The following is a 144179-nucleotide window of genomic DNA, read 5'->3' as shown; positions in this document are numbered from 1 at the left end:
TTTAAATGAACATTTTTGAAATTTATCTACATTTAAATAAGAAATTTTAAAAAAATACAGGCACCTGAGTGGTTCAGTGGTTGAGCGATTGCCTTTGACCCAGGTCCTGATCCCAGGGTCCTGGGGTTGAATCCTGCATCAGGCTCCCCACAGGGAGTGTGCTTCTTTCTCTGCCTATATCGCTGCCTATATCTCTGCCTCTCTCTGTGTCTCTTGTGAATAAATAAATAAGATATATTTTTTAAAAATAAATTTTAAAAAATAACAATTACTTAGGATACCTCTTGATGAATTATATATATTGAAATACTTTAAATATTTTAAAATTATAAATTTTAATATTTATTTTTTATATATTTATAAATTATAATATTTTCAATATTAGATATTTTTAAATATCTAGTGCATTATGAGGGCTATGCAATGTGCTGAGCATTTAAATAGATTATTTGGTTTATATAAGTTACAAACTGTTTTCTAGTTACTACCAACAGTGACAATTTTCTTGCATCTCAGTGAAATACAATACTAGTCTGCATCATATTTACTGTCAAATTGCATCATATTTACTGTCCATATTTCTTAAGAGAATGTATATGTAAAATAATTTAAGAATAAATGAAATACAAGGCTAAAAGCATACTTGACAAAACACATTATTTCTATTACTATAAGGTTCATATTAAAAATGTCTTCAAGTTTTTAATTTGAGGGAATAATTCCTACTTTTGTGTTTGTCAGAAACAATGAAAACAGAAAAAGACATAGGTGTGTATAAATGTACTAATTTGTAAATTCTTTTTTTGTGCTTAATTCCTCAAAAGCAGTGATGTACCGTCATAAGAGAAATTTTTTGAAATTTCTTATATTTTAAATATTACCATACAAAAGAAGTCAACCTAGTCTTCTACTACATCTAGTGATAAGTTTCACCAATATTCTTTTTTTCAAAGATTTATTTATTCATGAGAAACACAGACTGAGAGAGAGAAGCAGAGACATGGGCAGGGGGAGAGGTAGGCTCCTCGCAGGGAGACTGATGCAGGATCACGACCTGAGCTGAAGGCAGGCACCCAACCATTGAGCCACCCTGGTGTCCCACTCTAAAAATATTCTTATCTTAATGAGAAACATTATAAGATTTAGAAGATAAATGAAATAGTAGCTAGAAGAGAATACTTTGGAGGCGGGTCAAGATGGTGGAAGAGTAGGGTCCCCAGATCACCTGTCCCCACCAAATTACCTAGATAACCTTCAAATCATCTTGAAAATCTACGAATTCGGCCTGAGATGTAAAGAGAGAACAGCTGGAATGCTACAGTGAGAAGAGTTCGGGCTTCTATCAAGGTAGGAAGACGGGGAAAAAGAAATAAAGACACAAAAGGCCTCCAAGGGGGAGGGGCCCCACGAGGAGCCGGGCTGAGGCCGGGGCGAGTGTCCCCAGGACAGGAGAGCCCCGTCCCGGAGGAGCAGGAGCTGCACCAACCTTCCCGGGCGGAAAGGGGCTCGAGGGAGTTAGAGCAGGACCCAGGAGGGCGGGGATGCCCTCGGGCTCCCTGGGACATTAACAGACACCTGCGACCAGGGAGAGCCCCACACCCCGGGCCGAGCTCCCTAAAGGGCTGCAGTGCGCACGGCGGGACCCGGAGCAGCTCGGAGGGGCTCGGGCGGCAGCTCCACGGAGGGGGCTGCGGGGCGGGAGCGCGAATCCAACAGCACAGGCTCCGGGGCACAGGGCGCCGGGACACAGCCCAGGATCCGGCCTCCCCCGGGACAGGCAGAGGCCGGGAGGGCCCAGGACAGCAAGGACGCTCCTGCCCCGAGCTGAGCAGATCAGCGGCCCTGCCCGGGAGCCCCCAGGCCCTGCAGACGGAGAGCCCCGGAGCTACTGCGGGGGCTGACTCCAGGGCTGCAGAGCTGGCCCCGCCACTGCGGTTGTTCCTCCTGGGGCCTCACGGGGTAAACAACCCCCACTGAGCCCTGCACCAGGCAGGGGCAGAGCAGCTCCCCCAAGTGCTAACACCTGAAAATCAGCACAAAAGGCCCCTCCCCCAGAAGACCAGCTAGACGGACAGGGGAAAAACAATTATTGACCAAGCAGCACTGGAAAGTTCCAGTGGAATTCAAGGGAATTACAGTATACAGAGAGGTTACTCCCCCTTGTTTATTTTTTGTTTTTGTTTTTGTTTTGTTTTGTTTTGTTTTTTGTTTTGTTTTTTTTGTTGTTGTTGTTGTTTTTGGTTTTAGATTTCTGTTTACTTCCCCCCTTGTTTTCTTTTTCTTCTCTTTTATCTCTTTTTTCTTCCTTTTTTTCTTTTTTTCCTTTTCTTTTCTTCTTTCTCTTCTCTCTTTTTTCCCTCTTTCCCAGTACAACTTGTTTCTGGCCACTCTGCACAGAGCAAAATGACTAGAAGGAAAACCTCACCTCAAAAGAAAGAATCAGACACAGTGCTCTCTCCCAGAGTTACAAAATTTGGATTACAATTCAGTGTCAGAAAGCCAATTCAGAAGCACTATTATACAGCTACTGGTGGCTCTAGAAAAAAGCATAAAGGACTCAAGGGACTTCATGACTGCAGGATTTAGATCTTATCGGGCAGAAATTAAAAATCAATTGAATGAGATGCAATCGAAACTAGAGGTCCTAACAATGAGGCTTAACAAGGTGGAAGAACGAGTGAGTGACAAAGAAGACAAGTTGATATGGCAAAGAGGGAAACTGAGGACAAAGGAGACAAACAATTAAAAGACCATGAGGATAGATTAAGGGAAATAAATGACAGCCTGAGGAAGAAAAACCTATGTTTAATTGGGGTTCCCGAGGGTGACAAAAGGGACAGAGGTCCAGAATTTGTATTTGAACAAATCCTAGCTGAAAACTTTCCTAATCTGGGAAGGGAAACAGGCATTCGATCCAGGAAATAGAGAGAAACCCCCTAAAATCAATAAAAAATGTTCAACACCTCGACATTTAAGAGTGAAGCTTGCAAATTCCAAAGATAAAGAGAAGATCCTTAAAGCAGCAAGAGAGAAGAAATCCCTGACTTTTATGGGGAGGAGTTATTAGGTTAACAGCAGATCTCTCCACAGAGACCTGGCAGGCCAGAAAGGGCTGGCAGGATATATTCAGGGTCCTAAATGAGAAAAACATGCAACCAAGAATACTTTATCCAGCAAGGTTCTCATTCAGAATGGAAGGAGAGATAAAGAGCTTCCAAGACAGGCAGGAACTGAAAGAATATGTAACCTCCAAACCAGCTCTGCAAGAAATTTTAAGGGGGACTCTTAAAATTCCCCTTTAAGAAGAAGTCCAATGGAACAATCCACAAAAACAAGGACTGAATAGATATCATGATGACACTAAACTCATATCTTTCAATAGTAACTCTGAATGTGAATGGGCTTAATGACCCCATTAAAAGGCGCAGGGGTCAGACTGGATAAAAAAGCAGGACCCATCTATTTGCTGTCTACAAGAGACTCATTTTAGACAGAAGGACATGTACAGCCTGAGAATAAAAGGTCGGAAACTATTTACCATTCAAATGGTCCTCAAAAGAAAGCAGTGGTAGCCATCCTCATATCAGATAAACTAAAATTTACCTCAAGACTGTAGTGAGAGATGAAGAGGGACACTATATCATACTTAAATGATCTCCAACAAGAGGACTTCACAATCCTCAATATATATGCCCCGAATGTGGGAGTTGCCAAATATATCAATCAATTAATAACCAAAATGAAGACATACTTAGATAATAATACACTTATACTTGGTGACTTCAATCTAGCGCTTTCTACCCTCGATAGGTCTTCTAAGCACAACATCTCCAAAGAAACGAGAGCTTTAAATGATACACTGGACCAGAGAGATTTCTCAGATATCTACAGAACTTTACATCCAAACTCAACTGAACACACATTCTTCTCTAGTGCACATGTAACTTTCTCCAGAATAGACCACATACTGGGTCACAAATCAGGTCTGAACCGATACCAAAAGATTGGGATTGTCTCCTGCGTATTCTCAGACCATAATGCCTTGAAATTAGAACTAAAACACAAGAACTTTGGAAGGAATTCACACACATGGAGGTTAAGGACCATCTTGCTAAAAGATAAAAGGGTCAACCAGAAAATTAAGGAAGAATTAAAAAGATTCATGGAGGGATCCCTGGGTGGCGCAGCAGTTTGGCGCCTGCCTTTGGCCCAGGGCGCGATCCTGGGGACCCGGGATCGAGTCCCACGTTGGGCTCCCGGCGCTTGGAGCCTGCTTCTCCCTCTGCCTGTGTCTCTGCCTCTCTCTCTGTGTGTGTGTGTGTGACTATCATAAATAAATAAAAAAAATAAAAAAAAAGATTCATGGAAACTAATGAGAATGAAGATACGACCATTCAAAATCTTTGGGATACAGCAAAAGCAGTCCTAAGGGGGAAATACATCGCAATACAAGCATCCATTCAAAAACTGGAAAGAACTCAAATACAAAAGCTAATCTTACAAATAAAGGAGCTAGAGAAAAAACAGCAAATAGAACCTACACCCAGCAGAAGAAGAGAGTTAATAAAGATTCGAGCAGAACTCAACGAACTCGAGACCAGAAGAAATGTGGAACAGATCAACAGAACCAGGAGTTGGTTCTTTGAAAGAATTAATAAGATAGAAAAACCATTAGCCAGCCTTATTAAAAAGAAGAGAGAGAAGACTCAAATTAATAAAATCATGAATGAGAAAGGAGAGATCACTACCAACACCAAGGAAATACAAACAATTTTAAAAACATATTAAGAACAGCTATACACCAATAAATTAGGAAATCTAGAAGAAATGGATGCTTTCCTGGAAAGTCACAAACTACCAAAACTGGAACAAGAAGAAATAGAAAACCTGAACAGGCCAGTAACCAGGGAGGAAATTGAAGCAGTCATCAAAAACCTCCCAAGACACAAAAGTTCAGGGCCAGGTAGCTTCCCAGGGGAATTCTATCAAACGTTTAAAGAAGAAACTAAACCTATTCTACTAAAGCTGTTTGGAAAGATAGAAAGAGATGGAGTACTTCCAAATTCGTTCTATGAGACCAGCATCACCTTAATTCCAAAACCAAAGACCCCACCAAAAAGGAGAATTATAGATCAATATCCCTGATGAACATGGATGCAAAAATTCTCAAAAAGATACTATCCAATAGGATACAACAATACATTGAGAAAATTATTCACCATGACCAAGCAGGATTTATTCCCGGGACACAAGGCTGGTTCAACACTTGTAAAACAATCAATGTGATTCATCATATCAGCAAGAGAAAAACCAGGAACCATATGATGCTCTCAATAGATGCAGAGAAAGCATCTGACAAAATACAGCATCCATTCCTGATCAAAACTCTTCAGAGTGTAGGGATAGAGGGAACATTCCTCAACATCTTAAAAGCCATCTACGAAAAGCCCACAGCAAATATAATTCTCAATGGGAAAAACTGGGCGCCTTTCCCCTAAGATCAGGAACAAGGTAGGGATGTCCACTCTCATCACTGCTATTCAACATAGTACTAGAAGTCCTAGCTTCAGCCATCAGACAACAAAATGAAATAAAAGACATTCAAATTGGCAAAGAAGAAGTCAAACTCTCCCTCTTCACTGCTGACATGATACTCTACATAGAAAGCCTAAAAGACTCCACCCCAAGATTGCTAGAATTCATACAGCAATTTGGCAGTGTGGCAGGATACAAAATCAGTGCCCAGAAGTCAGTGGCATTTCTATACACTAACAACGAGACTGAAGAAAGAGAAATTAAGGACTCAATCCCATTTACAATTGCACCCAAAAGCATAAGATACCTAGGAATAAACCGAACCAAAGAGGTAAAGGATCAATACCCTAAAAACTATAGAACACTTCTGAAAGAAATTGAGGAAGACACAAAGAGATGGAAAAATAGTCCATGCTCATGGATCGGCAGAATTAATATTGTGAAAATGTCAATGCTACCCAGGGCAATTTACACGTTTAATGCAATCCCTATCAAAATACTATGGACTTTCTTCAGAGAGTTAGAACAAATTATTTTAAGATTTGTGTGGAATCAGAAAAGACCTCAAATAGCAAGGGGAATTTTAAAAATGAAAACAGATTTCAGGTTGTACTACAAAGCTGTGGTCATCAAGACAGTGTGGTACTGGTACAAAAACAGGCACATAGATCAATGGAACAGAATAGAGAATCCAGAAGTGGACCCTCAACTTTATGGTCAACTAATATTCCACAAAGGAGGAAAGACTATCCACTGGAAGAAATACAGTCTCTTCAATAAATGGTGCTGGGAAAACTGGACATCCACGTGCAGAAGAATGAAACTAGACCACTCTCTTTCACCATACACAAAGATAAACTCAAAATGGATGAATGATCTAAATGTGAGACAAGATTCCATCAAAATCCTAGAGGCAACACCCTTTTGGAACTCAGCCACCGTAACTTCTTGCAAGATACATCCACGAAGGCAAAAGAAACAAAAGCAAAAATGAACTATTGGGACTTCCTCAAGATAAGAAGCTTTTGCACAGCAAAGGATACAGTCAAAAAAACTAAAAGACAACCTACAGAATTGGAGAAGATATTTGCAAATGACATATCAGATAAAGGGCTAGTTTCCAAGATCAATAAAGACCTTATTAAACTCAACAGCAAAGAACAAAGAATCCAATCACGAAATGGGCAAAAGACATGAACAGAAATCTCACAGAGGAAGACATAGACATGGCCAACATGCACTTGAGAAAATGCTCTGCATCACTTGCCATCAGGGAAATACAAATCAAAACCACAATGAGATACCACCTCACACCAGTGAGAGTGGGGAAATTAACAAAGCAGGAAACCACAAATGTTGGAGAGGATGTGGAGAAAAGAGAATCCTCTTGCGCTGTTGGTGGGAATGTGAACTGGTGCAGCCACTCTGGAAAACTGTGTGGAGGTTCCTCAAAGAGTTAAAAATAGATCTGCCCTACGACCCAGCAATTGCACTGCTGGGGATTTACCCCAAAGATACAGATGCAATGAAACGCCGGGACACCTGCACCCTGATGTTTCTAGCAGCAATGTCCACAATAGCCAAACTGTGGAAGGAGCCTCGGTGTCCATCGAAAGATGAATGGATAAAGAAGATGTGGTTTATGTATACAATGGAATATTACTCAGCCATTAGAAACGACAAATACCCACCATTTGCTTCGACGTGGATGGAACTGGAGGGTATTATGCTGAGTGAAATAAGTCAATCGGAGAAGGACAAACATTATATGTTCTCATTCATTTGGGGAATATAAATAATAGTGTAAGGGAATAGAGGGGAAGGGAGAAGAAATGGGTAGGAAATATCAGAAAGGGAGACAGAACATGGAAGACTCCTAACTCTGGGAAATGAACTAGGGGTTGTGGAAGGGGAGGAAGGAGGGGGGGTGAGGGTGACTGGGTGGCAGGCACTGAGGGGGGTACTTGACGGGATGAGCACTGGGTGTTATTCTGTATGTTGGCAAGTTGAACACCAATAATAAATAAATTTGTTATTACAAAAAATAAATATATAAATAAAAGAAAATACTTAAAAAATCTAATGCAGTATTTTTCAAAATTAGCTCTTGATATTTCTAAATCTAAAGTTAAATCTAGGCAGTTGCTTATTAGTGGAGGCAGTTTCTATCCAATGTGGTGGCAAAACAGACAAGTATAACCTGATTTGAGTATGAACATAAAATCTGTATAAAATGAAGTCTATTCTCCTTCTAAACAAAATTCTTCTGGTTTCCTGGGATGTTATAACGACTAATGAATACTATAATTTTCCTATACATAAATATAAATGGAAAGTAAAGTCTGATAATGCTAAATCTCAGTAACTACTCTAAGTCATTTATTTATAGGGATAAAATAATATATTTCACTTACATTTGACATTTTAAAGGATTATAGCCATAGCTATCCTTCATAGAAATGCATTCTTTTTAAGACTTTGCTATTTTATCTATTTATTTTTTGTAAGACTTTGCTATTTTAGGCTAAACCGAAAGATATTTGTAATAAGACAAATTCATGTAGCCCTAGAATAGTCGATTACAAAGACTTCAATGTAGTCATATTCTAAATTTCAGTATAATATGAAAGAATAAAACATACATTTAATTTAATAAGCAAGTAAATTAAAAAAACATATTTGTATTTTTTTTCTATAAAAAACAATTTGAAACCCTTTCTCCCACTTTTCAGTCATGTAATGGATATAGTTAGTTAAACTGAATAAATAATTGGTACAAAATTAATTGCCTATCTCTCTCAAGGTTTCTTACTCTTAAGCAAATATGTTTCTTTCAATAAACCTTTAAAGGGTGTCCTGGCCTGATTTTAGAATCCATATATGTAACAAATCAAATACTTGTTAATCTCTATACTTCCGCATTTTCCTTTACCTTAATAGGTAAATATTGCCAGAGGATGTTGTAAATTTTCAAATTACCCTAGTCCTAGCACATTACCCATTTTACAGCATCCCTTAATATTCTATCTGTGTTTATTGTCATCATCATGATATAAGAGGAAAACTATAGTAAGGGAATTTGCCATCCCTAATTTAAAAAACAGGTATGTGGGGGTAAATTCAATACAACTGATCCTTAGCTGCGCTTATTTTAACTTTTGTAAGTTTTATGCATGATAGCTACAGTAAAATATGTTTTATTATCAAGGTGGCAGAGATTATGTGGATCTATATTGAATAAAACTCTTTTACTGACAGAGCAGTCACTATACTTACACAGTTTGCCTTTATTTCTTCCTGCTGCTCCCATAAAGGGAAAAAGAAACGCAAAACTCTGAGGTACACTTAATATTAGACAAAACACTTTAAAAAGGAAACTGACTACAGAGAGTTTCTTTGTCAGACTAATATGTCACTTTTCATGGGAAGAACATTTCACACACATCTCATAAAAATTGTTTTATAATAAAGTAAGTTCCGGTTTTCATGAGATCAGTCTTTTAACTTTTTTTCTTACAATCTATTTTGAGAGTCAAGCATTTGAAAACATTCAAATTTAATATATCATCTCCTAGAAATGATGTTTTAAATGTCCTGCAACAAGATCTCATAGAAAAGGGGTTACTTCTTCAAATATTAGATGCCTTCCTGTATATTGCCCACAACGTAAAGAGGAAGAGTAACTCTTCAATCTTGAGATCATCAGGGGTCAAGCAGGAAAATTCTCACTTGTTTTCTTGTCATATTAAGGTATAATTCATCTATAACAAATGCAAATAAACAGCTTATTAAGCGACCACCGACAAGATCAAATCATAGAAGGGCATTAAGGAGGGCACATGATGAAATGAGCACTGGGTGTTATAGAATATGTTGGCGAATTGAATTTAAATAAAATTTTTAAAAAGTCCTTTTATCACTCTCCAGTCAGTCCTTTTCTTTGACCACATGGGAAACCTATGGTTCTGATTTCTACCAGCATCGCTTAATGTTGCTTGTCCAAGAGATTTGTATAAAGGGACTGTGAGAAGATCTGCTCTTTTTGTATGTCTTCTTGCATTTTTATTGCAATGCGACATTCAGCTTTATGGATATACCACAATTTGTTTATCTAAGACTGCTCATTTCAAGTCACTGAGGTGAATATCTCTAACAAGCATTTCTAAGACTAGGATAGTTGGTTGACAGTAGATGTTGTGGTTGCCCCTTTGTTTTCCAAGAACTAAGGAGGGCTACAGGAAACAAATGCATAGCACAGATCTGGAGGAATGTTTGACTGCCTAAGGGAAAGTTAGCTTTATTTTATTTTATTTTTTAAATATTTTATTTATTTATTCATGAGATACACACACAGAGAGAGAGAGAGAGAGGCAGAGACACAGGCAGAGGGAGAAGCAGGCTCCCCCCAGGGAGCCCAACGTGGGACTCGATCTGGGAACTCAAGGATCAGACCCTGGGCTGAAGGGGGCGCTAAACCGCTAAGCCACCGGGGCTGCTCCTGAAAGTTAGCTTTACATCTCATACTTGACTCTTAGATTTAAAAAATTACTAATGATTTTATGTAAAATCTTTATATGTTATATTGCTCATCATAGTAGTACTTACATATTTGATCAAGAAAAATGTGTTTGGCTATTTTACTCTGATACTTTAAAATGTGCATACAAGGACTTTCCACTCTCATCTCTTTTGTTTGCAATGACCTATAAAGCAAAAATATGTCCAGTTATACAATTGAGAACTAATTTTTTAAGTGGGGGAGGGGTAGAGGAGGAGAGAGAGAGAGAATCTCAAGCAGGCTCCACACCCAACATGGAGCTCAAGGTGGGGTTCAATTCATGAACCTGGGATTAGGACCTGAGCTGAAATTAAGAGTCAGATGTTTAATTGACTGAGCCACCCAGGCACCCCCAATTAACTAATTTAACCTATGCACATTATTAAGCAATTGCAGAAAAGCATTTTGGATTCTGCAATACATTATGCATAAAACAGTGTGTTAAGATTCTAACTTTGGTAAGTACATTAATGGCATTGATAACATACTACTGGTTTTTCCTAGAAAGATCGCCTAATATTTTGCTTGGGCTATAATGTGTCTTAAAAATACATGGTTGTCTTTTAAATTGTGTAGGCTTTAGAAACAGCATACTAACAATATACCTCTCTCATATGTGTTTTTATTGATATGATCAAGGAAGGCATTATGATACAAACAAATATCTATATACTTTAAAAAATCTATGAACTATATAAGTATAAATTAAATAAATAATTTAAGTGAAAATGGTGATACAAAACAGCCTAGAAGTGTACTGGAGTCTAATACATTTGCAATCATTGTGTGTGTGTTTGTTTTAAATCATCATTTTAGGCATTCATATTGAATGTAATTTTCTAGTCTCTAATAAAAAGGGCTCTGTTTATTCAATTACATACTAAGACATGAGAGATTTAGTGTGGAAAAGAAATCATTTCTAATTCATGTAAAGTACAAAGTTGCTGGAACACCAACTTGCTTCTATTTGTAATACAGATATATTCCTCAACATCACAGTTCTGGAAGGTATCTTATGAGTATTAATATATCATTTACACTGTAGGTGCTATGTCTTATGATAATATTAAAAAGAACTTTAGTATACCCTTAAAATTACTTTATGATTATATAGAGAATACACATCTTTCTATCCATCTATCTAGATGACTATATTGTGCTTTTCATCACTCATTAATTCTTTCAGCAAATATTTATTGATCACACATCATATGCTAGACTCTATTCTAGGCTCTGGAAATATAACAGTGAGAATCAGTAGGTAAAACATAAATAAATATGTGTGTTAAGTAATGATATGAATTATGGAAAACAACTGAGTAAAATCAGAGACACATGGAGAACTTGGGGTGAGGGGATGTTTTTGTTTTCTAGAGGGCTGTAAAGCAGGCCTCCTGAAAGTGATATTTATGCAATGAACTTGAAAAGCAGGGTTGAGCCAGCACATATCAAGGAAACAGTTATCCAGGTAGATGGTGCAACAAGTTCAAAGCCCCTGTGGTAGAAACAAGTTTGTCATACTTATGAACTGCAAGAAGTGGAATGAACAAGGAGAAGATTGAGACTATAAGTAATGAGTGAGGGGAACAGTGAAGGGCAATGAGAAATTATCAGACATCCCAGTGTCTGATATTATCAACCCTCCCAGGGGTTGTGGAGGTTAGTGTACATGAATTCTGGAATTTAAAGGAGAAGTCTGTACAGCGGATCAAAAGTTGACATTCATTATCATAGGTAGATTTGGAATTTAAAGTACTGAAAATGGATGAGATCATCAGAAAAGAAAAGATAGAAAGAGAGGAGATGTCCAATGATTGAATCATGGTTCAGAGATAAACTAAAATCATGGAAAGGACTAAAGCTGATGGTGTGAAAGACCCCCAGTAGAGACTGGAGACTTAGCTAAAGAACTAGCATTCCCGGCACAAGCATGGCCTGACAGGAAGCAAGCCAGAAGACTAAGTTCCTTAAATATGTCTCCCCCACCCTCCAATCTCCTTCTATTTCATTCCAGGAGTTGATTTCAGTAGGAAAGAGAAAGCAGGAAGTTCAGGTAAAGCAGCCCACAGAAGTAAATCTGGGACAGATCAAAGGGGAACAAGAGAATATCAAATCTGTAGGGGAAAACAGAGTATTATTTCTCACAGCATGAAGAGTAAATTAGATAGAACCAATTGGTGACGATTCTAGGGAGTATGGTGGAGGGAGAAAGGACAAAGAAATTGAAGAAATGAATAAGAAAGTAATAATAATAATAATAATAATAATAATATAATATGCATTTTGGTGAAAGAAAGGGAAAACGGGAGACAGTTCAAACAGTAAGAACAATAGATTTTTAGATTCTGGAATAGTTGAAGAATTGCTGGAATCAGAATACTATACAAAGTGATCAGGAAAGAAAGAAAGTGGTGATAAGAAGGATGATGACCATGCTGGTTGTAGTTAAAGCTGAGGTTTATTGTATGACCATGGAAATATGTGGCTAAGGAATGCAGGAGGGCAAAATAATTAGAGGAATTATTATAAAAATAATTATATTATTATATAATTATATTAAAATACACTTATACAATGATATATATATATTATAATGGCATCTGATAACATATATTAACATATAATTATAATGTAATTATATTGCCATTCTAAGATAATGAAATTTCCAAGCTAGGAGAAATCAAAGTACTGAAATTTTTAGCCATGTGAAAATTGGAATTACCAGGGAATAAGAGTGTTGTATTAGAATGAGTCACTTGTATCTTTGTGAAATAATAATAAAAAAAGGTTTTACAACAAGATGATATGAACATATTAGGAGAAACAAAGTTTAGAGATTATGCAGCATATGGAGTGTGAATTCAAGAGGCTGTAGCTGAAAGTTTTTGTAGAGTGTATGAGGAGTGGACTATGAGGTGAAATATGGGATTTAGAGACTGAAGTGGGGTTAATGCAACTGGGCTTGGGGTGCCTTATGGTGAGTGACATAAGACAAAGATTTAAATCTGGACAGGCTTAGTGCAAAAGATGTGAGCCATTTTGTTGAGGTGAGGCTGTGAGTCTGAGGATAGAGAGAAAGAGATACTCATCTCACAAACCTGAAATGATCTTGGCTCTTTCTCATGTTAGTGTGGAAGCCAAGAATAGTGGTATATAATCAGGAAGTAGCTAATTTTTGTGCTATGGTAGCCAATTATGGTAGCTCATATATGTTTGTATGTGTCCCTATAATTATGTTTATAACTATTTCATATAAGCAAAAATAGTGTCAGACTGAATATGGGTTTTTTTCCATATGCTAGTATTATATGGGGCTATATTTTGAGCATTTTGCTTAGGAATATATGTTAAATCAGAATATTTTTCACTACTTAGTGACTATTTTACACAAGGTATTCTTTGAATAATAATTAAACATCAGGACTTACTCATTGTGACTTTTGAGGAAACTATCTGGCAACTATTTCTGATATAATTGTCTTTGAAAAGAAGGGTGAGTCAGGAATAGACAGATTTCTTGTGGGTAGAAGCTAATAGGGAAGAATCTCTGTAACAGTGGGAGCCTTGGGCAGGCAAGGCAAGCTATCTGTCTCATTGATATTCTGAGTCCTGAACAGACACTTTTAATTTTCTTAGAATAAGCCTAAGGAAAATCTAAGAGCAGTGAAGTCATGTCATGGACCAGGATAGCCCACCAACATCTTATCTGTCACCAACCATATCCATTTTCAAGAATGGAGGCCTAGACATTGTGAATATATCCTCTGGGAACAGGAAGAGGAATTTGGGAATATAGACCATATAATATGCTGTGGAAGCTAGGGAAGGTAGGATTGTAGTGGGAGGGGTAATTGATCCCAGGTCCATTTATGGTCACAAAGACAATAAGTATTTTTCTAATTCTGATGTATTATTTTTTCAATTGTGTAGGTTAAAAAAAAAAAAAAACTTGGATAAACCAGTCTGGAAGCCATTCTGCACCTGGCTACTTGCTGCTAGTTCTGTTTTGTTAAGAATTGTTTTTGAGGGAGGGGCACGAGGAAAAGGGAGAGTTTGGAGCACCAACTGGACTTTCATCTAACTATCCATGTAGAATTGGAACAGATAACTGTTGCACTTACATATTTACTCTGTGATTGTCCTTTTTATTTTGCTTTAATTGAACCCCAAGCAAAAATGTATTGTGGCCTATATGCTAGGAAAATAAGTTTAGTTACCTCAGAATGTTGTCTCTTCCACTCTTTGCTGAAACATGTTGGGGTAATAAGCACATTGACAAAAGAAGGAAACATGATTAGATTTGATTGTATGTCTTTTATTATACAATTATTTTTTATATTACCTGAGTTTATTTTTTATCATTCTACTTATCACTCTTTGAGTTTATATTCTTTAATTATATTTTACTTGCTTATAGTTTGTTTCCTCTAAAATAAAAAAGAAAATTGGGAAGGACCTTGTTTTCTTGTTTTAGCTCTGTATGCTTAGATTTTGGGATGAAAGCAGGCAGACAATGAATGAATGAATGAAGGATAAAAGAGTGCTATTTATTTCAAATTTTTGATCCTGAAATGCTCCCAGGCAGCATATTAACTAGCCAGGACTTCTTTCAGAAAACACTATTCACAAAGGTTTAGATTCTTCATGTCCCAGAACTAATTCTACAAACTCAATTCTACTAAACATAAGCCTTTGAAGTGCCTCTACAAGAATCCCAATCTACACATACCTATAAAATGCAAAGGTAAAAATGAGAGTTGAAACTGGGGTTACATTATAAAAGAAATAAAATTAAACAATTTTTACATATACACTTTGTCTACAGTTTAGATCTTTTTATGTTTATAGCAGCAATGTCCACAATAGCCAAAATATGAAAAGAGCCCAGATGTCCATTAACAGATGAATGGATAAAGATGTAGTATATATGTATATAATAAAATACTATTCAGCCATTAAAAACAATGAATCTTGCCATTTTTAATGACATGACAGGAACTAGAGAGTATTATGATAAGTGAAAAAGTCAGAGAAAGACAACTAAATACATTATGATTTCACTCATGTGGAATTTAAAAAACAAAACAGATGAAAATGGGAGAAGGAAAAGAAAAATAAAATAAGAAGATAACAGAGAGGGAAGCAAGCCATAAGAGACTCTTGACTCTTAAGAAACTGAAGATCTCTAGAGAAGAGATGGGTGGTAGGACAGGGTAAATGGCTGATGGGCACTGAAGAGGGCACTTGAGGTAATGACCACTGCGTATTGTATGCAACTGATGAACCACTAAACTACTCTGAAACTAACGATATAGTATATGTTAATTAAATTGAATTTATTTTAAAAATTTAAATAAAAAAGAAAAAAATGTTTAGATTACTTCATCGATAATTCTAACAAGAAAATGATCATTATTGAATACTCCAAACATTTCTGTTGCTACAAGAAATAAAATAGTAAGATCTATTTCTATGCAATTCACATCCTAAATACTTTGTTAGCCAAATTCCTATGGTAAGTATTTACTTCATTTTCTCCTCCAAACTGTGTATGTGTATATATGTGCGATTATCTCCATTAGGTTTTGGATCATATCAAAGGATTACCCAAGATGACTCTGCCTTTATGAAGATGAGTTTTATGATTCTAAATACAGTAATTCAGTGTTTGGGTTTTTTTAAAAAGTATAGTCATAAATAATATAATGCCCATTAACATTGGTCTGAAATGTTGTAACAGACAAACAGACTCACATGAGGATGAAATGAAGTTTCCTTAAATTCATAATATAATGTAGGTCCATTTTATTTCAAAACAGTTATTTTCTTTAATAATTAAATAAGAAAGATTTGTGTTTTATTTGAGAAACTATATTTTGAAAAATTAGATATAGCAAATCATTTGCTTTGTTAAAAATGGTCTATGATATAGAACATTAAAGATAAGATTTGTTTTTTTTTAGGGAGAAGCAGGCTCCATGCAAGGAGCTCGACGTGGGACTCAAACCCGGGTCTCTAAGATCACACCCTGGGCCAAAGGTGGCACTAAACGGCTGAGCCACCCAGGCTGCCCCTAAAATTTGATTTGATATATGCACCCTTGTTTTGGAAACTCTATTGTAAAGTGCTATAATATCTCTTCGTTTGACATTTGTTCTGAACTTCAAAAAATAACAAAGGTTAGAAACATGTTTTAATATCACTGGAAAAAGTCATTGCTTAATCACTGAACTTAGAAAATCCATGAAAAATAAATAAACTTATAAAAATCCGCATTTTCTGAGGCATAAACTGAGGCAAAAATCTAATATATAAAAATTTAAAAAAATTTAATAAAATATGATTTAATATTTAAAACTCATAAACTTTTATGGGCAGCCCAGTGTTTGGGTGTCTGCCTTTGGCTCAGGGTGTGATCCTGCAGTTGCAGGATCAAGTCCCGCATCAGGCTCCCTGCATGGAGCCCGCTTCTTCCTCTGTCTCTGTCTCTCTCTCTCTGTGCGTCTCTCATGAATAAATAAATAAAATCTTTAAAAAAAAGAATGAGTTCAGAAGTTTAAAAAAAGTCATAAACACAAATTGTAGATTTTCATGGGATCTACATGAAATCATACATACTTAATTGCAATAATAAATTATTTTACACTAATCTATTCAAATTATTATACATATTAGTCTTATATTTATGTGTGTTTATAGATAAAAGAATTGCTTCACATAATTCCTGGGGCTAGTAAGTATGAAATCCATCAGGCAAGCTGGAAAATCAGACAAGGTTATTATGTTGAAGACTTGAGAAAAAAATTATTCCTCCCTGAGAAACCTCTGATTTTACTCTTTTTTTTTTTTTTTTAAGATTTTTATTTATTTATTCTTGAGAGAGAGAGAAAGAGAGTCAGAGACTCAGGCAGAGGGAGAAGCAGGCTCCATCCTGGGAGCCTGACATGGTAGTCAATCCCAGGTCTCCAGGATCATGCCCCTGGCCAAAGGCAGGCACTAAATCACTGAGCCACCTGAGGTTGCCCTGATTTTACTCTTAAGGTCCTCAACCAAATGAATAGGGCTCAACCACATTCTCCAGGGTGATCTACTTTACCTAAAGTGAACTGATCTTTCATTTCTAATTTTTGATCATCTCTACCTCTGTCTATACTAGTGTTCAATCAAATATCCAGACACCATAACTCAGCCAAGTTGATATATAAAATTAACCATGACATATGTTATCTATAAATTATTATTTTAAATATATATCCCCTGACCATCCTGAAGACTTTTATTCAGTTTGTGTGCTGTACCTCCCAGTTACTCAAAAATATTTTAAACATAGAGTAAGGAAATGGAATATAGGACTAGCCATATGTAAGCCTGATAGTTGTATAAAATGTTATACTATTTAGAAGTCATTTTTTTCAAAGGTTGAATACTTCATTGCATTTCATGCCCATGTATTTGTAGGGAAAGGTGAAAAAAATGCCTTCTAAGAATGAAGATATCAGTCTATTATAAAATATTTGAGACTCATTATTAAAATCTTTTAGTTTCTTTTTATTTTTTATTTCTATAATTTTATTATACTCATATTAAGCCATGTTTAGCCAATTCTACTTATTTGCTTTCTCCTACCACAATGTATACAATTCTGAGTTAGTTTATAAAATTAATCAATAGAAATTAACTGCTGCCCAAGTAGAAATAAAATCCAAAGCTCAAAGCCATCTCCACAAAAAGTTTTAGAGAAGCTCTTTCTGGGATGCCTGGATGGCTCAGCAGTTGAGTGTCTGCCTTAGGCTGAGGTCATGATCCCAGGGTCCTGGGATCAAGTGCCGCATGAGGCTCCCTGCCTGGAGTCTGCTTCTCCCTCTGCCTATGTCTCTGCCTCTCTTTTTCTTTGTCTCTCATGAATAAATAAATAAAATCTTAAAAAAAGTAAAGTTCTTTCTTATTCAAACAGTACCTTTTTTTTATAATAAATTTATTTTTTATTGGTGTTCAATTTGCCAACATACAGAATAACACCCAGTGCTCATCCCCTCAAGTGCCCACCTCAGTGCCCGTCACCCATTCACCCCCACCCCCAGCCCTCCTCCCCTTCCACCACCCCTAATTCGTTTCCCAGAGTTAGGAGTCTCTATGTTCTGTCTCCCTTTCTGATATTTCCCACACATTTTTCTTCTCACTTCCCTTATATTCCCATTCACTATTATTTATATTCCCCAAATGAATGAGAACATATAATGTTTGTCCTTCTCCGATTGACTTACTTCACTCAGCATAATACCCTCCAGTTCCATCCGAGTTGAAGCAAATGGTGGGTAATTTGTCGTTTCTAATGGCTGAGTAATATTCCATTGTATACATAAACCACATCTTCTTTATTCATTCATCTTTCGATGGACACCGAGGCTCCTTCCACAGTTTGGCTATTGTGGCCATTGCTGCTAGAAACATCGGGGTGCAGGTGTCCCAGCGTCAAACAGTACCTTTATACAGTTATTCATGAAGAGCACACACATACAAATATACACCATAAATTGGAATTTGTTACACATGCTACTATGGAATTTGTTATATGCACACATACACAAAGACACAGAAACACATGCATGAAATCAAACTTATTAGAATGGTTGACGATTGTTCTTGTTTACTTATCTTGAGGTGCTGTAACAAAATAACATAAACTCAGTAGCTTACCCAACTGACATTTTTTTCTCACGGTTTTGGAATCTTGAAGGTCCAAGATCAAGGTGCCAGCAAATTTGGCGTCTGGTGAGAGCCTGCTTCCTGGTTTGCAGATGGCCACCTTCTTGCTTTGTACTTGCCTGATGGATAGAGAGACTGAGAGAGAGAGAGAGAGAGAGAGAGAGAGAGAGAGAAACAAGAGAACAAAACTCTCTGGTCTCTTCTAACATGGGCGCTAATTCCATCAGGAGGACCTTACCCTTAAGAACTCATCTAAACCTAACAACCTCCCAAAGGCCTCCCCTCCAAATACAATCACATTGGGGGTTAGGACTTCAATGTTTGAATTTAGAGAAGACAGTAGCATTCAGTTTATGACAGTGTTCATTCCCTCTATGTCATTTCTCTACCAGACAAAAACAAGTATACATTCTGTGACATTCTTCTCTTATGTTTTCAGAGAGAATTTTCTACATCTCACTAATGTTAATATTTAGCAAAATTAACAATTATATAGTTTTGTACTGTACTTACAATTGAATAGAGATGAGTTACTTTGCAGTCATCTTAAATATATATGTCAAGTTATGGACATCAATAGATATGATTATCAATATATTTTACAAAATCAAAATACTCAAGCATATTTCTTTGTCTTTATTATTATTTATTAATATTGCTATATATATTACATTATAAACCTGCCCTTGAGATCCTTGACTATGGTAGTTTTATGTAGATTCCTGATGGAAGATAAAAACTGATGCTGTCTTAGTCATTTCAATTCTGTCATTCATTACATGTGCGCAATTTAAATAAACAAAAATATCTTATTGAATGATTATGGAGACAAAAACTTTAAAGCATGTCTAGAAATACTTTACCCCTTTAGTAAAATCAGGTAATTCTAGAAGTGTGTATATTTCCTATGATACTAAATGTATATATAAACATAATTAAAAATTACCTACTCTAATCCTTTATTGTGGTCCAATTGCTTTGAGTATTCTTAATAGTAGTAACTGAAGAAAGCAATGTGCTCCATTTATAGTAGTCATGGGCAGACTTGTTTCTCCTGTATCCAGCTTAATTTTGGTGATGGTTGTTACATAATGATTCATTTCAGATCACCAATTTTTAATTGGCCTCAATTTTCAGTGTTTCTTTTATGCAGAAACAAAAAGCAGGCTGAATATCTTTTTTCTAATTATGTCTTCTAAACAATAAAAAAAGATGCCAACTTTGTGGTCTTGCCCTATATACATGGTCTTCTTTGAGAGTTTTCCCATTCTTGTTCATTTTAAACATCTACTGTTTCATACAGATCCATTTATTCCAGTGGCTTCTTTTCCAATAGTTTTTTTTTTTAACATTTCATATGGTTCAAAACAGAGATGTAAATATTATTAGTTTATATTTTTTATCATGCATAGGAAAATGAAGATAAGATGAATCAAAAATACTTTTTTATCATTTGGTCTTAATGGTTAATACAAATGAATACTTAATTTATTTACTTAGAAGACTGTATGCAAAACTAACACATATTAAACATGGCTTTCCATATTTCCACAGTGAGATAAAAACATTCTTTACGAAATTCCCTATACAGTGCTTTATAGATTTCCAAAAGATTTTTAATTACTAATTTAATTTCACTGCCTGCTCTCTCCCCCCCTTCTTGATTACTGGGTTACATAATTTGGAATATTCAGGGCTTCTGCCAAGATTTAAAGCCAATCTTTCCTATACTTCTCACTGAATCATAAATATAGGGTTTTTATTATTTCTTCACATTTCTGAATACTGGACTAAATAGCGCTTGCTGGTAAGTGTCCGTTTGTAGTGGACATCAAGTACCATTTTTGCTTTTTTTGAAGTTCAGACACCAAATATCATTTTTATTTAATATTGGCTAAAATATTTTAACTTAAGGAAATTTAAGTAACAGAAGTATTTGTTAAAAATAACTGACATCTTTTCCTTACAACTATTTTGTGCTAAAGCTACATTTGAATGCACTTTAAGTCTTCTCTGCCTCAACTAATTCAGAGACTATGAGAATTGTGAAAATGTAGTGTATGTTTCAAAGTTCATGCTGCATTTTGAGGGGTAAAGGGAGATTAATGAAGTCAAACTCTTTGTTTTAGGGGGAAAATGAAGCCTACTGAGAAATGCTTCTAAATGGTGCATAACTGTTTTATGAATCAGGCAGAATGAGTTGGTGTAGGGTTATAAAACAATTAATGTTATTCATTGGGCCTAGAGTAGTAAAGTAAGAGTTCAGTGCTAATAGCATTTCATCATTGGAAGTAGCAGAGAACAAGAACCTATTTATCATTGAGCTCTAACTGCAAGTACAATTTATGGCTGGAAGTTTTTGTTTCTGTTATGCTGATAGAACAAATAAAATGTGTAAAGAATTAATTTTCTGGAAGTCGGGTCAACAATGAAGACATTTAAAAAGGATAGGACACAACCAAAAACAGGAAAGAAATTGCTTTAGTGCTTAGTCACATTGATGAACCGTGTTATCAAGTTAAATTAATCAATTCAGCAATAATTTAAACATCTCTTCTAATTTCCAATGAATAAAATATAAAGTTAAGTCACTGGAGATGAAAGAAAAGACTTTTAAATGTATATTCATTAGTTTACAGTGTGCAACATATAATGCTTGACTTCCTTTACAGTATGCAGTTTGCTTGAGTAAATTACCAGAAGCATCAAAAGAAGCTGAAGCACACCCAACATTAAGTGGATACAGCAGACACTACTAATTACGAGAACATTTTAATATTTAGGAGACTGCATTATTCACTGGGCAGAGAATATACGCAAACAGTCACATTACACATCTTTATGGCAGGATTGAAAACATTTTAATATTAAAATCAGAAATGAGAAAAACATTTTAGAAGAAACAAAACTGAGAGAAAAATTATAATACATATTACCTCATTGCATAATGGTGCAAAGTTTATAGCCTGAACCATGAAGTAATTGTGTATTCCACTGCCTGCTTAGATGTGATAGGCTGAAAAGCTTGAGCTTATAGTGGTAAAAAAGATTTTTGGAGCAAGATAAAAATGTGTTAAATGCTGCCAAATCTGGATTTCAAGTCTCTATAACTAGATTTTATGTTATACAGTAGTATAATTTGACAAAGTGATAATAGACTTCAGTGAGAGGAGAACCAAATTATACTGGCTCTGAATAGAAAATCTCATTTGAAGACTCAACTACTCTCGTGTTTAGCTAGAGTATTACACTTTAATGAGAAACAGGCACTCAGATGCCAATCAGCAAGTCTAGACACTATTTCAATATTGTGTGACCAGATGAGAACTCTAAATTTGATTCTCATGTTCTGAGAATTAATATTCAACATTCATGGTGTAATAGACCTCTGTACATTTCCCTTGTCCTGCTTTTAAAGAAAGGTATTTCTGCCTCTATTCTTTTACACTCTCACCCACAGTTGCTTTGATACTGATATATTTCTAATCATGGAATTCACTTGCTTAAACTTTATCAGTGGATTCTAATTATTCTCAGGATGCAGTTAAAAAACATTATCCAAAAAAGTGTTCCATCATCAACCCTCAATTAACTTTCCAGATTTATCTTCTATCCATATACAGTGATTGCATTGAAAATGTTTAAACACTGGTACGTCACAGGCATGGAACAGCCAGAAGACATTCCAGCCAATGACCTCATCCTGTGCTAGGCATTCTCTCTCCTGTTTTTTAGGTCCTGAGTGGTTGGAGAGGTTCTAGGGAGAACCAGGAGAATGTGAGGGGCTCAGGGTAAAGACATTTATTGCTCTTCCCAAAGCTATCCTCCCTCTGGGTTCTATTATACTAATACTTTGACAGTTTTATTGAACTCCTCCCAATCACTGGGATCTTCATACCTGTTATTTCCTCTTTCTGAAAATCTCTCCCACCCTGTAACATTTTCATCTCACTACGTATTATACATCTTCCAGGTCTCAAAATAAGTGTTACTTGATCTTCACCACAGTCTGCATTATTTTTTATAATTATTTTCCTATTATACTATCCTGTACTTTGCTTGTACACACACAAAAATCTTCATTTTTTAAAAATAATTACTCATCCTCATTTTCTGACTTGAAAGCAATGTTGTTGTTGTTGTTGTTTATAATGGAGCTATAACCACCTGGATCCATAATTAAAAATGCCAATTTGTGGAGTCCACTCTACCACTCATATCATATTATTTTCTTCTATGGCTCAAGAATTGATAATTTAACAAGATTCTTGGTAATCCTTAATGTAAAATACATTTAGGAACTACTTGGTTGAACAAACACTTTTACGTTCACTATTTTTAAGCATCCAGGACAGAGTAGAGCACACAATTGGTATTTGAAATGTTACTGAATGTATGTTACAAATGCACCTCAAAACTAGTTCACTTTTAAGAGTTTATATTCAAGTGTCAGCTTGTGAACTTAGATAATATGAAACAAACTGGAAATTGAATTAATGATTGTATCTAACAAAATATACTAGGATCTAACAAAATATACCATATTGCAATAATCATTGATGCTGAATCCTTCCATAGGAGAGTCTTTCCTGCTTCCTACCCTTTGGGTAGGAAGCAGATGCCATAAAATAAGCTGTAAATTATTGGTCAATTTTAACTTATCACTTCCTATATGTTTCTCTTTATTTCCTCCTTCTGCCTCCTTTCCCTGTTCACCCTACTTCTCCTTCATCTTTTTTTCCTTGTTTATTTATATGTTACTTTTTCTTCCCTTATTAACTCTTCAACCTGTATGTTAGATTTTTGTGGCTCCCACTGGTACCCAATTAGATTGTTTAAATCTCTTCTATACTTTCAAGCCCAAGAAAATAGGCATTTAAAGTGCATGAAAAACAAAACACTGAAAATTTAAAGTGCTATACCAGTGATGACTGCAGTTTTGATATATGAATCAGAGGACTACATTTTTAGTACTTAGTGATGACCTATTTATACTTCCAAATCTATTTATTTATTTTAAATATTTTATTTATTTATTTATTTGAGAGATAGTGCGTATGTAGAGGGGATGGGAGAGGAAGAGGGAAAGAATCCCAAGCAGACTCCATACTGAGCGGAGCCTGACTTGGGGCTTGATCTCATGACCCTGAGATCATGACCTGAGCCAAAACCAAGTCAGATGCTGAACTAACTGAGCCCCTCAGATGCCTCTATACCCATAAATTTATACAAATCAAATCAGAGAGCATTGTTCCTGAATCAATTAAATTTGAAATAAAAAGATCTATATTTGCATCTTATACAATGTTTTGAGGTTCATTTAATTTACTAATAAAGGCTGTATAAAACATTATTTATTTTGACATATATATAGTAATCATGGCCTTATATAAGCAAATGTCAAATACTTTATTGGGTATAATTGTCATTCAACAAAACCCATCCAGAATACCCATGTATTGGTGAATAAAAGGTACAGAGTTTTTCTGCTTCTGGGAATGTTGATGTAAAAAACAACAGAATGTTAGGTAAGGAAAAACCTTGAAGACCTTCTAGTCTAATTGAGAATTGTACAAATATATATGAAGAACTTAAGGATTTGGCCAATTCTGTGACTTGCTCAACTAAGAAGCAGCAGAAATGAGATGAAAATGCACAATTCCTGACTCCCAGGGGAATTCTCATTACATCACATGATGAAGGATTTGTACAAATACTACTTAATTATTAAAGGTGTCTTAAAGCCCATGTCACTCATGGAAAATTTGTAGAACTAGGTCTTTCCAAGCAAAAACCTTGGAATTATTTTCCTATTATTAAAGTTCATCAAATGATTGCGTCTTATTAGGCAATAAATTAGCTTAAATATAGTTTCACTTTATAATTTTTTGTTTCAGTGTAGTTGACATACAATGTTACATTAGTTTCAGGTGTACAACATCATGATTTAATACCTCTGTATGTTATGCCATGCTCCCTGCCAAGTATGGCTACCACCTGTCACCATACAGTGCTCTTGCAGTATCATTGACTATATTCCCTATTCTTTAACTTTTATTCCCATGATTTATTCATTCCATAACTGGAAGCTTGTATCTCTCACCCCTCTCCTTTCATTTTATCCATTTCCCTTCTCTTAGCAGCCATCACTTTGTATTTATAGGTCTGATTCTTTTTGGTTTTGTTTTTTAGTTTACACATATCAGTGAAATTATATGTTATTTGTCTTCCTCTGTCTCACTTATCTCATTTAGCATAATACCTTCTAGGTCAATCGATGTTGTAGATGGCACCATCTCATCCCTTTTATGTGTCATAAATATATGTTTATTATATTTTCCTTATCCATTTGTGTATTTATGGACACTTATGTGGTTTCCATAACTCAGCTACTGTAAACAATACTGTAAACAATTGTGGTACATATATCTTTTCAAATTAGTGTTTTTGTTTTCTTTGGGTAAATATTCAGGGTGAAATTGTTGGATCATATGGTATTTCTATTTTTAATTTTTGAGAAAATTTCATACTATTTTCCATAGCGACTATACCAATTTATGGTTCCACCAACCATACATGAGGGTTACTTTTCCTCCACATCCTCGCCAACACTTGCTATTTCTTATCTTTTTGATTTTAGCCATTCTGACAGGTGTGTAGTGATATCTCATTGTGATTTTGATTACATTTGTCTGATGATGAATGATGTTGAGCATCTTTTCATGTATCTGTTGGCCATCTGTAGGTCTTCTTTTGCAAACTGTCTATTAAAGTCCTCTGCCTGTTTTTTCATATTATCTTTTTTGGGGCAAGTAGTAAGTTGCATAAGTTCCTTATATATTTTAGATGTTACCCCCTTATTAGATATATCATTTGAAAATATCTTCTCCCATCAGTATGTTGCCTTTTTGTTTTGTTGATGGTCTCCCTTTCTGTGGAAAATCTTTTTATTTACTTTTAAATTTTTAAAAAATATTTATTTATTTATTCATGAGAGACACAGACTGAGAGAAAGAGAGGCAGAGACACAAGCAGAGGGAGAAGCAGGCTCCTCGCAGGGAGCCTGATGTGGGACTCAATTCCGAATCCCGGGGTCACGACCTGAGCTGAAGGCAGGAGCCCAAACGTTGAGCTACCCAGGCATCCCAAAAACATTTTATTTTGTCATAGTCCCAATAGTTCCTTTTTGCTTTCATTTCAGTTTCAAAAACTACAAACTTAACCTCATAAACTATCTCATTTTCACTTAGATGAAAATTGGCAGTAAAATATGTTATAAATCTTCTATGTTATAGAGATATACTCCTTCTTCTAAAGGATGTGTTCCTTTTGACAAAAGTTGAGATACAAAGACCATTAGTACTTCCTGTTGTTTATTTGAATACAGGTATATTTCAAATGAATTTGTAAAGCATGCTCTTAACAACTGTTATGCAACTGGGATACTCTTTTATTTTCATTATTATAAAATTTATCCTTGGTCTGAAATGATACCTTAGGGTAATGATTTCCATATCTGCTTTATTAAGGACACTTACAAATAGAAATTTTGCTGTTGCTTCTAGAGGAATATTCCAAGATAGAGTTAATTCACTGAGTCTTCAGTCAGAGAACTTGACATTAGATGATAGTCAAAATGACAAAAATACTGCAAAAGGGGTTACAGCAAGTATCAATATTTTTCTTCTCCAATATTTTTTCCCGGCTAAATTCTTCAGTTCGATTAGGCCTTATCTTTGAGACATGTTTTGATTACGACGTGTTGACTAATACATCCATCCCTACAATTATTATGATGTTGATGATGAAAAGAAAACTATGATGATATAGTATAAATATTAATCACCATCACAGGACTACAGGTTAATCTCTCTATTTTATTATCCCTCATTTTACATACTAACTCTATGTACAATGTTATTAAAAGAAGGACATGGGAAAAAAAAAAGAAGGACATGGATGTTCATTTTAAATGGGTGTAAGTTGTTTAAAATTTTTTTTAAATCACAATATACACTTTTTTGACTGCCTCAATGTGCTGGTAACAGAAATAATCAAAAAGAATTTCTAATCATATTAATTAAAATAATTCTAAATGCCTATTCCTATATGACTTCAAGTGCTATAACAGTTTCTGTACTTGTGTTTATTTTCTTTCAGGATGTTAATGCTAATTCTTCACTCAGTAGATATTCCATTAAGTCACCTGACGTGAGTTTGATTCTGACAAGACTGTTGTGAAATTCAGCTTGAAAACAAATCAGACATTACCTTTGAGGTTAATGAAATCTTTAATTAATTCCTATTTTTGGTTTTAGTCATTTCTTATAGTCTCTAATCTAGTGAAAGATAAAGTATTTTTGAGACTCACGATGTCAAGAGAAGGGCACCCATCGTTAATTAATACCTGTCATGACTTAATGTATTACTGGAGACTGCCAAGTGTGAGAAAGCTCATTTTATAAGAAATCATAAAATGGACAATTATGCTCTCATCTGGAAGTCATTCTTGGTCTTCCAGAGTGTGTGAACAGAGGTTTTTGAGGATGATCCCTGAGTCTGCATTATTTCTTTTTATAGAAGACAAAGAGTGAAAATTTGGCATTTGAATGTCCTCATTTATGTATCTTAGGTAACTTTTTCTTAAAATGAGAGTAAAGCAGCACATGATAATCACTTCTTACATTTTCATTAACACTTAAGAAAATAACTTAAAAAGGCAATGTTATCAGGGACCCAGGTGGTTCAGGCCATTAATTATCTGACTTTTGGTCTCAGCTCAGGTTTTGATCTCAAGGTTGTGAGTTCCAGCTCCATGCTGGGCTGCATGATGCACGTGCAGCCTACTTAAAAAAATAGAAAAACAGCCAGGTTATGTTGGTTGAATTAATAGGATCATTGTAAGATTAGACAATAGTTGGATTTTTTTACATGTTCATCTCCACATTAACAATAAACCAGTAATAAGATAGCCTCTATTGATTTGTACCTTTTTGGTAAATTTTGTAATTATTTAACCATTTGGATTTGGTTGTTTTAATACAAGAAGTTTATTTTTAGTATAGATAGGGAAATAAAGCTTTATGGCAACATTTTATACTAAACTATGATATAATACTATAATAAATATAATATAATATAATATAATATAATTAATATAATATAATATTAATATTAGTGGGTTTGTCAACAACTTATGAGTTTTACAAAAGCTATAGTACCATAAGTATAAATGTTACAGAACACTGTTTCCAATATAAAATAAAAATTAAAAAACCTTATAGCTGCCTCTTCTTGTGCAATGTATTTTATCAATTTAATTTTCCCTTTTATCATTTTAAATCACATAGCAATGCTTTCAATTTACTAAGCCTTTCCTTTTGGAGACTGAATACATATGTGTATTCAGATAGAAAACCTTCACAGTGATTACCAAATACTTTCAAAAAATTCTATAAGGGTATTACTTTTAGAGTAATTTTTATTGAGGAAAGTTCTCTATAACAGTCTCAGGGTGATTATTGGTTGATGAATGAAAGTTTATTTTATAAATTACATGGCTTACTGTGTTCCTTACAAAAAAGAACCTGATTGGTTCTTTTTTTTTATTTTTAAAGATTTTTATTTATTTGAGACAGAGAGAGAGAGAGAGAGAGAGAGAGAGAGACAGTGTGGGGGCGGGGAGGAGTAGAGGGAAGAAGAAAGAATTTGAAGCTGACTCCACACTGAGCATAGATAGAGCTCAATGTGGGGCTCAATCCCACTACGGACCTGAGCCAAACCAAGAGTCAGACATTTTACTGACTGAGTTACCCTAGCTGATTGGTTCTTTACAGTGCAAAATGTCTTTTAAAAATGCAAATTTAATAGTTTAATAGTATCATTAAATTTATAAAATCTGTTAAGTTATCATTAGTCATGGGCCCAAAACACACACCTACAAGTCTGCTTATGAGAGCAAGTATTTTTTATTCCTTGTAAGGCATTCTGGATTTACATACTACCTTTCTTTCTCTGGCTGGCCATGCTCTGGTTTCCCTGGTTTGATGTGGGTTCCTCAAATATCTCACGCTCTTTTCTACGTTAAGGACTTTTATGTATATTGTTCTGCTCCTAGAAATTCTCTCTGCAGAGCTCTGCTTCCCAAACATTGAATCTTGTCTCTTTAACTTCTAACAATGATTTATACTCCAGCTACAAGTCATTTTTGCAGGAAACTTTCCCATATATTCCAAGTTAGTGAGGTGTGCATTATATGCTTTATGAGTAGTGATTCACAGTTTCTTTTATAATGATTATCTGTATTTGGTAATTTTTAATTTACTTGAGTGACTATTTTTCTTCTGCCACTAGGCTGTAAACTGCAGAACGGTAGAATGTATCTTTTTTGTTTTTTAAAGATTTTATTTGAGAGACAGAGAGACAGCATGCACAGGGCCCATGAGGAGGGTAGGGGCAGAGGGAGAAGCAGACTCCCTGCTGATCAGAGAGCCTTAGGTTGCAGGGCTCATCCCAGGACCCTGAGATCATGACCTAAGCTGAAGTCACATGCTTAATTGACTGAGTTACCCAGGTGCCCAGAATATATCATTTTTTCTCACATACAAAGTGCTCAATAAATATATGCTAAATAAATGATTTAATAGGTAGTGGACTCCTTAAAAAAGGCTTAAGTTTATATTGAGATATTAATATTCTTAGTAATACACTATCTTTGAATATCTGTAGTATCTAAAAAAATGAGGTGCTTCCAAACAAAATTCCACTAAACTGGTTTTGAGATAAAAATCTCACTATCTGATCTAAAATAAATTAACAAATTGCACATAAGTCGATTTTGTTATACCTACACTTATCTAGCCCAAGGATACTGGAATAATTACTTTTTGTTTTTAATTGTTTTTGTTTGTTGTTTTTGGGAATTGTTTAATTATATAGATGCTTCTGATGGCATGGATATGAAGCTATACTAGTAAATTATTTTAACATGACGTTTTGACAACTTCTAGGAATATGAACCCAATGAAATTTCCAGTCTTGATTTCTTATTTAACATATAAAGAAAATTAGTGTTGGGATAGTTTTCATGTGCCTTCAGCTAAAATAACTGATTTGAAGTGTATGTCAGAATCCCTTCCAGGGAGAATTTTCCAACTGCATATTTTAAGACATCACTCTGCTGAGGAAAATTTTAAATGCAAAGCATCCCTTAAGTGATGTGTTCCATCCCACTTGTAAACCTTTAAAAGGATCATTGCAAAAGTGCAGCATTGCTACGGTTGGAGGTGTGTCAGACTTCTTTTATGTTTCATGGTTGTAAACATGCTGAACACTATTGAGTTAAATAGACCTACAGTATAAGAGAAACACAAGGAATCATGGGAAACTCCCACATTTTTCCCTAAATATTTACTAAGCAACTTTTTTTTAATTTTTATTTTTTACTAAGAAACTTTCTTTTCCTATGCTGCTATTGCTATCATAAACCTTTAGATGATTATTAAAGAGGGTTTATTGCCATCTCTCAAGCCTCCATGATAACCAAAATTTATTTCTTTTCAATTTTAACATGACTTCTTTTAGTTTTCTCTGTTTTTAGAGAACAATGAATACTATATTCACTAGAAGAAAAAAATAAGACTTTAAAACTCAAGAAAATAAAAAAGGGAGTTGTCTATAGCTTTTATTGCAGCCACAGTCAAATCCACTCTGAAGGAATGCCTGCTTAGAATTTGTGTTTGTCTTTTCAACTGAAGAGCTTTAAACTGGAGACACAAGTGATAGATGGGTAAAACCTTTACATATTTATAGCATGCTGATTGGAACTAATTACAGAAGCACATAAATGTGGAGTTTATTTTCAATAGAGCTGGAATCAAATTTATGATACCATTTGCATTCAGTTAACTCGACAAGGAATCTTTCTCCATTTTTAACTATGAAAAAATAATTTTTTCAACCAATTGCTAAATGGCAGTTTGAGCATCAACTCTGCTGTTTAGTTGACATGAGAAATCGAGAAAGTAAATTAATTTTTCTAATCAAGAAGACACACAGAAAAATTAATGTTTACTTCAGAATTTTGACACTTACACAACAAGATGTTTCAATGTCTTCTATTTAACAGGTAGTCTAATACACATTACATTTCTTCACAAATATTGTAGATCTTTTTCTCTTCAGTCACTCTGTAGGCTTGAACTTTCTTATCATAATATTATGTTTTTTCTTGCTATTATTTCCAGTGAAATATGAGTAGAAGTCATTTGCCTCATTTCCAAGTGGACTATTTAATAAATATAGAGGATGCTCAGTGTCATTTTTCCCCCCTTTGGAGGCAATGTTTCTAATATTGGGTGGCTACTTCGTGAGGATGACAATGACATATATGAGAACCCTAAAGGCCCTTTTACATATGTGATTTTGGTGAGAAATTGAGAAACAAAAAGTGAAAATAGACAAACAAGGTAACGTTTGTAACTTTATTGCTAGTGTTTGGGGTTCTTTGTTATTGCCCCATAATCTCATCTTGCCTGATTGATTCATACTCCTTTCAAGACTGGTTAAACTATGACAGAATATGGCTGAAAACATAAAACTCCAAAAATCCCCCAAAACATGCTCGTGTAAAATATCCACTTGTTCTCCATTCCAGAAGGTGACTTTAGAGAAAGTATAAAATTCACTTACCACTTATCATTAAAATGGATTATAGAAATCTTACAGGTATAATTTTAATAAAACTTGAGGTTTTAATTGCATTTTTTTAATATGACGTGTCAATATGCATTGTATGTCGGTATGTAGGTATATTGTATAATTAAGGACTTCATAACATAACTTTCAAAATTGCATACATTTAATTCAATTGTTTACTTTTTGTGATATACTCAGCATATTAAAACGTTAGATCTTTTCATTTCACATATTTCATTCATAGTATAGTCTCTAACACCATTGAAAGAAAGAAAGAAGAAGAAAGAAGAAAGAAGAAAGAAAGAAGAAAGAAGCAAGAAAGAAGAAAGAAGCAAGAAAGAAGAAAGAAAGAAAGAAAGAAAGAAGAAAGAAAGAAAGAAGAAAGAAAGAAAGAAAGAAAGAAGAAAGAAAGAAAGAAAGAAAGAAAGAAAGAAAGAAAGAAAGAAAGAAAGAAAGAAAGGAGGGAGGGAGGGAGGGAAGGAGGGAGGGAGGAAGGTAAGAATGTGTGTTAACCAGCAAATAAATTTTTCATATATGTGTGTCTGTTACTTCCTGACTTTTAGTTTATAATTTTGCTTTACTCTCCTTTCTTCTGATTCTTGAGAAAACAAACTCCATTCTTGGCATTTATATTTTGTTTTGCTTAGATCAACCCTTAAGATACAGTTCTTAGTGTTGGGTACAAAACCTGTTAATATGGAATTTGACTTGATTGCTTTTTTGAATTGGTATTGGAGTTTGACATTCTTGACACAGGAATATATGGTGATTACTCGATCTTCAAAATGGAATGCTCATTCTTGAGACTCTCATAATTTATTTGAATGTATAAAAATGATCAGGTATAACATTTTGTGTATCTTATATCGCAAATTCTATTGAATAGAATAGAATGAACTATGCATTGTTCCCTAGAACATTTATGTACGTATTGAATGGAAATTGGAATGATGTATTTATAACTTTAAAATCAGAAAGCAAAACAGAACGAAAAACCCATCCTGGGCTGATTTTGTAAGGAATTATTCTTCCATTGGTTATATTCCAGTAGATCCATTTTACCCATGTGTAAAGATTCACTGTTTTTCATGGAAAATATATGTATTGTTTTTGTAGGTGGATGTTAAATATGAAAAATAAAACTTCAAACATTCAGTGGTTTAACTCTGTAGAGTTTATTCTTGTTCTCTTTCATCAAATAAGGATGGTTCAAGACAATGTGTAGACTTCCATGTGATGATCTAGGAACTAGGATTCTTTCCATTTCTTAGTACATCTGGATCCTTATCATTCAACAGCAGACTGGCAGAGAAAAGTTTGAGAAGCATGACCTAGTTCCTACTTCTTTTGACATAGGGATTTAGTCTCCAGGGGCTTGGGAAGTCTAGTGCTAGCTGGAAAGCTGCTTCTCATCTAACACACCAAGTATTATTAGTCTAAGTTACATTGTTTACCATTTTTTAGAATAATAAATGCTACTTTGGTTAAGATTGGACATTATACCAAAGGTCTTTTATCAGTAAAAATAAAAATGTTCACTTTTGCATTAATACAAATTAAATTACTATCCTGGTTCCAGGTGGACAGAAATAATTATTGATATCTGACTTTTGTCTGCATCTGACTCCTTTTTCTTCAAAATTAAACGTGGAAATGAAAGCTTTGCTCTCAAGGGTTTATTTTTCCTCTTAAAATAAATGACATGAATTACTTCTCCTTTCAGAATTATCTTTCCCCAAGTGTTGCTGATGGCTTCTTTTTAAAATGCTTTGCATTAGCAAGTGCCATCCAGATGAAAAGCCTATTTCAACTTGACATTAATTTTACACTCAGTGCATAATACTCGACCTTGTCATTAGGTCAACTGCAAACTGCCATGACTGAAATGTAATTTTTCTACTACATTGCTATTTGTCCTTCTCTTATTTGTACCCTGAGGTGTACAGGTGCCCCCTACTGTCATCTTTTTCCCCTTGTTAAATTGCACATTTACTCATTAGTTCTCATCACTAACATGCCTTTTGTTTATAAAAGTTGCTTCTAAAATATACCAAATTTGTTCTCCCCTTATATCCTAACACAACAAATACACAAACCAAAAACAGACCTTAAGAGCCAAAACACTCAAAAGTTTAGGATTATGAAGGCTACCTATCCAGTAACATTCCACAAGCAGAAAAATGACACCATGTATGCTCCCTTTTCCTTTTTCTGTGGTCTCCCTTTCAGACTGTTTTTTATGTTATGATATGAATGTTGTTTCAGAATTATCTATTTTGAAACCATCTCTGTAAGAATAAATATTTCCTTATAGTTCATGCAATGATTCTCTTGGATAACTTTTACATTTCTCTGCCTTTGAGCAATAGTAAAAAATAACAGTAATGAGGGATGCCTGGGTGGCTAAGCATCTGCCTTCGGCTCAGAGCATGATCCTGGGATTGGATCTGGGATCCAGTTTCTGCATTGAGCTCCTTGTGGGGAGCTTGCTTCTCCCTCTGCCTGTGTCTCTGCCTCTCTCTCTCTCTATCTCTCATGAATAAATAAATACATCTTTAAAAAACAATAATAAGAAATTGTGAGGTTGAAATTATTATAAAATGGCATAATTTTAGAAATAATGATGGAATCATATTTTCTATAATTCAAAAAAACAGATCCAATTAAAGTCAAATTGTCATACTATATCATTAATACCAATTTTATGTAATTATATTTTTAAATTAAGTCCAAAAAAATAGATCATTCTTTCTTACCATCTCCTTGAATAATCGATAACCTTCTACTTGCTGTGTATGGTTAATTGTTTGTCCTTCACTGGTATTCAACTAAAACTTCTCTAAAGACACATTTTCTCTGGAAGCATTAGGCCACTGAGCACCATACAAGTATTTGTGATACTTGTCTAAATGTATGGTGATTATTCAAGAAGTAAAGGAGAAGGAAGAAGACTGGGACAAAGAGAAGAAATAGAGGAGGTGGAGGAGGAGGGCAAGGGGGAGGGAGGGGAAAAGGGGAAGAGGAAGGAGATGGACAAAGATACAGAAATTAAATACGTCCATTTAAATATAGGATACAGTGAACAATAGAAATGAGAAAGTTTATGGGGGAAGTATAAAAGAACAATCCTAGGAAATTATACCTGTGACTGGACTGTTTTCTTTCTTTCTCTTTTTAATTTTTTTTAGAATAGAGACTATGAGTGCCATTATCCTAGTTAGGAAGTTAGTCATATTAGTTACTTATGCAGTTTTTTTTTTTTGCTTGAGGTTATTCTATAATGTGGTTTAACTCTATTTTTATGATAAATGCTATAAGCTTGAATATCATTTTGCAATTGCTTTATCTAGCCATTAATAACGATAATGAAAAGAAATTTCATACAAAATTACAATTAGAAACCACCTTAAAAGTATATTATATTATATATATATTAGTTATTACTGCTGCTGTATCCAATTTCTCTTCAATAATTTGAGAAGTTCACTAAGAAGCAGCGCAGTAAATGTATGTTAGATAAATAATTGAATTAATAAGTCAGAGAAAGACAAATACCATATGATTTCATTTATATGTGGAATTTAAGCAGAGGAAAAAATAAAGAGAGCAAGCAAAGGGGAAAATAAAGAGAGATAGAGAAAAGCAAACCAAGAAACAGACTCTTAAGTATAGAAAACAAACCGACAGTTACCAGAGGGAGATAGGCAGAGGGATGGGTAAAATGGGCGATAGGGATTAAGGAGTACATTTGTGATGAGCACTGGATATTGTATGGAAGTGCTGAATCAGTATATTGTATACCTGAAACTAATATTACCGTATGTTAATTAATTGGAATTTAAATGGGAACCTAAGACAAAAAGAAACTCCCATCCACTGCTGTTGGGAATGCAAAATAATACAGCCACTTCAGAAGACAGTTTGATGGTTACTTACAAAACAAATACATTCTTACAATACAAAAAAAAAAAAAAAAAACCCACAATTAGATATCATTATATAGGTATTTGAATGGCTAAAGTTAAAAATAGGCTGACAACACCAAATGTTGATAAGAATATGAAGCAACTGGACTTTTCATACATTGCTGGTGAAAACATAAATGGTAAAACCAATTTGATAAAAGGTTGGGCAGTGTCTTATAAAATTAAACATAACCCTACCTATGACTAAGTAATTGTAATTATAGATGTCTAGCCAAGAGAAATGGAATTCTTATATTCACAAAAAATTCTTATATTGTACAAAAATCTTCATGGTTTATATTTGCCCAACTAGAGATAACCAAAATGATGCCCATCAACAAAAAAAAAAAAGGAAAAGAAATACAATAATATGAATAGTATACATTTAATTACATAATGTTTTCACACTTCTGACTTGTAGCAAAAAAAAACATAATTGGAAGTATATGAGAACTACTGATTAAAATATTTTTTAAAGATTTTATTTATTTATGCATGAGACATACAGTAAGAGAGGCAGAGATATGGACAGAGGGAGAAGTAGGCTCCATGCAAGGAGCCTGATGTGGGACTCGATCCCGGGAATCCGGGTTCATGCCCTGAGCCAAAGGCAGATGCTCAAGCTCAACTGCTGAGCCACCCAGGCATCCCTGGTAAAAAATATTTTAAATGTGTAGCAAGTCTTTTCCACAGTCTTTTGTCAATCACATCAATTCTAAAGGAACCCAAGTGTGTGCAGAAGGGAATGAAATCATAAATGAAGAAAACTTAACAATAAAAAGGAAAATAACTGATTATGGGGATGCTGAAGAAAGCTACATAATTAGGAATTAGAAGTCAATATTCCCATTCACAAATTACACCCTCTGACTCTCTTCTTTTTCACCATCAACTCTTAACATATTTAGCATCCTATTCCAAACATACAGATCCTTACAGTGTTCAGTCTGTATGGAGAATAGTACTCAAAAAAAGTAAAATAAAGCAAACAAACAAACCCCCCAAAACACAAAACAACTACAAAAGAACCTGTCTAGTCAATGTGGTACAAATCCATGCCCTACATACTATATACAATGCAGAAAGGAGCTGAAACTGGGAAAAAAATAATCTGTTCCTAAGTAGAGCCAGGGTGAGGTAAGTGAGACTCAAAATTAAAAATTCAAAAGTGTCAAGGAGCTAAAATAAAATTAAAACTCTGTGGTGAGTTCACTGTAGATGTCAGTCTGATGAAACCATGGTGAAGGCTGCAAACACAAATATATATATATGTAGTAAGATGGTAACCTCATGGAGGAAAGCTGGCTAGGGTTTGAAAGTAAATAGCAGCTGGTCACTAATTTTAATGTTCTAGAAGCAATCAAGAGTACCCACAGGAGAGAAAGAGCATATCCCAACTAAAGGAGACAGAATTCAAGCAATCACAGCTGACTGCTGCCATGTGGGAATCCAAATTCAGTGCGAGCACATTTTTAGATTTTTCAAAAGAAATGAAAAGTATTAACTTTTTATGAAATTTATAGATCTAGGTTTCACAGAATGAGTACATATCCATATCCATGTATGTGTATATTTCTGTAGCCCCAGCTAGGCCTGGTAAAAATATTCTGCTCATTTACATGCAACATGGTATCATAAAGAGTATATGTCCTTTTCAGATACTCTTTGCAAAACTTGTGCCAATGCCACTTGGCTTCTCTTGCAATTTTCTCTTTGTGTGCCATGGGCCTTCACATTACCTTCAAAGTCATGATATAACAAGAAGAGTAGTTCGTTGTTAACTTTCTTTAGTCAAAGAGTCTTGTTCAGCCTAGAGTACTTCTTTTCTTTAGCACTCTTAAGTTGCATCCTCAAATATACCACAGTCAACTACACTTTTATAAGGAGTGAAATTTAAAATTTCACATTTTCATATCTATTAATAACTAACTTAAGTTACTCATTTTTCAAATATTTGAGAGTATAAGAATGTTTTTTTATGCTCACAAAATACTGGATGCTCACACATCGATCTTAATACCTCCAATGCTGTTTTGAGATTATTGAACTTTAATCTTATGGAGCACCAGGAGCATACTCTTATCCCTTGCAGAATACCCACACAGAGTTGTTTTCTGAAATGATCTCTTTGGCTCTCCTTTCAGTCAAACAAAAAATCTGAACATTTCAATTGTATTTATATAGAATCTGCTCTATAACTGACATAGGATCAGTTTTGTAGATGTTTTAATGTAAAAAAATAATCATTATTATGTTTGCAGCTGCAAGTATCAAACACCCAACAATGGGTATGGTAGTATGGCAATTCCAGGTATGGTTAATTCCAGGTCTAAATAAGAATGGAGTCTTCAGTTCTTCCCTCCTTAGCATGTTGATTTCGTACACATAGTTCCAAGATGGTACTGCCATTTCAAGTTGTCATGTGTAGAGGACAGGTTCAAGAAGCAGACAAAAGAATATTCTCATATTTTAACTCCTTTAGGAACAAGAAAAACCTTCATAGATCGCTTTCTGGGAACTTTTCTGTACTTCTGAATTGCCACAATTTTGTCAGTTGCCCTTACCTAAAACAATCATTCACTGTGAGAAATGAGACCACTATTTTTGACAAAAATTGTTTCTTAAGAGAGGCAGAGAACCCTTGAAAAATACAGCAAATTGGACGCTTGTGAACAATCTTGGAGTTCTAATACCATGGAAGATATCTAGGAGATTACTGTAAGGAGACAACCAGGGATGACTGCCAAAAACAAAGACAACCCTGGCTGTTTTCCATTGGGTTCTTTGCCTCTTAATTGGAAACCCTTATGTAAAAGAGTTTCTGCTATATTCTACCAAGTATTAGAATAGCTAAGAATGTTCTTTAGTCTTGACCACAAATGAGCAAAATTTTTATCTATATTCCAATTTAAATTCACAATTTTTCTGATGAGGTATAATTAAGAAGGATTTAAATTAAGACTTACCCAAGGACATTTTGGCTCTGTAGACTTACCAGAAGAAGAAAATATCACTTCTAATAAAATGAGCCAAGAATTATTTTATCTAATTTCTCCCAAATATGCCATTTTGGGAAGAATTCCTGTCAGAAGCAATATTAATAATCACACTGCTAAGGCTGTAACAGGTTTAGAACTTGTATAATGGCTCCAGGAAATATTAACTCTTTCATGTCTCATTACATATAGAAGGTGTATGGAAGTTTTTTAAGTGCGTATTATTTCTTCTGAATTCAGTTTATTGATCAATAAAGGATAACATACATACTGTAATTATTGTTATATTAAGTGATACATTACCTTTATGGGACATAGAATAGTGCCTGACAAACAAATGGCACTATATATATATATATAATTTTCATTTTTCAACAATCTCCAAAAACTAGGATCAAACTCCTTCCACTTTTATAAGTCAATGAATTTTATTTCCATACGTTAATATTGTCATATATTAGAAATGCAGTGTAATGCTATGCTATGGAAGATAATTATATTTTTATTTAAGATATTCAGGTTATGATATAGGTACTATTTATTGATCTGATGCATACTAGTATCTCACACCATGTTAGAGTTCTTATAAATCTGAAAATTTATACTTTATGAGAGTCTTTTTAATAATACCTTACTCTAAGTAGGATACTAATGGATAGGATGACAATGGATGATGATGCTAATTTCCTTTCTTAAGTAAATGTATGCTTGCCTAAAATATTTTATAGCTTTAATATCATATTACACTGCTGGAACAGGAAAACTAACCAAGAATAATGTAATTTACAGTGGTGCATTAATCTGTGTTTTATACATTTTACTTCACGAGTTCCAGAATGAGAATATTTTTCAATTGTCAAAGTATTTTTTTATAATATACATCGTAGAATTAGTGTACACAAATATTCTTATTTCCATTTTCTGGAGTTATCACACACATAACATATACATATCTTAAAAGTGCAACTTATTTAACCAATACCCAGATCAAGATTTTGTAAGTAATACCCAAAAAGTTTACTTTATGCCATGTCTCAGACAGGATCATACTCAACTGAAATGCTAGTCTGGTTTAAAAACATAGATTAGATTTGCCTATTTGTGACTTAACACAAGTAGAATCATACAACATGAACTGTTTATCTCTCTTCATTAACCAACATTACATCTGTGAAATTCATCCACAGTATCTGTAACAGCTATTTGATCTTTTTCATTTTTGTATAGAATTCCAAGATAGAATGGTACCTGATTTACCCATTGTACTGTTACTGGACATGGAGTTATTCCCAGTTGGGGATTCTGAGTAAAACTTCCACTCGCCTGTTTTGGTACATTCCTATTGGATATATACTAAAAACTGCTGATTCCAATTGTATGAATGAGTTATGCAAAATTTATTTCAAACAGGTACTTAGCAAAATGTTTCCTTCATAATAGTTTTACAAATTTTTATTCTTACTAGCAATACAGTATCCTCTCCACTACTCTACATTGACAACTCTTGGTATTTTGTTTTATTTATTTATCCTGATGGATATGCAGTGATTGTTTCTTCTGACATTAATTTGCATTTTATGATGAATAATAATTTTGAAACATTTTCATAAGCTTTTGAAAGCTATTTTATATTTCTTGTGAAGCACATGTTTAACTCTTTGTAGCCTCTTTCTTGCATAAATATAAAAATGTCTCTGTGTAGGGCTATTCTTTTTCCTTATCATTCCTGTTAATGATCAGATCTTTTGACAATCAGAATTTTTAATTTTAATGAAATATAATTTTTCAACATTTTGTTATACTTACTCCTTATTATGTACTATTTCAAAAATATATGCACAGATCAAGTTAATATAGACATGTTTTCTTCTAGAACTTTGATCACTTTAGGTTTAACATTTAAGTCTATAAAGATTAGGCACCACCTAAAATTAATTTATACTTGTTTGGAAGGAGAAATGGGTTAAGATTACTTTTTCCTTTTTGTATATCAAATTGATTGAAAAGGCCATTTTTTTCCCTAGTAAATTTGCAGTGGACCCTTAATGCATTATAATTAGTATGTTTGTCTCTAGTTGGAGTTTGTATTCTGTACCACTGGACCAACTGTCTGTCCTTGAGCCAATATTACATTATTTGAATGACTATATTTATAATAAATCTTGGTAAGTAGTAATATATGTCCTCCAGCTTTATTCAGCTTCAAAATTCCCTTGGATGTTCTATATCATTTGCATTTCCATCCACATGTTAGAATCATCCTTTCAATTTCTAAAAAATAAAAAATCCTGCTGGCATCTATCTGGGTTGGCACAGAATCTTTAGTGAAATTTGGTAAGAAAAGACATATTATTAATACAGTCTAACAATCTATAAACTTGGAGTAACTGTACATTTAGATATTTCTAGGCATTTAAGGTTTATGCCTATTTAAATGTCATTATCATTGTTAATATAAATATAATTGATAAAAATATGTTTACTTTGTATTCAGTTGAATTCAGTTATTAATTCCTTTTTATTGTATTTATTCTTTTGAGGGGGGATGGTTTTCTATAATGTTATCACGACACATGTAGAAAATCAACTTTTGCCCAATTTTAACAGTTAATATGTTTATATCTTGCCATATTACATTGGATGTAGACTAGAACTGGCAATAATCGGTAAATATTTTTCTCAGTCTCAGAGGAAAAATATTAAACAATGACATTTATTTTTTCTATGTACATCACACCAGATTAAGGATCTGGTAAAATGATAGATATGTCTTGAATTTATTCATCTAAGATAATTATATTATTTTTATTTTATTTTATTTTATTTTTTTCTTTTAATGTGGAAACTATTGATTAAACTTCAAGTGTTATAAACAACCCTGTATTCCTAGAATAAATCTTACTTTTTAAACAACATAATATTCTTTTTGCACATTTCTGGATTATTTCTGGTAATTTTGTTTAAAATTTGCAACTATATGATTTCTTAATTTAAATTCAATTAGCCAACATATAGAATGGCATTAGTTTCAGATGTAAAGTTCAGTAATTCATCAGTTAATTTGCAACTCTATTTTAAGAAAAGCTAAATGAGGTGCACTGGAGTGGTTCAGCAGTTTAAGTGACTAACTTAAATTTACATCATAATCTCAGGGTCCTGGGATGGAGCCCACCTCTGGGCTCTATGCTCAGCAGGGAGTCTGTTCTTCTTCCCCTCCTCCTTCTCCCCCCTCCCACCACTCATGCACATTCTCTCTCTTTCACACAAATAAACAAAATCATAAATACATATTGGAATGTAATTTTTATTCTATGCAACGTAAGAGTTTATTTTTTAAGATTTTATTTTATTTATTTATTTTAAGATTTTAATTACTTATTCATGAGAGAGAGAGAGAGAGAGGGGCAGAGACACAGGGGGAGGGAGAAGCAGGCTCCATGCAGGGAGCCCAATGTGGGACTCCATCCCAGGACTCCAGGATCACGCCCTGGTCCGAAGGCAGGCGCTTAACCATTGAGCCATGCAGGGATCCCCACTGTAAGAGTTTATATAAGATTGCTACCATTTCTTCCTTAAATGTTTGGAAAAGATTTATTAGAAAGCCATCTTGACTTGAAGAAATCTTTGTGGAAAAATTTATCAGTATTTATCCTGTAGCATTTATTATAATGCCTTTCCTGAAGGAATCTCCCTATAAAAAATGATTTTTCAAAAAAAAATTAGTTGCATAAGTTATTGTAAGTGCTATAATTATTCTCTATATTTCTGTAGAATCTGAAGTAGTGTTTCCTTTTTAATTCATAATATTTGTAATCTTAGTTTTCTGTATTACTTTACCAGTTTTGTATTACTTTACCAGTTTTGTTAAAGATTTTCTTTTTACTTTATTTTCCAAAAAAAATATTTTGAGTTTTTCTATTACATGGCTGACTGCTATGTTACTGGTTTTTGCCTTCATTTTTATTATTTTCATTAATTAGTTTTGCTCTACTGTTTATATATTTATTTATGTATTTATATATTTATTATATATGGTTCTTAGAGTGGAGTTTACACCATTGATTCTGTTTTTTTTTTTTAATTTATTTATTTTTGAGAGACACACACAGAGAGAGAGAGAGAGAGAGAGAGAGAGAGAAGGGGGGGGCAGACACACAGGCAGAGGGAGAAGCAGTCTCCACTCAGGGAGCCGGATGTGGGACTCGATCCAGGGTCTACAGGATCAGGCCCTGGGCTGAAGGCGGCGCTAAAATGCTGAACCACCTGGGATGCCCGATTCCGTTTTTATTAAATGAATTTACTTATTAGAAAAGTTTTAGGTTGGGGTGCCTGACTGGCTCAGTTAGTTGAGAAACTCAGGATCATGAGATCTGCCTCAGGCTCTTTGCTAAGTGAGGAATCTGCCTGGGATTCTCTCTCTTCCTTTGTCCCTCCCTACACCATTTGCTATCACACCAAAAGAAAAAATTACTCAAGGAATAAAAGATCTGTACTCTGAAAACTAAAACATTGATGAAAAAATTTCAAACAAATGGAAATATATTCCATGCTCATGGATTGAAAAAATTAAGACTGTTAGTCTACAGATTCAATGAAATTCCTATCAAAATACCAACACCATTTCTCACAAAACTAGAATAAATACCAAATTTTCTATGGAATCACAAAAGACCATGAATAGCCAAAGCAATATTGAGAAAGAAAAAGCTGGAGGCCTCACAATTTCAGATTTCAAGAGATATTATAAAGCTGTAGTAATCAAAACAGTATGGTACTGGCACACACAAAAAAAGAAATAAAGAATAGAACAAAATAAAGATTCCAGAAAAAAAAAAAAACATGCTTATATGGTCAATTAATCTATGACACAGGAGGCAAAAATATACAATTAGGAGAAAGTCTCTTCAATAAATGATACTAAGAAAACTGGACAGCTACATGTAAAAGAATGAAACTGGAGCACTTTTTAATGTCACACATAAAAATCAACTCAAAACCGATTAAAACCTAACTGCAAGACCTGAAACCATAAAAATCCTAAGGAGAACACTGGCTTTGTGTTTTGCTGGACAGAATACTTCTATTTAGTAAACACAACGCATAATAAGCTTTAGTCTATCATCTCGCAATTTATTTTCTAACAGTTTTATCTGCTTTTGTATTTATATTTTACTCCTTTGCTTTCTCTTGGATAATTCAGGTTTTGTCCCATATTAAGCTTTTATTTTGCCTTGAATCATATATTATTATTTAGTTGTACCTTATGTTATTTGATTATTCTCTATTAGATTTATAGATGGTATGTTCTTTTAGCAGTTATAATACCAATTTCAACATGCATCAATGGTATATTGCAATCTACTTTAAATTAGTACTTGTCACTTGCCCTAAAGGCAAGAAACTTCCAGTAGGTGAACATTATTTATTCCACTTTTGCTATTATAATAGCATATTTTATTTTACATGTTACCTATTCCACAATATGTAGTATTAACTTCACACTGATTTCTATTTACACATATATTTACTGCCTGTTGTACTTTTACTTATTTCTTGAAGTTGCTTGACTTCATCAGATTAGTTTTCTAATAGGAAAGGTTATAGCTTTGAATTGTTTTAAATTTTTGTGGGGAGGTTAAAAACATCTTTATTTCACCTTTGTTTTTTGCTATTTTGCAGTTCTATTTTACTATTGCAGTTCTATTCTATGTTTTTTGCAGTTCTATTTTACTCTGCTGCAGTATGGACACTGTCCTCAAGGAAACAGCTATGTGGATATGGGTCACAATTTACGATCTCCTTTTCAAGCTATTCACACTGTTTGATCATCTGGTACAATAGTTTTAACTATTGTATCAAGATTTAATTGGAAGAAGAGCCAGTCGGATACCTACTACTCCATCATGGTCTAGACAGAGGTCTTCAAACTTTCTTCATACTCTAATTCACCTGAGGCATTTTACCTATTTTTTTTTAATTTTGAAAAGCCTATAAAAACAGACCACTTTTTATTATTATTGTAAAATTATTCAGTAATGTAATAGAAACAGATATAATAGAAATTTCTTAATCAATGATTCAAAATTACAACTTTAAACCTACATTTTTCCACAACTTAACTGATTCTGTTTTTTTTAACTTAACTGATTTTGAAGTGTTTTCCAGCAATGTTTAATTATCTAATGAAGAATGATTTAAAATGATAAAAGCATCACCAAAATTGTAGATAGAGGAAAATATTTTTCCAAATAAATTGGTATAGTAATTATTGCATTATCCATAGGCATGCTTTGATATATTTTCTAAAGTTAGTTGAGATTGTTAAATGAGGATGTCTTCCTGAATACAATTTTATTATATTGTAATAATAAAATGGTGCTATATTATATGTGAAATTAAACATATACATTATTATGATTTTTGAATAATGTATAATTTCAGATTCTGATGCTTTATTTGATGAATGTTCAGGTATTTGTAGTTTTCTGTCTTGTCTCCCTCTGTAGATACAGAGTTAGGGTTGGCACAGTAGTTTGCACTCTTGAGATTTCAAAGACTTTTACCTCTCATAAATTTACTGATGTCCTTGTGGTTTCAAAGATTCTTGGTCTCATTAGGCATCTGGGCTTTCTAATTTCTTTTTTCTTATTGTAGGTATGCATGTTCTCAACTGCCAGATCTCTACCACTGCTACTAATATCCAACACGACAGCTATTTTATATTCTATTCTAACTTTCCCAACATATTAATTTTGTCATCTCTTTATTTTATCTGTCAATTTTCAGAATGTAGGAAGGTGCAATAATCCTTTTACAAAACTGTCTTTTCTTCCTTTTGATGATTTAACCAATATGAGTGCATAAGTAAAATATCTGACATTTCAGTTTATAGGAGTCTTTATCTTGGTGAAAATTATATATTTAGATTTTACATTACAGATTAAAGACTTTCACATTCTTCAGTCAATAAGTATGATATACTTTGATAAATAAAACATTCATACGTATACAGACTCTTTATCTTTACTGATGTTGAGGGATCCAGTGTTGGTTATAATCTAAACAAATGGTCACTCTCATGTCACATTCATCTCTTAAATGCTGTCAATAATTTAGAGTGATCAAATGTACCCTTGTAAATTATGCTTCAAGTGAGCAATATTTTTTGCATAACAATTAAGCACTCATGCAATATTTTTTAATGACAATTAAGCACTTATGAAATGACTTTTTTGGCTATAAATTTAGAAGGATAGTTCATAAAAAAACCAAGGCGAGATTATAATATTTATCATAGATCTTGTTTATTTTTCAAAATTACTCTGCTTATGTAAACATTATATTCATGAAGATATATGTATAAATATGAAAAATTCCAAGTTTTCTATTTACTTACACACACATACATCTGCACACATATCTTGCCTATGTGATAAATGATTAAACATTTCAAACATGGTTAAGAAAACATTTCTTTTTATAAACACATGTGACTGATATCATGTGAGTTTTCTTTCAATCAGCAATAATTGTAACAAAAAATAATTTTGCCAGGGGCCATTATTAGAAAAGTTATCATTGTAACTAAGAACAAGTGATACTTGCACTACCTTTGTCAAAAACATTGGAAAATTGTTCCCTAAATTGTTCCCTAAATTTCTAAGGTTCTTCTTTATTTTTTTACTCTACAGGAACTATGTCATCATGTATTATTTATGTTGGGCCAGGGATAGAGTGAAAAAATAATATTGTGAACATGAATTTACAGTTTTGTAAAAGACATTTCTCAGAATTTTTAATGGAGAATAAACCACATTTCTATAGGTCTGAGTATATTATCACTACAACCCTTGACAATAAATTGAATGCTTAAAATTACTACAGAAATTAGTCCATAAACAAAATGTAAATTTCATTTTTTAGCCCAAATTAATCTGTGCAATTTTATCATTAGAAAAATATAAGGACCCAGTAAGAATCAGCCTTTCCCACTAATAATTCCAAAATATGACTTATTTATATTCCAAAGGCTCCAACAATAATTAGTGAATCAAAGAAATCTGACATAAGCTTCTTAAATTAGCAATCAGTCCTTATTAATTTTTGTATATTTAGACTCATGTAATGTCTCTCACTTGAATGAATGGGTGGATAAATGATGTCAAAATGAGCAAATAATTCTTAAAGTAATTTACTTCTGCAAGGATGTTCATGTTGATCATTTCTTGATTCATTTTTCTATTGCCTTTAATTACATTAGTGTGATGCAGTATCACCAAATAGTATCCTGAGTGATAGAAAACAGGTAAATTAGCAGCAAATATTTAGTCAAGAACATACTTTAGTAATGTGTTAGTATTTAAGTAACAGAAGTAACAGCAGTCGCAGCAGTAGTAAAAATAACAAAAGAAATAGCATTTTTGTAGAACACATCCGGACAGGAAAGGGTTAAGTGCTTTGTATACATTATATCAGTTCATATTCACTATAAGTCTGAACATTACTCACATTAATATTCTTCTTATAGATAAGGAAGCCTGGGGTCTGAGAAACTTACATAATAATCCAAATAATCCAAATGTCATAAAAATTATATACGATAAAGCCAGCAGGTGCCCTGGGGTTCATACTTTTAATCATTAGTATGTAATAGTGCAGGTCTATGGGGATAAATGGATAGACAGATAGATGGATAGATATATAGATGATCCAAAGGTAATACCTTTTCAAATACCTAGCAACAAGCAGGAAAGGACTGTCTTCAGTTCAGCATTTGATAAATCATTTTCACACTAAACATTTAATGATTAACAGAATTCAGAGATTTACAAAAATCTGTATTTAATTAAGGAGAATTATAGATATGGCCACATGTCAACATCTGAGACACAATGAAACAATTTGGGGGATGATGATGCTGTAGACAGGCTGGTTATGCAAGAAGGGATTCAAACATGGTCAAGACAGTAGAATTGTAGGATATAAGATTCATCTGTAAAGGCAACAGAGCCTCTAACAATAATATCAGATATGATACTGCCCTTTAAATATTATAAATGACCATGCTGTATAACCGTGCATTCAATTTGACCTGGCTATGTATGAATGGACAACGTCACTATCTATGTAGGTTTCATTTAATATAGGCTAGCATTCAATGAGCTCTTCTATTGGGTAGAATATCAATCCCTGAGGATAACCTTTTCAGTTGGTCATCATGGAGAGATGAGAATGTTCTTAACACAGTTGGAATCTCCTGTGTTCTTGTATGTGAAGAACTTAGATGTGGTATGAGTGTGAGTTGGTAAAATCTCATTCTGTCTCAGTGTTTAGATCCTTGTAATGACTGAAATCTCGGAGACATTAATTATGGGTATGATTGAAAAACAGACATAGCAGTGTGTGTGTAGAATAGGAGTAGGAGTCAAGGGGAAGGGAGATGAAGATGGAGAGTTTGAAGGTGAGTACAAAGCATATAAAGTAAAAAGGGATAAAAGATATAGATTTTGTAGGGACTTTTGGGTAATATTGAGTATTCTGGATTTTAAATCTGAGAACAATTAAGTGTTATGAATGAGAGTTCCATTACTTAATTTAGAGTTAAATATTATTCCTTCTGAGTTCACCAGCTGCTTTTTTATGTGCTTTCTTTGTTCCTCTTATCTCTCTTTCTATTTGTGTTCTCCCATAGCTGCTTCATCTCCAACGTGATAAGACACTTAATTGTCTTCTCCATTTTTAACTCTTTTCTTTGCTCATCATGTCATCAATGTCATTATACATTGTCTATTTTGTCAATTCTTAGAGATAAATGAATTGTCTGAAAAATACTTAGGTATTTTTTAGGTTTCTTGATTTACTCTGTATTTTAGTATTATATTTATCATTTTTTAAAAAATCTACATTTCAGGAACCTATGTCTTTTCTTGTTCTCTGTGTTGTATATATTCTTGAGTAATTTTGACCAGCTTTATGTCATTAAATTAATTTTCCTAAGCATTTGACAAAGTCCCTTCTTGATTAAAACTCTTCACAGTGTAGGGATAGAGGGAACATACCTCAATATCATAAAAGCCATATATGAAAATCCCACAGCAAATATCATTCTCAATGAGGAAAAACTGATAGCTTTTCCCCTAAGGTCAGGAACACGACAAGGATTTGTACCATCACTACAAATGATATCACTATCACTCGTCTTAGAAGTCTTAGCCTCAGAACAGACAACAAAAAGAAATAAAAGGCATTTGAATTGGCAGCAAGAAGTCAAACTCTCACTCTTCACAGATGACATGATACTCTGCAGAAAATCCTAAAGACTCCAACCCCAAATTTCTAGAACTTATTCAGGAAAGCAACAAAAAGGCAGGATATAAAATTAATGCACAAAAGACATGTTGCATTTTTATACACTAACAATGAGACAGAAGAAAGAAACATTAAGGAGTTGATCCCATTTGCAATTGCACCAAAACCCGTAAGATACCTAGGAATAAACCTAACAAAAGAGGCAAAGGATCTGCATTCAGAAAACTAGAGTACACTCATGAAAGAAATTGAGGAAGATACAAAAAAATGGAAAAATTTTCCATACTCATGGATTGAAGAACAAATATTGTTAAAATGTCTATACTACCCAAAGCCATCTATACATACAATGCAATCTCTATCAAAATACCATCAACTCAGGGATCCCTGGGTGGCTCAGTGGTTTAGCACCTGCCTTTGGCCCAGGGCGTGATCCTGGGATTGAGTCCTGCATTGGGCTCCCTGCATGGAGCCTGCTTCTCCCTCTGCCTGTGTCTCTGCCTCTCTTTCTCTCTGTGTCTCTCACAGAGCTGGAACAAATAATCCTAAAATTTGTATGGAACCAGAAAAGACCCCAAATAGCCAAAATAATGTTGAAAAAGAAATCCAAAACTGGGGGCATCACAATTCTGGACTTTATGTATATTACAAAGCTATAATCATCAAGACAGCATGGTTCTGGCACAAAAACAGACACGCAGATCAATGGAACAGAATCGAGAACCCAGAAATGAAACCTCAACTCTATGGGCAACACATCTTCAATAAAACAAGAAAGAATATCCTATGGAAAAAAGACAGTATCTTCAATAAATGGTGTTAGGAAAACTGGACGGCCACATGCATAAGAATGAAACTGGACCATTTCCTTACATCACACTGAAGAATAGACTCAAAATGGAAGAAAGATCTAAATGTGAGACAGGAATTTATCAAAATCCTAGAGGAGAAAAAGGCAGCAGCCTTTTTGACTTCTGCCATGCAACTTTTTGCCAGACACGTCTCCAAGAGAAACAAAAACAAAAATGAACTATTGGACTCCTCAAGATAAAAAGCTTTTGCACAGCTAAGGAAAGAGTCAGTAAAACCGAAAGATAACTGACAAAATGGGAGAAGATATTTACAACTGTCTTATCAGATAAAGAGCTAGTACCTAAAATCTATAAAGAACTATTAGGGACACTTGGGTGGTTCAGTGGTGAGCATCTGCCTTTGGCTCAGGGTGTGATCCCGGAGTCCTGGGATCGAATCCCTCATCAGGCTCCCTGCATGGAGCCTGCTTCTCCCTCAGCCTGTGTCTCTGACTCTCTCTATGAGTCTCTTATAAATAAATAAATAAATAACATCTTTTTTAAAAAAGGAACTTATCAAACTCAACACCCAAATAATCCAGTCGAGAAATGGGCAGAAGACATGACAGACATTTCTCCAAAGAAAACATACAAATGACCAATAGTCACATGAAAAAATGTGCAATATCACTCAGCATTAGGGAAATGCAAATCAAAACCACAGTGAGATATCACCTCACACCAGTCAGAATGGCTAAAACAAACAAGTCAGGGAATGACAGATGTTGGCGAGGATGCAGAGAAAGGGGAACCCTCTTACATTGTTGGTAGGAATGCAAGCTGGGGCAGCCACTCTGGAAAGCAGTATGGAGGTTCCTCAAAAAGCTGAAAATAGAGCTACCCTATGACCCAGCAATTGCACTCTAGGTATTTGCTCCAAAGATTTAAGTGTAGTGATCCGAAGGGGCACCTGCACCCCACTGTTTCTAGTAGCAATGTCCACAATAGCCAAACTATGGAAGGGGTCTGGATGTCCATAGACAGATGAGTGGATAAAGAAGATGTGGTATATACACACAATGTAATACTACTCAGCCATCAAAAAGGTGAAATCTAACCATTTGCAATTATGTGGACGGAACTAGAGGGTATTATACTGAACAAAATAAGTCAATCAGAGAAAGACAATTATCGTATGATCTCACTCATATGTGGAACTTAAGAAATAAAACAGGATCATAGGGGAAGGGAAGGAAAAATAAAACAAGACAAAATCAGAGAGGGAGATAAATCATAAGAGACTCCTAACCATAGGAAACAAACTGAGGGTTGCTGCCCATAGGGGGATGTAGTAACTGGGTGATTGGCATTAAGGAGAGCATATGATGTAATGGCACTGGGTATTATAGAAGACTGATGAATCCCTGAATTCTACCGCTGAAACTAATAATACACTATATATTAATTTAATTTAATTTAAAAATGAAAGAAGTATAGAAAAAATGATCCTTATAATTCTTAATAAATAAGTAATCTAAAAAATTAGTTTTCCTTTAAATGTATTGATTCCTACTCTAGTACCTGCTTATCAAATGGATGTATAAGATAAGAGATAGAATTATATGTAATAGACGGCACTATTTAATTTGTGCTCAAACCCTGCAAAATAAATATTTAATCCTGATTTTTATGAAAAAATAACATTGCTCCAAATTCAAACTCATTTTTAATTTTAATAAATTTCTCTTTTGTGATATCCTTACTAAATACATTCAAGAATGAAAAAATCTTTTTTACAGCAGATTTTTAGAAAGAGTTTTCCGTTACTTACTTTTTTAGTAACCAAAAGTTATACATACATCAAATATATCCAAAACAGGCTGCTTATGCTCAACATGTATAATTATAATTCTTCAGCTGCAGGATAAGTAAGGAAACAAATATATACTTATATTTGTATATTTATAAGTATACAAATATTTATAGAAATATTTTGTCTTCTGGTACCAGAAGTGATAGCTTGTACTAATAAAATGGCTTAATAGATATACAAATATACAATTGGCCATTTATAAATATCAGAAACAGTCTCTCGGATAAGAACAAGTCTCTTGCTGATGAGTTAACACATCATCTTAAATGTATTATTTTCATTTCCTTTCTGATTTCATTCACAACTATTTACTCAGGTAATCTGTAGTCCTGTAGTCTGGTTGGTAATTGACATTCAGAGAATCAAATTACACTTCACTTTAGTGCTGTAGGGAAGGAGCTGAAACTTCCCACATCATTCTGTAGGTCACATGGTCTTTAACACCAGTGTCCACTAATATTCTATTCTTGATTGCCATTTATAGGATCAAGGAAATATTTGACAATCACTAGGGTAATTAAATAATGGTAAAGCCTTTCATATTCCTATAAAAACTCAGAAAGTCTGCAGCTGAGTCTAAACCCAACAACATGAAGGAAAACTCAATAACAAGCTTGGACTTTGTTAATTTAGCAACAACATTATGAGGAATTTCAATCATTTTAGTTTCCAGTAGTATATGAACAGGTTGGCTTTAGAAAGCCAGGAGTTTGAATAATTTCAATTGCTGATAGTCTAGTTAGTAATGTAGAACACAAATGAAACAAGGGAGAGGGAAATGAGGAGTTGTTCAACGGATATAAAGTTTGGATGGAAGATGAATAAGTTCTAGAGATGTGCTATACCATACAGTGCCTGTAGTTAACAATATCTTATTAGACACTTAAAAATTGTTAGGAGAGTAGATCTCTTGTTAAGTAACCAGACAAAAAATAAAATAAAAACAAATAAGAAAACTGTGAGCTTCATGAAGCTATGGTAATGGCAATATGCGAGGGTAAATAAAGTTGTTTTCAGATAAATTTTCTCAGACGTTAAGAAGAAAATATTTTCCTTATATTGTAAATCAGAAAACCACTGTAAACATTACTGTCAGTCACCAATTCTTCCATTTCAGTGATTGGAATGGAATGCCCATGCCATTTGAAATTAAGTGAGGCTTAAAAAAAGAGCCAGTACTATCCGTCTAAACCTTTGAAAATGTCAGAAGCCTGTTTAAGTCTCAGAAAAATCTACCCTTTATCTTCTTTAAAATTGCTTTATCACATTTAAAGATAATAGAAACTATATCTTATTTAACATTATTTTCATTTTGATTGAATTACTAATACTGCAATATTTTGGGAAAGTACTATTTTTTAAATAGTACTTTTAAAATGTATTTGATTAGGTTTGAAGAACAGTTGTCAAAACATAGCCTACTACCTTCGGCTATTTCAGTATTTTTTATCAAAAATAAACATTTGAAAAACTACATTATTATTAAATGTATTTTAACATCAAGCTAGAAAGCTATCATCAAAACTTTATCATGTTCAAATGTGAAAATATTTTTACTGGCTTGCTGGGGAACCTGGGTGGCTCAGTCAGTTAAGCATCTGCCTTCAGTTCAGGTCATGATCCCAGGGTCCTGGAATACATCCCCAAATCCCTGCTCAGAGGGAAGCTGCTTCTCTCTCTCCCTCTGCTGCTCCTCCTGCTTGGGCTCTCTCTTTTTCTGCTTCTGTCTCACTAATAAATAAAATAAAATATTAAAAAAAAAGAAACTGGCTTGCTAAAAGAAGTACGATCTGCCATAAGTTGAATTTTCCTTGTAAATGCAATGATTAAAAAAGTACCAGTTTTGTACAAAGCTGATGACTTGGAATTTAGAAATACAAAATATAAATTGAGGGAACATTTGTCCTTTAGTCAGAAATTTAGAATTCGAATTTAGAAATACAAAATTTAAATTGTATTTAGAAATTTAGAATTGGAAATTATTTATTTAAAAATTCAGAATTGGAATTTAAAAATACAAAATATAAATTGAGGGCAAATTTACTTTAATTTTATCAAAAACAATTTTTTCTAATTGTATGCCAAATGATTAAAACTATATCTAAAAATATATATATATATATATCTAAAAAATACAGGCTTGGAGAAATGGTAGGAAACTAATTTTATAATGGTGAGAAAGTTAATATAAAGGAACTTATAACATGTACATTTACACATCTATTTTAGAATTAGCATATGCTATTTTGTTATTTGTTTAGATAAAAGACTACTCTTAGAAATATTATTTTTTTTATGTATGCTTTATGTGGGGCTTGAACTCATGCATGACCCTGAGATCAAAAGCCATATGTTCTCCCTGCTGAGCCAGCCAGGTGCCCTTATTAAAAAAAAAGAAAAAAAATAGTAGTAATTGATTAGTAAAGGGTCCAATATAATTGATTACTTCTATTTAGACATAAAGAAAAAATGATTAATCAAAATAATTACTATTTATGAGATAAATTCAAAACAGCTTTATCTTTTTTAGCTAATGTAAAAATATTTGATAAATATATACATAGTACTTCTAGTGTGAATCATTGGAAAACTGTAAACATTTTTTGTTAGTGAGTCCTTAAAAAGGAAGTATCTTATTGGGACAGCTTAAAATAAGATTCATTTTAGGAAAAAAAAGAAAGAAAATAACCTTTCAAACATATGTAATTTACAGAGATAATGGTATTTGAGTAAATTATATATATATAAGACTAAAGTGTGAATCACTGGAAAACTGCAAACATTTTTTGTTAGTGAGTCCTTAAAAAAGAAGTATCCTATTGTTTTTTGTTTTTAAAGAAATATCTTATTGGAACAACTTAAAGTAAGGTTCATTTTAGGAAAAAAAGAAAACAAACTTTGAAACGTGTATTATTTACAGAGATCATGGTATTTGAGTAAATATTAATTCAATAAGAATTTATTTATAGACAAAGAAATCCTCTAATCACAGGGAAAATCTAAGTGGCACAAAATGCAATACAGTAAAATATGAATAATAGGACAGAAAGGGAAAAAACCTATCAAACTGTGGGATAAACATTAACTTTGAAATTGCATAGGATATAAACCTCCTCTTTGACAAGAGATTGGGAGTTAAGGTGGGGGAGTGCACCTAGGTGGCTCAGTCATTTGAGTGTCTCCCTTTGGCTCAGGCCATGATCCTGGAGTCCTGGGATGGAGCCCCACATCAGGCTCCCTGTTCAATGGGGAGTCTGCTTCTCCCTCTCCTTTTACCTCTCCCATTGTTCATACTCTCTCTCTCGCCCCCCCCTTCAAATAAATAAATAAAATCTTAAAAAAAAAAAGAATTATAGTGGGAACTTAATTTCAGTAGTTTTACTGTGTGATCAAACATACAGAAAAGAAGCAAACATGTTCTATTAACTGAGGCGCGACTTATACCACTAAAATGTTCATTTTCTAGCGGACTAGATTATTGTTGCCTATTCTATGTACTGTTACTACATTATTGTTAATTTTTATCAATTACAAAATCTAGGTAAATGTGTACTGAATATGTACAAAAAAGAAACCAATCTAACAAAAGCAGATTCACCTACTAAGTACACATTTATGGAGGACCTGCTAATCCTAGTCATTGCATTCAGCTCTGAGAATACATCTGTCAGCCTGAAAGGCAGGCCTCTACTCTCAAAGAATTAATATCTGAAGTGATTGTTTTTCCCATTTCTTTTTTGGCAAAAAATATATTAGCTATGACAAATCAAGCTGTCCTGCTGGGATCAGGCAACAGCAGTTTAGAACAGTAATTAAGATTACAATGTACAAAGATATTTGTCCTACTCTTTAATTCTGGAAAATACACTGCTATGTCTTAAGGAATTCTAACAGAAAAATGAAAGATTGTTTGGAATTATAATTCCTAGCTGAAATAAATAATAAGCTAACTCATGTGTAGAAGAATCAACATGAAAAGTGAAATCACCCTGACTCAAAACAGCTTCTGACTCTCCCTCTCATAAATCTTTCATAAATTTCTTCAAAATGTAGAATTCTAGATTTAGACTACATAACTGAAATACTATAATTCAGCAGTTTAAACATAGAAGTATTATTAAAGTTTCACATAAATATTTCACAGAATCTTAGTACCTGATATGAAAAAAAAAAAAAAAAAAAGGTGAATCAACTCTGAAGTGAAGATAGTCCAATTTCCTGAATGCTAGATCCTGATTTTGGCTGTCCCAAGTTGGCTTGTGAGGCTTTCCAAAATCTCTACTGCAAATCTAAGGATCAGAACTGATAAATTCTTCACTTACCCATCTTCATTTAGCAGGGAATACAGTCCAGATAATTTATTTCCATTCTCTTTCCACAGTTATTTGTGGCCTACCCGCAACCAAAACTTACTCCTCTAAATACCAGTTTATCAAATCTTCCACCATTGTCAAACTGTTTGGAAAGAAATGGTAATGTGTTATTCAAAGGGAGAATAAAAACAAATATTATAATCCGTTCTGTTAGAATTCCCTGCCAAAGTGAACACCATTTTGTTAGATGTAAAACAAAACAAAACAAAAACACCTCTCTTCTACCCTGATTTTATAGGATTTTAAGAAATGGGAAATCAGAGGACAAATGCACAATTTGGAATGGACGTATTGTAATGATACCTCTCCATGTTGTCAAGATAGAGACAAATTTTATTATTTATACCATGCTTTTCTCACCCTGTCTCTCTTTTCCTAGATCAATTTGCATTTAAAAGTATTCGTGCTATGAGTAAAGATCAAAGCCATGCCAGTTTCTAAGGCTATTAAATTAATCAATTAAACTAATATTAAATGAATATGCAATGAACTCCTGTTTACTAAAAATAATGTTTATATTATTCATATAATAAACATAATGTTCATATATGAAGAACTAAATCAATATAATGCTGCTAAGTTATTAACCAATGCTACTAGGGTTTATTTGCAAACTCTTATAGTTCTTAAGAAATTTTAAAACTTGGGCCGCCCAGGTGGCTCAGCAGTTTAGCGCCACCTTCCGGCCCAACCCCTGATCCTGGAGATCAAGGATCGAGTCCCACGTCGGGCTCCTTGTATGGAGCCTGCTTCTCCCTCTGCCTCTCTCTCTCTCTGTTTCTCATGAATAAATAAATAAAAATCTTGAAAAAAAAAAAAGAAATTTTAAGCCTTTATAAGTAGTTGCAATGAAATACTGTGCAGTTGTCACTTTCCACATAATCTATTGATACTCTTCCATTTATCATTATCTAATTTCAAATAGAAATGTGATAGCACCCTGCTTAGCCCAATAATTATTTTTGCCCAATATAATCTATTTCTTAATAGCTTATAATAAATAAGATATAATTTGGTTTTAAGTTGTACCAAATTGTCAAATTTAATATACTTGCATTGAATTCTGTTAGGTTTTTTGTATTCATGAAAAAATGTTTCATTCAATAGCCAAATCTATTGATATTTGGGAGATACTGAATTTTTTATGGAAACAGGCAGATAAAATAAGAGAAAGGAAGAATGAAAAAACGAAGAAGAATGGAGATAATTAAAAAAAGATAAAAGAGAAAAAAATGAAGGGGAGGGAGACACTTTAAAAATCAAAAATGAAATATAGGATATTTTTATTTATAACAAAGCACAAAATATAAATGTATGAATAGTGCCATATTTATACATTAATCCATCCATGATTTATTGGATATTTGCTATGTTCAAGGCATCCTGAAGGTTGACAGGAATCCAACGAGGAGCACACAGTCCACTGGGAACATTGATAAGTCAATGGATATTTTGTTACTGTGTTATGAATGTTTTAATAAAGAGAATCCCAGCTGCTATTAGAGTATATAAAAAGGACATCCTTATAGTTCTGTAGGTCAAAGAAGTCCTGTATGGGTCATCAAAAAGTCCACAAGGCTCTGTTCCTTTCTGGGGGCTCCTAGAACAAAATCTATAGGGCTGTGTTCTTTCCAGGGGCTCCTAGAACAAAATCCACCTCCTTGCTCAATTATATTGCCATCAGAATTCAGCTCCTTGCATCTGTTGGACTAAGGCCTCTGTTCTCTCGCTGGCTATAAAAACCAAGGGGAAAAAAAAAAACAAACCCTAACAAACAAAAAACGAAAAAACTAAACAACAACAACAAAAAAAACCCAAACCAAAAAACAAAAACAAAAACGAACCAACCAAACAAACAAAACTAAGGACCATTCCCAACTTCGAGAGGCTGCCACATTTCTTGGCTCTTATTCTCCTTTTCTCCTCAAAACTAACAGTTGCAGGTTGAGTCCTTCTCACATTGTATCTTCTGATTCATTCTTCTACCTTTCTTCTCCACTTTTAGGGACTCATGATTTGATTGGGCCCATCCAGGTATTGCAAGAAAATCTCCCTACCTTAATGTTCTCAGCCTTAATCACATCTGTAAATTCTGCCATGTTAGATAACATATGTCTGGAGATCAGGATGTGGACATCTCCAAGGTAAGGGAGCATGATTCCATCCACCAGGGATACAGCAGGTAAGCTGCTTAACCAAAGCATATATCTAAGACAAATTTTAAAGAATAAGTAAGATTTCCCCAGAGAGAGAAAAATTAGTTTAGCAAGAACATTTCAGGGAGAGGTTTTATGAGTCAGAAAAAAAGAAATAGCAGTTCAGAAAAAATGTCTTCAGTTTAGCAAGTTTAGGTGTCATGAAAGCCTGAAGAGATTATCAAAGGAACGAAATTTTTCCTATGCCTGGGTGTTTGAGTTTTGTTCTAAATGTGGCAGAAAACCATGGAAGCTTTTTAAGAAATAAAACAATATCAAATGTTCATTTTATAAAAATTAATGACAGCAGCCTAAAAAAGGAATTGCAGGAAAGGCTCAAAACTGGAGGAACAGAGACAAGTTAGAGGCTAATTCAATAAATGAAAGGAGAAATGTTATTAGCTTTATCATAGACAGTGACAGTGATGACCTTGAAGAGAGGATGGATTCTACAAGATCCAGGAAGTATAAGTAAGAGAACTTGACAATAAATTGGATGTGAGGGATAAAGGTAATGGGGGAGAAAGAATGATTTTGAGAATTGTAGATTTGGAAGCTCAGGCTGGGAGATGAAAGTGTCAACTCATGTTCCTTTAAAATGTATGCCTGAGGAATTGTAGTAAGTAAGCCTGGAAAGCCTGATTTAGTCTGTGATACATTGAGTTTGGCTGCTCTACACTGAAATTTCAGTTAGAATGAAGAGATTGAAAACAATTATATCTTTATAAGATGTTGCTCAGTTCTTATAAATCCATACCATTGCTGTTCCTCATTAATATCGTATCATTTATCTATAATTCTAAATTGACAGAAATTTAAATTGCTAATTGACACAGAAATTCAGTGCACTAAAAGTATAACACCCTTGACGTTGAAAAGGAAGAGAGGACATATATATCAAGGCATGAAAATGTCCTTGGCATCTACAAAGACTCACAGTGTAAGAAAGGTGTGTTATAATGGAAAAATTAGTTGGAAATCAGTTACAAAAAGAAATACCTTCCAGCTCTATAATCTCTAAAAGTATTTTAATAGAATAACTTCAATAATTTAGTCCATGAAAATTTTCATGAACATCCTTACAAAATAATTCAGATGTTATTTTCACTTGTTATTAATCTCTACTAAAAGTTACTAGGGCTCCTTGGAGGATCCTTGATTTCAGGGCTTTGGGTAAGAAAAAAATAAATAGGCTTGGTATGAACTCTCTTGGCACTACCTAACATTAAAAATACATTCAGAAAAATAAATAAATAAATAAATAAATAAATAAATAAAGTACAATACAATACATTCAGGATGTGTTATAGTTATCTTAAAGGGTCTCTCACTGGCCAAGTTGTAATAATTAAATAGACAAATATTAAAAATTATTATGATGGGGCACTTGGTTGAGGGTCTGCCTTTGGCTCAGGTTGTAATCCTGGGGTCTCGGGATTATGTCCTGCACTGGGTTCCCTGCAGGGAGCCTGCTTCTCCTTATGCCCATGTCTCTATCTCTGTGTCTCTCATGAGTAAATAAATAAAATATTTTTTAAAATTAAAATGGTAATTTGGGTCATTTGAGTTTATAAAAATCTATGAGTTCAAAAGAGAACATTATACGAGGTACAGAATAATGTATTCACTTACACAAGATTAAGAGGTTGATAAAATAGTATAGTTATCATTTTAAATTATTTTCATATAGAAGGACATTGTATCCTAATAAATACGTACTTTGTCATGAAACATACATATATATGTTATATATTTAAATGTGTAGAATTTTTAAAACTGGAAAGTACAAATACTAAAATGTTCAGGCAAAAATAGCCTCAAATACTGAAGAAATGCAGCAAAAACAAGGATAGAAGTGAGTTCATATACTGACTATCACTAGTGATCATACCAAAAGACCAATTATTAAAAAGATCAGTCTCTATTTTAAAAAACATAAATTAGTCAACTGTTTCAAAGAATAGATTTGTGTAGACATGATCCCTTAGTCAAAATATTGAAAAACTGCTAAATTCCTTTATAAATTTTGAAGAAATACTGTTAAACCATATATCAGTTTTCATTCATAAAAGACGGACATAAAACCCGATAATATATAAAGTGAAACTTTATTACATTGGGAAAGAAAAGAGACAGACAGGCAGGCAGGCAGACAGACACACTCAGGATAATATTGAATGTTTTAATTTGAAACAATCTTCTTGGACTAAGCCCTCGTATCTTAGGTCCCTGGCAAGACTCAACTCTCCAGCAATCATAAATTTATAACTTTAGCATGGTCTTCTTTTTACTACGTATTGAAAGAGAACTAGAGCAAATGTAAAAATAATGCATAGTAAAAAAAAAAAATAATAATGCATAGTATGCTAAACTAAATCCTAGGAATATGGGGAAATGGCAATTAAGTGAAACTATAGAAATACAATGCAAAGAAGTTTATGTTACAAGCCCCTTGTAACTTTGAACTTTTATTTCTGTCTCCTTAATTCAGTGAGGCTGTGCTCTGCTTAAAATTGTTTCCCAACTTTGCAGTTGGGGAAGGGCTTCTAGGTCCTGCCTGTGTTCTATTGTTCAAAAAGTGATGGTTGGATAAGTTATGTCTCAGTTATTCAAGAAAATCTAATGGCAGATTTCTCTCCAATACAATTTTGCCAACTTAACAGTTTCAGTGTCTAGGCTATGCCTCCAAAAGCAGGCCTTGCATTTCTCTAACTGGATTATGCTGTAATCTAGTTTTATTACAGACCTTTTTGTAATGGGGGGGGGGTCTTGTAAAAGTGGGTCTTGAGGACAATTTCATCCATGCATAAGACAAGGTCAGATAAAGTCATTTCAGGTTTTATAGATAGATAGATAGATAGATAGATAGATAGATAGATAGATAGATAGATTATAGATATAGATATAGATATAGATATAGATATAGATATACAACAGAAACTTATTCTCTGTTCCCTTAATTCCCCTTTCTCCACTTTTGCATATTTGGAGACAATTCTCCATGTGTGTGGTTCCCTTCTACACAACCATTCAGTAGAGGTACAGATTGCCTTATTTCTAGACTATATTTTCAAGGTTGTGTGTATAGCAAACAGCCTTCGAAGATATTTTCCTCCAAAGCAAATAACAGGTATGTTTACCTGTTATACTATAAAAAATTAAAATTTCTTAAGAAAAAAATTTCTCTTCTGTAAATCAACCCATTGTGTATGCAAAAGTCACTTGCCTCTTTTTGCATCACATTTTAGAAATATGAGCTTATAGTACAGGTGCAATAAGAACATGACACTGTGACTATTGCTACTGAAATGACTAATTCCTTTGTCTCTGTTCTAGGAGGGTCATATCTTCTGCCAGCATCTATGACAAAGTAAGAGGCTAATGTTTAAGCTTTCATATAGGGTAGCTAACATCTCACACCCTTCACAGGTCTTTTTTTTTTAAGATTTTATTTATTTATTCATGAGAGACAGAGAGACAGAGAGAGAGAGAGAGAGAGAGAGAGAGAGATGCAGAGACACAGGCAGAGGGAGAAGCGCCGACGTGGGACTTGATCCCGGATCTCCAGGATCAGGCCCTGGGCGGAAGGCAGCACTAAACTTCTGAGCCACCGGGGCTGCCCCCAGACCCTTCACAGTTCTTGAAGTTTGGCAATGAGGATGGGCTGCTGACAGAGACATGGCTTTCAGGAAGAGGAAAGATGAGTCCTGGTGGGCTTGATTAACAGAATTTGAGGGAATGAGAAAGCAGATTAAAAGGCAGCTGCTCCAGCGGTACCATAGTTATTGCTAACCATTCTCTGGGCATGTGGACTTTGTTATCACTATGGCAGTCAGACTTCGGTCCTCCTGGGTGGGCAGAAATTTCTGATCCCTTTCAGGTAAAAGTTACAGAGATGTGCACCTATACTAAGCATGATAATAAATTTGCAACTGCTATATGCAAAACCAGACGAATCACTGAAGAAACTTTGGATAGTTCACTTGGGTGAAGAAAATGAGTACATAATGCTTATTAAGGGATAATTATATCACCTGAACAACTTTACAGTCCACCTTCCCTTTAATGCATGTCAAGCCAACCTTAGTCCATTTAAAGACAGGAATTATCTCAGAGATTTTTTGCTGTTGGTCCTGACTGTTATAAAGCTGCTCTTTAGCCCTACTGGGGAGATTTCTCTAAGAAAGACAAATTCCTTTATGAAATAACACATGACAAATGAGTAGTATTTGTGGTAAGGGCTGTTCTCTGATGTGATCAGTGGCAATCCAGCCACTGATCAAGTCTGCACCTCACAACTCTCACTGTTGCTGGCTGGATCTATCATCCAATCAGATGTGGAAATGCATTCACTGGACATAAATAAAGGACGCTATTGTTCTGATGTGGAGTACACAACTCTATGCCAAATTATGACTCTTACCAGAAGCTGACCCATTCGTATGCAGTAAGAGAGGCAAAATCATATGAGGCAATTGCCCAAGACTGCTGCCAGGAAATTAATTAAATCAAACTTTTGTCCTACTCTCAGGGTGAAGCTCTGCTACTAGAATGGGAAGCAATGATTTTGTGGCTTCGGAAGGAAAACAATCACCCCAATCTATGGGAGGTATAAGGGAGAGAAAGAAACTTTATAGCTTTAGATATATATGATCCAAAGGTATAGATACGATATTTATTCTATTACAACATGTCTTCATAATGTCCCTTTTGTGAGCCTTCCTCACAAAGAGAAATGTTGTGGTGTGGTTTTCACCAACAGTTTCAAGCTCCCTAAATTTAACTCAGCAAGATAGCTGCTGTTTTCCTCCAGTGACTCCAACCATGATTTAATAATCACCATTTCTCTTATTATTATCAAAACTCTATCAGAAAAAGCTGAGAATGTTCCCAGCTTCTGCATCTTCCAGAAAAAACACCTCCATATGTCTTCCCTACTCTCATTCATTTGAACTCAATGCAAATATCCGGGGCTGATATTGGAGACCTGGGATCGAGTCTCATGTCGGGGTTCCTGCATGGAAACTGCTTCTCCCTCTGCCTGTGTCTCTGCCTCTCTCTCTCTCCTCTTTGTGTATTCTCATGAATAAATAAATAAAAATATAAAAAATAAAAACAGGTTTAAAATAGTCATTTTAGATGAAGATAATTTAGTTTTTATTCTATTTTATACTATTAACATTTTTTATGCAAAAAGTTACTTGTAAAAGCATAGCCTTAACCTCTTATGAGCATATAAATAATGAATACTCCTTTTACACACAATTAGCAATTACGTTTTAAGATTAGTTATTTGTCACATTGAAAAGAGCACAGATCTCAAATTAAGGTATGCTCAGCAGATAAGAATAAATGTTGGACAGATTTTCATAAAACATTAGAGATTCAGTAGGTTGTCCTGGAAACCTAAGGGCAACTTAAAATGAAAGAGGAAACAAATGAGAGATTAAAACATAGATGATAGGAAATTGTCTACTTTTCTATGTCACCTAGTTCTGCTCTATGTGCTAGTGCTTCAGAGAAACACCACAATTAAAACAGTGGAAATACTTAGGTTGTTTTCATATTTCCACTATTGTGAATAAAGCTGCAATAAACACAGGAGTGCAGATATCTCTTTGGGGTCTTGATTTCTTTGGATATATATCCAGGAGTTAGATTACCTGACTGGATTACTGAATGGATAAGATGTGTTTTGTGTATGTGTATGTGTATGTGTACATGTGTGCAGATATATTTGTATATATATATATATATATATATATTTAATTTAAATTTAATTAGCCAACATATAGTCTATCATTAGTTTCAGATGTAGTATTCAATAATTTATCAGTTGTATATAACACCTACTGCTCATCACATCACATGTTCTCCTTAATGCTCATTACCTGGTTACCCCATCCCACTGCCGACCTCCCATTCAGCGACCCTCAGTTTGTTACCCAGAGTTAAGAGTCTCTCATGGTTTATCTCCCTCTCTGATATTTTTTCCAATTCAGTTTCTCCTCCTTCCCTTATGGTATTCTATACTAGTTCTTATATTCTGCATATGAGTTAAACCATATGATATATATCATATAATTATATTATACTGTTATAACATATAGTAATAATACATATATATGTGATATATAATAAGGGATAAGACTGAAGAGGAAGAAGGAAATCTTGCCTTCTGAAACTACATGGACATTATGCTAAGTGATGTAAGTCAGAAAAGGGAAGATAAATACAGTATCATATCACTTATATGTGGAATCTAAATAGCTGAACTTCTATAAAAAACAAAATACAAAACTAAACTACATCCTACAGAATGAGAGAAGATATTTGCAAATGACCTATCAGATAAAGGACTAGTATCCAAGATCTATAAAGAACTTATGAAACTCCACAGCAAAGAAACAAAGAATCCAATCATGAAATGGGAAAAAGACATGAACAGAAATTTCACAGAGGAAGACATAGACATGGCCAACAAGCACATGAGAAAATGCTCCGCATCACTGGCCATCAGGGAAATACAAATCAAAACCACAATGAGATATCACCTCATACCAGTGAGAATGGGGAAAATTAACAAGACAGGAAACAACAAATGTTGGAGAGGATGTGGAGAAAGGGGAACTCTCTTGCACTGTTGGTGGGAATGTGAAATGTTACAGCCACTCTGGAAAACTGTGTGGAGGTTCCTCAAAGAGTTAACAATAGATCTGCCCTACGACCCAGCAATTGCACTGCTGGGGATTTACCCCAAAGATACAGATGCAGTGAAACGCAGGAGACACCTGCACCCCAATGTTTATAGCAGCAATGTCCACAATAGCCAAATTGTGGAAGGAGCCTCGGTGTCCATCGAAAGATGAATGGATAAAGAAGATGTGGTTTATGTATACAATGGAATATTACTCAGCCATTAAAAATGACAAATACCCACCATTTGTGTCGACGTGGATGGAATTGGAGGGTATTAGGCTGAGTGAAATATGTCAATCGGAGAAGGACAAACATTATATGGTCTCATTCATTTGGGGAATATAAAAATTAGTGAAAGTGAATAAAGGGGAAAGGAGAGAAAATGAGTGACAATGAAGGTGACAAAACATGAGAGACACCTAACTCTGGGAAACAAACAAGGGGTAGTGGAGAGGGAGGTGGGCAGGAGGTTGGGGTGACTGGGTGGTGGGCACTGATGGGGGCAATTGGTGGGATGAGCACTGGGTGTTATGCTATGTTGGCAAATGGAACTCCAATAAAAAAAAATAAAATAAAAAAAAGAAAGTTTGGAGCCAGATGGATGTGGGAATTGGGGAAGAGATAGCTCCCTCTATGTTACCAATGAAAGAGAAGATAGCTCTTTTATACATAATTTGGTTTAATTCTTGACAAAAAATATAACATTGTTCCTACATATAGAAATAAATAAATAAATAAATAAATAAATAAATAAATAAATAAATTAGCTGAACTTAAATAAACTTACTTAGAATAGAGCAAGAGTTATCAGGGGCTGGGGTGGGGAAATGGGAAAAATAGGAAGATGATGGCCAAGATGTACAAGCTTCTAGTTATAAGATAAGTTCTGGGGACCTAATTACAGCATGGTGGTTATAATTAATCCTACTTATATACATGGAAGTTGATAAGGGAGTAAATCTTGAATTTTCTCATTGTAAAACTAGAAACAGTAATTATGTGATATGTTGGAGGTGTTTGTTAATGCTACAATCTTAATCATTTCATAACAAATACGTGTAGCAAATCAACACATTGTACACCTTAGACTTATACCATGTTGTAGGTCAATTATATCTCAATACAGCTAGAAAAAAAATGTAAAAACAAACAAAAAACCCAGAAAACCAAACCAAAGCAAAAAGTAATAGATAGTGGAAGTGCTGTACCATCTTCTAACTGAGGAAGAAAGTCAGCCTAATGAGATGAATGAATTGGAATTTGGGAAAGAGCTTATAGGACAAAGGTAAAAAAGGGAAAAATTTAAAAATATGTCAAACTATATCATATTAGATAAGGCAAAAAATTCTTTTTTAAAGTTTGTTTGTATACAATGTGCTTTTAATAATTTAATTTTAATTAATGAATTCATATGACATCAAAATACCACAGAGTAGGGGCACCTGAATGGCTCAATCAGTTAAGCATTCAACTTTTGATTTCAGCTCTGGTCTTGATCTCAAGGTGTGAGACTGAGCCCTACATCAGGCTCTGCGCTGAACATGGAGTCTGCTTAGAATTCCCCATTTCCAAAAAATAAATAAAATTAAATAAAATAAAACAAAATACCAAACAGTGGTAATATTAATGTGATAGTTCTAGAAAAAAAATAAAGTGACTGTATCTCCATGTGCAACTGGAGAAATTTCCTCTGAAATGCAAAAGGAAATAGAAAGTATTTCCTTGTTTGACCATATTACTTACCTTTATGATTCATTCATTCAGCCCTTTTTACACTAAAGGAATAAATTTTAGTTTTCCTCAATAATCTCTGTGACTATCAAATGAATATGAAGGCTTTTGTTTCTCCTGCAGTGGATTTCATAAAACAATGAACACAGTATATTTGAAGTTTTCACTGTAATTGTTTTCCCTAATAATTCTTATAAGAATCCTAATTTTAAAATTATGCCAAGAAATACAGTCAGTGGTAACAAATATAAATTCAGTCTTACTCGTTAACAATGGTTATAGATTCTGTCACTATCAATGTTTATAAATTATAAAATGTCCCTATTAAATTCTAAGCTCAACATTATTAGATTAAAATTCTCTCTCTCTCTTTTTTAAGGATAATCCTGGTGAGCATCTAAAATAGCAACTTCAAAGAGGAAGCTTCTCTTTTTCCTCTGCTGCTGTCCTTCTTCATTGTTGTATAAAATCAACCATTCTGAAAGATCGAAATTCCCTTCTACATTTAAATTTCATCATTTTCTCTTTCACTTACTAGTGAAGAGATATGCACCTATGACCTCTCCTATCTACTGTCTAGAGCTTTCACCTCTGACTTCCTCAAAACCTTCCACTTGGTCATTTTCTCAAAAGGACATAGAATTAAAGGAGGCTGAGTAACACATTACAGATGTGGGTACACTGATACGTTCCCTCCTAAATCAATCAATTAATTAATTAATTAATCCAACACAAAACCCAGTAATGTAAGTGCATTTATTTTATAGTACAGCTACATAAATAATTCTATATTTCTATTTCTCTTAATTGTCATTCATTGATTCATTCAAAATATTTATATCAAATGTTCATCATGCATCTGGCACGGAATTAGATACCGTTTTGTGCCCATGAGAGTGCACAAAGTGTGCTGACCATTAATTGGGGCAGAGAATGTGGGTATGTGAATAAGCAACAGTAGCCCACAGAAGAAACAATAAACTCAGGCATCAGGAAAGACTTAAAAAGCTGAATCCCAGATTATGAGGATTTGGTGAATAGATAATAGGGCAATAGGAAAGAGACCAGCATTTTAACCAGAAAGATGTTTGAAAGTCTATAAGTGAGGGGGAAACCATCAATCACAGATCAATTTTTTTAAAGATTTCATTTATTAATTCATGAAAAACACAGAGAGAGAGAGAGAGGCAGAGACACAGAGGGAGAAGCAGGGTCCATGCAGGGAGCCCGCCGCGGGACTCGATCCAGGATCACACCCTGGGCTGAAGGCAGGCGCTAAACCGCTGAGCCACCCAGGCAGCCTAATCACAGATCAACTTTATATGACTGGGTCAGAAACAGAAAGATAGCAAGTCAGGCTAGACTACATTTACATAATAAAGAATCTATAGGCATCATTGAAGCACTTGGATTTCAACTTAAATTTAATATGAATTCAGTTGAGGGTGGTGACAATTTGTTTTGGAAAATTCACCTGGATTGCTTTCAGGGAAATGAATGAAGACTGTCCCTTACCCAAATTAGAATTATTAGTTGTCTGTACCATATATGTGAGAACGCAGATGGCAGGAAGAAACAGACAAGCTGAGAATATAAAAGATGGAGTCAATCAGATTTAGTGACGGATAAAGAAAGACAAGAGATATAAATGGGTATACTCTGATCTCAGACAATGGCAAATAAATTTATGGTGCTGCCAATCACTGGGAAAGAAAACTTAGGTGAGAAGCTGTTTGCTAAGTAAAGTACTGCATTCAATTTAAAAGAAGAAGGTAGTTATTTGGTATTTAGATTTTTCCGATTGTATTAACGATTTTGGCAACAGTATTGATCTAAAACATGTCCTGTAACTTTCTCATGATGTCTTCGTAGCACCTCAGAATGGAGAACAGAAAAGGTCTAAAAGGCATGATGTAAGTAGTGAGAATCTCTGGTTAATAAGACTTTGGGAGATAGATTGGCCTACTTGGCAAATGAAATACACATGATTTTAAATCTGCACATGGTGTAGCATACAAAAAATATGAAGTCAAAAAGCACATCCAAGACCTCCAAGGGTAAATATTTAAGCCAGTAATAATTTCAGCAGAGTCAAGTTACTAAAATGCTGATTTTGTGTTAGCTCTAAGTACATATTTAATTCTTGGACATATCTTTGATCTATTGGTTTTAGGATTGAACACAGAGAAAATAAAAATTAGTGAATTAACCGTCTTTGCCTCATCCCAAAGAAGTAATAAAATTCTGACAGTTTTATGCTTTCTACTGACATATGTTAGCGAACTCTATGATAGATTTTTTTTCTATTGGTAATAGCACATTCATATTCTTAATGTTTTGTCTGTTCACACCAAACATATTTCTATACCACAAACATGTTTAATTGCTTGATAATTTTAAGAAAAAGTAGCTAACATGTTCTTTATATAAATAAATAAACAATAAACACTGCACTATCTCTTAGTAACTTTATTATAGCCAAATACGACGATCAAGAGGACAAAATTAAAAATTAACTCTGGCAAGTCAGAATACTTTTCAAAAGTGTTCAAGTGCAAAGTACATTGACACTACCTAAGTTTTCCCATTGTTCTACTGAAAGGGGATTAAAAATTCAATACTTAGACTCTATTTATAGAAAAGCCTTCTAAAGATCAGCATATTAAAGAAAATGAGTGATTACTGAAACACACCTGTTGCTAAACCTTCATGTAGTTCAATGATATCTTACAAGTATATGCTAGTCCTTCATTTAAAATAGCTTCCTGCTTATTGAATACAATCAAGAAAGTTTGGATTATTCTTTTTAGGAATCGTCTCTTAAAAATTATATTTCCTTCTTTGAATATTTTTTTCACTAGGTTGCACAGGGAAATTAGCCCATCGATTCTCATGTAACTACTGAGGAGGATATACCCTGAATAATGTGCACAGTATTTTTTAAGTTTCTAAATTAAGGCACCTTCAAATATTTCCATTTACTGTTTATAGCACTTTTCTAAGATACTCGCCACGTAAAGCAGGTTTGGAGATACTCTCAAGTGTATATAACAACCATTTCAGTTACTTTTACATTTTGCATAATAAATCAATGCCATTTAACCATCATGCTCACAATTCTCAACTTTTTAAGATAGTAGAAGATCAGGACACTTTGAAGTGATATAAAATTTGAGCTTTATAAGATCCATATGAAATAACCTTTTTTCCCTCCCTATCCCCTATGTATGCACCTACTTTCATAGGTGCGTATAATATCTATCATCTATCTATCTATCTATCTATCTATCTATCTATCTATCTATCTACCTACCTACCTACCATATACCCCTTTACTCCCAATCCTGTATAAATTTGTACGAACTCTGTATAATTCTGAGTGCAAATAGTACCTGGTCTCTCAACAGTTTGATAAAAGCAGCTCTGGAAAGAAATATTCTGACAGTTTCCAGAATGAGACTGAGAATGAATAAGAGACATGGAAAAATGGAAGAATCTCCAGTCATTCTGACCACAGATTTAGTGGTAGTTACAAATGAAGAAAACAGTGACCTGGGCCTGTATCCTTCTTCCTCCTTAACTTATATAAAATTTCTAATTCTGCTATGCCTTAGGGAATTACCTGATTTTCAGATTTTCCCTGATGTTCAACAACTGAATAAAAGCTGTTACCTCTGTTTGAGCCACTAAAACTATTTTTTTTCATTGACAGGATCTATATAACTAATTCTTATATTGAACAGTCAAAACTGTAGGCTTTTTGTTTGTTTTGTTTTGTTTTGTTTTTGGTATGGGCAGAGAATATAGAGCTTGTGAGTGGCAGGAATAAGCTTCAAAATTTAGCTAAACTAAATTCCAGACAACTTTTTTCCCATGGTGCCGTGATGTTTTCTGAGTTATGTTTGGGTTTCATACTGTTCAGAGATCTTCCGTGAGGTAAGGATAGAAAGGCAATATTTCAGAGTTCCTAAGTCACTTAGAGAGACATTTTAGGTAATTTCTACCTATTACCTACATTTCCCCATAGCTGCCCACATCATGACTAGTCTCACTAAGTGCTTCTTATCTCTCAAGTAGATGTCAGATAAGTGCATTGATTTCACTACTGATATAAGAGCTTACTATATGGTCATACATAGCACAGAAGCTCCATGACACTAAGGTGTTTATTTCTGTATATTTAGTAAATACAATAGCATTTAGCACACAAAAGAAATTCAATACATGCTATATATAAATGTATTATATATTGTCACCTTTTATTTTTTATTTTATTTTTTAAGATTTTATTTATTCATGAGAGACAGAGAGACAGAGACAGAGACAGAGACATAGGCAGAGAGAGAAGCAGGCTCCATGCAGGAAGCCTGATGTGGGACTCAATCCCAGGACCCTGGAATCATGCTCTGAGCCAAAGGCAGTTGCTCAATGGATGAGCCACCCAGGCGTCCCCATATAGTGCCACTTTTTAAAGATCTCCACACATCACTAGATGGCGGTTTAGTATAAAATTATAAGGAATATAAAGCCTAAATTTCCTTCTATGGATGAGCTAATAACAAATGCTTTTATAGATAATGAATCTTACTATTGGCTGTTTAAGTGGAAGACTTAAAATAAGTCAACTTATTAACTTCAAATTAAAGTTAATTTAAAGAAATAACGTTTTACATTAATTTAATATTTAAAGAAAATTTGATCAGTTTCAAAGGGCTAGATTTTCCTTTAATGATAAATCTTAGTTCTAAAGTCATTCCATTTTAGGAAGTTAAAAAATATTCTCTTGTACCGTTTATGATATTTATGATGAGCACATGAATGATCCAATGAAACAGTGCTAAAGAAATGTTTACACAAATATACACATATACAAACTAACACACACACACACACACACACACACACACACACACATAAAAGAATCATGCAGAGAAGAGACATTATGGGGAAGTCTAAGTAGATAGGAATATATACCATGTAAACCACAGCTAGAAAGACCATTAAAAAGGCAGTATTACAAATGGTAACCCTTCATTCTTTGGTCAAGAATTTCCAAATTTAGTCTTAGAGATAAGGCAGTTTCAGATATGGTAGCAAGTGAAACAGGAGCCAAGTTGATTATTTCAAGGAATGGTTATAGCTTTTACAGTTGGTATCCTACTTTTACATGACAAGTAAAATTTTACCCCAATGAAAGCAAATAGAAAATTTAAAATGTCCCAAGGAGGTAAAAAAAAAAAAAACTACATAAAATAAAATTAGATTGGCATCAGGCTGCTTATTACTAACACATGATATTAGAAAAAAATTGGAAAATATGTTTGAATTGTTAAGAGGATTGAAAATACCTTTAATCTGGAATTTTTATTTCCCATAAAACTATCAGCTGGGAGTGAAAGCAAAACTAAAGGTTCTGAATTTTTTTGAGCAGATTGTTTGCATATATTCTTCTTCACCTACCACAAAAAATTATATACATTATTATATATTAATTCATTTTATAAACTATATATTGTTATGCATTATATATTAACATATTGCTATATCATATATATTTCAAGTATATAGTATATTAATAGTATAAGTATTGCTAGTTTAGAAAAAATATGGAAGTTACAATACACAGCAAAACATGGTAGATAATTCTCTAAAATAAATATTGTGATTAAGAAACTAATTTATTAAAATGAATGCATATTAATTATTTCTTGTTTCTGTTTTTGGCCTAAGCAGTACTATATTTCACTAAAATAAGTTAAAATAAAATAAATTAAATTCTAAAGACAGAACTAAATCACAACTGTTTCATGGCCTTTTTTCTCTATCAAATATAATACCCAGATAATGTTCAAAACCCTCCTGATTGCATTAAGCCTTCTGACAGAGAAAGCGGACACTGTAGTAACAGGAATCTTTTGATGTCTAATAATCTGCTCTTGATAACTGAGCCTATCTCTACTAACTCAACCAAATACTATATTTCCCCAAGAAAAGTCACATCCTGATCCTTATAAATTAGCCTTCCAGGTCTGAAATTGTGTCTTAAAGGGGTATCTACTTAAAACAACTTGTCTACCTAAAATTCAAAGGCATTACTTCTCTTCAATTAACTAATGAAAACACACACAAAAAATGTGATTTTAAAATAAAAATAGGTGTAATTTCAAATGAAGACATGTTTGCCAATTTCCAACAGTTCAGACACACAGTTGCCTTACAATAATGGGTACAATAAATGTAGCTTCTATACTAACAGATAAATAACAAAACCAACATGTTCTGGGGCTTTAAGACCAAAATATTACGAGAGGGGAATCAAGCTATACTCTTCAAATTTCACAGTCGGTTTGGGGACTCAACACAGATTATTTTATGTTCCTATTTGAAGAAATAAAAATTTAAATGTAGTATGTACTTCAAAATCAGATAATAGCTATGATAAAAATCTAGTATCTTAAATGTTATAACAGTTTACTTCTGAAAGAACAGCAGTTCAATGTGGAGGGAGGAATGACTTTTTCCTTTTTCTTTTATACTGTTTATTACTATATGGATTTCTTACCATATGCTTGTATTACTTTTATTATGTTTATTATATTTATTTGGGGGGTTATATATCCTCCCAGCTTATTTTTATGTGCAGATATCCATTTTTTTCTTTTACAATTTTGGAGTGATATTGTACTCTTTGTAACCTTTTATTTTTCCCAAATAACATTGAAAATATTTCTAAACTACTAGGTAGTCTTGGTGTAACATGATTTTTCAGCTTTACTGAGTTATAATAAAAAAATAAAAAATACATGTAATACACAACTCGATGTTTTGATGTGTGTATGCATTGTGAAATGATCACCACAATCAATGTAATTAATATCCATTACCTCACATAGTTGCCTTTCTTCCTTCCTTCCTTCCTTCCTTCCTTCTTCCTTCCTTCCTTCCTTCCTTCTTTCTTTCCTTTCTTTCTTCTTTCTTTCTTTCTTTCTTTCTTTCTTTCTTTCTTTCTTTCTTTCTTTCTTTTCTTTCTTTCTTCTTTTTTCTTTCTTTTCTTCCTTCCTTTTTCCTTCCTTCCTTCCTTCCTTCCTTCCTTCCTTCCTTCATATAGTGAGAATACTTAAGATCTACTCTCTTAGCAAATTTCAAGTATACAATAAAATATTGTTTCACTTGGTTGAGAGTTTCACTTGGAAAAGGAATGTTTATTAATAAATATCCAGAAAATGGTGACCTAGAGGGTCAATTGTGAGGAATGCAGGGAGTCTGATGTGGGACTCCATCCCAGACCTCAGGATCATGACCTGAGTATTATATTGGATGTTAAGGCTGATCAATAATAATATATAGTTTCACTTGACAAACGTTAACACTTGGTTTAAATAATTTTATAAGTCACATACACCATACAGACACACACAGAGTTGAAATAGGCAAACATTAAAAGTAGGACCTAGGCTTTCCTCCTATTAAAGAAGCAATCTGCGATAATATAAAGGGGAGAAAAGGGATCCCTGGGTGGCGCAGCGGTTTGGCGCCTGCCTTTGGCCCGGGGCGCGATCCTGGAGACCCGGGATCGAATCCCACGTCGGGCTCCCGGTGCATGGAGCCTGCTTCTCCCTCTGCCTGTGTCTCTGCCTCTCTCTCTCTCTCTGTGACTATCATAAATAAATAAAAATTAAAAAAAATAAATAAAGGGGAGAAAATGTGTTTTGGATCAGAAGTAGAAATGTCAGGTTAAAGAAATAACTAAATACATATGTATTCATATATATCTACAACTGTGTATATGCATGAGTGTGTTTATAGGTACATACTCATGCATCTGGCTACATTTGTATTCTCTAGTATGTATGCAGACAAAGCCTGGGAGCAGTGACATCATAAAAACAAGGAACACATTCAGTATTCCTATATTCCATCCCCTCTGCACTTGTCTCTTCCCCTGCATGGGCATCCTGCATACTGTGCTCAGATTTCTATACAATGTGTTGGCCATTCCCTTCAAGGATTCCCTTCCTAACCTGGTTGGACTTGAACACTTCATTCCAAATGGTCCCTCATAGAATGTCCATCTTATCCTGCTTGATTTCTTTTTTTTTCCTGCTTGATTTCTTATATACTATACCAGATTGTACATGTTCCATGTGTAGGCTGCACTCAAACTCTGAATTCCCATGTTGGCTGCCAATTCCTTCTCCACTCCAAAACTTTCCTACCCACCATTTTCTCTGCCAGTCTGCACTGGGTAGTGCCTTCTCCCATCTCTGCTGTCTACAAAACTGCCTAGGTGTGTGAACACCTTCCAAATCCACCCCTTGTAAAAACACTCCTTACCCTGCTTTGGCCTGACATACTGCTCAGATACCCTTCTCACAGTGACTGAGCTTGAATATCTCACACTAAATATGCTCCCACAGCATCCTTCTCCATTCTCTCCCACTTTCCTGATGTCTCCTCTGGAATACCGCCTCCCCCATCTCCAATTTAGATGCATACTTTGTTCTAAGATAAAAATAGCTAATGGAAAGAAAGGAAGGAGAAATAAAGTGGTTTTGAAAGAGAAAAATAACAAGAAGAGATAGAGGCCAAAACAACCTTAAAGGCCATCAATTATATGTATAATGATGGCTAAAAAGTTGAAAAATAATCAGTCTTTGGATCTTTAATAAAGATATATCTAACATATAATAATTTGGTTCAGGGTTTCACTTGGAAAAAGAATGTTTATTAATAAATATCCAGAAAATGGTGACCTAGAGGGTCAATTGTGAGGAACACAGGGAGCCTGATGTGGGACCCCATCCCAGACCTCAGGATCATGACCTGAGCCAAAGGCAGAGGCTCAACCACTAAGCCACCCAGGCGTCCCTGTCATAATAATTTCTAAATGACAAGATTTAGCATAAACAAATAAAGATTTTTGGACTATGGTGGTACATTCTAAATATTTCAAGGATTCCCATATGTAAAAGTGTTATATTTATTCTCTGTGATTATGGGGAGATAACCAGGATTAATGGATAAGGCATAAATTAAAATTAATGAAAACATATTTGATCCTATACTAATATTGGATACTCAATGAATCCTAGATTTCAATAAAAAATGTTTAATATATATTAGTTTTTGTAGGAATTGTTTTCATATACAAGGAAACATAGTTTTAACTCATTTGCCCAAGGTCAAACTTTTCAAGCTGGTACATCCAAAAACCAAATATCTGACAAAATGATCCTATAATCCATGTTCCTAAATAAAAATTAAAAGGTCCTTTTAAACATAAAAGCCATTAAGACATATTATTAGTGTTTCCTTAGAAATATAGTGATATGAGCTCATGCATCTGTCATTTTCCTCACTTGATACGCCTTATACTGTTACTTATCAAAATACATGATTTGTGCAAAAGCATGTGAACACATGGGAAAGGTTGGATGCATGTTAGAGACCCTGGAGTCTATCTTCAAATAGAGACTTTATGGAAGTTCTTGCCACTTTTGTACAGACAGTATAAGATGACCTGAAATTACAAAGAAAAACATCACTTCCTGAAGTATTTCTGCAACATCATGAGAATTAAAGTAAAGCAATATTAGTACAACTCCACCAGTAACTTCTGGGAGAAACATAACTCCGCTAATCACTTGACTACTCCACAGGCAGGTGTGTTTGATTTGGTATGCCATCGTGTAGAAAACCTATGGCATACATCATGGCTTCGCTTATCAGAGCTTTCCCTGACACAGTCTTTCCCCACGCTTCTTCACCCTTGTGAATTTAGAGAACCACTTAAATCTTGGAAATAACTGGAAGTAAATACCAAATTGGGAAAATAGATAGAATGAGTATTTTAAGTCACTGAAAAGAATAACTGTATACTATGTCTAATTTAACCTAAAAAAAATGGGATTTCATCCATTTTTTATTTACTAAATGCTCATATTTACCTTGACCTTTCAGCCATTATTTAAACTTTTTTTTTTTTTTTTGAATTTCTTCATTTGTTTTTGTCTGCTTTTCTTTGGCTCTTCAGTGGAATGAATAAAAGAAGGAGGACAAAGAGAAGGAATGAGAGAAGCTTATTCTGAGATAAGTTTAAATATATAAGGTGAGCTGAATACTAGAAACAATTGTAGCTAACTCTTAAATACATGAAAGGTTGTAAAGTGGAATTAACAGAAATGTGTCAGGCTGAGGTAGAGGATGTCATACACAGTCCTCATTTGGCAGAGGACAGACAGTTCTTCCTTTTCTCTGTGATTCTAGTACAGTGGTTGATGCCAGGGTGGTGGGGTGAATATAGGGGGGTAGAAAAAAGAGAATTTCATCTCTGTAATGGAATTCATGACATATGGAGGGGGGAGGGAGAAACAGTATATATGTGACATTCTTGTGTTTATCTAAATATTTGTGTTTATTGAAAATATGGGTGGCTGAGAAAGAGCAACAAAGATATATGGAATTTATTTATTTATTTATTTATAAAGGTTTTATTTATTTATTCGTGAGAGACACACACAGAGAGAGGCAGAGTCACAGGCAGAGGGAGAAGCAGGCTCCACACAGGGACCCCCACATGGGACTCGATCCGGGGTCTCCAGGATCACACCCTGGGCTGAAGGCGGTGCTTAAATTCAGCCATTAGAAATGACAAATACCCACCATTTGCTTCAACGTGGATGGAACTGGAAGGTATTATGCTGAGTGAAATAAGTCAATCGGCGAAGGACAAACATTATATGGTCTCATTCATTTGGGGAATATAAATAATAGTGAAAGGGAATATAAGGGAAGGGAGAAGAAATGTGTGGGAAATATCAGAAAGGGAGACAGAACATAGATACTCCTAAATCTGGGAAACGAACTAAGGGTGGTGGAAGGGGAGGAGGGCGGGGGGTGGGGGTGAATGGGTGATGGGCACTGAGGGGGGCACTTGACAGGATGAGCACTGGGTGTTATTCTGTATGTTGCCAAATTGAACACCAATAAATGAAATGGTAAAAAAAAAAAAAAAACACTGAGGTGCCTGATTTATGGAATTTAGATCAAATAGTTTATAAATGAAGAAAGCGAATGTCTTATATATTGTATACTTCTTTTAGATACTTCATTATTTTACATAAGCTGAGTTAATTTGTCGTAGACATTTAACTTAGTAAGTTTTATGTTTATTTAAGCAGTTTATTTATTTATTCATGGGAGACACAGAGAGGCAGGCAGGGACATAAGCAGAGGGAGAAGCAGAATCCATGCAGGGAGCCTGATGTGGGACTCAATTCCGGGACTCTGGGATCACGCCCTGAGCCGAAAGCAGACACTCAACCACTGAGCCACCCAGACTAACTTAGTAGGTTTTAAAGAAAACTATTGAACTATATCTATCTTTTAAAAATAATCCTACCAGATAATCATAAATTTTCATTCCAGTAACATACTTTTACTAATTTTACATTTTCAAGAGAATTTATAGTGCATGTAACACTATAAACTCTATTTACATGATCTTTTAGATCCTCTGAATACACATTTGAAGCTAAATGTTAAAAATGGAACAGGTATTATCACATAGCTAGATTAGGACTATTTGACATGACATCTTTTAAAACAGTGCTTCAAAGTCTAAAAACCTAGTAGTCTCAGTTGTAAAACGAAGCTGAAAAGAGTACCTAGCACAGGGAGAGTGTTTTGCAAACTGGAACTGCTAATGAAAGAATAGTTCACATGAATTAATAATACCATTTCTCTTCAGCTTGAAACCCACTATGCATCACTCACATTCTTTGATTCATAGGCATGCGTTTCAACAACTAAGTCTCTCTTGTTATTTCTTTGAGATAGTTAAATTGAATAGCAGGCAGTTTTCTCAGTGGGTGTCTTCAATGAGACCTTAATAACTCTGTACCTGTATCTTGTCCATAAAGGTAAAATCTGGATTTATACATTACATGAAGCATGTCACTATGCTGAGATCTGTGTGGTACCAAACTAAATTTAACAGTGATTATCCCCCCATAGCGGTGGAATTGCCAAAGGGGCATTGTGATACTGTGTAAGCATTATTTTGAATACCTGTCTCACTCACTAGTACAGCATATTCAATATGCTTATAAATAAAAAATAGGTGGTAGCTTCCATTCATTTTCATAGCAATCTAATAATCAAAAACAATTTGTTTTTTAGTGAACTCTGTACAACTTGTAAGACTAAAAGGCAAATGCTCATACAGCCAGAATATTTTTAATGAAGCTAAAGGTATTCATAAAACATCAGGTAATGAGGTAAATGAATTATACTTCCTGCTCCCCCAATAATGCTTGAATGCTAGGAATTCAGTATAATTACACAGATAAATTGGAGGGTCAGTATTAGAATTAAAAGATAGGGGGAACAGGACTGTGACTCTTTTAGCACAACAAAACTAATTTAGAAGAAAGATGATAAGAACACATTTGTAAACATTTCAGTTTTTCACAAGTGTTAGAAAATAACACGGTGCATAATTATTTGTAATAGTATAATCTCCAAACCAAAACTAATAGACTGAATAAAATATGCCAAAGAATACAATAATGTGCTATATAAAATATGTAGCATATATTTGCTTTTTAAGTTGAACTCAGGGTTCACACATAAAAAAAAGCCAAAAAACACTACATATTTTAAATAATTAAATTAAAATTTATTCCATTTGGACTGAAATATGCATCTAATAAACCATTTATTATTCCCTATTATCAGAATATTATATGATTATCCAGGCTTTGGGATAATGGGTGGATGCTAGATATGGACAATGAAGAAAGAGGAACAAAGATCTCACTCTCCCTTTTAGGAGAATTACTAAATGTAATTCTTTGGATGTGTGGGCCTTATATGCTAATATTCAAGAACTTATTTACTAATCCTTTCAATAGTTGCTGTTTGCATTTTCTAACAAAACTACTGACTGACATATTTTTGAGCTACTTTGAGTGATTTTCCTTATTCATAATCACTTTGTCTATTGTAGCCAAAGGGATACATTTGTAAAGTGAAGAGCCAATTATGAAATGCCATCTGTTAACTCTATGTAATATTCTTTTTGCTTGATGTGCTGTATAAGGATCAAACCCTCAAACTTGACCTCAATAGCATCATGATCTAGATAATGGATCTGGTTAGTACCAATATGACTCATTCTTATTCTATTGCTGAACACATTGCAGTCTCAACTCATATTTGATTAAATTTCCATTAATCATTATTAAAGATTCCTCTGTGCAAATGAAATGGCATTTAGTTCATTTAACATATAATTGGGTTCTAATTGAGCAGCAACTGTTTCATAGAATTGTTAAGTACTTTTGAATGTAAAATAACACAGGTACCAATTTTGTCAGTAAAGTCTTATGTACCACTCACTCTGTTTGCCTATTAACTTTAATTTCTAGATACTGGACAAATAGTTATTAGTTTATCTTGATTAATACTCTCCTCATCAACTAATCTCATTTTTCATTCAGTTATGGGGTCTTATCATTTCAGGGAAATATATTACACCTTTGTGAATCATTTTAAAATTATGTAATTTTTTAGTTTTGAGTGGAGAGATAAATGTCTTATTGTAAAAAGAAAGGAGGATGGTTTATTAGAGAAAACTCTTTCTTTTAGATGATTATGAGCTTATGGCTTATGAGCAGTGCCTACAAACAGAAGAAAAAGCATTTTGTTTAGCTTGATCAAAATCATAAATCAAATATTTCCTTCTCAATATTTTTGCTATGCATTCTCAGTTTCAAAATGGAAACCACATCATTTTTTTGTTTTATATCCATACTATGCAGATTTGAGACCCAATTTCATTTTACTTAATTTTTCTTAATAGTTGATCTTCATTTTTCATGTATTCCATATTTGTAGATTTGTCTACTTGCTAAAATTTATTTGTAACCTCAAAATCAATACCAGTGGCACCTTCATGATTATTCATGGGAGAGTGTTGAGTGGTGCAAACAGAGTCACTATGGCACACCAGCCCAACTGAAGTCAAGCAAGGCAAAACTCTGCCTTTTTGTTTCAGTTCTACTATAAATCAGAGTCCCTTCCATGGTCTGTTTACTGTCTTTTTTTTTCTTTTTGTTTACAATTTTGTATTTTTTTGGTGATTACACTGTTTAAAATGGGCCAAGAATAGTGTTTACATACTGTTTTGTTTTCCTAAATGCAGAAAGGCTATGCTATAACTTAGAAAAAAATAACGGGTTAGATAAGCTTCATTCAGTCACGAATTACAGTGATGATGGCAGTGAGCTGAATGTTAATGAATTAGTATATTTTATATTAAATAAAGTGTTTTTAAGTGAAAACTCACATAAAACAAGATTATGTATTGGTTGCTTTATGAAAATGTGACCAGAGGCTCACAGGAACCTACCCTGTTATTCCCCTCTAAGAGCAGTGATCGGTATTTGTTGTCTTCAAGGTAAACATTTAAAACATAACTATCAACAATAATGAAAATCACCTGTATCAGTTGTAGGGATGTTCAAAGAGTCAGAGAAATGAAGAAAATAGTTCAAAAAAGATCCAATAAAATTAGAAAAGAATACACAGTATCAAAAGCAAACCTAGCTCTAGTGCTAGCCTGTGAAGTGTTTCAGCTATAAATTCTGGAGCCAGGCTGCCTGGACTTGAATTCTGATATCACGCCTGTAATCATGATCATGTCAGTGAAGTCTGTTTCCTTATTATATAAGCAATAATAGTATGATTCTTGATCATGATCACATCAGTGAAGTCTCTCAGTCTGTTTCCTCATTTTATAAGCAAGAATAATATGATTCTTACCAAATAGGAAGACCGGTATGGATTAAAGAAACTATTGTTTGCAGTGCACTTAAAACTGTGACTGGTAAATGAGAAATGCTATGCAAGTATTTTAAATTATTCACCATTATTAAGGGAATAATATACTTAACCAAATGTGATTTTTTCCCATAAATGCTAGTGAAAAATGGTTTATAATTCTAGAGACCTGGTCTCTTATCAAAGTGAAAAAATGCATGTGAGAGTAGGTAAAAGTACCTGCAATACAACATTTTTCCCCCTGAAAAACTTTAGTTTCTCTTCTAGTGTGAATCAGCTAAAGGGCCATACTCCTGGTGGTTCTTTAGCTCCCATTTTGGGCATGGTAGACTGCTTTTACAGCTGTAATAGTAGAAGAACAAATAATAACCTAGTAATTGACTAAAAGAGTCCGTTGTCCAAAAAACAGAATGGGGAATTGGTATAACATTTTGAATAGTTTTATTATTTATAATTCTCAAAAAGCTGACTCATTTAACGTACAAAATAGGGACTATATTCAAACTAGTTTCAATGCTTCCTATACTAATCTCATTATCAGACTACCCATCACAAAACATGGCTTATGAATGCATCCCTCTAGCATTGCTCTTCTTTTTCTGCTTTTCAATTATTCTCAGATGTGTCTTAAACATTAGAAGACATTCTAGTTTACTGTTTGTAGGGGGTTGCCAGGCTGCAGTACAGGTAGAGAGACTCTAGAAAAAAAAACCCTATAGTCATGCTGAACTGAGAAGATAATGACAGTAAGTTCAGGAAGACAAAGGTGGCTGGAATTTGTTGGGCAGAGTACCCAAGAAGAGGAAGCTGCATACAGAAAAAGTGCTCCAGGAGTGTACTAAGGAATACCCTTCTGTCTTGCTGAGAAATGTTCTACACTTGTGTGAGTGGAAATTCCCCAAGACAAGGACAAGTCAAACCATGAGGCACCCAGGAGACCAACAGTTCCTGGAACTTCCACAGGGCTGAGAATAGTTTTGCATTTCCATAAGCTAGTGTGGAGAAACCTTATCATACAATGGAAAGGATTCTCAGAAGCATCATATCTTAGTAGCAAGTATCAAATAAAGCAAAGCTGTTCTGGACATGGTAAGCAAAGTGTTAGGGAAAAATGATATATCATGGCAAGACAAAGAAAAAGCAAACTGAAATAGTAGGCCAAGAAATATTTCTAGAGATAGAGAGGGATATTTCACAATATGAAAGCAGTAAATTCATCAACAAAGCATACCAGTCCTAAATGTGTATTACTTAATAATAGAGTATCAACAAATATGAAGCAAATACTCATAAAACTGAAAGGAAAAACAGGTCTCATTTTTTTAAGTAATGTAAGTGAAAATTGTGAATCAATTTTTGTGATCTCTTTCCTCCCATCTTAAGAAAAGCACTCTTGAGTTCAGACATTTTGTCTTTTTTGTTCTCAATACATATTTGTGAAGAGATAAAGTGGTATTTCTAAGCAAAGTTTTGCTCCAAATTTGCCATTTCATTTCTGTTCTATCCTTAAATCCTTACAACGTTTTCATTTTCTTCACATTGTATGTCTTTATTATTCCAAAATGTTTCTATGTTTTCAAGGATAGTTCCAAATTTTCTAAACTATCCTTTTTCCAAATATCTGTCTCAGAATTTTTAAACCCTGGGCTTTTTGGGTGTCTGACACACAGAATGGATTCCTTCTCATATGGTACAAGGACCAGAAGAGTCAGGCTGACATTCTCTCTTTCCTGAATTATCAGTTATGTCTTTTCCAGCCGCTTTTTATCTTCCAGAAATGTATTGTTATCTCCCCTCTACTGATTGTCCTATTTATGTAAATGTGGTTGGTTTAGATCTTCATTGTTCCTTTGAGATATAACTGTGGTCTCTTAAAAAAGGAGAGATTAATGTGTGGTGAGGCAGCTAATAGAATTAGGGACCTTGCAATTTTGAAGATATTTTCTGCACTTCGGTCTTCATTTCATTTAAAAAGTGAAGGAGTTTATTGAAAATCAAGTTGAAGCAACCATTAAAATTTTTTGATGAATGCATTTCTCCTTTTTTTTAAAAAATGTATTTATTTATTCATGAGAGACAGAGACAGAGAGAGAGAGAGAGAGAGAGGCAGAGACACAGGCAGAGGGAGAAGCACACTCCATGCAGGGTACCCAATGTGGGACTTGATCCTGAGACTCCAGGATTATGCCCTGGGCCAAAGGCAGGTGCTAAATCACAGAGCCACCCAGGCATCCCAACATTTCTCCTTTTTAAAACATTTTAAGTAATTACATATTCATGAGGAGTTGCCAAATTAGAACACAGGGGTCTCATGTACCCTTAATCTACAGAAGGGGCTACCAGTCCTGTCTTCCCTTTTAGCCTCCTAGGATACCGCATCAGAGAGAAACAGAGAGGGAACTGCATTACCATGAGGTTGGTGTAGAAGTCCATACTGCCCTTATGGCTTTGCTGGGGGGAAGGGCTGGAAGCTGAAGGGTGGAAATGGAGGTGTGAAGGGGGTGTCTTTACTGCCGGGTGGTAGTGAAAGCTCTGGCTTGCTTTTAGGCCTCTTCTCATGCCACCCCACTAGGGAGAGAGAGGGTATTTCTTACAGCCAGGCAGTGGTAGAAGTTGGCTTCCCACATAGCCTCTGTTGATGTGTGTAGAGTGGGGTCAAATTTTTCCCATGTGTTTGGATAGATTAAAGAAATATCTGAGTTTTCTGTCGTGCTAGGCTGTCCCTTTCCCAGTCCTTTGGGTAGAGAGAAAGAACTTTTCTTTTTTCTTTCTTTTGTGTGTGTGTGTGTGTGTGTGTGTGTGGTGGTGGGGGGGGAGGTTTGTTTGTTTTTTAGTATGATTCTTTGGTGTAGGTTGTAGGCCTATCCAGCACCCAGTCTAGAATAAATGAGGCAGAAAGAAAAGCCAGTGAACTCACTGCCATGTTGCTCTTCAATTACAAAGACCCTAGCCGGTCTGCCTTCTTCTCTCCACTTTTTAGAGTTGTAGGTTGGTGTCATATAGCTGTATCGAGCATGAAGACTACTGAGAAGTATATCAATTTGTCTTGTCTAGGACTTGACTTTTTTTTCTTTTTCTTTTTTTTAATTTTTACTTTTTATGTTTTAAATATTTTATTTATTTGAGAGAGAGAAAGCACCCACGTGTGCATGCGTGCTCATGTGCATGGAGGAGGGTTATGGGCAGAAGAAGAATGAGAAGCAGACTCTGTTGAGCAGGGAGCCAGACTCAGGGCTTGATCCCAGGACACTGAGATCATGATCTGAGCCCAAGTTAGATGCTTAATCCACTGAGCCACCCAGGAGCCCTTTTTTTTTTCTTTTTTAAGCAGATTTAGTACATAGAAATTAAGCTTTAAAAATGTTAATTTTTCATGTTAATATTTACTTTAACATAAAATTCCTTACCTTGCAAAATATTTCACTTTGGAATTGAAGTAACAGCTTTCCTAAATAAATTTAATACATACTCCAATTTCTTTGGATGCAAAAATATACATGACTTTTCAGGAATACATCATTCTGTAAAATGATGCATATTTGTATTGCAAATTGTAATAGTGACACTGGGATGGTGATTTTAGAAATTACCTTCTTTATCTTTAAGGCATGCCATGCAGTCTTTATTTATTTGTATTTGCGTTAATAACAGGAACTCACAAATGACTGGCATTCATTACAAAGCTTTTTATACTTTAATGTATGGTTGTAACCTCTACAGAGATGGAAGGCAGTGCCATTTTCTCAATTAATATAAGAAAGTAAGGCTAAAGGATTTATTCAGGCTGAGAATACACATACAAGATCCTTGGACCATTAATACATCCATCATGCACAGTTATTACACAAAATTTAATTTGAATTTTGTTTTCAGTTTTGTATGAATCACCAACTCTGCAGCTAAAACAGCATAATATGGGAGAGTATATACACTCCATTATTCAAAAGAAAAGTTTTATATTAAAAAGGTCTCTAATGTGTACAGACTCCAGAAAAAAATGTAAAAAATACTTTTTTCCCCAATTATATGCTATTTGCCCAGCCTTGATGTCTCTATCAGAGTCTGTTCTTCCATCGCCTTACCCTATTTTCTCTCCTTTAGTCTTTTATCTCCTCTGCCTTCCCCCAGATACCTTACTGATATACCCTGAGGTCTTTGACACCTTGGTCACTCCTCTGGCTTCATGGGCAGTAATTATTCTGCTTCATTGGAGGGCATCATCATCTTGGTTTCACCTTGGACGACTGGCAGCAGTATTTTTTACCCTGTCCCACTGTGTTATTTCAACTTCCATACTCTATAAAGTACAGCTTTAAAAAAAATAAACAAACCATTTCCTTTGGAATGTTGACCACACTGACAGCAACACTTGAATGAATCATTCTCCTGGAGTATGTTTCTTTACTCTTCACTAAGTCAAGCAGAAACAGGAAAAGAGTTGTTGAAGCAGAATGAAGATTTTGCTTTGCCATATGCGGTTTAGTTTTGTTTTTTTTTTTTTTAAGATTTTATTTATTCATGAGAGAGAGAGAGAGAGAGAGAGAGAGAGGCAGAGACAGAGGGAGAAGCAGGCTCCATACAGGGAGCCCGACAAGGGACTCGATCCGGGGTCTCCAGGATCAGACCCTGGGCTGAAGGTGGCGCTAAACCACTGAGCCACCCGGGCTGCCCATGTGGTTTAGTTTTTAACTTAGTCTTCAAATTTACTTCTGTCACACAAACTGTAAAAATTAGAAATAGAGGGATGCCTGGGTGGCTCCGTGGTTGAGCATCTGTCTTTGGCTCAGGGCATGATCCTGGGGTTTGGGATGGAGTCCCACATCGGGCTCCCCACAGGGAGCCTGCTTCGCCCTCTGCCTGTGTCTCTGCCTCTGTGTGTGTGTGTGTGTGTGTGTGTGTGTGTTTCTCTCATGAATAAATAAATAAAATCTTTAAAAAAAAAGATTAGAAATACAATCTTTAAAGTCAGTAAAAATTCAACATGTTTGTAGTATATTTATATTTTAATTATTTTGTTCATGTAAATATGGAAATAATATATTATATATAGATATTTATAAGTATAAATATCCCAAGTTGTTACATATATGTAATTTGATGCTCCAAAATAAAAAACAAGCAAAAGCAAATGTATTTTTCCTAAGAAATTAATCCCTCAGTTAAATAGAAAATACATTTGATTTTTATGAATGACTTATTTTATTGAGGTCAAAATGAAGTCCATAATAAGGTCCATTGGAAGTGGAACCAATAATAAGCTAATAAGCAATGTTTGAATAGCTAATCTGGCATTTGAGATATGACACCCGGAAAATATGAAGACAGATAGTAGCTGGATGTTGACGTACAAAGCAGTCAAGGAGATAAAACATGGCATAGTAGAATTTGGATGGATCATGATGACTAGAGGAACAGGAGCAGGAAAAATGGGGAATTTTAAGTAGATTGTCCAGGGCCAGACAATTATGACTCCAGTTCTCATTCCAACCCTTACCATTTTAATTTGGAACAGTAGTTCTAAAGCAGGTGTGGTGATCAGTGGGGGTGATGATGAGCATATATTAGAATTACCTGGGGAACCATTTCATACATACTCTTGCACACTAAAGGACATAAGACAGGGGAACTGCTAGACAATAAACTCCAGAGATGTTAAAAAGTAGTCCTCTCTGGGCAGACCGGGTGGCTCAGCGGTTTAGCGCTGCCTTCAGCCCAGGGCCTGATCCTGGAGACTTGGAATCCAGTTCCAGAAGGGCTCCCTGCATGGAGCCTGCTTCTCCCTCTGCCTCTCTCTCTCTCTCTCTCTCTCTCTCTCTCATGAATAAATAAATAAAATCTTAAAAAAAAGTAGTCCTCTGGAAATGAAAGAATTATTTTGCCCAAGAGAGAATTATTCTTCTACAGTTTAGCTTTTCTGCAAATTGGAACATTTTAACTACTACATATAAGGTAATCTTGCTTTCATTTCTTTGGCTTATAATAACCTTTTACCAGGGCTGCCATAAAAAATACTACAGACTAGATGGCATAAACAACAGATATTTATTTTCTCACAATTTTGAAAGTTTAGAAGTCTGAAACCAAGGTGTTGGCAAGGTTGATTTCTTCTGGGATTCTATATCCTTAGTTTGTAGAAGGCTGTCTTTTCCCTATATCTTCATATGGTCTTCCATCTTTACATGTTTGTGATCCAGTCTTTTTTTATAAGCACAGCAGCCATACTGAATTACAGACTACCTTAATGACCTCATTTTAACTTAAATGCCTCTTCAGAGACACCAATATCCAAACATAGTTACATTCTGAGGTACCTGGGGTTAGGACTACAGCATATGAATTTGCTGGAATAAAATTCAGCCCATAGCACATGGTGTGTTTTAGTTATTTTGAATCCAGTATCTTAAGCATTAGTAATATTATTATCACAGTTTTAATTGTGCATATTACTTCATTTTAGATTCATGCTTGGATTCGTTCTTGCTGTTAAAACATGTTTCTGCTTTACTCTTTTGCTACATCCCTATTTGGATAATATGTCCTCTGCACTACTTTACTCTGCCATTAGGACCTTAAATAGATCTTGGCACTGAACGATTAGATAATCCTTCACTGTTATTTAAAAGTAAACTGTCATAATTCTGTATTTTTTCTGCTATTTCCAGAGCTACCAACCTCTTTCATCTACATATTTTTTTTTCTGCATAATGCTGGCAATTTCCTTTACTTGGTATTGAATCATTGATGGTTTGACTGAACTATAACTTGCTTGAACTATAACATATTTGATACAATGTGGTAAATACCATGAGGTTATGGATAAACACAAATTGTTCTTAAGTCCTGAAACTAGGTCTATTTCACATTGCATGTCATATGTCAATGGCGGGTAAGTTCATAGTCCAACACATTTCTCTCTGTTCCAATCCCCCTTAATTAAAACAGGCCTAGTCATAGCTTGTCATTTTAGAACACAGCTCCAGCTGTTGGAATACAGTTTATGAAAAATCCTTTCTGTGGCATTTTACCTATTAATTAATTCCTTCTCTTGATGTCATGTCTAATACCTATTTAAAAAACCAACCTGGCAACAACTGTTTTTGTCCATTGTGCTTCTTTATACTGCATACTAAGAAACATATAGGAAAGGGAGGTGGTAGACAATAGACACCAAAGAGATGCTAAAAATATACCTTTGTCACACATTTGACTGTTCATATCCAGTTGTTCCTGTATTATGTTGTTCTTTTTAATTGACTAAGGAAATGCTGTTGAGTACTGCTACACAGATCTGGCAATGCCTATTTTCTTTCATGTAAAATCAAACATGTGAGTCAAAGGCCTAAATTTTGTAATATGAGGTCAAGTGGTTTTGACCATAAGATTAAAGAATATTTTCTTATCATGCCTTTACTTGAGTTATTTCCTCGGCCTAAACATTTTATTATTTCTCTCTGTAAGCTCTTCTTCAAGTATCCTTGTAGGGGAAGGTTCCTATTAGGCACATGAGTCCTTAACCATGATAATCTTAATAAGACTTCTATGCACAGAACAGAGCTCCTGGATTATTGGATAAATGGTGTTCACACTAAGCAAGTATAAATTCAGGAGACACATACAGGGTAGCAGTTAGTAGTATCAAAGTTGATGTTTTGGCAGAGGAACCAATTGAAAATCAAGTTTTTAACCAGTTTTTCTGAATTAAATTTCAGAGAAGATCCAGGCAATTGAACTAGGGAGACATAAAATTCTCATGACTAAGCTTTGCAGCTGGAATGTATTCAAACAATGGTGAAATATACAGAGTGGAGATACTTGTGTTAGCAAAACCATGTTATAATTTTATGCTAGTAACTCCTTATGGAGAAGGAATAGATCTAATTCACTGTATTGTGTTTAGTATCTTGCACAAGAGCTGACCTAAAAAAGATATTAAATAAACCTCCTTTCCAAAATTTTAAAAAAGCACACTGTCAAAAGAAAGAACAAATGTTAGTCAGTATTTATCAGTGTGTGTGTGCCAAAAATTTTTGCTAAGCGTAGAAAATGCAAATTTAAAAATCAATGCTCTTGACCTAAGGTCTTTCACTTTTACTAGAGAAAAGAATGAAGAATGGAGGAAGAAGAGAGTATTCAATGAATGTGATAGAAAGGAGAAGAAAACATGAGGAATAGAAAATGCACAATAGGGAAGAAAAAACTACATAGTGATGAGAAGGAAAAAGGAAAGAAGTAGTGAATCCTGAAGAGATAAGAGGATCCTGTAAAGAAAGGGAAAATAAATTCCAGTGGGAAAGGAAGGCAGAGACAGTAACAAAGAAAGAAAACATGATGGGCAAATTAGAGTGGAAAGGACCAAAGGGAACAGGAATACAACAAAATGTTCCTAAATCTGCTGTAATTAATTCATTGCAATAGGTGATGTGTGTTTTTATATTTATAGGCTTAGTAGCAATCAATTTGAAATTATTAAGATATGTAATTTTGAAATTTCTTTTCAACATATTAAATTGGTGGCACTGATTGAATAAATGACCACTATGTAGAACAGTAGATCACAATTTAAAAAGGGAAAAACTTGACAGAAACCTGCTGCAGAAACAATTGCTATCTTATGTAACAAACACAGAACTCCATTAACTCCAATTTAAATCAAACTGACAGGTTTCACTAAGAATTTGTAATGAACACTAAATATTCTTGTAAAATTATGTAAGAAATAAATCTTCCATTATAAAAAAAGAAACATAGCTTAAACAAAATATAGATACTAGATTTTTTTTTCCATCAGGAGATTGTAATTAGTTTTAAAATATCTGTGCTTGTGTAATAAAGCAATTTGTACCTACAGGCACATCCTTTCTCTCCCCCCACCACACCTGTTCTGAGTAATTTTAATTGTTGATACTGTCAGTACCATCCTTATTTACTTTTCTCTGTGACTAATTTCTCTCCACTATTAAAATGTCATGGGACCTGATAAGAAAAAGAAACACATCCATGGGCTTATTCCCAGCTTCTCCATGTCTCTTGGAAAATCCATACTGTGTATTTTTTTTAAAGATTTTATTTATTTATTCATGAGAGACAAACAGAGAGAGGCAGAGACATAGGCAGAGGGAGAAGCAGGAGCCTCACAGGGAGCCCGACATGTGCCTCGATCCCCAGACCAGGATCACACCCTGAGCCAAGGGCAGACGCTCAACCTCTGAGCCACCCAGGCATCCCTTATACTGTGTATTTTAAACTAAGAACAAAATTATTAGAGAGAGCCTCTGTCTCTTGACTGCAACAATATGCATTTTCATCATAATTACAGAGTAAAGTATCCCAGGTTGGTCTAGCTGCCGGTACTGCTTATTTGTATAGCCTAAGCCTCTAGCAACTGGGGACCAACTAGCCCCAGATATGAACTTGTCTCAGGTGGATCTAAGAACACCTACTGTATTTTGAGAAATTGTGAAATCTAAAATTATCTAGTGAAAATGAAACATGCAATCTAGGTCATTACCTTTTATACATTGTTATTTCAGAAAATGCTACTGAAGCATGTTGAAAGACTTGTTCATTAATATCAGGGATTGGTAAAGTCTGGACATGTGCCTAGAAATCAAAATCTATCATAATGCCATTATAAGAATGAGGATGAGAAAATAATTGCTACTGTGTTGAGAAAAAATAAATTTTGTTTATTGTCATTTGCTGATTCTTTATCTGAAATATTTTATAATTACAAAATGATTGACATGCAAGTAATTTTCATCATTGGGGTAAAATCTACATAAAGTATATTATTATGACATGAATAAAGACAATAGAATAGGCTAGGAATTATTCATAAACACACACACTGAAAGAAGTGTGTTTTGTTACCCCATATTTGACTGAGTTCCTTGAACAGCTAGTGGCTTATTTTAGAATGGCAAGGAAGAGTAATTTAGGAGGAATTCACTATGTGGCAACTCATGTTAATATCCTATTCCATATAATTGTTGAATGCCCTGAAAATGAATAAATCATTATAATCATTATATATACACAAGTAACATATATATATATATATATATATATATATATATATATATATACACACATACACACACATAAGTAAATACACACAGACACACACGGACACACACACCCATATATCCTATGTGAATTAAACATTTCCATAGGTCTAGAATATAAAGTCAAGATGAATCAAAGAAGTGTGCTTCTTTGACTGAAAATTATTATTTTTTAAATAAATTTATTTCTTATTGGTGTTCAATTTCCCAACATATAGAATAACACCCAGTGCTCATCCCATCAAGTGCCCCCCTCAGTCCCGTCACCCAGTCACCCCCACCCCCCGCCCACCTCCCCTTCCACCACCCCTAGTTCATTTCCCAGAGTTAGGAGTTTGACTGAAAATTAAGTGAATCTTTCTCTAATATTCTGCTCCCCCATAATATGGTAAAAATTATTTTTCAAACTTCCCTTCTTATTTTCTTCTTCTGTTATTCTATTACCTACACTCTTCAACTAAGTTATTTCCTGTTACCTAAGTATGCTATCACTTTCTACTATTTAGTCTTTACACATGGAGTTTCAAAACCCTTATAATAACTCATAGGCTTCCATGATATCTGGGTATTTCTTATTTCTCCAATCTCCTTAGAATCCATTCCTTTTCAAAAATCCCAGTTGCTTAAAATCTTACTGAAGTAGATCATGAATTCTCAAAAGTGGTGGTATTGCCACAGAAGGACTAAGACTGAGGTAAATATATATATTAATATATATATATATATAATACCCCAAAAAAGAAAATCTCTGCATATTTACTTAAATCACAAAGGCAGACAATGTAATTACAAAAGCCAATGGAGATATTTAGTATTGGAAACAATACAAAAGATTTAAAGTAATTTAAGTGCCAATTGAATGTCAGAGAGATGAACGCACCTTATAAACATTATTCATATTGGCTTATTTTTCAGAATGGAAGAGATAATAAAACTACCAGGAACCAACATGGGTGAAGAAAATGGGAAATAATGAAAGGAAATGTTGGAGATTTATATCTGATATCTGATACCATGCTATCAAACATTTCTTGTGTTTCATGTAGATCTTCCTATATTCTTCAATTTCTAGCATAAGCATAAATGACATTCACAATTCTTGAAAAATGAAATTATAAAACATATCTTTGCCTTGTTGAAAATAATATGAAGTCCCCTTCTAGGATGGAAAAGGTCCATCACACACTTTAGCACAGTGGAATTCTATGTAAATTGGGGTTAGAGATGAAGTAAACATACTTAGAACAGTTAGTTCAATCAGCATTCTCAGTAGGCTGCATTCTTCCTTGTTGAATAAAAATTTCAAAGCTCACCTCCAATCTTTTTATTTGTTAAGAATTTCACTTATCACATATACAAAATGTTCTCCTATCTTGGTAATTAGCACATTTCTTGGTAGCAGCCCAATAAGTAAAAACAGTTTCTTCCTTTATTGTGCTATGGACTTAATCTCAACAGGATGCCCCTCTCTGTCCACTCTAATTAAGAAAACTGGCATATGAAACTTTCTGCAGATGGATTAACAGCAGGGGCTGCTTAGTTTTTCTTCATAGGCTTAATAGTCCTATCAGCAACCCACATCACTTGAAAATCAGGAGGGCTTTCTACACTTCACAAGCCTTCCTGAGCCTCAAGCTTCCTGCCAGTGCTTCCTCTACAATGACTACTCAAATTCCTCTCAAGGTTCTCCAGAATACTCTTCTACATGTCAGGATTTTTTTTTATACCATTTTCTTTTTCTTTTTCTTCCCTGGCTCCTACACACTGTGTTGATCTGGCCAAGAGTTGATTCTTGCTATCTTAACAACAGTCACACATTAGAATTGAAGGCTACTAGATTAAAGAAAATAATGAGCAAAATGGAATAAATCTAGCTTAAAATATTCACCTGATTCACTTTACTTTTTTTTTTAATTTTGCAGACCAATTAAAATGTTTCTGTGTCTTATTGGGAGCCCATAAATGTTTGGGGTTTTTTTTTATTGTTTTTGTTTTTTAACTTTTCCAAGTTTTACCCAACAGAGAAATTTAATATTGGAATAAAATAGCACAGAAGGTTAAAAATGATTAAAATTCCAACTGAATGTTAAATAGATGCAGACACCTTATAAACACTCTTCTTATTGCCTTATTTTTTAGAATAGAAGAGATGATAAAGCTATAAGGAAACAACCTAAGTGAAAAAAAACAGGAAATAGTGAAGGGAAAAGACTGCACTGCATATATATATCTGAAATCATGGTATCAGCAGATACTGGCTTAGTTATACCCAATTTATATTTGTCTCCTATGAAAAAATGGCAAAACAAAAACAAGTATCCCAATTTCATCCCAGCTGCCCCGTTTGGATTTCTGATCTTTCTTTTCTTTTTTGTGAAGACTTAACTAATGCATCCCACTGTGGTTTTCTTAACTTCTGTTAGTGCTGGCTAAGATGGAGCCTCTTGTAGCATAAGTGGAGTTGACCAGCATGTCATGTCTACAACAAGCTCTCAGTGCCTCTGTAGCATCGTGTCTTCATTAATAAGCTGTAAAGACAGATGGAAATATACATGTAAAGACTGATTCCTGTTACTCCTCATTTTCCCATCAAAAACTCTTAGAAAATCTTGAACGGATTTTGCAGGAAAAGATGATACATTCTAATTTTCAGTTAACATGGGCATTAAATATCTCATATACGAATTTAGAATAATCTAAGTATATACAGAATTATATATCAGTCAGGACTATTACTAGTATACAACATAATCTATTTAAATTACAAAGCAAAAGTAACATGATTAAGTGCCTTAACTCTCACCATCTCTAGGAGGACCAGAAAGATGCATTTGAAGGTTGCACAGCCAGGAAGGACATCCAAACACTGCTCCATACGTTGCTTAGATCTTCCCTCTAAAGAACAGGATATTACTATCCTTGGATGCTGAAGGCTGAAAGATGAGTCCATCTCAAGGAAATGCCTTAGACAAAGGTAGCTGTCTCACCTAAATTTGTACCTCACTTTAGAAGTAACCCATATCCAAAGACATAAATGGTATACAAAGCCTAGCCCCCTTATTTCAATTTGGAAAATAATCTGAATTGGTACTTCAACTCTAGAGTGCCCCGTGGGATAAGCCCAGAGTTCTGATTGAATTTTATGGTAACTCAACTTCTCCTTCTCTCCAATTCTGCACCTTTCACTATTTTAAAACTATGGTTGCTCAAAGCACCCCACTCCCAGTAAATTTTGTCTGGTATATCTCCCTATCAAAATCTGCTTCTCAGGGAATCTACCTAAGGCATCAAAGCCGTGACCCCACCAATGTTGCCCTGGTCAGAGACATGATCAGCACCACTGCACTGAGCAATGGCTTCCAGAAACTGCTATTGATATAGCAGAAAGACGAAGTTTTCAATAAAATTGCAATTGCGTATTACCTGTATCCTCAGATTGCTCTCAAGTTAAAGTATCTGTTACAATTTTAGAGATTTGTCATTTTTCTTGGATTAGTGCTAGTAACACACCCGTGCCTCATGACTTGCTATTATCTTAAACATGCTTCCCTTTACTGGGGAGTTACTACAGTATAAGTTCTTTTTCTCCAATGTATAAGCAAGGAACTTTGTTTCCCACCCTCTTCTGCTGCTAAAGGCACAGACTTATGTTCTATGCAACAACAGTTACCTATATCCTAACAAGACTTTCCTCTTAAGGAGAAAATAGAGTACACATTCTAAATTATGAACATTTAAATTAACAATTTTTAATCTTATAAAATTGAAATTTCTACATATTTTATCTTGTGCTATATTAACAATAATTTTGGTCAAATAATATCTGATCATTATTTGTCTGAATTTCTATCTTCAGTGAATTCTAAAAAGGAGAATCTCTACCAGTTCTTTTTCTTCAATGCAACTGCAGTAGAGATGAATCATTCATATTGGAGCAATATAGGGAAGATGGAATTTTGGTGACTGACTTAATTTAATTTTTTAAAATTCATTTTCCTTTGCTAAGTTGATATAAATTCCATGTTCCTGCTAATTTTAGAAATTGCACAGATGACTTCCTTTAGCCAATCTAGCCAAGTGGTTTAGTTTTTGTTTTGTTTTCTAAATGAAAGATATTTCAGAAACCACATATATTTCTCACAGGAGGTACTCCTCCTAAGTATTAAAAGTAATTATGTAATACAAGGTATACTAAAGGAAATCAGATTCTAGTGAAATATTCCTACACAAAATTTTTAACCACAGCTAAGTCAAATAAATATTCTTTATTTATTCTCTGATATTCCTTAATTATATAATGTTATAGATATTTATGTTTCTAATATTCCACCATACTATGCTTCCAAAAACTGTTGTTAAAGTTAGTTATTTTACACTGTATGTTAAACTAACTGAAATTAAAATAAAAGCTTAAAAGCACAGGAAAAAATGAATTATTATAAACTTCAGGTGGAGCACTAAAATAAACAAGTCTTTGATTCAGCAGAGAACAGAAGATACCATTCTTTTAAGACAGAAAAAGAAACTAGCACCCTTTACACAATAAATGTTTACAAATGTAGTAACAGGACTGGCTGGAGGCAACAGAGGAATTGCAACATCTGTCTGTGATATATTTCCAATTCCTCAGTTTTCTCTCGGCAGCTCCAGCTATCTTGGTCCAACGAATCTTTTCAGCTTCAGGCTTAATTACATTCATGCTTCTGAGTACATTCTGACTATGGGAAATCATAATTATATCCAAAGAACTAACTGTCCTGTGACTTTGCACCTTGTCCAAATGCCCAGACCCAAGATTTGTGTTATCCAATATGAGTCCCAGGGCTCCAACATTATTTCTTTATTGCCATAAACCAGAGGGAAATTACTGAGCCCCAATTTTCTACCTGCAACATAGTACTCCTTCCCTTCAAGGTATCTTATTTCTCGAGACTTGGATTCTGTATAAATTCCTTTATTTCCATGGCTCTTGCTTTCCTCATCACAAGCAGATAATTAACTCTATTATTTTGTTCCCAAGCCAATTACTCTCTATTGAGAATATTTAGTAAGTACCTATAATATGGTATTCACTAGAGCTTGCAGATTGTATGTATACGTATTTATAAATAATTAGCTCTTAACACATTCAGTTATAGGACAATTACCTAATCTTATCTTTCTCCACCATTGAGACAATTTTTTTTTTATGCTGTGACTTTTCTGTAGTAAGCTGATCTGTTCCCCCAGTAACTGTGCTACCCAAATTCTGGTGAACTTCAACACTCTTCCATCACAACCCAGAGCAAAGTTCCTATTAATTGGAACTCAAAATAAATAATATATTTAATTACAGTCTGTATGACTTTCATTCAGTAGCCTCAGCACAACTGTCGCTATCCAAAGCAGCTGCTCCTACCAAATCCTTTAACACCCTCCTTCCTCAGGATGATAAACTCTCTCTTGCTACTCTTTGTTTGTCTTACCAATAAAGAAAGAAACTAAATTATTTTACATCAATTTTTAGTGACAAGTTGCTCCATTATGGATCAGATATAACTTAAAGGAAATTATTTGTATAACTTTTTTTGATAGAACCTTTAATTTAAAACATATGCAGAAGTTAATGAATAGTATAAAGAAGCCCTGACCTACCAGTCAACTTCAACAGTTACTAACGTCATCAGCAATCTAGTTTTATCTTTACCTTGTTGGATTACTTGGAGCCAAGGGCCCCAAATCATGTAATTCATCTATAAACAGTTCAGCACACATTTCTAAATGATTAGGATTCTTTATACCATTATCACATCAAACATAACAATAATGCCTCAGTACCGTAATTATCAAGTCAGTATTCACATTTACCCTATTCTTTCTTTACTACTTCTTAAGGTTGCTCTGTATGCATGCATATCCAAACAAGTATACACACTGTACTGAATTGACATGTTTCTGAATACTATTTTATTTTATTTATTTATTTTTAAAGATTTTATTTATTCATGAGCAAGAGAGAGAGACAGAGAGACAGAGAGAGAGAGAGGCAGAGACACAGGCAGAGGGAGAAGCAGGCTCCCACAAGGAACCCGATGCGGGACTTGATCCCAGACCCCAGGATCACGCCCTGAGCTAAAGGCAGACACCCAACCGCTGAGCCACCCAGGCATCCCTGAATACTATTTTAATATACAGGATCACTGCCTTCTTTTATTTTTTGTAACTAAAAATTTTTTGTTGTTGATGAAACTAAATCATTTGTTCCTATGTTTCTCACTATTACAACTTTAGGAGCTTGCTGGATGAAATCTGAAACTGGTCCCTTTACATGGAGGGTAGGAAGAGGGAAACCACTCTGGATAGGTAGGTGGCAGGCTTAATAAGCAAGGAACCTGACACAGGAGGCCTGACTTAAGTGGCGGCAAGGCAAGGAGATCTCCACACCAGCCCGCCAAATTTCAAAAGTTTACACAGAGGCCTTAGCTGGATTCAGTCATATACACTGTCCAGATGGTCTCAAAGACACTGTACTTCTCAAGACTGTCCTTATAGCAGCTCTCACTGTGGGAATGGTGGACATAGTGTACATTCCAAAGACAGGAAAGAGAGTGGGAATCCTATGATTGCTTGGGTCAGCTCACAGGTCAACTGGCTTCTGGATGACCTCTTCCAATGCTCACACAATGGATTTTGCATCCTTGATGTCATTTATTTTCTCCTTCTATTTTCTATATTTCAAATAAACTCATAGATTGGTTGGTTTGATCCAATTCAGATTTTATATTTTGGCCTCAAAGAGTCAGAGGTAGTATTTTATATTTTCTGTTACAGAAATATTGTGTGATGCCTTCTTTTTTTAAAAAAAATATGTTAATATTGATTAATGAGTTCAAATATTGTTAGCACAATCCTTTTCAGCTTCTCTCCTAATAATTTAAGCAGTCATAGACAATCATTTTCTATTTCAATAATTTAATGAGTGGTTACATTATGTTGATATTCCAATTCTATCATACTGCTTTTCCTTTATTAGCTGGGATCCTTAATTTTAAAAAAATTACTTCATCAGTTATTTAGTTGCAGTTTGTATAAGAATGTTAGGATGAAACTTTGAGTTTTTCCTTTATTTCTCAGTTTTCAGGATACTTTGGCTTTCCAGTATCCACCAAATGTGCCTAATAAGTTTTTCGTTACATAACATTATCAATTCATGAATTTATTATCTTATTAATTATTAATTCCAATAATTTGTTCAGTTAATTCCACTTGTTTGGCTGCTCAAATTGCCTTTTCTAACAACAGAAGCCTCTTCGAATTGGACCCCGAATCCCTTTTACATGTTCCTGGTAGCTTTTGATAGATTCCTCGATTTTTTAGAATGTTTCAGACCAATTTTGTGCATTTTTTGCACTATATCTAGATTTGGCTATTTATTTGAGGACCACAATTTTTCTTAATGTATAAGTACAACCTAGGAGACCACAAATCTGTTTCCCAAGGTGCTCACTGTTACTTCGTTGGTCATTGTTTCTAGGCTTTTATATGTCACCAAAAAAGAAAATGGGCATGCATGTGTGTTTATGAAAAATATTTTCCATTGTCTAAGGTGAATGAATAAAAGATTATTGCCTTATAGATAATAAAGGTGTTGAAATATTGTCATGTGCTGGTGGGATATCTTTCTCCTTTTGAACTAAGCTCTCTTATTAACTTCTTATAAGTCAATCTTTTGTATCTTAACTCATCCATTTGTAAAATGAGGAAAGCTATATTTCTTTTCATGTATATGACAGTGTTATGATGATACATTTAGAAAATTCTGGATATGTTCCAAAAATAAAAATGCTGCAGTCAGCTTTCAATCATCAGTAGGCAGCTTGCTCTTTGGTATATATTAGCTTTCAATATTATTGACAAGGAACTGCTAAATGATTTATTTCATTGGCAAAACTTTCTAAAAATGACCTAGAAAAGAAAATGGAGTACATAATAACCATAAGAGTAGTTAAGAGCCAAGGAGAGTGGTTATAACAATCAAAGAGGATGCAGTCACTAACATGTTGTTTGCCCAGGTGCAAAGGGAATAATTAAGGTACCTATTGGATTCCATTGCAAAAAGGATGATACTATTTTGTGCATTAAACAGCAGCATAAGACTCAGGACCTATAAAGACCATTTTGAACAATAGAACCATCTGTAGAGAAGTGTTTGATGACATTTTTGAAGCATCTGTGATGATGGGTCACTCACCCAGACTTCAACTATCTCACCCTCTCTTGAGGTTCAGCGGAGGAACTTTGAAGCAACCCAGTGAATAACTGCTATTGACATTTTCTAAAAATAAGACCTGAGAAAGGAAAGTTTCAACAAACTTCTTCAATTCATTTCAACTCAATAAACATTTTTGAAGGCTCACTAATGTGCACTGTCTATGCTGCTCTTTGCATCTCTCCTATCTATTAAATGTTCTTCTTGCTTCAGATCCCAGTCAGATTTATCCTTCACGCTGCTGATACAATAATCTTTTTCAAACATACTTCTGATAGGGTCACTTCCCCACCTCAAATCCCCAGGATAAAATCCAATAACTTTAGCAAGATACAAAATGTCATTAACAATTCCTCTTCTCCATCTCCTCTGATAGTTCTTACTTATCCTCATGCCCCTGACATACAAAGCTATTTATATATCTTCTGGTGTTGTGCTTGTTTGACTTCTATATGCAATGCTCATGCTGTATCTTCTTCTTGAAATGATCATTCTATCTTAATAGCACAATATAGTAATTGCCCTTCAGATAACTCACATGTTTTCTTCTATACAGAACCTCTCATGATTTTTAAGCTTGCTTAAATATTTGGAGGTTCTCTCCATTAGAATGTAAGTGATTATAATGTAGGAGGCTAAGTCATATGTTTCTTTGTATAACCGACCCTTACTTCTGCAACAGTACCAGTAAAAGTATTTTTTAAATGAGTGATTTACTCATTTAATGAATCCTATAATATATCAAACTGTTTCCCTTCTATCAGAGAAGTCCTTGGTATTTAAAAATTCATACAGAATTTACGTTTAAAGGGAATCTGAAAGCAAACATTTCCTAGTAGAAAGCTTTATAACTGTCTGAAAAGCAAACAATGAATGTGAAGCATGAAATAGATTACACAGAGAAGTTTTATACTTGTCAGGAAGGAGATTGATTAGCTTTCTGGATCTTCAGAATGGTAGTTCATTATTTTATTAGTTTCCAGAACAAAGGAGTTACCCAAATTTAAATCCAAGTAACCAAGGATGCCATAGGCAAATACAAATTGCACTTGCATTGACAGGCTCAGTATCTCATTGCCTCGTAAGGATGCCAAGGCATTATCCAGGCTGTCTTGCTGCTCATGCCATTGTAAAAGCAGAAGACTTGGAATTCGGTGACTTTCCAAAGTCAAATATCTGAAACACGCCCCGAATTTCTGAACTCTTAAGCCATTGTGCTTTTTATAATAATGAGGACTATTACATTATAAATAATACATATCACAGTAAAGCACTAAAAAGGTGCTTTTTAGATATTATTAGCTTTAAAATTTAAAAATTCATTACTGACCAGCATTTTACTTTTAAACTCAAAATTAATCAAAATTATTGTTACTTTTTCTTTTGTCCATGCATATTTAAAAACCTATTCTTTTATACTGTTTTTCCAAATTGAATTATGTTTCAGACCTCCACATAAAAGCAGCTCTAGAGTTCTTTATAAGAGGCAATCTGTTTGATGACCATATTAAAGAAATTGCATTTGTCTTACAGCACTGAGTAAGATGATTACATTACAAACAAATTACTGGGGGGAAAATGAAGCAACCAACTCTTTATATAAGGTTTGAAAGTAAACAAATAAAATATAAGTGGGTAAAAATATCAGAAGAAAGGTGACGAGAAAGGTAAAAGAAAATAGACATGAATGAAGCATTATGATGTTTAATACTGCTGATAAAAACTAAGTAGAGGAAATAGAAATAAAAGTGATATTGATATAATAAGAAAATATTTTTATATGTGAAATCATTGTAAAAAAGTAATAGTGATTTGTCAAGCTGACAGTTTCAAACAATATCAGATAATACTAAATACTATCACTGGTATAAGAAGTATAATCTCTGAAGAATTTTAATACATTTTAGAATAACACTCATCTACTGAAAATACAGTGATGCAAAGTCATTTGTAGGAAGAGGGCAAAACTGGAAGACCTCTCACATAAATTCTTTACAACATAGATATAGATAAAGGGAAGAAATCAATATAATAATAATGTAATATGACATATAATATAATGTTCATATGAATAATACAATATAGCAAAAGTGATGGTTCATTCTTAAGTTAAATACTTATATCAAGTTATCTGTATTACCAAGCATGGATCTTTGTAAGTTACCTGCTTGGTGATATAGACGCTTTGATAGAAGGATAAAGCCAACAAATATATTCTCCGAGGATATCCTTTAATAATAATGCCTTCTTCTTTTAACTAGTTATTAACATCATTGTATTGGTGGGGTTCCCTCCCCCCTCCATTTACAATTCTGCTACACTTGTGATTTAATTATATCATGAAAATGGCCTGTAAAATTCACAGTTTCTTGTTTAGGATATTGTTCTAATGACTCTCTACTCCCCTGAACTTGCAAACTAGTAAATTTAAAGTTATGTTCTTTCTTCCATCATAGAATTTCCCTGTCTGGAAATTACTTATACAAGGTGTGTTTAAGTAGCAATTCTCTTCCCAAGATTTCTGTGGCTGCTGATTTGTTACAAAGGCTGCTAATTCATCTCTGCTCCCTTCCAATGAGTTTAATAATATCTCCAATGAGAAGCAATTTCTTCTAATAGAGAGTATCTTACTCACTGTGCTCTGTACTGGGTAATATTAAAAATCTTATTCATTTAAACTAATAATTTTCCTTTCTTTAGTATATGCTGGAAAACTAATGAAAACTACATTTAAAAATAATATTGGAGTCAATGTCATGTTTTTCATAATAAATTTCCCAAATTTAATGCATAAAATATTGAGAGCCTGAGGTATACTTTTAATATTATAAATCTCTCCTTGCAAAATGAACTCTAAGAATTCATTTTTAAGCCAGGTGCTAAGGTTAGGAAGATGTACAAAATCATGAATCTTCAAATGCTTAAGGTAAACTATGCAGTATAAATAGAAGAAGCTTGCATTACATTGTTAAAGGAATTTAAAACACGAAAAGATAGATTTTTTCCATGTAGATATAAAAGCTTCTCTATTTTTGAAGATACGGATTCATTAGTAGTTATATGACTATAGTATTTGATTTTTCTTATGCTTCTTTTACTGCACTGAAAATTATTATGAGTAAGTCAATGGTGAATTTACCAAGGCCATCATAAGAAATTTGATGTTTTGGGAATGAGATATTTATCACTTCAGTAGAAGTGAACTAGAAGTTTACTTGTTTATAAGGTTATCAACTCATATTTTCCCCCGAATTGAGAATAATAGAGGTACCATAACTGATATTCATTATCTACCACATTTAAATAATCTAATACAAAACTTAAACATGTTAATGTATGATATACAGGAAATTTATTCTACTCTGTTTATAAGTTGGACTTACCACAGTACCAGAATTTTCATGTTTATATTATTTTTTACAGATTTATTTATTTACATGAGAAAGAGTGTGTAGGAGGAGGGATAGAGGGAGAGGAGATAATTCTCAAGTAGACTCCCACTGAGCACAGAACCCAACACAAGGCTGGATATCAGGATCCTGAGATAAGGACTTAAGCTGAAATCAAAAGTTGGATGCTCCACTAACTGAACCATTCAGGTGCCCACATGTTTGTATTATTGAATTTTTTTTTTCCAAAGCACACTGGCACTTCGTTAGATGTATAATCAAATCTCATAGTATATGACAAACTCTGGACAGGGATTTTCTGACATGTTCATTCACTGCCATATCCTCAGCACCTAGGATAGTGCCTAACACATAATGGGCTCAGAAAGTATTTGTAGAATAAATAAAAAGTTAACAAATGTCTGTCAATTTACAAGCAGATTAATTACCATATACAATTAAATCTTAAAAATATTTTTTTCTATGACAAGCAGAATACATTATTACTACCCTGTAAGAGTTCATCTTAGACTGTTGTTAGAGTTAAAATCCGTAGCATGTAAGTGTATGAGACTCCAATATTTGCATCACTAATAGTTACCAATATTCAGTCAAGATACCTAAACAAAGACTAAATCACATTGATTCTGGCCATGGAACATAACCAATCAAGTTCTGATGTCCATAAGGTCCAAGGATGCTTTTATCAAAATCTTAAAGTCAATAACAACTCCATCCCCACTGTGCAGTAATCCTGCATCATACAGCAAGTATTAGCCCTAGCCCCCTACTTCCTTCCTCAAATTCTGTTCCTATTTGTGATGGTTAATTTTATTTGTCAGCTCAACTGTGCTAAGAGATGCCCAGAGAAGTGGTAAAATTTTATTTCTGAGTGTGTCTGTGATGATGTTTCTGGAAGAGATTAGCTTTTGATTCAGTAGACTGAATAAAGGGAGCCACTCTCACCAACATGGGTAAGCATCATCCTACCTTTTGAGGACTAGAAGGGAACAAAAAAGTAGAAGAAAGGTAAAAGGTAAATTCATCTCTCTTCCTGATCTGGGATATCCATCTTCTTCTCAGGACATAGGAGCTCCTGATTCTCTGGTCTTCAGACTCTAAGACTCACACCTGTAGCCTTCTGGTTTTCAGGCCTTTGATCTCAGACTGAGAGTTATACCAATTGTTCCTCTGCTTCTCAGGCCTTTGGATTCAAACTGAATTGTATCATCAGCTTTCCTGGATCTCTAGCTTTCAAATAGCAGACTGTGGGACTCCTCAGCCTCCATCACAAGGTGAGCCAATTCCTATAATAAATCTCCTTTATATTCCTTTATATATAACCTATTGGTTCTTTTCCTGTGGACAACCCTGAAAAATAAACATGTTACTTGAGGTACGTTCTCAATTCCATTTTCTTTGTTCTCTCTTGAAATCTCTCCCCTTTACTTGCTGGAACTTTATTTTCCATTGCAAATAAAATATTATGAATCTCTTCTTGAATCACATCCCCTTTACCTGATTGCCTGCCAAGGATATTGCATCCCTGGTATGATTTATGTGGAATATTGATCAATTTAGAAAGGTTTATGTTAGGGGCACCTGGGTGGCTCAGGCTGTTGAACGCCTGGCTCTTGGCTTGGCTCAGGTCATGGTCTCAGATTGTGGTCCAGCCTTGGCTGGGGGCTCCATGCTCAACGGGGAGTCTCCTTTGGATTATCTCTCCTTCTGTCCCTCCCCCTGCTTGTACTCTCTCTCTCTCTCAAATAAATATATTTTTTAAAATCTTTAAAAGAAAAAAAAACAGGAAGGTTTATTCTAGGCCATGTAATGAAAGTGGGTATGGCCACTCTTAGGATCTTTTAAATTAACAATACTGAGGGGTAAGTAAGCTTCATATATGAGTTAGCGTGGAATTAAGAACAACAAACCAAAGATACCTCAAAACATCCTTTCTCACTATTTATTGCATCCTCAGGTTTCAATTTTTATCAATTGGTTGTCTTGGCTTACAGCTCCTTTCTGTTCCAGTTCTTTACCATTGTCCTGGGAACTTCCTTTTCTTCTTTATTGGACTATACCTGTATTACTCAGACTCAGGTCAGGTTAAGAGAAATCACAGAAATTATTTCTGTGAGAATAATACTAACATCAGGGATTGGATACATAAGCTGGAAGAGCAACCAGAGAAGTGAGAAAAGCAGCATTTAGCAAAAACCAAAAACCTCTGCCACTTACTTTTGATGAAACAATGGAAGGAAATAAATTTTTTTTTAGATTTTATTTATTTATTCATGAGAGTACAGAGAGAAAGAGGGAGAGAAAGAGAGAGAAGCAGAGACACAGGCAGAGGGAGAAGCAGGCTCCATGCAGGGAGCCCGATGGGGACTTGATCCCAGGACCGAGTCAAAGATAGATGCGCAACCACTGAGCCACCCAGGTGTCCCTAGAAGGAAATAATTTTTACCCGTGCTCAGAAACTGAGGTTTTCCAGAAACTGCTAGAACCATAATGAGAGTGGGAAATAGGGAGATTCCCTATAGAAACTGTGATCACAAAGGAACTGTCTTTTGTAGTTTAAAACAAACAAACAAACAGATAGAGTCATTGCTGGACATACCACCTTAGAGAGAGCAAGCTTCATGGTCCTCCCAACCTCCAAGATTCTGCTGACAGCTTCCACTGGCTGTACCTACCAGGAAGCCAATTTTCAAAGAAGCCTGGAAATTGGAGAAAGCTGACATACAGAACAGAGCTGAACAGGAACAGGGAAGAGATGAGAACAAACATGCAAAGGGACAGTATAATAGGCTTCATAGATAATGAATGTTTTTTTTTTCTTCTTTTTCTTTTTAAAGATTTTTTTTTTAATTTTTATTTATTTATGATAGTCACAGAGAGAGAGAGAGAGGCAGAGACACAGGCAGAGGGAGAAGCAGGCTCCATGCACCGGGAGCCCGACGTGGGATTCGATCCCGGGTCTCCAGGATCGTGCCCTGGGCCAAAGGCAGGCGCCAAACCGCTGCGCCACCCAGGGATCCCAATATCCAAAATATATAAAGAACTCATACAACTAAATAGAAAACAACAATAATCAATCTAAATAGACGTTTTTCCAAAAAAGACATAAAGATAGCCAACAAGTACATGAAAAGACACTCATCAAGGAAATGCAAATCAAAACTGCATGAGTTATCACCACATCTGTCAGAATGGCCCTTATATATTAAACAAAACAAGCACAACCCAAAAACAAAAAATAACAAGTGTTGGTGAGGGTGTGGAAAAAAGGGAACCCTTGTGCACTTTTAATGGGAATGCAAAATGGTGCAGCCACTATGGAAAGAAGTATGGAGGTTTCTGAAAACATTAAAAAAATAGAACTATAATTTACCATATAATCCAGCAATTCTGCTTCTGAGTATTTATCAGAAGAAAATGATAACACTAATTCAAAGGATATGTATTCCCATTTCCAATTTAGCATTATTTAAAATAGCCAACATACAGAAACATTAAATATAATGCTAATATATTGCAAAAATTTTCATGAGGAGCCTAAATATTCATTTAGATAAAGCAGAGTGAGTATACATGCAGATGTGATGATGGGGTTATGTACTCTTTTGAATAAGCAATCACTCCTTAATTATTGAATAATCCTTGTTTTACTGGGTTGGACAATATTTTTAAAGTTAAATGTCACAGCCACTCTTGCAATAGCTTTTGCTACTGAGAGTAAGCATGATTCATTGTCTGTGATCAGTTAAACAGAGCCTTTTCTCCTTTACCCATCCTTCTGTCTACTTCCTTAGAACGAGGAAGAGTAGACTGAATCTTCATCAGGAATCTTGTCTCTCTGATACACAGAGAATAGAAGACACTCATTCATTTCTAGTATGAAGACACCAGAAGCAAACATGAACTACCTTCTTCCGGGTATGTTTTACTTGAAAGAAAAATAAGGGGCAGCTCGTGTGGCTCAGCAGTTCAGCGCTGCCTTCAGCCCAAGCTGTGAGCCTGGAGACACGGAATCGAGTACCTATGTCGGGCTCCCCTGCATGGAGTCTGCTTCTTCCTCTGCCTATGTCTCTGCCTCTCTGTCTCTCATGAATAAATAAATAAAAATCTTTAAGAAAAAAAAAAAGAAAGAAAAATAAACTTCTAACTTATTTATGCATGTTTCTGGTGTTTACTAAACACAATTTTTTTAGTAGACATAATTTGTAAGTGAGAGGTTTGTAGTGACACAAAGTAAAATGTGACTGAACAAAGGTAGTGAGGAGGCATCACATAGGTATAAACCAAGAAAGAGTCGATGTATTAGTACTACTAGTACTACTACTACTACTACTACTACTAAGTAATATTTGGTCAAACCTTTACTTTGTGTATATTTAAAAGCAGACTGCATGTTTACTGAGAATTTGAAACTAAAGAAAATGATAAGAAATGTTTAGAGCATTCTATATGATACCTCCTTTAGGCTTTATTCAGTAAAGTTCTTCAAGAAAAACATGAATTCAGATAAAGTTATCAAGGTTGCAAGCAAAAATGAAAGGAAATAACTGTTTTGATAGTGGGGATGTACTCTGCCCATGCCCTACAATCAGAGTTCATCGAGAGTCCTATAATTTGGAGCCAAGCACAGGGAAAAAAGCCAACTGTTACTGTTCTGTAGCCCAAACTGGAGCTCTTAAAGCAGTTATTGCAGAAAATTAATCTTACCAGGAGAGAAACCGTATGCAATAGACTTAAGGCATCTTCCACTGATAATCCCTGCCATATATTGAGATTGAGCTTACCCATGATGACCATATTAAAATATTTTCTTCTTAATTATAGTTTTATATAGTTTCAGGATAACTGCCAATATGAGGCTTGAGAAGATAAATGGAACATAATTGTCAGTAAGTAAAACATGAGAATCTTTGTGCTTCAAAAGCTGTATCTAGACAACTTCTTGGTTGTAATTAGTCACACAAGGAATTGCCCAGAAAGTAAAGGCAACCTTATAGGATTTTGAGAATATTAACTACAAAAATATTTAAAACTTGGCTCTCCTTGTCTACCACCCCCCTTACACACACACACACACACACACACACACACACACACCTACCTTTGCATGTGATACAGCCCTCAGAACAATCATAAACTCCCAAAACTAAAATACTCTTTGAAGTGTGAAATGTCCTGTAAAACCCCTTCTTCCTCAATAAGCATCTCACAATGAATTACAAAGGTAATTAATAGTGAAGAAACATTTTATTTATGATGCAGAGACACATGTACAGAGGAAAACAAAGTCCTTATTCTATTACCAAGGTAAGAGACCTCATAAATGGGTTTTGAGCATTGTTCTGAGTCAGTGCCTGGCATGTTTTCTGTCCTCCTCTTTTCTGATTGGGAAAGGTGTGTGTGTGTGTGTGTGCGTGTGTGTGTGTGAGAGAGAGAGAGAGAGAGAGAGATTGATTTTCCTGTACATTCTCTACTATTGTATATTGGGTGTATATGAGCTGGAATCCCTAGAATGTAGAGCTCATCAATGTTTTTTCTTCAAGATTTTATTTTTAAGTAACCTCTATACCCAAAGTGGGGCTTGAACTCACAACCTTGAGTCACATGTTTTACCAGCCAGCCAGGCATCCTTAGCCACCTCTCCTACCCCCCATTAATATTTTAGGAGCCTCACCCAGGTATACTTGACATACAGTAAACTGCATGTATTTAAAGTGTACGGTGTGGTAAGTGTTGACATCTGTATGCACGAAAATGAAATCATCACTGCCGCCAAGATTCTGTACTTACCCATCATTTCCAAGTGTCCTCATCCCCCTTTGTTACCCTGCTCCCCTACCCCAACATACCACCCATTCCTCCATTCCCCAGCAAGCACTGAATTGCTCTGACACTGTACATTAGTTCGCATCTCCTAGGATTTAATATAATTGAATTGTGTAATATGTACCCTCTTAAAAATTAGGCTTATTTCACTCACTATAATTATTTTCAGATTTGTCGATGCAGTATGTGTTCAAGAGGGCTTTTTTAAAAAGCTCTTCGTTTTTTCCCCGTATCTGATTAGTATCTGATTGGATAGATTTTTCCATCCACCTACTGATGGACATTTGGGTTGTTTCCAGCTTTTGGCTGTCACAAATAAAGCTGTTATGAACATTAAAAAAAAAAAAGAGAGACGAGATACATTGTGTTCTACTTTATACCTTCCTTCTCCTCATATAAAACAATATCCAGATGAGATGGAAAGGATTATTCAGTGACCTCATATTTTGTTTTTTGTTTTTTTTATTTTTTTTGTTTGTTTTTAAATATTTTATTTATTTATTCATGAGAGACACAGAGAGAGAAAGGCCGAGACACAGGCAGAGAGAGAAGTAGGCTCCATGCAGGGAACCTGACGTGGGACTCAAGCCTGGGGCCTCCAGGATCAAACCCTGGGCTGATGGCAGCACTAAACCACTGAGCCACTGGAACTGCCCCGTGACCTCATATTTTAAATCAAGATTTTATTATTTCTCAGACTTTGGCCTAAGGTCAAGTGTGAAGATTTTGACACACAGGTAACTGTCATAGACATTACTAGCTGCTAATCCAATATCCATTGTCCTATCTTTCACAGACATAGACTCCCTCTGTTATGAGCATTACCCTGTGCCCAGTCTTCCATGAAATGGAGAGATGATAAACTATAAGTAAAGAGAATGAGTGTAGGCTTCTTGTGAATTCTTTTAAAGGGAGCTGATTTAGTAGGGGATATGTACTTTTCTTTTTGTCCTTTCTATTTCTGCTTGGAATTCAGAAATTATCATTGGAAATCTTGTAATCACTTAATGCCCAGAGTCAAACTTGAGAGTATAAGCCATTTATCAAGAACAGGAAAGCAGAAAAGAGGAATACAATTCTGTAATTACTAAGGAGCTTCCATGGCATCTCAGCACTTTGTCCTCACAGACTTTTATATAGGTTAAAAAATATAAAAGTCGGGGGAGGGGGAACTCATTGCTTCAGTCACAGTTTGAAGACTTCTTATTTCACTGGTAAAACAAAAACTGAAAAAAGAACACTACATCAGTTCTTTTCTTATGGCTTTTGTTTTACCAGTGAAATAAATAAACTCTTCAGCTGAGAGTGAGTAGGGAATTTGAAGAAATGGGGATTTGGAAAGAATAGAGATATGAAATAAATTTTTAGGAGAACAGAAGAATAAGTGGACCAAATGTTTTATATATGTGATAGAAACGTCAAGCAGCACTAAAGCCCAACTGAGTTTAGCCACAGATTTAAATTGAAACTAGTTAGCAAAACTAGTTAGCAAATTTTCATCAGCCAACATTAACTAGAGTGGACAGAAAACTAGAATTAACCTCTTGTTGTTTTGCTGGTATTAAGAGGCAAGAGTGTGACTCACTGCTTATTGCTCATATCTGTATTGTATCACATTGAAACATACTGAGAGGTATATCTTGTTGAATAGTCGCTACTATTGCTATGGAGCAAACCTACTAGGCTGACCTCTTAAAGAGTTTGCAGCTCCTCATGAGCTACTCTTTTTCAGGCCAATTAACTTCACTTAGAGTAATAACTAAGTAATTTCATTTAGAGTAATAATGTAAAAAGTTAGTGGTTTATTTACTATCTTCCAAAGAGAATGCAGATAGGGAAAGTGTTTGATGCACAGTCATATTCAATCCACCTATTCATACATACATCCTGCCCTATAAAAATGCAGAGATAGCAATTGCACTTATGGAGTGAGATTCTTATTTATAATGCCTTTACTAGAGCAATGAGAACTAGTTTATATTGAAATTTTGTTTTGAAACATTCATAAAAGTTTCAGGGAAAACAACCATTTATCTGCTTGTTCTTTCCCATTCAGTTTTATTTGGTATGAAATTTCTACCTCTTACATTGAAAATTATATAAATTCTAACTTGCTTAGCACTCACCAATTCTTATGTCTTGGTTGATTTTGTATTGTTAAAATGAAAAGTATATGTTTGAGCTATATGCAAAAGAATGAAACTGCACCACTTTCTAACACTACACACACAAAAAGAAACTCAGAATGGATTTAAGACCTAAATGTGAGACCTGAAACCATAAAAATCCTAGAAGAGAGCACAGGCAGTAATTTCTCTTCTATTGGCCATAGCAACATATTTCTAGACATGTCTTCTAAGGCAAGAGAGGCAAAAGGAAGAAATAAAACTATTGGTACTACATCAAAATAAAAAGCTTCTGCACAGCAAAGGAAATAATCAACAAAACTAAAGACAACCTACTGGATGGGAGAAAGTATTTGAAAATGACAATCCAATAAAGGGTTAGTATCCAAAATATATAAAGAACCAACACAAGTTAACACCAAAATAAAATCCAATTTAAAAAAAAAGCAGAAAATACAAACAGATATTTTTCTAAGGAAGACATATGAATGGCCAACAGACACAGGAAAAAAATGCTCAACATCACTCATCAGCAGGGAAATGCAAATCAAAACCACAATGTGATATGACTTCAGACCTGTAAGAATAGCTAAAGTAAAATGCACAAGAAATAAGTGTTGGCAAGGATGTGAAGAAAAAGGAACCCTTATATACTGTTGGTAGGAATGCAAACTGGTGCAGTTACTGTGGAAAACAGTTTGAAGATTCCTCAAAAACATAAAAATATAATTACCACATGGTCCAGTAATTCTACTACTGGGTATTTACACAAGGAATATGAAAACTCTAATTTGAAAAGATATATGTGCCTCTATGTTTACTGCAGCATTATTTATTATAGCTAAAGTATAGAAGCAACCCAAGTGTCCATGATAAATGAATGGATAAAGAACAGGTAGCACATGCATATATAAAATGGAATATTACTTAGTCATAAAAAATGAAACCTTGCCATCTGCAACAACATGGCTAGATTTAGAGGGTATAATGCCAAGTGAATTTAGTCAGAAAATGAGAAATACCATATGATTTCATTCATATGTAGAGTTTAGGAATCTGTAAAACAAAGAAAAAGGCAAAAATGCAGACTCTTAAATATAGAGAATAAACTGATGGTTAGTAGAGAGGAGGTGGGTAAGGGATGATTGAAATAGATGAAGGAAATTAAGAGTATACTAATCATGATGAGCACTGAGTAATATGTAGAATTGTTGAATCACTACATTGCACACAGAACTGTGTTTCCCATGGGAAACAGAACTGTATATAAATTATATTGCAATTAATTTTTAAATTAAAAATATATGTTTAATTTCTTCTACAAAGAAAAAGTGTAAAAAAGTATTTAATTCAGTGTAAAGCAGAACTGTACTTTTCAAGAAACATCTCAACTTTGACTAGAGCATATTTTCTAATTTTTTTAAAAGATTTTATTTATTTATTCATGATAGACACACAGAGAGAGGAGACATAGGCAAAGGGAGAAGCAGGCTCTCCACAGGGAGTTTGATGCAAGACTCAATCCCAGTACCTCGGGATCATGAGCTGAGCCAAAGGCAGATGCTCAACCACTGAGCCACCCAGGTGCCCCTGACCACAGCATTTAACTGGACTAAAGACATTAAAAAAAAAAAAAAAAAAAAACACTGAATTTTCAGGATTTTGTTCCATAGGTAAGTGAGTGTTACTAGGTAATGGGCTTGATCATTCTAAAGTGTTAAGTTGCTGAAATACAAACAAAGAACAAACAAACAAAACAGGCCATTGTCATTGTACCAGGAAGAAGTTTGATATTGGCTATACCCATTGGCTAATATTTTCTTAATCATATAACTGAAACTCAACATTTACTGATTTAATATAAGCATATTTCTAATATAAGGAGCACTTCTGGAAGTTGATCCTCAAAATTCAAGTTTTGAAAAATGTCCTAAAATTAAAAAAAAAAATCCAAAACAGAAATACATGTCTTTATATACTTGGTTGAGAACGTTTTCTGAATAGGTGAGAAAAAAAATGAAAAAAAAAAATATGAATTAATTTTACTGACAACAGCTAAAATTTTAAGAGTGCCTGTCTCTGTAAAGTAGATGAATGAAGTAGCATCTATAAATAAGCAGGGAATATTTGGGTAAAAATGCCCTGAAGCAAAAAATAAGCTGTTAAATTAATAATGGCATTTATCAGCAGTAACTATTTTAATTATCATTGGTCTTTTACTTAAAATTTAAGATTACTGAGGATTAATAAGACATCAGTTCAAATTGTTCCAGGTTTTGATATGAACTTGACTTACTGGATAAATATTATGCATGAAATTACACATCTTATCTAGTCAGGGTAAGTCAAATCTTTACATGATGTTTTTGTGATAAGTTTATAGAAAAGACTTGGTAATACCCCCTGAGGTTTATGTTGAGTGCATAAATTTGAAGCATCATTAGTGTAGAAGATAATACTCAGGTTTCAGAGTTCTGTAACTTGGAAAATAAACTGAGACATAGGTTTAATATTGGTCTCATTTAATTTTGCAATTAAAATATGTTCAATATTAACAAAATTAATAAACTTGCACCCTGACTCATCAAGAACACAAAAAAAAAAAAAAGAGAGAGAGAAAGCTCAAATAAATAAAATCAGAAACAAAAGAGAGAATTAACAACTGACACCACAGAAAAACAAGGGATTATAAGATAATACTACAAAAATTATTTGCCAACAACTAGATAACCTAGAATAAATGGATAAATTTCTAGAAATATACAGTCTTCCAAAACTGATTCAGGAAGAAATAAAAAGTCCAAACAGAACAATTACTAGTAACAAAATTAAATCAGTAACCAAAAAACTACCAAAAAAGTAAAAGTCAAGGACCAAATGTATTTACAGGTGAATTCTATCAAACATTTAAAGAAGAGTTAATGCATATTCAGCACAAACTACTCCAAAAAAATAGAAGTGGAAGGAAAGCCTCCAAATAGAGTCTATAAAGCCACCATTACTTTAATACCAAAACCAGAGAGACACCACAAAAGAAAACTACAGGCCAATATCCTGATAAATACAGATGCAAGAATCCTTAATAAAATAGCAAAAACAATATTTAACAAAACATTACAAGGATTATGCACCATAATCAGGTGGGGATTATTCTAGAGATGCAAGAATATTTCAATATTTGCAAATCAACCAATGTGATGAACCACATCAACAAAAAGAAGGATGTAAATCATATGATCCTGGCAACAGATGCTGAAAAAGCATTTGTGAAAATCTGACATCCATTTATGATAAAAATTCTCGACAAAGTGGGTTTACAAGGAAATGCCTCATCAAAATAAAGGCCATATGTAAAAGAAAACAAAAACAAAACCACAACCCACAGTTAACATTATTCTCAATGGTGAAAAACTGAGAGCTTTTCCTCCAAGATCAGAACAAGGCAAAAATGTCCACTCTTGTCACTTTTATTCAACGTAATACTAGAAGTCCCAGCCACAGAAATCACATAAGAAAAAGAAATGAATCATCCATATTGATAAAGAAGTTAAACACTCATTATGTGCAGATAACATACATAGAAAACCTTACAGACTCCCCAAAACAACATCCAGAAACAATAAATGAATTCAGCAAATCTGCAGGATAGAAAATAAATACCCAGAAATAATTAATGTTTCTATACAATAATAGTGAAGCAGCAGAAAAATAAATGAAGAGAACAGCTCAAATTACTGTTGCATGAAAAACAAACAGAAAACAAGCTAGGGATAAGTGTAACAAAAGAGGTAAAGGCTTATTATACTCTGAAAACTATAAAATACTGATGATTGATGAAAGAAATTGAAAATAACACAAATAGAAAGTGCATGCACATGAACTGGAAGAATATTGTTAAAATGTTGATAATAGTCAAAGCAATTTATGATTCAATGCAATCTCTATCAAAATAACATTTTTCATAAAACTAGAACAAATAATACTAAATGTTGTAAAGAATCACAAAAGGCCCTAGATACCAAAACAATCTTGAGAAAGAAGAACAAAGCTGAAAATATTACAGGTTTTTAAATATTTATTTATGGTTCCCAAACTTTCCTGCACCTCGCAATCCCTGGAGCGTTCCCAAAACTTCTGACTCCTATTTTGTACCTCCAGAAACTGTGGTTTCATTGGTCGGGGATCTGCTCTGGGCTTGGAGTGTGCAAAAGATCCCCACGTGATTCCAAGGTGCAGCTACGTTTAGGAAGCACGGAGAAAGCACACAGCCAAATAGCCCCTAAAGAAGACAAACCAGTAACAGACCATTTGTTTGTGACCATGAAGGCTGTGGCAAAGCCTTTGTCAGGGACTACCAGCTCAGCCGCCACACTCTGATTCACACTGGGGAAAAGCCATTGGTTTGTCCAGCTAGTGGCTGCGATCAGAAATTCAACACAAAATCAAACCTGAACAAACATTTTGAACGCAAACATGAAAATCAACAAAAACAATATGTATGCACTTTTGAAGGTTGTAAGGAGGCCTTCAAGAAACCCCAGCAGCTGAGAAGCCATCAGTGCCAGCACACCAGCCAGCTGCTGTCCAGGTGTGCTTGTGCCCATGGAGGTGTGGGAAACACCTCACCTCACCCAGCAGGCCGAAGCCACACGGGAAGCTCCACCAGGGCTGTATGTGTCAAAAAGACAAATGTTCCTTTGTGGCCAAAACATGGACAGAGCTTCTGAAACATGTGAGAGAAACCCATAAAGAGGACATAAAATGTGAAGTATGCCAGAAGACGTTTAAGTGCAAGGATTACCTTAAGCAGCACATGAAAACCCACGCCCCAGAAAGGGACGTGTGCCGGTGTCCAAGAGGAGGCTGTAGCAGAACCTACACGGCCGTGTTCAACCTCCAGAGCCACATCCTCTCTTTCCACGGGGAGAGGCGCCCATTCCCTTGTGAACAGGAAGGCTGTGGCAAAACATCTGCAATGAAACAAAGTCTCACTAGGCATGCTGTTGTGCATGACCCTGACAAGAGGAAGCTCAAAGTAAAACGATCTGGTGAAAAACGGAGTTTGCCTCTCGTCTCAGTGGCTATATTCCTCCTAAAAAGAAGCAAGAACAAGGCTTATCGGTGCCTAAGAATGGAGAGACCCTGAACTGTACCGAAGACAAGGTGCTCTCGACAGTTGCAATCCTTACCCTCAGCTAAACCTCACATTGCTTTGTTTAAACGACTACACATGAGCGAGCTATTTCCTCTCAGAACCACGTTTTTCTTTATTAAAATCACTGATGCACATCTGAAAAAAAAAAAAAATTTCCTCCAGGAGGAGCCCCTGGGTGGCTAAGGGGGTTAAGCATCCCACTCTTGGCTTTGACCCAAGTCATGATCTCAGGGTCCTGGGATAGTCATGGGTCGGGCTCCATGCTCAGTAGGGAGTTGCTTCTCCCTCTCCTTCCCCCTCTGTCCCTTCCCCCACTCATATTCTCTCTCTCTCTCTCTAAAGATTTTATTTATTTAGAACTATTTTCTCAGGCAGCCCTGGTGGCCCCACGAGTCACACCTCGGGCTCCCTGCATGGAGCCTGCTTCTCCCTCTGCCTGTGTCTCTGCCCAGCCCCCTCTCTATCTCTCATTAATAAATAAATTTAAAAAAACTATTTTCTCCAACTGGTTAGTTTGGTTAGTCTGACCTGTGCTTTTTCTGCCCGGTGCTTGGGTGTGAGCCGTGGCAGCCATTTGGACAGGCAGTTCTGTTCCTGCTAAGGTTGAGGAGGGGTACCATCCTCCTGGGGCTCTGTGACAGTTATAAATCAGAAAATCAGGTGCAATGGTCTTTGAGGCAAAAATTTCATTCTGAGTGAATCTCCTGTCCATTCCCACAATATTTTAATTGTGCATTAAATATGGTACTTATAAAAAAAAAAAAAAAAAGGCCTGCCTTACAAAGTAGCTTGTACCTGTATCCACTACTCTGGAAAGATGGGGGGGGGGCTGCTGAATCTTATTTTCACTTGTATTTCCCTCAGCCTATGGGGCCTTTCACTTGATTGAAATGTACAATAAATGTTCATTAAATTACAAAAAAAAAAAAATCGCAGTCCAGTCTGCGATTGTTACATCTGCCTGCTACCTGGGCCATCCGGGCTCCCTGGGGTCACCCCCATGCTGTAGTCCCGGGCAGGGTGTTAACCAAGGGCTGGCACGTGCCACTGGGTCCTCCTTAGCTTCTGTAAATAGTGACCCCTTTTTCAGTGCAATTTTTGCAGGGTAATTCTTAAACTCCATAGACGGGGGCAGGCACACCAGCTCTCTCTGATGGGAAGATGCTCATGTTTCAGACTGGGAACTGCGAGCTCTTAGGGGAAGTGTCATGATGAGTGTCCCCACTCTCAGAAGCTGGGGATCTACTTAGTCTCGGTGACAGCACTCCTGGCATAAACAGTACCCCACAAGGACGTCTTCGGGGTTTTGTTTTTGGGATTTTTTTCTTTTTCTTTTTCTTTTTCTTCTTTTTCCTTTTTTTTTTTTTTTTTTTTTTTTTTTTGCACTTCTGATGCTGGATATCTCTGGCTGAAGATTTGATGTGGTTCCTCCTTAAACTGTGCGTCCTGTTAATAAATAGGTACTGTACTGGGCTCCGTGTGTCACTGGGGTAGGACCTATATTTTAATACTGTTCCTAACATTTCATTTTACTAGCAAGAAATCTTTGATTTCATTTTATTCTTTGTAATTCTAGACACTAGATTGTAGCGTAGCTGACATTTTTTTTTTAAAGGGATCTATTTTCTTGCACAGGTGTTCACAGAGATGTGTGTCAGTCCTCAGCTCTGCCCTTCATTTCACAGGTACACGCCTTCCTCTAGCTCAGACCACCAACAGACGGTGGGCTGGCTGGGGGCCTGCTCGGCACCCCCGGGGCTGCTCTCTGAGCCGTGGCCGGGGTGGGACTGTGATGGTACAGTGTGCACAGGTACTGTTCTGACAGACTGGGATTTTCTGTACTAAAACCTTACTTTGTATCAGAAGTTAAACAGACTTTAGTACAACAAATAAAGGTCAATTTCTGTAAAAAAAAAAAATAAAGAGAGAGAGAGAGAGAGAGAGAGAGAGAGAATGTACAATTAGGTGGAGGGAGAAGCAGGCTTCCCGCTGAGCAGGGAGCCTGATGCAAAGCTTGATCTAGGACCCAAGCCAAAGGTAGATGCTTAAACAACTGAGCCACCCAGGTGCCCCCGGATTTCAAGATATACTACAAAGTTATGGTAAGTAAAACACTATGTTATTGGCGCATAAATAGACATATATATCAATAAAATAGATAGCCAGAAATAAATCCATTCTTAAATGGCCAATTAGTCTATGACCCAGGAGGCAAGAATATACAATGAAGAAAAGACAGTCTCTTCAATAAATGGGAATGGGAAAATTGGATAGCTACATGCAAAAGAATGAAACTGGAGTACTCTTTAACACCATAAACAAAAATTAACTCAAAAAGTGAAACCTGAAGCCATAAAACCTCTAAAAGAGAACATAGTAATTTCTTTGACATAAGCCATAACCACATTCTTCTACATATGTCTCCTAAGGCAAGGGAAATAAAAGCAAAAATAAACTATTGGGACTACATCAAAATAAAAAGCTTTTGCACAGCAAAGGAAAACATCAATAAAACAGAAAGGCAACCTACTTCATGGGAAAAGATACTTGCAAATGACTTATCTACTAAGGGGTTATTACCCTAAATTTATACTTACACAACTCAACCTAAGTGCCCATCAATACATAAATAGATAAGAAAGATGTCATATATAAAAATGGAATATTACACAGCTATAAAAAATTACACAAATCTTGCCATTTGTGACAACATGGGTGGACAAAGAAAGAAGTATGTTAAGTGAAATAAGTCAGACTGAGAAAGACAAATACCTTATGATTTCACTGATATATGGAATCTAAAAAACAAATGAATAAACAACCAAAAGCATTATTTATTTGATCTTTATTCATTTATTTGAGAGAGACAGACAGACAGAGCAAGAGCAGGGGGACGGGCAGAGGCATAGGGACAAGTAGATTCCCCACTGAGCAGAGAGTCCAAGGCTGCACTGGATCCCAGAACCCTGAGATCATGACCTGAGCCAAAGACAGATCCATAACTGACTGAGGCACCCAGGTGCCCATATACAGGTTTTATAAACCTCTTACAATTGAATAAAATTACCAATTTTCCAAGTACTACTGGTAAATTTTTTCGAAATATTAACAACCATGTGTTTATGGGATGTTTCTTATTATGGAAAAAAGTAAAAAAAAAAATTACCTAGATGTTGACACAAGTCATAGTTTTGTCATTTTTTTCTGATACAAAAACAAAATGAATTCATTAGATGACAGAGGAAAAATAAAATGAAGTAATAAATGAGGCATACTTTAAGGATATATAGGACACTGTACCTTCATAATAGAAAAGACATTTTCAGGGGTACCTGGGTGACTCAGTGGTTGAGTGTCTGACTTTGACTCAGGTCGTGGTCCTGGGGTCCTGGGATAGAGTCTCGCATCAGGCTCCCTATGGGGAGCCTGCTTCTCTGTCTGCCAATGGTTTCTGCCCTTCTCTCTGTGTCTCTCATGAATAAATAAATAAAATCTTTTAAAAAAGAAAATACATTTTCTTTCCAAATACTCATGAACATTTAAAACAGAATAATCTTAAGGTGCCATAGCTCAGTATTTGTAAATACACAAATGTGGAATTAATATAGACAGTAGTCTGATTTAAAAATACCATACTTTTCAAAGATACAAAGAAAATTTACAGGGAAAATCTACCAAAACTTCAAAACTCAGACAATTCCAAAGTTATTTAAATTGTTCATAAAGTAGAGAAAGAAAAGTAAAGGTCTAAATATATTTTATTAGGTCAGTATGAGACAGATACTAAAACTTCATAAACATCGGGCAGAAGGATGCCAGAGGTATCTTAATATGATACTATAATTCTAAAAATAGAATTAATTAGTAAACAGAATCTATCAGCTCATTAAAGAATATTGTGTCATGAATAACATTAGTATATTCTATAAATACAATAGATACTCTAATATACCACATAATCTATTAATACAACACACGTATTTCATAGTTACTAAGCAGAAAAAATAACATGATAATTTTCATAGATGTTAAATAAGAATTTTTAAAAATGCAATACCTATACTTCATTTTTTAATTTTTAATTATATTTTTAAGATTTTTACTCATTTGAGAGAGAGAGAGAGAGAGCACGTGCACACACACAAGCATGGGGAGGGCAGAAGGAGAGGGAGAAGTAGAATCTTCACTGAGCAGGGAGTCTGATGCAGGGTTGGATTCAAGGACCCTCGGATCATGAGCTGAACCAAAGGAAGATGCTTAACCGACTGAACAACCCAAGTGCCCCTATATTTCATTTTAAAATAATTCAGGAAAATTGGAATCAAGTGATACTATCTTTTTTTTTTTTTTAGTTTTTTTAATCAAGTGATGCTATCTTAACAAGCCATATGTAGTTAGATAATCTTACTGAAATCAGAAACAAAAAGTGATGCCCATTATCTCCATCACTATGTAGCATTATCTGTACATATCAGTCAGTACAATTAAGACAAAAGTAAAGATATAAATGATGAATATTTTAAAGGAAAAATAAAAACTAATCCTTGTACAGAGACTAAGAATGTGTACTCAATTAACTCAGATCAGTTAATTGAAAAGTACTACAAAGAAAATTACAACTGGCATATGCATTGTTATCTGGATATCATTAGCCTTTATGTAAAAAAGCTACTTAAAATCCGTAATTGGAAAAAAGAGTCCATCAATTACAGTTTGTGCAGAAACACAAATACACACATACAGCAACTTAAAAGAAATAGAAATAAAGTTAACAAAAAAGAAAGTATAAAACCTGCATTGGGAAAAATGTTAAACATACACGAAGGAAAAAAAATGTAAAATAAAAATTAATTTCATGGTACTGAATAAGAGCATCCATTGGCATAAAGTTGTCAATTTTCCCAAGATTATTCAATAATATAATATGCACTTTATTTTTTGATACTAACGATGCTTATTCTAAAGTTCAGATAGGAAAATAAATTACCAAAACTAGCCAACAAAACTCTGAAAAGGAAAAGCAATAAATCAAGACTAGCTCTATGAGTTACTTGAAACATTACAAAACCTCAATAGAATAATGTGGTACCACTTTGTGAGTAGTTAAAAAGACCAATGGTTCACAGGGAGTATCCAAAAATGTATGCAAATCACACAGAATTAATATATAATAAAAGTGGCATTTCAAGTTAATAATGGGAAAATGAATTTTTTAATCAACAGTGTTTGATAACTAATCAGTTATTTGGGAAAAATGATGTGCATCCATCTCTGACATAATATATCAGAACAAATTATTAGTGACTCAGGGTTTTAAATGTAACAAAACTAAACTGTAAAAGGAATGGGAAAAAAAGTAAATTATCTTTACTCTTAAAGTAAGTTTGACTTCTAATCTTTCTTTTTTTCAAAGATTTATTTATTTGAGAGAGACAGAGTTTGTGTGGCAGGGATAGAGACAAGAGGAAAAAACCCCAAACAGACTCTCAGCTGAGCCCAGAGTCCTAGGCAGACCAGTACCTGAGCCAAAACCAAAAATCACTCAATCAATTAAGCCACTGAGGCATCCCTTGACTTTCGATCTTTAAGTGGAAGAATTTCCATCTTCAATTTTGAACTGAGTCTTGACTTTTAATATTAAAATTAAGGATTTTGGGGATACCTGGGTGGCTTAGCAGCTGAGCGTCCAGATTTGACTCAAGGCATAATCCCAGAGTCCTGGTATTGAGTCCCACATCGGGCTCCCTGCATGGACCTTGCTTCTCCCTGTGCTTGTGTCTCTGCCTCTCTCTCTCTCTCTCTGTCTCTCATGAATAAAAAAATAAAATCTTTAAAAATAAATAAATTAAATTAAATTAAGGATTTTCTATTTATCAAGAAAAATTCCAAATCAATATTGAAATTATAATGATTTATGTATTTTAAAAATCTGTATGCTTAAATAATACACAAATGAAGTCAAAATACAAATGACACACTGGGAAATATTATAGCACAAGCAATGAATTACTCTCTCTATTATGTACAGAACCACTATAATTTAAGAAGAAAAAATACCTATAAGCAACACAAAAATTGTGTAAGGCATAAATTTACAAAGAAAAAGTCATTGCATCAAATTATTTCTAATCATATTAATAAGAAAAATGCAGTTTTAAAGTGTTTGTTTTTCAGCCCTGAGATTGCCAAAAATCCAGGAGTTTGTCATAATATTCATTTGGTGCAGCTACAGGAAAATCTGCTTTCTAAGCACATTACAGGTGATACTGAAAATTGGCTAAAACTCTTATGGAGGATAATCTGGCTATATCTATCATCACGACTAAAAGATCTATCCCTGGTTCTCCCAAAACACTTAGGGAATTTTCCTTTAGGCATTTACGCAGATATAGAAAATTACATATATACAGAGTTCTTCATCATATTGTAGTAACAGCAAAAACTGAAAACAAATGCCTATTTACACAGAACTGGTTCACAACAATACAATATGCCAAGACAAATGACCATTATCCCTCTATAAAAAACAAAAAGAGAAAAAAATACTAATGAAGAAATTGCCTAGTCTATTGGTATTGTCAGGTGAAAAATACAACCTGCAATGAAAATCTTATGGTATGCTTTATTTATATAAAGGGTGAATATGAATACATAGTCATATTTTTTTAAGATTGTATTTATTTATTCATGAGAGACACAGAGAGAGAGAGAGGCAGAGACACAGGCAGAGGGAGAAGCAGGCCCCATGCAGGGAGTCCGATGTGGGACTTGATCCTGGGACTCCAGAATCACACCCTGGGCCAAAGGCAGGTGCATTAAACCACTGAGCCACCCAGGGATCCCCCCAGATAGTCATATTTTGTAATGAATTACTGACAGGAAATAAAATTAGTTATATGGGGAGACTAAAATGGAGAGAAAATGATTAGAAGAGGAAAGGGGTGAGATCAAACTTTTCAATATATAGCTTTGTGTATTGTTCTAAGATTAGGACCAAGTGAGTTGCTGTCTACAAACTTAAAATGGGATTGTTCATTAAAAATTTTTAAATTGACTATATATCTTCCTGATTTGGTTCCTGCTGATGTAATTTTAGCCCATCCTTATTGTTATGAACATATGAAAAATACACTTACTGTTATCTGAGAATTGTTTTTAAATAACTCAAGTACTAGTCATAGGGTTTTTTTCTTTTTTTTCCCCATAGGGTTTTTTCATATTCTAATTTCAATAAAAAGCAGCTTTTAAGGTATTTTCCTGGAAGTGCATTTATTTTATAATATATTAAAATTATGTAATGTTTATTCTATAATTTAAAATTATAGGGATGCCTGGGTGGCTCAGTTGGTTAAGCAGCCAACTCTTGATCTTGGCTCAAGTTATGATATCAAGGTACTGAGAGCCAGCCCCAGCACTTAGCTTACAATCTGCTTAAGATTCTCTCCCTCTCCCTCTGTCCCTTTCCATTTGTGCACTAACTATAAAAAAAAATATGATAAAATAAATTTTTTAAATGACACATCATATATTATCACATTAAATGTGCCTCCCAATAAAATTTTGGCAATAATTAATTGAATTCCATACCACATCAATTTGGTAGATTTAGGGTACTATTCCTTCATTGGTAAGGGCATACATTTCTTGCCAGCATGTGGTAAAACTGTTCCTTCAGGCCAGGTATATAATATTGGTGTTCAATTTGCCAACATACAGAATAACACCCAGTGCTCATCCCGTCAAGTGCCCCCCTCAGTGCCCGGCACCCATTCACCCCCATGCCCTGCCCTCCTCCCCTCCCACCACCCCTAGTTCATTTCCCAGAGTTAGGAGTCTTTATGTTCTGTCTCCCTTTCTGATATATATTACTTTAAGATGCCAGTTTATATTGTCTTAGTAAGCAGTGAACCAACAGTGAGATCAAGCTCATTAAATTACAATTGTTTCTGAGATGACATTAGTTTATGATGAAAAAGTCCTTACAATAGAGGTCATTAATAAAATGTTTACATTGATCCAAAATATTTGGGAAAATAAAACTTTCATTCATGTTTTCTGCAATGCATCTAAGCTTCTGATAATGAATTAATGCAATGTCAATAGTTACATTAAATTGAAAGAATACTCTAAAAAGGCCAAATTTTAGGTAAACCGATGAAATTAGAATTTACTTTTATTTGATTTCTGAAAAAAAGAACACTATTCCAAGTTTAGAAAACTATAAAAATGGAAACAAAAAAATAAGAGCAATTGTTATGTTTACATAACATTATAAAAATTTATAAGGAATTATTCTATTCATTTTTCTTCAGAATATAAAGCATACGATAACCTTCTGCATGTAGAAGTCAGAATATACATGAGTCTGTTTTTTCATGGTACAAATTAACCATGAGTTTGTTTTCTAAAAGGAATTAAACAACTTTTCAGTTCAACAAAGATGAGAATTAGAATAAAGCCTAAAGACAGGAAAATGCATGATAAAAGTCCAGGTTTAGAAGATTAAAACATCTAAATATTTCATGAAGACCAGACATATCAAGAATCAATTTTCAAAAGGCAAGTTTTAACAGTTGATGGTATAGAAATGATGATATAATTATTGAAAATGTAGTGTTAGGGGACAGTCAACAGGAAACAAACACTGTTAACTTGATTGTCTATTATTATAGAGATTCAATGTCAGCAATATAAAATGGCCATAGGTATTAAAAAGATTACTTTAAAAATGTTAATTTTTTACATGAGTTTTGCCCTTTTTTAGGGATTAATGTAGGAACTGGAATTAATCTATAAACTCAAGGAAATTGAAATACTGGTGTGTGTGTGTGTGTGTGTGTGTGTGTGTGTGTGTGTGTGTGTGACTGTATGGAAATAGACAAGGTAATCCTAAATTTTCATAAAAATGCAAATAGTAAAATCAATATGAAAAGAAGCAGCAAAGATGGATGAATACCAAATATCACTACCTGGAAATGAACCTATAGTTGTTAAATCTGTGCAGCACTGCTGTAAAGATACATACAAAAAACTGAGGAATAGAGTCTGGTTTTTATTTTTCAATGTTTCCTCTTCTTTCACTTATTTTACATTTAAATTGTAACCTGATTAGTTCTTTTTGACTAAAATATTATTTTCAGAAGTGTGCCATCTAATATAAAACGATCTCAATTTTGTTTTTGTTTTTTTTCTGAATATGCCTTGATTTTGTTTTAATTATAACATATATTTATACTTAGTATATAAATCTACCATGAGAGACACTTAACTGTCAACAGGCACTTTTAAGACATCATTCTAAGACTCTCAACTATAGAGGACAAACTGAGGGTTGCGGGAGAGGAGGTGGGGGGTGGGATGGGTTAAATGGATGCTGGAGATGAGGAGGGCACTTGTGATGAACGCTGGGTGTTGCATTTGTAAGTGTTGAATCACTAAATTCTACACAATCACTAAATTCTACAATGATGTTAGATTAACCCCTTTCAGGCCATAAAGAATGATCCTTGATTAAACTGAGCATTCTACCAGGGACAGGGACTAGTTTAGAGTTATTAAATACTAAGTATGTGGCAACAGGTACATAAGAGAAAATATACTCTGGACTTTTAAAAGTGAGAGGAGACATTTATCGCTTCTAGACACCCAATTTTTTTTATAAATTTATTTTTTATTGGTGTTCAATTTGCCAACATATAGAATAACACCCCATGCTCATCCCATCAAGTGCCCCCCTCAGTGCCTGTCACCCAGTCACCGCATCCCCCTGCCCATCTCCCCTTCCACCACCCCTAGTTCGTTTCCCAGAGTTAGGAGTCTGTCTCATGTTCTGTCTCCCTTCCTGATATTTCCCACTCTTTATTTCCCTTCCCCCTTTATTCCCTATCACTATTTTTTATATCTCCCAAATGATTGAGACCATATAATGTTTGTCTTTCTCCGACTGACTTATTTCACTCAGCATAATACCCTCCAGTTCCATCCACGTTGAAGCAAATGGTGGGTATTTGTCGTTTCTAATGGCTGAGTAATATTCCATTGTATACATAAACCACATCTTCTTTATCCATTCAGCTTTCGATGGACACCGAGGCTCCTTCCACAGTTTGGCTATTGTAGACACCCAAATTTATTGTGTGAGGTGAATTTTAAACAGTCATTCATTTGACACCAAAGGAAAGAATATTAGAGCAGTTAACTCTCAAAAATGTTGGTCTCATATAACCTTTAACCAATGCAAAATTGCTAAGAACTCTCAAAAGATTTTACTACATGACTCACATCTGTGAATATTTATTTTATATTTAGGAAGAAATATGTAATTATTTAAAATAAATCATTGAATATTAATTAATTATGCATATTAATCATTTTGATTTGTTATATAATTTTACATATTGAAATAGCAACAACAAATTCATTATGGAGGTAATATAATTTTTTATTAGTAATAATAATATACTTTAATGAGAAGAGTAGCATTGTTTTACACTTCATAAAATTTTTTTTAAGATTTATTTATTTATTTGAGAGAAAGCATGAGGAGGGAGGGGCAGAGGGAGAGGGAGAGAGTGAGGAGCTGAAAGTGGGGCTTGATCCCATGATCTAAGATCATGATCTAAGCTGAAACCAAGAGTTAGACCTTAAACTACTGAGCCACCCAGGCATTCTCACACTTCCTAAATTCCTTTAAATCCTGGTGTGCAAATATAAAATCATATCAACCAAAAGACACCTGTATAGCAATACAGAAGAGATTTATAAAAGGTTTTTTGATCTGCAATTAAAAATAGAGGCATTCAGGTGGTCTAGTTTAGAGACTAGGCATTTAAGACAAAATATCACATAATCTATACTGCCTATGTATAGCCTAAGAAATTACAATAACTTATCCCAACAAGAGACAAAAAGTTGTACAACATGGGGATGCCTGAGTGGCTCAGCAGTTAGCGTCTGCTTTCAGCTCAGGTGGTAAACCCAGAGTCTAGGGATCAAGTCCAAACATGTGGCTCCTTGCAGGGAGCCTGCCTTTCCCTCTGCCTATGTCTTTGTCTCTCTCTATATATCTCTCATGAATAAATAAATAATTTAAAAAAAAAACTTGTCCCACATGAATGTTTCCTTTTCATCTCCCAGGCCCTTCAGTTAATTTTGGAAGTTGGAAATCCTCAAAGAAAAAAAAATGGCCCACAGAAGAGCTGTAAATGAAGCCAGAGAACAAGCCTTATGAAAACATGCTTGGCAAGGCGAAGAGGAAGTGCAAAGATTTTAAAACAGGGGTGTATTCGACATGGCACTGCAGTGCAGTACTGTTAGTGAAGAGTAAGAGATGAAACTGAAGAATTCTTTGTAGACCAGATTACTTAGATTTTATTTAAAACATTATTTTATTCCAAGTATGGTGAGAGGTCATTGAAGGATTCTGAGCCTAGGCTTTACATTATATATATATATATATATATATATATATATATATATATATATAATATTTCAAAGTATGATATTGTTTATCTTGAGAAAATTAGATTGAAATTGGGTGGAGAAACTAATCAAAGCTATCATCACATCCTACCAAAAAACTGGTGAAGGTGAAAATAGTAATTATGGTGAGATTGGGTGGGTTTAGGTAATTATTTCATGGTTTGAGCCAAATGTATTTGTCAAAAACTGAAATGTGAGGCATGAAAGAAAGGCAGAATTTAATGAAGACCGTGTGAGTTTTGGTCTGAATAAAAAGATGCATTGTAGGGGCAGCCTGGGTGGCTCTGCGGTTTAGTGCCGCCTTCAGCCCAGGGCGTGATCCTGCAGACCTGGGAGGGCGTGATCCTGGAGACCTGGAATCAAGTACCACGTCAGGCTCCCTGCATGGAGCCTGCTTCTCCCTCTGCCTATCTCTCTGCCTCTCTTTCTCTCTGTCTCTCACGAATAAATAAATAAAATCTCAAAAAAAGAGATGCATTCTAGAGCCATTTATTGAATTATGGAATGTAGCACAAGCAACAGATTTCAAGTGAAAAGTTATACTTGGACTTTTGCCATACTAATTTTTATTTGAAATGTCTGTAAGATATATCACTTAAATTAGGATTATTATATTTTTAATGTAGATAACTTTATAAAATTTATAAATATAATTTTCCTAACCTGAAGAATTATGGGAAGTTATTTTACTCATTTTCTTATTCTCAATAAGAGTACAAAGATTTCTAAATGGTAAGTCATTCTTCAGGATTATATATCTACTTACGAATAAACCTTATCTCTCATGACTATTGCATGTCCCACTACAGATAATGCCTATTTACTTTTTTTTTTTGAGACATATCAAATATAAGAAGTGAGAAAGTGAGAACATAATTGCTGATATATACAACTGTTGGATTAGAAGTTTTTGCTTTTACTTTTATTTAGGACATGTTCTAAAATGCCCACGTCAGCACAACAGTATAATTAACAGTATAATTAACTATATTAATTTCCCAGGTTCAACAATTATTTCAATTTTTATTGCTAAAATGTTCTGATTGCTAGGTAGCTCAGTAAATACTATCTCATGTAATTTAAATGTCATAAAAATCATGTTTATTACTTTTATAAAATATACTTTATGCGCAAGATACAGATTTTTCCTAGGTCACAGAATTAACTGGTTTATATAGACTGTAGTACATATCCAATGCAAAAAGACAATTTTCACTGTTAGGTTATGATACAATGCATCTGGAAAATCTAGGGATGCTTGTTTGTGTGTGAGTGTGTGGTTATAGACAGAGAAAGAGAGAAGAGAAGAGAAGAAGGAGAATGAGGAGAAGACAAAAACAAGATAAAGATTTAAAAATTTTATAAAAATTATATATTTGAAATGATATTTTTCATTTGAAAAATCTGTCTTCTAATTTGTCTATATATATCAGAGTGTGCAAGAAATAAATACAGACATCTAATTAAATTCTAAGTAGTGCTTTTGGAATGTGCAAGTGCCATTTTAAATTTCTCTCTAAAAAAAGAAAAACATTAATTTCAGAACAGGAACATAGAACTACAACATAAATGACATTGAAAAGAATTGCTCGTGTGCACTTGTTCATTACTAACTTTAAAAATTAGTTTAAGTTGGGTAGCCCAGGTGGCTGAGCGGTTTAGTGCCTGCCTTTGGCCCAGGGCGTGATTCTGGAGACCCAGGATGGAGTCCCATGTCGGGCTCCCTGCATAGAGCCTGCTTCTCCCTCTGCCTGTGTTTCTGCCTCTCTCTCTCTCTCTCTCTGTGTGTGTGTCTCTCATGAATAAATAAATAAAATCTTTAAAGGAATTAATATAAGCATTTTTAAAGAATGTTTAATTCAGAATATAACTTGCTTTCAAAGAAATCAGTCATTTTAGTGTACGTATTTAATCTGAAAAAGGACTTTTAACTCCCAAAGTATATACTGAACATATAATCCTACATAAAAGATAATTAGATCTAAGAGTTTTTAAAACAATTAAATCAAATTAAGCTAATAAGAGGTCAAACAGGTCTGAATAAATATAGTAAAATAATTTTCAGCATATTGTCTTAATAAAAAAAGCTAATTAAATTATCATTATAAAAACTCTGGATTGGGGAAAATATTAAGGTTGATGGCATATTCAGATACCATTACCAAAATAAATTGAGAAGAAAAAGGTTTTTCATTTTAAACTAATTTAGAATTCATATTACTTATTTTTCAGATTAATTATAGATAATTTTTTCTAATGAACTACTGAAGATACAGTGATTTCATACAGTATCAAATTTGTGTGTATATGAGGATCTAAAAAATCATTTTGGATTCTAAATAAACAAGACAAATTTTCTCCTTCTACCTTCAAAAAAATGCTGCTGTTAAATGAGAAAAAGCAATTTTTGGATATTTTGGATTTCCTTATTTCCATTAATTTCCTTATTTTTATTTTCAAGTTAGCCTTTGAAATACAAGGATATAATGAGAGTATTTTTTTAAGATTTTATTTATTATTCATGGGAGACACAGAGAGAGAGGCAGAGACATAGGCAGAGGGAGAAGCAGGCTCCCTTAGGGGAGCCCAATGCCAGACTCGATCCCAGGACTCCAGGATCATGAATTGAGCCAAAGGCAGATAGATGTTCAACCATTGAGCCACACAGGTGTCCCTATAATAAGAGTATTACTGGAAAAAAAATCCAAAGTTTGTATCGAAAAAGACCTGCATTTTTAAGGGTAAAATGAAACATGAAATTGAAAATTCACATTAAATAATAGTTTAATTATAGGCTTCTATTTCTTTTTTGCAAAGCTCTTGAGAAAACAGTAGTCACAAAAATGCTATTAACAGTTCTTAAAAGAATGATACATTAGTATGTCAAATCTGACTTAAAAAAAATGGATAAAGAAGATGTGGTTTATGTATACAATGGAATATTACTCAGCAATTAGAAACGACAAATACCCACCATTTGCTTCAACGTGGATGGAACTGGAGGGTATTATGCTGAGTGAAGTAAGTCAATCGGAGAAGGACAAGCAGTGTATGTTCTCATTCATTTGGGGAATATAAATAATAGTGAAAGGGAATATAAAGGAAGGGAGAAGAAATGTTGGGAAATATCAGGAAGGGAGACAGAACATAAAGACTCCTAACTCTGGGAAACGAACTAGGGGTGGTGGAAGGGGAGGAGGGCGGGTGTTGGAGGGGAATGGGTGACGGGCACTGAGGTGGACACTTGATGGGATGAGCACTGGGTGTTTTTCTGTATGTTGGTAAATTGAACACCAATAAAAATTAATTAAAAAAAAATACTCTATATGAGCCCATGGAAACTAAACTCTCTTCATCTTGAGACTTTGGTTATAAAAATTGGCATCATCACCAGATACTTGGATGCTCTTATGGGCTGAATGTTTGTGCCCTCTACCAAATTCATATGTTGAAGCCCAACACCCAAGTATTTGAATATGGAGCCTTTAAGAAGTAATCAGATCATAAGCATGGGGACCTGGTCTGATGAGATTAATGCCCTTTATAAGTATGGACACGAGAGAGCTTCTTACTTGTGCTCTCTCTCCCTCCCTCTCTCTCTAGCTCTCCCTCTCTTTCTCTCTGTGCCAGGTGTGCACACAATGAGAAGGCACAGCCATGTGCTATCCAGGAAGACAGCTCTTGCCAGAAACTGACCACGCTGGCATCCTGATCTTGAACTTTCAGCCTCCAGAACTGAGAGTAAACAAATACCTGTTGTTTAAGCTATCCCTTCTACTATATTTTGTTATGGCATCTTGAGGTGCCTAAAATAAATAGTAATACCATCATGTTGTGGTTTCTCCAGGTCTGCCTCTGTTTCTGAGAAAATTTAGCAAATCTAAATCAAGTCTATATGTTTTCATTTAAAACTTTCCAGCGGACATGGTAAGAAAAGGAGACTGAGGTATGTGGTCATACGAGTTTTGCTATCTCAGTCTTTCCACTTCTGTATTATATATAAACATACTTTTTAATTGAATAAATGAACATTTTTGTCATAGTTTTCATTTTAGTACTATATTTAAAATATGTTGATTTAATGTATCCAGATATTAGGAAAACTTTCATTTATTAGGTTCTAATTATGTGCCAAGAACCAATAATGAAAAATACAAAAGATATATAAATAATATTTGATCTTCACATCTGTCCTAAGATGTTAAATATACTCAGCCTTGTTTTCAGATAGGATTCAATCTTAGTGAAGTTAAGCAAATTGTCCAATGTCATGTAGCTAGTTAGTGGCAATGCTGAGTGGGGAGCCTGCTTCTCCCTCTCCTTCTCTCTTTGCCCTTTCCCCCTCTCATGCTCACTCCCTCTCTCTCTCTCAAATAAATAAAATAAATAATAAAAATAAAATCTGAAAAGAAAGAATAAATAGTATGAGATCCAAATAAATATCTGTATAAATCACTTAGATGTTGGGACCATTTTTACTGTAGCATTAAATTGATCTGATTGAGAATCCTTTTCACTTTCACTCCCCAAATTTTGACAGTATGGTTTATGCCTTCCAGGATTATATCACTTTATGTTAGGAAATGTAATTAGTCGAGGAAAAAAGACTTAAAGATTTGCAAGTTAGAGGTATTTTAGCACATCAGTACAGTCAGACTATGAACCTTATTAGATGAGCATGACACTTCCAGAAGGAATTTCTAATCTTCCCCATAGGAAAACCATCAGCTGAGATCTCAAATAATGTACATGTATGAGAGTTCAAACAAATGTAAGGTCACATAAATATGTACAGACAAACCTGGAAACATCCTGGTATGATTCAGATATACTAACTAGCTCCTTAGTGTCCTACTCTTACATAGAACCAAGCAAGCAAAAATAACAAAGGGTTACAGAAAAGTCTTTAATAGAAACACAGAATCAAAACCAAACTGATATAAAGAAATTTAGCAGAAATTTGAACTAGTCTTTAAAATTTTTTAAAAATTTAAAAACTTTAAAACTTAATTAGTATCTTCAGAAATAAAAGAAAAATAAGAGGATTTATGTATCATTCAACTGAATATTACAAAAAGGAACATGTAATTAATAAGATGGAGCACTTAAACACTTTTACAGAATTTTTTGTTTTGTTTTTAAAGATTTTATGTATTTACTAATGAGAGACAGAAAGAGAAAGAGGCAGACACATAGGCAGAAGGAGAAGTAGGCTTCCTGCTGGAGCCCGATGTGGGACTCAATGCCAGGACCTCAGGACCACGACCACTGAGCAACCCAAGTGCCGCCTTTTTATTTATTATATAAATTTTGAAAATCAATACAATTATTAGAATATAGAGCTTTGGGATCCCTGGGTGGCGCAGTGGTTTGGCGCCTGCCTTTGGCCCGGGGCGCGATCCTGGAGACCCGGGATCGAATCCCACATCGGGCTCCCGGTGCATGGAGCCTGCTTCTTCCTCTGCCTATGTCTCTCTCTCTCTCTCTCTCTCTCTCTCTCTGTGATATCATAAATAAATAAAAAAATAAAAAAAAAAGAATATAGAGCTGCTTCCAAATAATAAAGCATATAAAGTTATGAAATAAGCAAATAAAAATTAGATGACATGGTTTAAGAGAATTAATCCAGAGGTCCAGTATCAATAATAGAAGTGTAAGGAAGGGAACAGAATAAAAAGGAAAAAAAAAAAAAAAAAGTAAGTTATCTAGGAAATAAAAGAAGATATTTTTAAAGAATTTAAGGATCTCCATTTCTAAATATAAAATACAAATAAAGTAACCAGCACAAACACTATACAAAAATTAACCAACACTCTCCTCCTAAACACAAAATAAACCTCCATTTATGGTTTTTCTATGAACTAGAAATATTGGAAGATTATTGCTCAAAGCACTAATAATGTTAGAGAAAGCAAAATATTAAAATCATTAAAATGGATTGAAAGAAAATTAGGAACATTTCTGAAGTCAGCAAAATGTACGATCATGAATACTGGCAAGTAAGTGAACCATGAAAACTAGGTATTCTTGGGGATCCCTGGGTGGCTCAGTTGTTGAGCATCTACCTTCAGCCCAGGGTGTGATCCTGGAGACCCGGAATTGAGACCCACGTTGGGCTCCCTGCATGAAGCTTGCTTCTCCCTCTGCCTGTGTCTCTCATGAATAAATAAATAAAATATTTTTTTAAAAAAGAAAACTAGGTATTCTCTTGTTATCTATATATTATCGTAACTTAGAGTTTTGGTTTACAGATGGATAATGGAAGAAAATCCTTGAACGCACACAGGATAGGAAGCCTTACTATAGATCATACTGCATAGGGACAGGACTTAGAAAAAGTTAATACAAAATGGGTGAATTAAAACAAACAAACATTTTTTTTTAAAATTCCCCTGGCTATTCGGGGTCTTTTCTGATTCCACACAAATCTTAAAATAATTTGTTCTAACTCTCTGAAGAAAGTCCATGGTATTTTGATAGGGATTGCATTAAATGTGTAAATTGCCACGAGTAACATTGACATTTTCACAATATTAATTCTGCCAAGGAATGTTCCCTCTATCCCTACACTCTGAAGAGTTTTGATCAGTAATGGATGCTGTATTTTGTCAAAGGCTTTCTCTGCATCTAATGAGAGGATCATATGGGTCTTGGTTTTTCTCTTGCTGGTATGATGAATCACATTGATTGTTTTATGAGTGTTGAACCAGCCTTGTGTCCCAGGAATAAATCCTACTTGGTCATGGTGAATAATTTTCTTAATGTATTGTTGGATCCTATTGGCTAGTATCTTGTTGAGAATTTTTGCATCCATGTCCATCAGGGATATTGTTCTATAATTCTCCTTTTTGGTGGGGTCTTTGTCTGGTTTTGGAATTAAGGTGATGCTGGCCTCACAGAACGAATTTGGAAGTACTCCATCTCTTTCTATTTTTCCAAACAGCTTTAGTAGAATAGGTATGGTTTCTTCTTTAAACGTTTGATAGAATTCACCACGGAAGCCATCTGGCCCTGGACTTTTGTGACTTGGGAGGTTTTTGATGACTGCTTCAATTTCCTCCCTGGTTATTGGCCTGTTCAGGTTTTCTATTTCTTCCTGTTCCAATTTTGGTAGTTTGTGGCTTTCCAGAAATGCGTCCATTTCTTCTAGATTGCCTAATTTATTGGTGTATAGCTGTTCAACATTATATGGTCTCATTCATTTGGGGAATATAAATAATAGTGAAAGGGACTAGAGGGGAAGGGAGAAGAAATGGGTAGGAAATATCAGAAAGGGAGACAGAACATGAGAGACTCCTAACTCTGGGAAACAAACTAGGGGTGGTGGAAGGGGAGGAGGGCGGGGGGTGGGGGTGACTGGGTGGTGGGCACTGAGGGGGGCACTTGACGGGATGAGCACTGGGTGTTATTCTGTATGTTGGCAAATTGAACACCAATAAATAATAAATTTATTATTAAAAAATAAATAAAATGAAACAAACAAACAAACAAAAAAAAAACAACCCACATCCAGCAGTGATATTCAACAGAGAACACTGTCTCAACCTCAGTTCTGGCAGGAAGTTAAAAGAAATCTATAAGAATTCATGGCAAAGGGGTAGCTAACACATGGATTTCAGGTTTGAGTATATAGTATTTGCAGTTTAAAAAAAAAAACAAAAAGTCATTTTAAAAACTTAATAAAAGAAAAAAAGCAACCAAAAGTCAAATATTTTAATTTAACATAAACTTGAGTATGCAATCCACTTAAGTGCTTGACAAAAAAGACACTAAAATCATTCTTAGAGAAAAGCATCATCAGTTAGATATTATTTACAGACAACTTTCCAAAAAACATGAGATCAGAAATAGAGACATACAAAAGAAATAGAGACATACAACAAGCAAATGTACTAAAAAAGTATTTATAAATGAGAATCAACAGGAAAATTAGCAACAAAATCATACCTGCAATGATCACAGATACTTGAATTGTTAGAAATAAAATATAAATAGCTATGTATAATATTTTTAAAGAAATAAAGTAGAAATCAAACAAATGAGAAAGAATCCAGACACTTTTTGAATCATCAGCACAAATTTCAAAAGGAACTAAGTTAAAATTTTCAAATCTTGACTGTACACTCAAGTGGAAAGGTCATACCCTTAATTTTATCTTTGCCTTGGATTGTGTCAAAGTGAAACAAAGCCCAGTACTAGTTTAAGTTGGTAGGACAGGTTTTATTCACTACTGAAGCAGTAGAGACCTTAGTGTACTCCAAACTCAATTCACCAGAAGTAAAGATAAGAGGCCTATGAAACACTGGAAAATGCTCAGGGGAAAGTACTGAAAGACATTCAGGAATGTTATAATGGACTGAATGTTTATGTTCCCCAAAATTAGTATGTTGAGATCCTAATACCCACTGTGATGGTATTAGAGGTGGGATCTCCGGGAGGTAATTAGGTCATGAGGGTGGCATGAATGGAATTAGTGCCCTCATAAGAGGGATCATAAAGAGTTATCTTGCTGTTCCTCTACCATATGAGGATATAATAAGACTGTTACCTTGAAACCAAGAAGAGGGTCTGCCCAAGACAGAGACATAATCTACCAATCATAATCTACCAATGCCTTGATCATGGACTTTTATATTTATTCAGATCATGTTAGTATGCCTACTAACCAGTGCTTATAGAAATTAGGTTCCTACTCTTGCACAAAGACGAGGAGAAAGGGGCCTTATCCTTCTTGACATTTATACTTCAAAGCAATGGCTAACAAGCCACTGAGTAAGATATTCCTGAGTTGAGAAGATACATACAGAACCCAAAAGGACTAAGAAAAGGCTTTTAATTGCAAGTTTATACAAACCAAAGTATATACTGTCAGAAAAGGGAGATCAGAGGCCTGTTATCAGATTTTGACTGGAATAAACGGCAAATGATTTTGGCAGACTTGAGCTTTCCCAGGTGGAAATGTAAGAGGGTCTGGGCCATTCCAAGGACATGACTGTAGGCTGCCCCAGAAGCCATGACAGAGTTTGACCAAATTTCTTAGTGCAGATGTTTGGATGGAGTCACTGGTATTGAGAGATTTGAAGTTCTTAGTTGATTTCAATTTTCTGAACTTCAAATTATGGGGTTAAGATAAGTATTGAGAAGAAAAAAATACACTGCTAGTTCTACCTTTAATGAATTCCTCTTATCCTATAGTGCAAGACAAGTTGTCTGGGAAAAAAAAAGTTTTTAATTTTGTGGGTAGCTGTTATAAAATGAAAGAAAAATTGTATTTGACATAAGAGTCCTGGAAATTTTAAGAATTCAATCCTAAGCATTGCTTAGGAAAGAAAAGAAGCCAAACAACTGAAAAGGAGACATTTGGGTGTTTTCCAATAATTATGAATATGTTGAACATCCAAGTGTTACTAAGATTACTGTTTCCAATGAAAGCAGCCCTCCTTCCACATTGTAAGGTGTAGTATAGTATATTTATGGTGCCAGTTAATGATCTTTCTGTGGCCATGCATTTTTTTCTTATAAATTTATAATCCACTTCTAGTATGACTTTGGTATTGACCACAGTGACTTGGTTTGGGAAACAGAATATTAGCAAACTTGATGCAATCAGGAGGATAGAAATGGTCTGGATTATTATTATGTAGTGGTTTGACACAATTCAAATGTACTTGTTTTAAAAAAATGTACTTGTTTATGGCAAAAATTAAGTTGATACAAACCCTAAGAGATTCTGTAGTCAAGAGAACAGAGGGTTGCTGGAGGGGAGGTGGCTGGGGAATGGGTTAAATGGGTGATGGGTATTTTATTTATTATTTTTATTTATTTTAATTGTTTCAAGATTTTATTTACTGATTGATGAGAGAGACAGAGAGAGGCAGTGACATAGGCAGAGGGAGAAGCAGGCTCCCTGCAGGGAGTCTGATACAGAACTAGATCCCAGGACCCCAGAATCACAACCACTGAGCCACCAGGCACCCAGGTGATGGGTATTTTAAAGAGGGCACTTTGTTGGGATGAGCATTGGGTATTGTACATAAGTAATGAATGACTAAATTCTACTCCTGAAACCAATACTACACGATATGTTAAATAACTTGAATTTATATAAAACATTTTTTAAAAAAGATTTTATTCATGAGAGATAGAGAGACACAGAGACACAGGCAGAGAGAGAAACAGGCTCCCTGTGGGGAACCCCATATGGGACTTGATCCTGAGACTCCAGGATCACACCCCGAGCTGAAGGCAGACGCTCAACCACTGAGTCACTCAGGCGTCCAAATTATTTTTAAGACCAAATTTGTATTTATAATTAAAGTTGTTTTGGTATAATAATAAAGTCATTGTGTCAGGATGTTGTCTTTTAACATCTGTAGTTACTGGTGAATACTCATGAGCTTAATTTCTGAGGAAAATTGTTGATTTCTATGCATAAGAACCTGTGAAGAAACAACTATGGCAAGGGAAATTTTAGACTATATGTAATCAGAGGTTGTGAGGAGTATCCTAATGTTCAGTCTGGTCGAGGCTACACTTTGTTAGTCTAAATAGCCCTTCAAAAACCTTGGGGCATTAGCTCCTGCCATGACAAGGCAACTCATTTTCAGCAGTGGTAAAAACCATGCAGAGGCCCCATGAAGATTATCTTTCCTACCAATAACTGTACTCTTGTTCCCTAACAGCATGCTCTAGCAACATGGGACTTGTACTTTTGCACTGGCCATTAGATTTCTGCTCTTGGTTGGTAAAGCCATCTCTCCTGAGTACCAACTAGCATAAAGGTACACCTCAACTAAATTTGGACTGTATTCCTTTCACTTCCCCTTAGGTGGGACAACAGTGTGATTAATATGTCATTGGTTTGGAGTATATTAGCTCTCTATTGGCTTATTAAGAGATGTTATCTTATGTACTCTTGGTCTGTGAATTTCCCACAGTGACACAGTGTTAAATTGCTGGCAAAGACAAGGTCTCTGAGCATAATCTGCATTGAAACGAAACAATTACTTCTCCCTGTTCTCTTGCTCCTCTGCACTTCCCATGAGAATATGTCTAGACTAGTTTTCATAAAGGACCATGTGAAGCAGAACTGAGTTGTCTTAGTCAAGACTATATTGCAATTTTATAGGAAGAAATATGTATTTGGTCTTCTCCTCACATCTTACAAGGTATTCATAAAAACCTTGAATCTTCTAAGCAATGAAAGACATAAAGGTGTCTTCTGCTATGTTAGAGTTGACTTCACCTAAGTATTAGGGTTGATTTCCAAAATAGTCAACTATATGATTAGAGGGTTGGAACTTTTAGTCCACCCCCTCACATCTGGGGAGGGAGGCTGAATCAATTGCCATTGGCCAATGATTAAATCAATTTTACCTATAACATGAAGCCTCCATTAAAAACTCAAAAGAATAGTGTTTGGAGAGCTTCCAAGTTGGTGAACATGTGAGATTCAGGGAAAATAGCATGCCCGGAGCAAGCATGGAAGCCTGTGTTCCTTCCTCGTACTTTGTTCTCTGTATCTCTTTCATCTGGCTACTCCTGAGCTATATTCTTTTATAATAAACCAGAAATCTAGTAAGTAAAATGTTTCTCTGACTTCTGTTGCTGCTCTAACAAATGGATTGAACCCAAGGCAGGGGTTGTTGGAACCTCCCAGTTGGTCAGAAGCACAGATGATAGCCTGGACTTTCAGTGGTATAACCTCCCTCCCTAGATGAAATGGGGAGTGATGGCAGGACAGTGTGGTAGAACTCAGTCATAACCTATGAGCTGGCTTAGACAATTGATGTTGTCTCCAGCTGGTGTCAGAACTGAGTTGCTTGGTGGTATTGGGGAACTCCTCCATTGGAATTGGATGTAGAACACCATATTTACCGCCCTAAGCTATTACTTCTCAGCCCATGTGCCAGCTAATTGAGACACAGGAAAACGTCCAAATTAAGTTGTGGCTGGTGTAAAAAAAACCGCTCTTAGTGGTCCCACTGACAAAGCAGCTAGAATATGTGTAGGAAGCACATTAACGTAAAATTTGAGACACATTCCTGGCAGCATATTCATAAATATGTCTTCTTCTGGAGCCAATCAAGAACCTTAGGTTAAGTGATACTAGGTAGGTTAAATGTGTGTCCAAGATAACACACTGCTTTGCTTCATACACATTTTAGGCACTAAAAACAATAAATAGGGCACCTAGAATCAGTTAAGCATCCAACTCTTGATTTTGACTCAGGTCATGATCTCAGGGCTGTGAGAAGAAGCTCCAAGTGGGGCTATGCACTGGGCATGGAGCCTGCTTAAGATTCTCTCTCTTCTCCCAGCCTCCCCCTTAAAATAAATCCCTCGTTTCTCTTTTTCCTTTTTCTTTATGTTTTTTTTTTATTTCATTCTTTCCTTCCCTCCTTCTTTCCACTCCTTTTTTTTTTCTTTCCTTCCAATTAATATACTTCGGCCTCAGTAATATAAAAAATTCCTCCAAACTCAGACCATAGAATCATGGTTGGAATCAATTCTATTTTGTAATATATTTCACACAAATTCTTCCACACTATTAAACTTATACTTAGAAAAATAATGAGTAAGTATACTTAAATTGCGAAAAAGAAAAAAAAAAGCTTCTACATATAAAAAATACTTTACATAAATTATTGCATTTTAAAATAACCAATCACTTATAGGAGACAATAGTTAACACTGAAAATAAATAAATCTTAGGGGCATCTCTATTTAATTAAGTTGTCACTGAATACAGAGAACAATTACGATAAAAGCAGGTAAAAATCTATATTCTACTGTTCAATATAATAATGGATTTGCATAAGCAAACGAGAATATGAAAAATTATTTAGTTCTTCACATTTTAATTTACATTTTTGAATACTGAGCCTAATTGGCACAATGATAAAGTAGTGATTGCCTTTACCTATTTTGTCTAGTAAAATATATTTTTTATGCTACTCCATTCAAAAATTATATTTAATAAATTTAAGACAAAAATAAGGCTGGGATTTTGCTGATATCATTAAAAAATGCAAATTGTTTAAATTTTATATGATGCTAGTTATTTTCTTTGGTCTTACAGAGGATTTTTAAAATTAAGTTCTATATTTTAATTGCAGTATAGTTAACATACAGTGTTATATTAGTTTTAGGTATGCAATATAGTAATTCAATAATTCAATACATTATTCAGTGCTCATCATGCTAAGTGTATTCTTTATTCCTCATCACCTATTTCACCCATCTTCCCCTTCTAGTAACCACCAGTTTGTTCTCTATAGTTAAGAGCTAGCTTCTTGATTTGTCCTTCATTCTTTTTAGACATATGTACGTATATACTTGGGAAGAGGGTACTATTAAATAGTCCACCTAATTGTAAATTAACTTAAGATATTATTCTAATATCTAGAATATCTCATTTTTATCCTGAAATACATTTTTATAAATGCCACTATTAATATAAAAAATCCTTTGGAGATAAAAGTCAACTCCCTTCCCAATTACCCCCAGTGCCATGCACCCAGTATATGAATGGCAGAAACATAAACAATGTATCTGAAATGATAGTGAGTACTTTTTTTAATTTACACTTCCTGTTATAGTTAGAGTGAAGAAGATATGCTCTATAGAAACACATAAAATCATATTTCTTTTATTATTTCTGAGGATACAGAATCTAGATATATAGTTTCTATGAAATTTTCTTCTGAAAAGAAGTAATTTGCTAACGATATCCCCACTAGCCAAAGGATACATGAGGTTTCCTAAAGCACTTTTTACTTCTGCTGCTTAAAAGAGAGTATTTAATAACTGCAATAGAACAGGAATTGTGCTAGGTCCTGGAACCATAAAGATGAAAAACACAAAACATTCTCTCTGCAGCAGGTCAAGGCATAGGGAGGGAGACAGACAAGCACTCAGAATTACAATGGAACAAGATATATATTATATTTGAAAAACTCAAAATATCCTAAAGAAACTCTTCCCACCCCTGGAGGTCTTACTAAAGCAATTAGGAACTTGGAATTGAGAGAGATAGAAGGCAAGGAACATACATTCTTGTTTCATTCCCCAAGTTGCAAGCTGAACTCAGGCACATACAATGTGAATTTTTGACAAGGGAAATGATCTAGAACTTTGTCAAAGGGTCATTATGTCATGTTATCTTTATGTGAATATTTTCACTTATCCATAGAGAATGCAAAGAACTGTCAAATGTCTAGAAGAATTCTCTTTAAAATACCTTTAGTACTAATCCTGTGTAAGCTAAAGATGAACCACAAAAATAATAACACAATTTGTAAAATTTACTTAAAAATAATGCTATTCGGGATCCCTGGGTGGCGCAGCGGTTTAGCGCCTGCCTTTGGCCCAGGGCGCGATCCTGGAAACCCAGGATCGAATCCCACGTCGGGCTCCCGGTGCATGGATCCTGCTTCTCCCTCTGCCTATGTCTCTGCCTCTCTCTCTCTCTCTCTCTCTCTCTCTCTCTGTATGACTATCATAAATGAATAACAATTTAAAAAATGCTATTCAGTTTAATTATATAACACAGAATTGTTTCATAGAATCATCCAGTTGGAAGAGGAAAAATGAACACTGAATTTAACCTCTTCATACATTACAGATTAAGAAACAGAAACTTGAGAAATTTGTAACTTGTTCAAGGTCAAGCAGAGTCCTCTTGTTCTTAGTTCAATTCGTCCATTATGGGACTTTAATGGAAGCTCAGAGGTAGAAGAAAAAATAATCTAATTCCATCTGGAAAAAAAAAAAGAAGCAAATATTTCTCAGAAGTCTTATTCGGTCTGTAATTTTACTGCCTTCTCCATTATGCTTCAGAGAATCTGACACAGAAGCTTTGAAAGCGGTGGGTTCTGAACACAAAAATAGAATGTCTATGGTTTTATTCATATTTAGGAGCAGCAGTTTGAAGGAAGTGAAGCTGCAGCTGTACTTTTCCATGTTACTTAGCAACTGGGATGAGTCAAGAAAAATCACTGAAACTCATAGGCACTGGTGAGAGCATGACAAATGATATTGGGAAAAAGAAATCCTATGAGGTCAATCTACCCGTAGACTATCAACATGCTTTTAAAAAATAAAATATAGGTCATTCCTACATTAATGATGTAAATTGAATTTTAAAGATGACAGTGACTGCACAGGGAGCCTCTCACGGCACCTGGCATAGGGCCTGTCACACAGATTCTGAACTGAATTGTTAGGCAAATATTTCTGGCCTGAACTGCTGGTTTAGTTTATAGAAGATGAAAAGCAGTTTACATCTTTTCACTGACGTATTTTGGGGGAAATTTATTAATGGCATGTTTATAATTTGTCAAAATGAAAAAAAATAGGAAAAATTCTGAGATATTTAAAATTTCTCTAAAATCACCATATCTGGGACACCTGGGTGGCTCAATGGTTGAGCATCTGTCTTTGGCTCAGGTCATGAACCCAGGGTCCAGGGATAGAATCCTGCATCAGGCTCCCTGAGGGGAGCCTGCTTCTCCCTCTGCCTGTGTCTCTGCCTCTCTCTGTGTCTTTCATGAATAATAATTTAAAAAAACTTTAAAATAACCATATCTGAATATGCACAAATAAAATATGTGAGACTTTTGGGTAAGAAAAAAAAACAAAAGCTAAGAAATGAGATATTGAGTAAAACAATAATTTAAAGAAACTACAAGAATATAATACTGTCTGAGTTATTTGACATTTAGAAAAGTATCTTGCTTTCAAAAGTAAGAAATATTCTGTAAAATTACAGGTAAAGAAATTATTTCCAAACAGAACACTATATAATGTTTAAGACAACAGCAATATTGATTAAACGAAAAAAAGGCATACCATAAAAAGCTTTTAAAACCCTAGAAAGGATAATTTCAGCGAAGTTTGGAGGAACACAATATATACTGAAATTTCTTTATGTTTTCATATATAGTTTATCTGAAAAAATAAAGTATAAAAATGTAGAGAATATTATTTCAGCATTATGGTCCACATACATTTTAAATCAATACACTTGTCAATAACTTGAGTTCAGCTTTTTCTTTCCTCTAATGTAAATCAGATAGGACTGTCCAAAATCAATCTCTGAGCATCCACACCCCTTCATCATTATTGCCATTACCTTACTGTAGGCTCCCTGAACTGCAAAAAAATAGCCTTCTAGTGATATTACTACTGCTTCCTCAATGTCACTTTAAACATTTCCAGAAGTCATCAGAGTGATGTTTGTAAGATTTATTATATGGGTATTACTAGATCAATCACTTCTTTTCAATTGTTTCAAATGTCCTGTATAATTATCTAATTTCATCTCATAAACTACTTACTAACCTTAGTAAGCTTACCTCACCATCTTTTGTCAATTCCTGTTCTAGAATCTCTGAGGATCTGACTGTAGGTTTTTTACTATTATTTTTAATTCTTTCCAATCTATGCAGATATTCCCTAATGCACAAATGAGCTTCCTTAATCTTTGGGCCTTTTTCACTTAGTATATTGTTGTTTTCTCTACTTCGTATATTTTTATCCCACATGCCTAAAGGTATGGTCTCAACTCAAATATTATGACCTTAGAGATTCCCTCCC

At 34.6% G+C, this 144179-nt stretch overlaps 1 pseudogene; it reads left to right on the top strand.

The window, feature by feature from the left end:
• The first annotated feature begins 47901 nt into the window (after positions 1 to 47901).
• Positions 47902 to 116251, top strand: LOC121476755 (annotated as a pseudogene).
• The last annotated feature ends 27928 nt before the right edge of the window (positions 116252 to 144179 follow it).

The sequence above is a fragment of the Vulpes lagopus genome, chromosome 16 (genome assembly GCF_018345385.1).
Source record: "Vulpes lagopus strain Blue_001 chromosome 16, ASM1834538v1, whole genome shotgun sequence".
Lineage (NCBI taxonomy): Eukaryota > Metazoa > Chordata > Mammalia > Carnivora > Canidae > Vulpes > Vulpes lagopus.
Note: the sequence above shows the minus strand (reverse complement) of the source record. Positions and strands in the feature narration are given on the sequence as shown.